The following is a 139,358-nucleotide window of genomic DNA, read 5'->3' on the forward strand; positions in this document are numbered from 1 at the left end:
GAAAAGACTATATAAGGCTGATGCCTGATCTCCATCTGGTCTTCAATCCTGCTTCTTACCTCTGGAGGGACTTTGCTACAAGCTGAAGCTCTGAACAAAGGACTGAATGACCCATCCCAGCTGGGGATGTATTCCAGAGACTTGATTTGAACCTGCAGTTTATTCCATCGCTGCTGCAAGCCTGAACCAAGAACTTTGCCATTACTGTATGTAATTGATTCCATTTAACCAATTCTAACTCTCATCTCTATCTTTTTCCTTTTATGAATAAACCTTTAGATTTTAGATTCTAAAGGATTGGCAGTAGCGTGATTTGTGGGTAAGGTCTGACTTGTACATTGACCTGGGTCTGGGGCTTGGTCCTTTGGGATCAGGAGAACCTTTTTCTTTTACTGGGGTATTGGTTTTTATAACCATTTGTCCCCATAACGTGTGGCACTGGTGGTAATACTGGGAAACTGGAGTGTCTAAGGAGATTGCTTGTGAGACTTGCGGTTAGCCAGTGGGGTGAGACCGAAGTCTTAGTCTGGCCGGTTTGGTTTGCCTTAGAGGTGGAAAAACCCCAGCCTTGGGCTGTAACTGCCCTATTTGAGCAATTTGTCCTGAGTTGGCACTCTCAGTTGGGTTCCGCCAGAACCGCATTTGTCACACCATCCTACTGCGGAAGCCAGGCTCCAGTTACACTCCCAGTCTTGAGCACAGTAGCATGTCCACGCCAGGGCACTAGTCTTAGGAGTTACACTGCCAGCCTCCACGGACTGCAGTCTGCATCCGTTTGTTACATGTGCTTCCATGCCAGGCCTTGCACTTGTCTCTGCCATCTCTCTCCGGAGCAGAGGCATTTCCAGCATGGATGCAATAGGACTGGTTAGTTCTGACTTTCTGGTTGATCCCTGGTACGTTGCCTCAGGGCGTGAAACCAGTTCTTTAGCCTTAGAGCCAAGGAGCTCAGGTAGCAGAGACCCTCAATGGTGCCATTAGTGCCTGTGTTAGGTATTACTAATAATACAGGGGTAGACCCTGGGAAGGACAGATGTTTACCAGGCATGATATCATGTGGGGACTGCTCATTTCCCCCGTTCAACAAGTGCAGGTACCTCGCATTTAGGGTACATACCCTGCAACAAAGGGTAGCTATAGGTGAGAGGGGAGGGCTACCAGCTCTTCCATAGTGCCAGGCTCTGTGGCTGCCTGACCGACTGTCAGTACCTGTGATACAAGGGAGAGAAACTTCCAACTGACCAGCTTACACCGCAGCCACTGGCTCAGCCAGGGCCAGATGCCCCTGCCGTGCAGCTGATGGAGCTGCTGCCTTCTGAGCAAAAGGGCACAGCTTGATTCTCACCTGAGGTGGTGTGTGGGTCTTACACTGATGGACACAACCATCCCTAAATTATCGAGTTCCCCCCAAGCCTATGGAGATCAGCCCTCTCCTTTGGCAGCCCGCTGAGCAAAGCTGGAGTGAAACCCTGCCTTTTGTCACAGACCTTGTGTGATGCAGCCACATGGGATCCCAAACACACAGGGATTACTGGGCATGATGGCAGGTGTTGTGTATGCAGTGGCAGGGAGCCTCCCAGGTGAAGGTGAAGTCTGCAAGGCACAAGGGAAATGCCCGTGTGCACATGCCTGCATTAGAAGAGGTTAGTGGTCATGAAAGCAAGATGCTCACAGCACCGGATAATGCCAGAGATCTTGTAAACAACCACAGTGCAATGTCCCACATGGCTCTACCAATGCACTGCCGTCTAGATCGGACACACTCCCCTCTGTGGTGCCTGTGAGTCTCCTCCCAGCTCTACCAGACCACTGATGTAATAGGTACATGCTCGCCACTGCCGGGTGAATACTCATACAGGACACATGGCATGAATAAGGGCTTGGAGCACTTCTCCTTTGTGCTCCCTGAGTCACATCCACTCTTAGTCACATTGCACTTGGGGGGGGCTCCTCTCTGGAGGAGCTATCTGGAGCTCCCTCGCTTGGAAAGATGTGTGCGTGTGAGAGAGAGAGAGAGGAGAGAGAGAGAGAGAGAGATCTCCTGCCCTTGCCTAAAAAACTCCCGCCTTCCTTGGCCATGGGCTGGACATTGCTGCATGGGAGAAAGAATGCCTCTGGCCCCTCTGAAGGTATAACTGGTGAAGTTAGCCAAGCAGTGGGGCAAAGTTTTGCTCACTGCTTCTGAGCCGGCTATGTTGTCAAAATCCCCTACCACTCTAGGTCTGTCCTCTAACTGCCCAGAGAATGGAACAAGTATCCTACCTAGGTCCAGTCATTGCAAAGTACAAGGGTGGGGGATCCCACTGTTGCTCCAGAACGATTAACTGGTGGTAGCCATTCCAGGTAATCTGCCTGAGGACTGCATCAGGATTAATGCTCTCCTGGTTTGACAAGGTTTGATTTGTACAAGACATCAAGATTTAGCTGTGCCTGCAGTTACCACTTGGTAATGGGTGGTGGCTCCAGATGTTACTAAGTGTGTTAAAGTCAATTAGCGCTTTAGTTTCCTGGAGCCTGATTGATACAGTGCCCACTCATGCCCTCACCCCCATAGTAAGGCTGCTGAGAATGGAGGGATTTTGTTTCAGTTTAATAAAGTTCTTCAGACCTTGTCACTGATCTACACATCCCAGGGGTTTGAAATGAAGTGAGGACAGGTATTCAGCTAGGGAAGGGATAAGTTCCAGGCTGCCTCAGTATTGTGTCAGTCCTGGCTGGATCTATGTGGGCGTCTAAGCTATAACTATCATACTTAGCAATTACTGAATTACTTTGCAAACACCAACTAATTTGTGCTCAGAATGACCAGGGCAGGCTGATACAATATCAGGCAGTGCTAGATCAAGAGGAAGGTGGGAGTGTTAGATAACAATTCCTCCCCCTCTCATTTGGATGGGGCATAGTTGGGTTGCATTACAAAAATGTAAACAGATACCACTGAACCTCCTGTATTCCTGTGGCCATTGGGAGTGTAGTGTGTTCTGCCTCAGTCATGACCAGGGACACCCCCACCCCTCCATGGGTCCAGTCCGAAGCAGAGACTGGCCAGCTTTTCACATTCTGTGGGTGGGCGTTGATGGCGTATGGGCATGCCCAGATCATGCATTTTAAGGCCAGAAGGGACCTTTATGGTCTAGTTTGACCTCTTGCATAGCACAGGCCATAGACCCTCACTCAGTAATTGCTGCATCGAAGCAAAGATGTCAGGTGATAAAGAATAAACCACATTCCTTGGTAAGTTGTTCCAATGGCGAATCACCCTCACTATTAAAAACGTGCCCCGATCACTAGTTTGAATTTCTCTAGTTTGAGATTCCAGCCAGTGGACTGTAGGTGGACAGATCTCCAGCAGGGCTTACCGGTGCTGATGGATCCCACCCAACCCATTTCCATGCGCAACAGCCATGAGTTGAGCCCGCTCTCCCAAGAGTGACTGTTCAGGATAGGATCCCATGGCACCCCCCGCACGATGGTCTCACCATCAAAAGAACAAAGCCAACACCGGCTGTTAAAACATCTATGTGGGCATTTATTACAACACGTTGTTCCAAAGTACAAAAGAAAGGAAAAGAAAGAGGGTAAAAAAGCACTGCTGTTTACAGCCTCCGGTAATAAATAAAGAAAGACAGGACAGGGCAGAGCTTGTTTCTCGGTCCTGCCAGGCGCCATCCGACTTCAGCATTGGTGTAACAGGCAGGAGATGCGTTTGGTTTCAGTGACTAACTGAGAAGGGAATGGAACACAGCGGGCTGGTTGCAAGATACTGTCTCCCCACCTAGCGCTTAGAATGCATTCCAAGTGCCCCTGTCCGTTCTGGACCCAATCTCTCTGCTGAGGGACGCTGTGCGTTTGCTAATGAAAGGTCTGGGGCTCTCCTGTCTGGTATTGCACACCTCCTGAGCAACATTCATGGGGGCTAGGAGTGCTCAGCCCCTCAGGCCCCAAATCCACAGCATTGTCTGCAAAACAGGTGATCCTCCATCTGCCCTGCCCCATTTAACCCCCTAGCCATCTCTGCCTGGAAATGTACTTGAGAGAGGAAGAATGGAGCCCAAACTGGATTTCTAGAAGAGCTGGAATGGATTCTACATATGGCTCCTGAGAAGAGGATAAAGCCTGAACTGGATTTCTCTGCTTCTCTAGAATAGATTTTGAATGACAAAATAAATTCAACACAGCACAAGGAAGAGACGACTCCTATCTATAATAAACCACACATGTTAGAGATGATAGGCCATTGCATGGCTGCTCTTAGAAGGGCAACATTAATCCCCTTGATTTAAAAATGACTTCTAACTGGGCTGGCTAGTCAAAGAGATAATATTTGATACTGTGGCACAGAGAGGATTCCCTTCCTATTGCACTGATACTTTCTCCCAGCCCTCCTCCCCACCCAGTTGACTGGGTACTTGTAGGCTTCAGGACGAGTCCAGTCTATGGGTACAAGAAGCAAGTGCCAGGTTCTGGCCACCACAATTACTCAGAAATCTTAACTCTGCTGCCTATGAATTCTTAATGCTGGAAAACCATAGTTATTTCTGCCAGCAATGAATGCACTTATGGGGCTGTTCCCCCTCTCTTCTTGCATCCCTATCATTATTAGAGGCCAGTCTGATCAGATCTCTCTTTCCCCATGGGCTGGTCTTCCACTAAGCCCCTTCTGGGCAGCTTGGAGCTCTGCTGCTCTAAAAATGAACATCCTCATTCCCCAGAAGGTGTGGCTCCTTGGACAAAGAACGATCATCAGGTGGCTGGGAAACTGAACCCAAAAAAGCCCAGGATTGCTCCCCAAAGTAAGGTGCGGTGGCTTTGGGCAGCGAGGAGAATGCTGCCAAAATAGCTGGTGATGCCAGGCCATTAAACCATTCCTGGTAAAGATGAACTTCCTGGATTCAGCCACCAGATTGGGGAACCCTGAGAGCATGTGTGCATTGACTGTTTCCTGGAAACCTGGTCAATTTTCCTTTAGTTTTAAGCTTGTGCCTTTGAATTCTCCATTCCTGCTCCCTACAAACTTGAGTAGACTCCAAGGCATGTGGGTGTGAGTGTGGGGGAGAGAAAGGCATTGCCCTGGGCTTTGCTGGTTTCAGAACCTCTGGAGGTTTCACCCTTTCAAATCCACTCACACGGGCCTACCCATGTGTGTGCCTTCTCCAGGACAGCTAATGAGCTAGGCCTGGCACAGTATAGTGCAGCCAGCCCCAGACTAGTGGGGCAGGTACAGGGTTGAGGCAGGTGGGGAATGGAGAGGTGGCTGGGGGTCTGTACTTATTCACAACAGAGAACCAAAGAGCAACATACAAAGATTAAGAAGAAAAAATTACATAATAGTAATAATAATAATAATTAATAAATACTTAAATCTATAATTCATAGATTGCAATTACAACACTGATAGCTTATTATTGGTAGTTTAAGAGGGAAGGCAGAAGGGGTTTCTTTTGGGTGTAGGCTTTCTATAACAGAGACATGACAGGGATGCATGGCCAGAAAAAGAAACAAACACAGAGACAAGAGATTGGGAACACAGCACAAGCTAGGAAAATACCTTTGGGCTTCAGTGTTGCCGACTCCTTTCCTCCCAGGATCCCTCCCCTTGCCAGTCCTCTGAAGCTACAAAAGAAATGGGGATGCTGCAGGGTGTCAGGGAGTTAGCCAGTTATGCCTGACTGAGTGTGACTCAGCCTTGCACTCCTTTAGAAGCTAGAAGATAAGGGGCATTCTAGAGGAGGGCCATCTGGGTAGCTTTACTGGCTGCCCTTAAGAAGGCTGAAAATCTACCAATTCGCACCTGCACTCCAAGCAATGCAGCTATTGCAGGAAATGATTGGATGTTCTAATCAGCAGGGCACCAATCAGATGCTTTATAAATTCATCCGATTGTCCAATAGGGGGGCTCATTTACTCTCCTTAGGGACAATCCTGCTTCAATTTAAATCAATGGGACAGAGTCTGATCTCACTTACTCTGCTGTAAATCAGAAGTAACTCCACTAAAGGCAAGAGTGATACATCACTGTGAACCAGGCCCAAGTGAGATCAAAATCAGGCCCAATGACTCTGTGGATCAGAGATTCTAGCTGAGAGTTCATTAAAGAAACACAGTAAGGGATGGGGACCAATTGCAACATAAAATCCTCCAAGGTAACTAACCTTGATACAAGAGACAGAAAAGATCTATTAAGCCATGTAGGGCTTAATCCAAAGCCCAATGAAAACAATGGCAAGACTTCTATTGAGTCCAATGGCTTTGGATCAGTCCTACCGCTTGAGGCTAGTGCAGGAATCTTCCCTAGAGGACATTTTTCTAGAGTTTTAGCTTTAAAATGCTCCAAGTGAGAGCAACTCTTCCCACAAGGACCATCAGAAAGGGCAGGGCAAATGCAAGCATATTCACAACACTGATGAGATGGGTTATAAACGCCCCATGGCTCTTAAAACCTTTGGCTTGGTTGCCGAATGGACAGCAGAGTAGGTGTCACCTCAGTGTGTGCAGACACAGAGCTGCTGAAGGGCTTTGCTGACAGGCTACGGTTCTTTGAGGGAGACTGGACAAAAAAACAAGAGACCCCCATTTTTGCCTGCACCACAAAAGCTGTTTCTCTAAAATGCCACAAGATGGCAGATGTTCAGAGCCCTGCTGCTATTTCTGAGCAGGCAGCTGCTCATGTCGTTCTTCTTCACTGACCCTGTCTGCTTGTTGTTCGTATTTATAAAGGTTGAGATTGCAATGTCAGGCTGAGGATGGCCCGGATGTGTCCTAGAGCACACTCTGCAGTGACTTCATGCAGGACTAAGGGGTTGAGCCCCATCACATCTCATGTCATGTCTGTCATTAGGTTGCATCTACACTATATTTTTAACCCCCAAATTTCCTACCATTGCAGCTCTAATAATGGTATTAGTGCTGGGGGGTAATAATGTAGGTTAGGATCCTGTGTACCACTGTGTCATCCAAGTCCACCCAAGTCTTGAGATCATAGTGGTAAAAATGCCAGTGCCTTATCTACTCTAGAACTCCACTATAGCTACCATGGGTGGGACTGGACCAATGCTAGCAGTGGTGGCAAGACCCACTGCAACAGGCAAAGGAAACTCTTAATTCTCTCTAACGCTGTAGGGTTAAAACATGGGAGACAGCAACTCCGGGCTGAGCTGGTGCTGGCAGTCATGGAATGCCAGCTGTGGTGGAAGGGAAATACCCCTTACAATACAGAGGCTAGCAGAGATCCAGGCAGGGGACCGTGTCTTTGGGGTGCTGTTGCAACTGCTGTAGCTCATACTTCTCCCAAGCTTCAACCAATAATATGTGAATGGGAGTGAGGGGTTACCTGAAGGCACCCTCATTAGCTCCTCCCTCTGCACTGCAGTGTAGCTGGGTCACATGTCATGGAGGGGAAACTATCATGAACTTCACAGCTGAAGAGGTCTCTGTACTAATTCCAGTTCTAGTGCACCAACCCTCAGAAGATCAAGGGCAGACCCTACATGAACAGATGTCCGTGTGACTTGCAGAACAAGAGCGAGTCATTTACTGCCGCAAAGCAGCTGGATGGCTCTTCCCTGTGTCATAAGGCAAGTATCCTTTAGGAATGCTGATCGATACTGTTGAAATGGTCTAAGAAGCTGTGTGTTCTCTATGGAGACACTTCTGTATATGCTTTCAGGTCAGGTGGAATGCAACAAGGATATAAATGGGGGTTCTCCATTTGGGGTGCATGATCCTAGGCTTATGGAACATAGGTAAGATGTGAACATGGAAACACTGTCCTGCTGGCATATTTCACAGTGTAACCTCTTGCTGTCTGGGGCTGACCAGCCAATTGACCTGGCTTGGCTGAGAATCTCTGAATTTATATGTTGAAATTTTAAAAGGGGGGGAAAAATGTAGACAAACATTTGTTCTCTTTTTTGTGACCAGCTCTAGGGCTGGCTGGAATTTTTCAAATTTCACTGAAAATGGAGCACAGACAGAGTGAGAAAGAAGAAGATTGGCAGCCCAAAAAGGGTTAAAACATGGGACAGGTCATATTGCAGACAGTGGTTAGTGGGGTCTCAGTGGTTAAAAGCTCAAGAAGCCCTTTGAAAGCTTTTCTTTGTTATAAACCTCCCGATCTAGCCGGGATGCTATGTAATACACCAGTTCCCTTAGAATCACTGCCTCCCCACTGTCTCCACACACCATATCTCTACGCTGGCTGGGGATGCAAGAAAGAAACGGGAAGGGTTCCTTCTACCTCCTAAAACATAGTAGTCGGCAACACTGATGCTGATTTGAGGTGCTCACTGGAAATATGGATACTGTGTTTTTTAAGAGAGTTGAAATGAGTATCTACCCCCCTTTCAAAACAGCTGTAGGAAAAAGAGGGATGGATTAGGCAGAGGGATCCAACCATCATCAAAACTTGTATTTTATTAATACTTCAACATGGAAAATCAAATGCATTTAATCACCCAACTTTCCCCTCCCCCACTACCAACTCCAGCACATTTTGGGGTACCAGAAGGGATTATTTGAGGTTTCCATGCTTCTCACTTAACCCCTTTAAAAAAAAAAATCAAAAAGCCTAATGGCAGTCATAAGCCTCCTTGGAGATTCCCCTCTCCCATCCGCCGAGGACACGCGCACATCAGCAGAGACAGACAATGATCATAAGGAAAGTGACAATCTGATGCCACCAGAACATTATAATTATTATTGCAGCTCCTCACGGCTTCGGTCTGTGGTTAAGTTTTAAACCTGAGATCATTATTTTTGTCTTGTGTAGTTTGATTTGAAAATAAACAAACACAAAAGAAAAAGAAGGGAAGGTGGAAAAAAAACAAACCTGGGGGGGATCTAAAAATCACACACAACACACACGTGAACAAAAACCCCTGAGGTATTGGCTTGGAAACCAGCACGATATTAAAAAGAGGAAAGCTACAGAGAGCAAAATGTGCTTTGCAGCAGAGATAGATCTGTGCCCATAACACCAAGCAGCGGCTCAGCAGCAAGGTCTAAGCATCCCGCTGCGTGGGAGAAACACAGTTTTTGGGGTGAGGGCTTTGCTCCCCTTTAAAACAGGGACTTTCCTAAAGGGGAGAAGCAGCCAAACGTGTCTGAGAATCAGAACAGAAGCTACTCGCGCCCCTCTGTCATTTTTCTCTTGACCGCGCTTGCTAACTTATGGAAGCTTTCTGCACTGTGTGCTCATTGGCCTCCTTGAGGGCTCCCTCTTGCACCCTTGGCTTCAGTAACAGCAGGACCTGGCCCTTCCTCAACACCTGTGTTATTGTAAAGGTCCCACCTGGGCCCGACGCCACCTCTAAAAAAATAAATCAAGGGAAGAATCCCACGCAGGAGGCCTTCCCTAGGAAATCCTCACCCTCTACCCACCCAAACTCCCAGAGGGAGACGGGTTTTTGGCAGGGATTCCCTTGGTGGCTGGCACCCTGCCTTCTGCTGGGTAAGAACGAACCATCATTCGCTTCAGTTACTCTGAAAAGGTCAATTAACAGAAACTCTCCAAAGCAAAATCCCAGGAAAAGAAAAACAGTGAAACCAATTTTCTTAGCAACACACCTGAGCGTGGGAAGATGCTGCTGCAGGTGGGTGGGTGGGTTTGGAGATAGGGGTGGGGTAAGGAGGGAAGGGCTTGTCCTCACACTAACATCCCAAATATTGGGTTTGGTTCTTAGCCTTTCAATGCATTTCCTGGCGTTTCCTCTCTCTCTTTTCCTTCCTGAAGTGCCCAGTCAGTTTGGTCTTTCATTGGCTTCGCCTGTGTCTTTGGACTGTTTTCCCTCTGCCCCATGCCCACTGGAGCCCCAGTGCTGGATATGCCCCATGATCATGCTCTCTTACACACACACACACGGATAGAGAACTGGTGCTGGAGTACTGAGCAATATTTTATGCTAAGCACTCAGAGGTAACTAACTGTCTTGCAGTGGGAAACCTGTTGCTGTTCTCAGGACTCCCTGGGCTTCATTCTGGTACTACAATAAATAACTCCATTTTTTCCCAAGGATGAGGCCTGTATTTTCCTCCAGGGTTCAGCCCCTCTGGCTAGCCATGTGGAGTAACACTGGGAGGGGGAAAGCAGGGCCTCAAGGGCTTTTCATTACAATCTCACCCATGCACAAGGGTGAGAAGTGTTCCCTTTTTCTCCTGGACACTATTGCCCCCACCTCCTCCCCAGAAGCACCCTGAGCAAGTGGGCAAGGCAGTTGCTCATGGGAGTTCAGCCCCCACAGAACCCCTCGAGCATTATCTAGGGAGTAAGTTTTTCTCCAAAAGGACCCAGTAACCCCCAAATTCTCCAATACAACCCAGTATGGGTTGCTGCCCCTTTAATGAAAAGCCTCCTCTGCTCCCTCATTCCCCACATCCCAGGCATCCCTGATCCAATCCTCTGTTTTTTCCATAGACCAATGCCAGCCCTTCTGTCCCACAACTGGGAGAGGGAAAGATTCTATGGCTTTGATGGAGACAAGAGAGAATCAAATAGGAACCAAAAGGTAAAGCAGCAGCTTTCAGGAGAGCATTTCCTGCTCAGTTTGTGTTGAAAGAAGATATTTTTGTTTTGTTTTTTTCCATTTTTAAAAAAGTGCATGAAAGATTTTTCCTGCCCCGTTTTTGCTTTGCGCGCAGGGAATGGGGAGTCCGTGTCGCTGACGTGCGCTACAGAAGGAGTCACAGGCCGCGGATATTGCTTAGAAACTCGTGTTTCAGATTTAAATACCATAGACAGTAAAAATAGAGCTGAAAGTACCGCCCCACAATGTCTGCAAATCATTGCCAGAATGAACAGCTTCAATAAATTAAAAACAAAACCATTGAAATATTATTTACGGCTCAATAAAAATTGCAGTAAAACCATTTACCTTTTTCTTTGTGTGGTTTTTTTTTATATTATATATAATATATATTTATATATGTATAGGGCTGCGGTAGTGCAGCATTATTAAGATACTTAGCCAGAAAAAACACAGACAGAGCATACTTAGTGCACCAGGAGGAGAAAAAGGCTTCGGGGGAGGAGCCAATGCAAATATCCCCACCCCACCCTTGGGAGGGAGCCACCTACATTCCATCCCCCGCCCTGATACAAGGGACGGAGAACTGGGGTGAGCAAAGCCTCTGCCATTTCCCATTGGTCAGGATAACGCTTTCTTCTAAATGAAGACACCCCTACTTTTTGACTGCACATTTGCAGAGAAAATATTAAACGCCCCTCAGAATTTTAATCTGAGAATGACCCAGCTGGGGTGCTCAGATGTGATGGGTGTCTCCCCCACTTCAGTCAAAGATCAGCTCTTCCATCACCCCAGTGAGTCACTTTCTGCCCGGGGGGCAGAGAATCCAGGGGTGAAAGGGTTAATAGGCTCCTCCCTCCCCAAAGGGAATGCAGCCAGGGTGGGGAGGCGGGGAGGGGAAAAAAGAGACCAAGGGGGAGGGGCACTAAGCATGCACAGTCATGTTTCCTGACTTTGAATTCATTCACCTTTGTTTCATTTTGGCATGTGTGCACCTGCAAATACACACACGGGTATAAATACTGTCCCGTCCCCACCCCCACCTTGCCTCTTCCCAGTTAAATAGCCACCCCTCACTCTCCAATGCCCCAGGATGAATGTCAGGACACCTCAATGATCTCCATGCTGCCCGAAAAGCTAGACTGTTTGCCTATTTTGCCCAGGTCTTCCCGGGACCTGCCCTCTGACATGGTTTCCTCGAACTCCATCTGGCAGCTCCTCCTCTTGAACTGCTTCTCCGCGGCAGCATCCTCGTGCCAGCTGTGCCGCCCGTCCCTCTGCTCCACCCTCTGCTTGTCCCTCAACCTGATCTCGCAGCTGCCCTGCAGGGTGCTGCAGCTGAACGAGGAGTATGAGGCAGCGCTGGCAAACAAGGCCCCGCTCCCTCCGCCGCTGCCCACCGCCGAGTCTGTGCTAAAGTACCAGGGGTTCTCCGACGACGGGGTGCTGGGTGATTCCAAATGCACACCCCAGGCACCTACCCCCCCTCCACCGGCAGAGTTTGGTGTCACAGCTGGCTGTGTGGGCTGCTGTCCCATGCCAGGGAGACTCAGCCGCAGTGTCTGCTTGAGATTGTCCTCCACACTGGTGCTTTTGTGCATGGCACACACCCCACTGAAATTGAGGCTCATCCCGTGGGCAGGGGAGCCCGCCTGATGCCTATGTTTCCGCCTCTGCCTCACCTTGGCTTCTAGCAGGAAGTCCGGCCCACTGGGCCAGTCGGGACTATCCAGCACGGGCGAGTACTGGCACAAGCCGTTAGGTCCAGAAGGGCTGTCCAGCTTGCAAAGCTTGGGGGCTTCCCCGGTGTCAGCGGGGCCTGGGGTGTCCTGCCTCAGGCCGGGGGAGTAGGCTGATTTGATGTCCAGGGAGAAGGAGCGCTTTAGCCGGTTGGTGTCTTGGATGCGCTCCGAGGACAGGTGTAGGCCATTGAGTCCTTGCTGTAGTGCTGTGGGTGAGACAATTTTGGGAGCTCCTGCTGGCTCACTGCGGGAGGGCGCCAAGCTTGTGCTTTTTGATATGTCCTCGGCCTTTTCTGAGGTAGAAAGCTTCAGGTGCCTGTTGCTCTCAGGCACTTCAGCTGGGTCTGGCTGGGCATCCCCCTCGCTCCTATCACCTTGGGCCTTCAAGGCCTTGAGGAGCTTCAGGCTCCTCTCGTACTCCAGGAGCTGGCCCAGGAAGTTGAAGTTGGGCGATATGGATGGGCGTCGGTCTTTGACAAACCTGCAAGGGTAGACAAACAGATGGGGTCGTCACTTGGTCTTTGGCCCACCAGCTAGGCTACCTTAGCTCTGCCGGCCTCCTCAGCGGGAGAAGCTAGTGCATTCTACCAAAAGCTCAGAAAGAAACAGGTGATGGGCGATCCACAATGCCTCAGGGCAGTCTGCAGAGAAAGCCAGGAGTGTTTAGGCTCTAGGAAATTTACCACCTCACTCTACTTTCCCATGGGCAGCTCCCCACTCCCATGGCATGCAGTCCATTGTGATATTTCAAAACTGCTCCTGAAGGACAGCCCTCCGCCTCCCATGAATGTAGGGCAGCACCAACCTGCTGCTAGGCCAGCCTACACCAGATTTCACCCTAGTCAAGGGTTTTGCTTCTTGAAGCTGAGCCCTTCATTTCCTTTGACTGGGGCAACAACGAGGGGTGTGCACGGGCACTGCTCTGTGGTAGGGCACAAAGTATATACCCTATCCAGGGCCCAGTGTCAGCCTAGCAGCATGTAACCCACTAGCACTCAGAAAATTCATTCAAAGCAATGCTTTGAAACCCTTTCTGACAGCTTCTCTCCACCTGTGCCAGCCTGCTTCCCTTTACTAGAGCAGGGGTACATTCACATACTTCATCATTCCCCTCATCCACTCGCACCTACCTGTAGGCGTCGTCTGAAGACATGCCCATGGTCTTCATGATGTAGGCGATGGCAATGGTGGCTGATCGGGAGATCCCTGCCAAGCAGTGAACGATCACTTGGCAGCTGGATACCTTGGCCTTGTCTGCAGCATGGTACAGAAAGAACAGCTTTCAGAGGGGTGCCCCTAGAGGTTGGACAGCATCATTTCATCCTCTGTCCCCATGGAACATCTTTGTGAGGCTGTATGTCTAGTGGCCAGCGCAGAGGAGTGGGAGGCAGGACTCCTGGGTTTTCCCCCTGGCTTTGCCAGTGACTCGTTATGTGACCCTGGGCTAGTCTCTGGGCCTCTTGGTGTTCCCATTTCCCCATGTATAACATGGACATAAGGACACTGGCCTTTGTTTCTCACTGAGACCCTCAGTTAAAAGGCTTTCTTACAAGAGTGCAAAAGTATTATCATTTGCACAACTAGCTAGCTGTGGCAAAGGTCACACTTTCAAATGACTTTGATGCTGGTTGAGGTGCCAGGTTTTCTAGGGGAGGAAAGGCTTCTCCTAGTGGCTGAGTGTGCATGTTTCACTGTGGGTGAAGGGACAAGGGCTCTCTGGACGAAAAGAGGAGTTGGGGGAAGAAGAGCCTGAGTTTTGTTGGCTGGGATAGTGGCAAGGAGTGAAGAGTCCAGCTCCCAGTGTCTGGGGCCACCACAGCAAAATCAAGACTGGAGCTGTGTAGCGGGGTGGTCCCCCGCTCCTGCCCTGAAGGGCTTAAAACAGCCAGGGACCAGGGCTGGGGCAAAGGAAAAGCTACAAGGCTGATTGGGCCATGGCCCAGCTGCGGCCGCTTCCCCAATCAGGCCACAGCTGGCCTGTATAAAAAGGCTGGGAGTCAGAGACCAAACAGTCTCTCTCTGCCTTCAGAGGAAGAAGGACCTGGCTGCAGTGAGCTAGTGTACCTGAGTGGAGCAGGGCTGGGGAGCTCCAGCCTGGAAAGCCCCAGGCTGCAGCCTAGTAGGAGGCCAAGGGGTACTGGGGGTTGCAGAGGGCAGCCCAGGGGCAGGCCAAGGCAGCAGGTCCAAACCCAACCTTGCCAGTGAGGAGTAGGCTGATACTGCAGTCTGCCCCAGGATGTGGGGCTAGACGATGACTGGCAGTGGCCTTATTCTGAGGTGAGGTAGGGATAGTGGGTGGCGGTTCCCCACAGAGGGGAGACCCTAGTACTGAGGGGTGTACTGCCAGGGGGCAGCATCCCAGATAAAAGGGCACCAGGGCCCAGAGAGGGACATGGGGGCCAGAGGACATGCAGATCACTGGCCTGCAGGAGGTGCTCTAGGGCGCTGGAAGAGCTAATTCCCTGAAGAGCCCAGCAGGAGGTGCCGCAGGGGTGAGTCCACTCCTCTACAAGCTGGAAGAAGTAAATAAAGGACCAGGGAGCTGCCTCACCGATGAACTCAATGGACTTGTCCAGCCATGGAAGCAGCTTCTCACAGTAGTTGTCATTGACAGGAATGCGCATGAAGTGACTGTCACAGATGAAGTCTGGCTTGGGGCAGGAGTTGCTGGCGTTGAGGACGTAGCTTATTCCATTCTGAGTCATCAGGTCCTGGTGATAGAGAAGATACAAGTGACGTGGGCTCAGTCAGTACAAAGCTGGACCTTCCCATCTACACTCTCATAGGCCTCATGCACTCCAGCGTTCTCGCTCACAGTTACTCTAGTGCAGTTCAAAGTAGCAACTTTGGGGAGCACCAGCACAGATGAGCCAATGAGGAGTAAACCACTGTCATATGGACCTGCTCTGAGCATGGTTAAGCTGTCTGCCAGGTTCTCACATTTGGGGTCCTGATCAGGTGTTGGGGGTGCTGACCACCTTGCCCTTCCATACTGGTAAAGAGAAGCGGGTCCTGGCTAGATAGCAGGGAGTGTGCTTGGGGGGGCCTGGTGGGGGAAAGACTGAGAACCCCAGAGCTAGAACAATGGTGGGAAATTTTAAGGAAGAAAAACAAAATAATCAAGGGTTACATCTACTGTAGAAGAAAGCTTAGAGGGGCCAGGTTCAGGTGAAGAGAACATCTTACTAGCAGAGCTAGTATTCACTGAATGTAGTCCTCTTTTCTGTTCCCAAATCACTTGGGAACAAGTCATGATTTCCCACAGATTTGTTCACTGTTTGAAACTCTCCACTCCGTGGTTTACCGGAGCCAGTTTCAGTCTATAAGAGACCTGTAAACTGTTTGCTGCTGGTATCAGTCCCAGCATAGGAGACTGGCAATTCAGAACATGAGCTGTTTTGTTTGGGACACATTTAGGTCATGTGATTTCCTTTTGGGATGAATATAATCATGGCTCTGGAGCGAACTCTTTGGACTAACCAATTGAGAAGTAGCTTTCCATGAGTGTTCTGCCATAGTCATTACTAGTCACTGCTTCTTCCCAACGTTCCTGCCAGTAACCTGACTCGCCTGCATGCTTACGGAAAGTGAATGAAAAAGTCCGAGGGCTAGTTCAAAATGTCAAGTGAGTGTTCATGGATCATTTCTTGCCACGTTCTGCTCATTGGGTACACGTACGTGACCTCTCATCCTTCCCAGAGAGACAAGGCTAGATTCACCAGCGTGCATGGCCAGAGCAGCATAAAACGGCCAGAGCGTAGTGGTGAATATGACCTGTTGTGCCCCCTGAGAGCTGAAATCCAAGCCAGATTATGTCCAAAACAAGGGAGATCATCCATACCAAAGATCCGATAGTTCTAGTCCTATGAACGCCTGTTCTGTGCTATTTCGGGGCGAGGAAGAGGAACAGAGAATTGAATGGAAGAAAGGAGTTGAGAAAGAAATAAAGGTGCCATAAAATAGACAGTGATTAGGAAACTGGAGAGAGAAAAGAAACCTCCCCCCTGCCCCAGGCTGAGCCCTGTGGCATGGCAGCAGTGAGATGCAGAGCTGCCATATGGGGTTTGCGTAGGGTGACCATACATCTTATTTTGGCCGGAACAGTCCCTTTTTTAAGCCCTGTCCCGGCCATCCTGACTTTTTTTTCCCCAAAAGGAGGCATTTGTCCCGTTTGCTCTTGCTGACTTGATCAACTGGCAAGAGCAAACAGGATAAATGTCCACTTTTGTCAAAAAAGTGGGGTGTGGTGCAGAGGGGGCGAGCAGAGAGAGAGGAGGCAGGGCTGGGGGGGGGGAGCAGCATTCCAGCATGTGGGGCCCCCCGCTGGGTTCCAGCAACCGGGCAACAGCCTGGTGTGGGGCTGGGGGGTTTCGAGCGACTGGCAACAGCATGGGGGGCACGGGGGGCAGGGACTTGGGCAAGCGGTTGGGGATGTCCAGTTCTCTCTTTGGGAAATATGGACACCCTAGGTTTGCGTGCTCACAAGGGACCCTGCTATCCCATCATAGAGGGTTGTTCTCTGCCAGCCCTGCTCTCTAATGCCCTGCCAGCCCTGCTTTCTAGGTTATGAGAAGCGAGTGACTCTTGTCTTCAATAATGACCCACTGCGCAGAGAGGGAAGCAAACACCTCTCAGAACAAAGGGGTGAGCAAAAGGTTGTGCTGAGATTGGAGCGGGGGCATGGTTGAAGCCTCGTCAGTCCGACGCCTGATGTAGGGCTCTCAGGGGACACGGCCGAGATTTCCTCCCTGAATTCCATTTAATTCACCCCGTGGTTCCTGTCCTAAGCTTACATAAGAGTCTCTTCCTCAGCAGGCTCCCTAGAAGCCTAACCTCAGCTCCTAGGAGCCAGCCCAGCTCCTGAGCTCACATTCTTGGCATTTTTCTCTTTCATTTCCTTCTACTCCCTATATATAAAAATTTCTCTCTCCTCTTTCTGGTCCACCCCCATACTCCTGTCAGATGCTTCTCCCCTGGCCCTCTCCCCAGGCGAGAATGTCTGACTGGCTCCCTCCTGCCCACAGTAGGCGCCCAGCGGAATTTTAACTACAATTTCTGTTTCTTTCTTCTCTCATTTATTTTCTTCTCTTAAAACAAAATTCCTTCCCCAAGGTGACATCACTGCCCAAGCATTCCAGCACCTTTAAAAGGACAGTACCCCTCTTTTCCCTCTGCCCTTCTCTTCCCGAAGAGAATCTTTGTCTATTTCCAGGCCTCTTTAAAGAGCTCTTTGCCTTGGACTGTGGCTGCTGGCCCCTTTCCCACTCCCCTCCATGATTAAACATCCCAGCTTAACCCCTCCTCTCCCTCTGGCTGCCAAGCTGGGCCTGGAGCAGCTGAAGTCAACCTTGGCAGCCCAGATGGCAGGGGGGGATTAGTGGGGAGAAGCTGGCTCCCTCGATGTGAATCTTCCAGGGGCTCCCTTGGGGCGAGGCACCCTGGCAGCTCTTCTTCTTCCCCCCTTCCCAGCTCCATTGTGCCCCTTCTGTCTCTTCCCCATTGCTCCTCTCTGCCCTTCCAGCTCTCCTGCCCCTTCCTGGATTGGATGCCACTCACCAAGCCCAAAGAGCTTAAGTCTTTTCTACATGCATATTCTTGGCCATGCTCCCTCACCCTTTGCCACCATGGAACATGGCAGTCAGGGGAATCAGGCAGCTACCCTCAGGTTGCAGAGGGAAGGCCGGTCCTTCCTCACACATCCCTTCTGGACTGAATCAAACCACAGCAGGACAACACCCCTGCCAGCCAAGAACTCTGCAAGGCTCCTCCTGCGGATGCTCTCCACAGCCTCCCCCAGGCCTTTGTATGTATGGGCCGTGTCCTTAGCTCCTTATTCACTCCAAACTGGGCAGGACAAGCCATTGAAAGTTACACGTGCATTGTCCTCAAATGCGAAACGTACAACGAGCTTCTCCCACGTGCCACCCCGACCGGATAGGCCTGTTCCAATTGGTAAGGGGCAACGGCAGCATGGGGCAGGCATGTCTCCCCACCAGCAAGGCCGTACCTTGTTTAGGACATCTTTCTGGGAGCCCAGGTAGAGATGAGGCAGGATGCGGGTGGGGCCAACATTGGCCACTGGCAAGCATGGCTGGGAGATGCTCATTGGCAAGATGGCAGCTGGTTTCCCTTCGCAGAGTCCTGGGAAGCAAGACGAGAAGGTGGCAAAGCCCCCTGCAGACAGAAGGAGAAGATTTAGACTATGTAAACTCTCCAGGACAGAGGTGGTCTCTCATTGTGTGTCTGTAAAGTGCCTGGCACAATGGGGTTCTGATCATGGTTAAGGATTCTTGGTGCTAGAATAAAACTGGAAGAAGATACCGATAGTCAATTATAATCAAGCCAGCCCCATAAGAGACTGGTGTTTAACTGATTGTAGGCAACCAAGTAGCTTAATGATGGACATCAGTGCCAACTTATAGGTAAATGAAATATACCGAAAGTGCAGGGGAGGCTGGGGGGAGGCAGAACTAAATAACCTATGTTAGAATTTGGCCAGGACCCCAGGGCTAATTCTCTTTCTCATATAAATACTTCCATGGGATTTTTAGTGACTACAAGTGGTCAGCGCCAGGATTTTAGATCTGATCCAAATGACAGCAACCCCAGCAGCGCAGTGGTTTGCTATCACTGTACTGGGCAGTGGCTCAAGGGAAGAGAGTCAGCTAAGGAACATGGCAACGGCTCGCTGCAGTACTTAGGTGTTCTTTGGAGGTCTTCAACCTAACCAGTCTGACCCTGCTTAGCTTGCGGTTTTTGACAGGATCAGAGCACAAATAGCTGCAGGCCTTTGTACTTGAGCAGGATCAGCGTCAGAGTCACGCAGTGTTTTAAGTGGCATTTACCCCCCCTCCTCCAAACACACAGCGCCTCCTGTCTCTTTCCTAATGAATGCCTGCCTGATTATGCAGCCCTGTGTACAGTGCTAATTAGAAAAATGAGTCCGCATGCAGAGGAGGAGTGAGGTGGGCGGCTGGGATGCAGAAAGTATTTGGACAGAGAGGGTGGAATCTGACTTTTTTAAAACAGATTCCTGAGCAATTTTTCATGGTCAGATGTTGCTAAACGTGATAGCAAGAAGGGTCCGATTCACTGCGCCAGCGCAGGCTGCAAACCTGTTTGTGTCTGGTTTGCTCAGACAGCCCCAAACACCAGATTCAGAGGAATAGCTATGGGGTGGCAGAAGCAGGTAGGGGATGACAAGTGAAGCTAGAATTCTGAGAACTCTAGTCCAAATACAGAGCAGCTCTTCTGAGTCCGAAAATCATAGCCATGCTCACACAGAAGGAATGGTGAAACAGGGCACAGAATCTTGTTGCGCTTTCCAGCCAGGGATCTCCAAGCGCTGTATGAACCTGTACAAATCCTCACCTCCCCATGCAATTAGGTAACAGCATTAGTTCATTTTGCAGATGGGGATGCTGAGGCTCAGAGAGGTGAAGCGACTTGCCCTAGACCAGTGGCAAAGCCAGGAATGGGAACTCAGGTTTCCTGCCTCCACACCTCTGCTAGGCCACAGCATAGCCAAATGCAGGATTTACCGAAAAGAGCACACAACATGGTACCTCCTTGCACTGCTTTAACTTGTTATACATGCAAGAGACCTGCATTCTTGAGGGAGTTTCTTAACACCCACCGACTCCTTTCTCCACACACAGAGTTAGGCCTAGCAACCCTTAGCGAGAACTACATCTGGTCTAGGTTACCAAGCCGAGCGCTCGTGTCAATACGAAGGGTCCCGAGTGGTGTACGTCCCCACTCTGTGCTTTTGATACTAGGGACTATAGATAGTGTAATACAGACTGGGAGTTTCACAGAGGCTGAACAAAGTTCCTGACTCCCATTGACTTTCAGAGAAATCTGGATGTCTAAAATAGGGTGACCAGATGTCCCAATTTGATAGGGACAGTCCCGAATTTGGGGGCTTTTTCTTATATAGGCATCTATTACCCCCCACCCCGTGTCCTGTTTTTTCACACTTGCTATCTAGTCACCCTAGTCTAAATCCATTAGGTCTCACTGAAGCTCCCAGCCATTGTTTCTATAGGGACTGGTTCTGTTTCTATAGAGACGAGTTCAGGTAAAATAAGAATCCCTCCCCTTGAATCCAGCCCATCTCCATAACTGAACTAAAACATCTATTGAAGTTCACTTAACGACCTTCCACCCAACCCCTCCCCCTCTAGGGGGATGGAAGAGGCTGAAACATGGCCCTCCTCCCCCAGGTCATACTCAGCAGGGTCCTGCCAACTTCACAGCAAACCCCCCTGAGAATCCCCATCCTTACCTTACTGGATCCCAATGTGGGGCTCTGATAAGTCCTGACTAGTGCTGAAACCAAATCTCCAGTGCTCTGGGGTAAAGTGGGGGAGGGGTTGACACAATGGTCTCTGCAGATAGCAGCAGCAGCCAGGTCTCATAGACTGAATGTCCAAGTCCTGGGCCCTATCTCTGCTCAGATGGGGAAGAGGTCCTCAGTCCTCCAAACAAGGGAGATGCCTCATCTTCCATGCCATGGGAACCCCAAGCTGCTTTGGACAGACACCAACCCCCTTGCCATTGGCCCTCACTTTGAGTCCTTTGAAGAACAATGCCTTTTCCCAACACAGCCACATAGCAGGCAGCCCAGTTGTACTTGCCCAAGGAAGCCACTATATTGGAAGAGAAATTGATCTCCAACCTGCAATATCTCCCCTCTGGCCACTTAAGCTTCCCTGTGTTGCTGGCACTTATCACCAAGAACAGCTACCAAGACTGTGGAGACTTGGGATATGAAGAGTTAAAGAAAGCACCTTCCAACACTTCCTCCTCCCCGGTTCTTTCAAACATGACATCACCCCCCTCAATTGGGATATTAAATCAGAGTGAAAGAAAGACGCTCGGCACAGGTGCACACAAGCTTTGGTTACTCCCACTCCCTCCCTGGCCACATCAATCTCACCAGGAAGCATAAATCATGAGGCAGAGTGGGATTTGAGTGCAAAGAGTCCACATCTGGAGACTGCAGAAGAGGTTCAGTGGACAATGCAGCACAATGGGCAGCCAGGCAGAAGGGCTACCTGTTGCTCCCTCCCAGAGAGACCTTTCCTTCTATCAGTCATCAGTGCCAAGGGAAGGAAAACAACCGATCTCCTGTACTTTCATTTGGAGGGTGTATGTGTGGGGAGGTCTAGTCTTGCAATGAATGCGTAGCCGTACCAGGGCCAGGCTTGGGCCCATAATCCTTTGTTCACTCAAAAGGCTTAGGAAGTCTTAATAGCACAGAAACGGGTGTTTTTCATCCTGGAGCAAGGTGTGCGCCCTTCCCCCTGGAGTATAGGTTGGGAATCAATGCCTGCCTCCCCGCCCCCGGCCCCTCTACTTTGCTCATGTTCATTATTGGCCTATACAACTCGAAACTCTCTTTAGGAGCCAGGAGCGTTCGAGGTGACATCATAGCTAAAGCAGGCTGGCACTTGCTGGCTGGCACTCTCCTAGCAATGCTCCCCCTCCTCTTGCCCCCGCCAGCACTTGCCTGCCTGCAGATCCTTTGCTGGCTCTGCTGGGGAAAGCACAGGCAAGTGACACAGGGGGCTGGGAAGTGTGCACGGGGAGATTCACTGAAAGGGACAGAGTCACCCTTGCCTCAAGTTTGTATGCCCCAACTACCTCTAGGGAGGAGACATGCTCCCTATATGGCCCACAACAAAGCACCTAAGCACATGCTTAACTTTAAGAACGCGAGTCATCCCGTTGAAGTCATTTAAACTACTCTTGTGCTTCACTTTAACATCACGCTTACGTGCTTTGCTTGACAGAGTCCTAGCTGAGCAAAACTTTTAACATTTTCCGCTCTGTCCCTTCATAAACCTCTTTCCACATAAACCTTATTTCCTCCCAAACATCATTGCTCACAGCTATTGAGCAATCCCAGGGTTTGAAAGGGAACTGGGGAGACAGCCTTGAGCTGAGGACATCAGGCCCCAACACCTCCGAACTTTCAGGGATACAAAACCCAGCCTTAGAACGTGCAGCTACAGCAAGTCTTAAGTTTTTGGAAAGCAAAGCAGCTTCTTAAAATCACCCCAAAGGCAGTAACTGTCCCTGGCAGCATTCCAAGCAATACTTGGGCTTTCCCTTACCTACACAATACACCATGTTTTAGCGTTAATTCAGAACAAGAGGGGGCCGTTCTAGTCTTTTATTTGTAATGCTAACACCTCCCTGGGGCTGGCAGTGGGATTCTCCTGGCACGCATGGAACTAAGAGTGGGGGTGAGAATCTGTATTTGGGGTGGAGTGGGTGGAAAGAGATCTCGGGTTTTTTCTGGATGCTCCCTCAAGCAGGAGCACTGGCTGAGGCTCTTGGATAAGGAGCTGGTCCCTTGCAATGCACAGAACCTTATCCTTGGCCTGGACTCCAGCATTCCTGAGGGCTTTAGAAAACATTCCCTACTAAATCCAATGTTTTCCTGGCTTCTAGAGTTACCTACATCATGCGACGGTGGAGTCCAAGCGAACAGAGAGATGTGTGTGGATGTGGGGCCCGAGGCTAGGAGAAGTGCTGACACCTGCTACTCCCACTGAAGCGGAGGAGAGAAAATTACAAGAGGTGAGCGCATCACAGGATCAAGACTCTGGTGGGACTCTCCACCTATCCCCAAGCTTCATGGATCAGTCAGTCTCTCTGAAGTAAGAAAAACCCTTAGTGCCTTCTACCTCAGGCTCTCAAAGAACTTTACAGACAGCAAGGACTGTAGCACCACTGGCATATATAGAATTGTTATTGTTCCCATTTAGCAGATGAGGAAACAGAGGCACAGAGTGCCTAAGCGACTTGCTCAAGGTCACACAGCAAGTCTGGGAACAGAACCCTGGTCTCCTGCCTCCCAGTCCTGTGCTTTCACTACTAGGCCCTGCTGCCTCCCTCCCTTTGTAAAACTACCCAAGCGTCCCTGTAAGAGGCTTTTCTCAATGTTCTAGACACTTTGCTGCTGGTGACATGAGTCATGTTCACCCAGGGACGCAGCATGGACCACTTACCTATTGTACACTGAAAGGAAAGAAGCTATTTCTTACTTCCATCCCCTCTCCTCTTCCCCTACCCTACATCCCAGACTCTCAACCCCCTCCCCCTGCCGCTTCCTCCAGCCCCAGATTGTCACAGAGGATATCAGTGACAACCACCCATTAAAAACTACTTTCACTGGGAAAACTGGGAAAGTTCAAGGGTGAGGGCAGTGGGCCTTGGAGTTCTTTAAAAGCCCAGACATTTGTCAGAGAAAGCAGCTGCCGTTCCCTTTGAGCTGTAACATCTTCTCATACCACCTGGCCCGCTGATAGATTGCGGAGAATCATGAGAGCTTCCCTCCTGGGATGACAGGCCAGTGATAAATACAACAGTCAGAGGGTTACAGAGAGAACAAGGAGCCCTGTACAATCATCTCACTACACGCCTGGATAATTAAGAGCCAATGTACAAAGCACATCTCAAACACCAAGACAAAAATAGATGCACACTTGTAATGGTGCTTAGCTGCTTTGTGCCACCATCACAGGGGAAGAAAATGCACCCACAGACATGGCCTAGGAAAGACATAAATATAGGTGAGGGTCTCCATAATCACTGCTGAATAACTATCAAACCTGGGATCTCTGGATTTGAAAGAAGAAGCTGCCTCCATTGCCTGCGCTAGGAGACAGTAGCAGACTTAAGCTTCACAAGTGGTCTAGTGACTGTCCTCAGCTGGCACAAACTGTCACTCTCCTGAAGTCAATGGAGTTGATTTACACCAGCTGAAGATTTGGCCCATGATTTGAACAGTCATAGAAATAACAGTCAGAGGACTTTTCTCTAGACACCCCCACACATCAACAATGCCCACGGTGTTCTAGATCATGTCCAAGAATTTTGGGACAGTACAAACCTATTGGGCCATCCAATCCATCTCTCTGCCAGGGCAGGACTGCCCCCGATGGTGTGTTCTATATGACCCTGTGCAAACTGTAGCAAGTTCTAGGTGAAGGTAAGAGCAGAGTCCTATTGTTTCTCCTCCTGGGTGGTAAACCCCAGCTTTGTGGATATATACATCCATAAAGGGAAGAATATTGTAGAGTATTAAGACCAGTAATAGACTCCAGTGCAGCAGAACAAGAGACATCCCCTGCTGTCCTCATTCACACTCAGCCAGGCAGCACAGACCCACTCCATTGCCGCTCTCACTATGATCACAGGAAAAGCCAGCAGTTGGGAAAGCAGCTGCGAGGGCAGGGGGAAGGGGACTTTGATAAAAGGTATGCATTCAGAATCAAAAGTTACCAGCCTTTGCCTTCACAAGGGAGGACGGGGAGAGAGGGAAATGTGATCCTCATTCTCCTCTAGGGATTAAAGGGCTTAGAAAACCCTTTGAAATATGAAGGCAAGGCAGGGAAATGTGGGGAAGTACTGAAGTGAGATCAAAAGGGACGTGTGGCACGTTAAACAGGGCCATCCGCATCCTCCACTGTTAAAACCAGGTGGACATTCCACTTGGGCTTATGGGACTGTGTTGGGCTGAGCCAGCTGTGATGCTTTGCTGCTCCAGTCAGGTTTCCTTGCAGGCTGGAAACAACACACGATGCCATGGAGCGCACAGAGAGAGTAACGGGGTCATCTTGGCTTGAAAACCTGTTAACCTGTTGTTTTGAGGGCCCCAGGCTCCCCCTTTATTTCCAGCCACATGGGTTCACCCCTCCAAGTCTCCACTGAAACATCATGCCTATCTGTGCCACTGGGGCCTTGGTCCTGCTCCCATCAGAATAAAAGGGAAAACTCCCATTGACTTCAACGGGGAAGGATTAGGCTTTATATAAACAACCCCCCTCCCGCAATAACAAGTGCCAAAGCGATGCTCTAATGCAGAGACAGCGCTTTGCTCCTGGAGGTGCTCTCTGGCAGTCTCCAGCTCCCACGGGTGCCTCTGATGCACTGGTGCACGTGCTTTCCACAAACAACCCTCTCCCCCGGAGAGCATAAGGGCAGTCTGTGGTAAGCCATATTAGACAGCAGAAAAGTGTCCCATGTACTCACCCCTCCCTTTTTTTTGTGCACGCAACACGGGCCCTCTGGAACGGGCCCGGGAAGGAGGGTTGCACTTTCACATCAGCAAGAGCAGAGCTGTCCTTAGCAGAGAAGAGGAGGGGGACGGAGGCACAGCCACAGAGCGACAGCCTCCATTTGAGCTAGCTGGCTCACGGGCCATTCTGCCCCATCTTCCTCTGTCTCCAGGGGCAGCCTGGGAGCAGCCAGTAGACACTGGAGTTTCGGTCTAGCGACAAGTTATGGCTGGTCCCCATCTTTCCAATAACTGCTGTTTAACGGCAGTGGCTGCTGTAATAGCCTTCCTGGTATGACTGATGTCGGGTACCTGAGCCTGCACTGCAGCCTGAAACCCCACCTTTTGGTATGACCTAGAGCGGCACAGGACCTACGCCTGGGAGACAAAAGGTGCCTCCGCCTGGAGGTGCTAAAGCGCATCCGCTCTAGGGCGAGACAGTCCCTCCCCCCCCCCCAACATCTCTGTGCCTTTGAGGGGGAGAGTCACAGTAGACTCCTCCCTCCCTGCACGTTGGTGTCAGTAAACGCAGGCAGCGGGCTCAGGATTCAGAGATGCTCCCTGATGAGCATGTAGAAAAGGTGCAGCAGTTTCACACAAGTCAGGTACGGCCTTATGAACACTAGTCTCATGTTGCTCCTGCACAGCCCAGCCAGGGCTGGCTCTCACTCCTGGATTACATAAAGCCATCTGCTTCCAGATCGCCTGCCCCTCGATAGAGGGACCAGCATGAAGAGCTGTTTCCTGTGATATCGCCATTTAAAACCTCTGTGCTCATAACTGTGCCTGGGGTTCCCAAGCTGCTTGGCGGTGCCAGCAGTGAATCCACAGCCTCCGACGTGCCTGGGGATATTCATTACAGGCTTTTAAACAGCTGGAAGCATTCTTGTCTTTGAATAACAGAGATGTCACTTTCCTCCTTAAGGGTCAAGGCCTCAATTCAGCAAGATATTTAAACACATGCCTAAGCGAAAGGACGAGTCCCACTGAAGTCAATGAGAGATGCTTAAAGTTAGGCATGTGCTTAAGTACCTTGCTGAATTGGGGCACAAACCCTGTAGTCCTTACTTGGGCAGTGAATCAATGAGAGAGTAAAGAACTGAGAACTGCAGGATCTGGCCCCTAAAAAAATACCAGCCCTTTGTTTCTTATTCAGTCTCAGCTAAACCTACCTTGTTCTCCTAGTCAGTGACATGACTGAACACGCTGGCCAAGATTCCTTCGAATCAGGGCAGAAAAAGGGAGAAAAGCACATAGAGCAGAGGGGCTGGACAAGGACAGCTGCCTTCAGATACCAAAGTAGCATCATTTCCTCGGCCTCTGGGAAAATCCCTCACTGCAGCATCCCTCCCCTGGCTCCTACCTCATTGTTTTGCTTGGGGGTGGCCCATTCATGCCAGCTGCTGAGTGAGATGATGAAAGGGCCTTTACTAACACCCTTACTCATCACCCTTTGGAAATTTTCTTGGTGTGGGTCAGGGCCTCCTGCTCTCTGGGAAGTTTTAGATTTCCCCTTCGCTCCGCCATCCTCATTAGTTTTCCATTGGACGAGGTTCCACGTTTAGCCCTTTTGTTTTTGCACAATGACCGTCTCAATGCATAAGAACAACCCCCACCCCACCAAGCTTCCCGCTGAAATAAGTGTTACAGGACAGGGGGTGGGGGGTAATAGGAGCCTGTATAAGAAAAAAGACCCTAAAATTGGGACTGTCCCTATAAAATCAGGATGTCTGGTCACCCTAGCTGGAGGAGCAAGTATCAATGCTGGTCAGGACCCAGCACTGCAATAGCAGGGGAGGCTGCAGGTCAGGACTGAGGTGTATGGGCACCTGTGTGGGAAATTTGTGGCTTTGTGTCATCTTCTCTGTAATTAAGAAATGAGTTCTGGTTTCCCTTCTTCCCAACTAACTAAAGATTCTGCCCTCCTCAGAGTCAGGTCAACTCGCCCTCTGCTGGACAATGCCTACATACGTCTCCAATATTCCTTTTTGTACAAGACATCGCCAGAATTCCCAGAGCATTCCAGATGTGGCCTCAGTTTCCTTATAAAAGGGCTAAATTAGAAGATCCCCACAGCTGTGTTTGCTGGCTCCCCAGACCCTCCTTCTGCTCTGTGTTTTATGGTCTACGAGGATATATTCTCTATTCAGGTTCTTCCACTCCCTCCAACCTTATCACACTGGAGAGAAACTTACATCTACCCTCGCTGCTCCTACTCACGCTGAATCTCGCAGTGTTGTATGGACTGACCTCTCTCTTTATACCCTCCCTCTCCCTTAATTTGACACCATCAGGAGATTTCAACCTCCCATTGCAGGTTCTTTCCTCCAGGCTGTTGGTATGAGAAGCAGATGAACTAGCGCCCCATTACTGATCCATATACATTCCCCACTAGTCACTTCCTTCCCTCCCAAACTGCTTCCACCCACCAACCTCGAGCCTCCTTTGGCTGTCCTGGCCAATACTTATTCTTGATTTTATGCCAGCAGTTGTTGACCTCGTAGATTCATCCTACAAGCCTAAAGACCGGGTAAGCCTTGTTGCCTGCTCCTCCCCTCGTCTTGCCAACTGGGTTTTTGGTACTTCCTTAAAAAAAGAAAGAAACCCACAGTTCCAGCCCCCAAAGTTGCTTGTCCTGATTTTCCTCTGGTGACTGCGCCTGCTCCGGACCAGCTTGACTTGTTCTAAGTAAAGAAGAATGTGTCATTTCCACGACTGACCTATTACTAATTACACCATCACTGGGTTATGTGGCTCACGCCACAAAAACATGCCAAGCTCATTTAGCAGATTCCCATTTTAAGGGATGACGATGGTGGGGTGGGGTGTGTGTGGGGGGGGAAGAGTTGCTTGATTAAACCATTTGGTAAACTAGGTCATTTGAGGCTAGGCATATTTTAAGCCGCTCTATTTAATTTCACCCTTTCCTCCTCTCACCCTAGTGCTGTGGAGCTAAGACATTGCAAAAGCCCTTTTTTAAGAAGGCACTTGCAAGAGGGGAATTTAGTGATCGTCTCAGTGGGGAGAAGTGAAACAGCAGCAGGGGCTATTTGGTTGGTTGGAGGCGGGCTAAAGCAGTGTCACTTTCTTAATATTGTTTTTTTGAACACCCTGTCCGCAATCATCACTTTCTTCTGGGGGAAATGCCTCCCTTTGGCCCCCACCCCACGTCCTTTGCACATGGGGACAGATGACAATTGCCTCACTGGCCCCTAGCAGCCCAGCAACCAATGCATGATACTGCTTAATGCCTGGAGTTGCAGAATATACCATCTCCTCTGTGTCCTCCTGCCCTGGAGGAGTGCAAGTATGGCTACATAAGGACGGAGCCCCCCACCTTCCTCCTGGGAGTGTTCTCTTCCACTCCTGCTTAGCCACTCCAAACTTGCAGGATTTAGTCCCAGCTTAGCTAGTCCCACTAAACAAGCAGCACTCCTGGTTTCTAGATGGGAGCCCAAGCAAGTCACAGGGGGAAACCCAGCTGACACCACCTCCTAATGCCAGTCTCATCTTTCCCTTTCCCCTTGCAGTCAACAGCAGAACCTCACCTGCCATGCTCTGCAGCGAAAGATCTCATTTCTTCCTTTGCTACCCCCCGCGCCCCTGGAGGGACAGGCCAGATGCCCCCCAAAAAGCTTCCTGAAATTGCAAAGGTTGAAAATTGCTAGTATTCCCCCCCATCCAAAAATGCTCCCTGTATCCTCATGCCTGCAAGATGCCAGCTGCCCGACACCTTTACATTGCCTGCACATCAGCAGTTCTGCAAAGACAGCCTCTTACAGCATGGGTCAGGCTCAACAAACAGCACCCCCGGCACCTAAAGGAAAGGAGCTGGCCAACAAACCTCGCATGTCCCTGCTCTCCTTCATCCTCCGCACCCTGATTTTCAGCTTCATCTGCCCCTCATGCATGTCCATCCAGAACTGGTCCTCGGAGGGTGTAATCATAACATCCAGAGGCATCCAGGCAGCTGGGCTGCGTCTCACAGAGGCACTGCTTGCCCTAGCAAAACAACAGCTGGCAGGCAAAAAAAAAAAAAAAGCCCAAACTCGCCCCCCAAATCCAGGGTCCAGCAGGAATTAAAATAAAGGGGGGGGGAATGGGGACGAGAGAGACACTAACACCCTTTTCCAGCACTAGAGCTTCTTTTCTATCCTCTCTCTCCCTGCGTGTGTGCGCAACTCCAGCTCCCGCGAGCCTGAATGAGCTCAGCACATGAGCAACAACCCTGCTGATCATAGCTAAGGGGTCAGGCATGCAACCGCATTCCTTACTCAGCACACAGACACGCAGTTTAACTCATAGGCTACACCACTGACACATGCTTCACTCAGCTGCTTAAAGGGGCAACATCCCATTTTTTCCCCCATTGACCTTGCTTGCTCTCCGAAATAATTGCTCCCTGAACGCCTGCAGGGGACGGTCAGCTCCCTGAAGGCAAGAGGAGCTGCAGCAAACAGACCTTTGTTCCATCTGAAATGAGCGTGATTTACTTTGATGAGTTAATAGTTGTACAGTGAGTTGAAGGTAGAAAGCTCTGTACTGTCTATCTAATGCAATTATCCAGGGTCCATCGCCATGGTACCTAAGCACTAACACACATGCTAAGTACAGTGTTTTTATGATTCTGGATGGAGCACAGCAAACCTTTCCCCATCACCCGGTGTTCTCAGTGGTAGACACAACGAGGAGACTGGCTTGTTTCTTTTTAACTCGTTGATGTTCTTTTTCATTGAAACCTGAGAGCAGAAGGTTTTTCTTGAGAAAAGGAACTGGGGGGATGGGAGGAGTAATCTGGCAGACACGTAGGCTGCAGGTGAGGGTTGCTGGGACGCAATAATAAGGGAAGAATGGTCCAGCAGTTAGGGCACTCACCTAGAATTTGGGAGACCTGGGTTTGAGTCCAAGCTCTGCCATGGACTGCCTGTGTGACATTGGGGAAGTCACTTAGTCTCTCTGTGCCTCAGCTCCCCATCTGAAAAATGGGGATAACAGCACAACCCTACTTCGCAGGGGCGTTATGGGGATAAACCCAATAAAGATTGGGTGGTGCTCAAATACTGCAGTGAGGTGGGCCATATAAGTACTGTAGAAAGAGCATGGAAAAGGGGTTGATCTGGGATTGGTGGCTACACTGGATTTAAGTAGCGAGTCAGGACACCCTGACTGATTTTGAAGAGGAAGAACAGGAGGTGGGGCTGGAGTTTGAGGATCTGAGTCTTGTTCAGTCTTACCGCACCCCTAACCTCAGCACTTGGTGTAACTGCTTACCACTATACACAGAGTTCTACCTGCTTCCTCTGTCAGAAAACCCTAGGGGTCAGAGAAATCAGCAGGAAAGATTCTAAATGATTCTGTGGGCAGTGTTGTTGTAGCTGTACTGGTCCCAGGATACAAGAGACACCGCTGATGAGGGAATATCTTTTATTGGTGTTAATGAGCCAATTCACCTTGAATGGCCTCTTAAAACATGTGTTAACTGCTTATGCTCAATAATCTGTTCCACCTTGTATTGAGCTGGGACACTGAGTGTTTCCCAGACCTGAAGAAGAGCTTCTGTGGAGCTCAAAAGCCAGATATACACTATAAACGTTCATTGGTATAACCACATTGCTCCAGATTTTTCACACCCCTGCGCAACAGTTATACCAACCTAATCCCCAGTGTAGACAGTGCAATGTTGACGGGAGAAGCCAGCCTGTTGCCAGAGCTACTGCCTCTCACACAGGTGGATTAAGTACACCGATGGGAGCTCTCCCAGTGGCCTTAATAGCATCTTCACTGAAGTGCTCCAGCAGCACGGCTGCACTGGCGCAGCGTTTTATGTATAGACCTGCTCTGAATGACTTGCCCAGGGTCACACAGTTCTGTGATGGAGCAAAGACTTGAACCCACTCTCCCAAGCCCTACATTAGTGCTCTAACCATTAGGCCATCTTTACTCTCTCTCCCAAGTGCTTCTTGGTCTCTATACTGAGTGGTGACGCAGGCCATCCACATAAGGGCACCAATGTGGCCCAGTTACAGTGGTAGATTTTGTGACATGGTCACTCGTTCGTTAAGACCTGGATTGAAACCTCAGAACTCACATGGGCCAAACACTCATGAGAAGACAACTTCCAATAACACCCAATCTGCAGGGGAGTCAAACCTGCAGGCTAGATGCAAATGGCTCCAAATCCCATCTGCATTCTTCTAAGGCATTGCCTCTTCTCTGTTTGAGACACGCCTCTCTATGTACACCCTAGTATCTACTGGAGGAGACACATGCATTGCCTAGGCTTCTTTTCAGGTGTAAAATACAGTGAAAAGTTACATACATGAATGGTCTGTTCCCATTCATAATGTGGCTTGATTCATGAACTGTGACCTCATGAGCAGGCCCTCTTCCTCTTTTGGGAGAGAAGTATTCATTCTCCTTCCCTGGCTCCCACAAACCCTTGGACTCTTTAAAATATCTCATCAGTTCCTTAAAGGTTACTTGTTCTGAATTCTTCCCAAACCTCCAGAAAATTGCTCAGGATTAGGCTAGGCAGATGGGACACATTGTATCTTTAAACTCTGAAGATTTACAAGCTGAGAAATGCAAGGCTGAGTTATACATGGGAGACGTCAATGTTTTTCCTTAGAAGTGACATCACGTGAGATGCGGTCACCAGCACTAAATGAACCTCCCTTCCCCCCCACCAGCTTGTGGAGCCAGTGTTTTAATGAGGCTTGTTATTGTGAGTTTTATTATTGTCAGATGCGGGTCAGAGCCTGAGGTTGGATAACATTCAAAGCACATTCAAACCAGGTTGGAAAAAAGGATCAGTGTTCAACCAAAAGCAATGCTTGGGAACCTGGGAAGTTGTTCCCACAACCTGGGTCTCTTCCCAACAAGCACGACATTGACTGGCAAAGAGGATGGGGACAACAGATGCTGTTGCACTTCAGGTGGTACTATTTATGCTACACTTAACGCGGTGATGGGGGAAGTATAAAACATGCTTCCATCATGTATTGTAGATTCATAGTCCTGTCTACATTGCATGGTCCCATTTATGCTGCAACCATGTCGGAGGACAACTCTGCTGCAACCAGTTCCTCCAACACAGTTGCATTTGCAATATGGATGGGAATCCAATTACACCCAGATGGCAGCACTGGCAAATCCCATTTCCCATGAGATGATCTAATTATGGACTCTATGCAGGAATTACTGCTTGAAATCCTATGGTCTGTCCTATGCTACATGATCATAATTGTCCCTGTGGGTCTTGAAATCTATGAATATATTGTCTTCCTTTGCTACCCTCTAGTAACAGGAGGGACTAACTTCCTCATGGCTGAGAGATCCTAAAGCTAAGTTTTTTGGGGCTGCAGGTTCCTTCAGGAAGAGTTTGGACCTGCTTTTTGGCTCTGCCCAGCACAGCTGGGGCATCTCTGCCTGAGATCTATAATGCAGGATGTTTTAGCAGAGCCCTTCATATGAAAGGTTGGCCCATGCTCTGCATCCCCGCCCACCCTCCTAAAAGACAAATGCGCCCACAGACAACAGAACCCGTTTTCATGGGAAGCAGTAATTAACCCAATTCCAACTGCAAATTCCTCCCTAGAAATAACTCTAGCTCACCCTCCTCAGAGTAGCTCTACACTGCAGCTTGGAGGTGCAAGTAGATAGATATGCGCTACCTCAAGCAGAGCTAGTCTGCTAAAAATAGCAGTGTAAATGGGATAAGATGGGCGGTGGTTGGGGCATCTGTCTACCCCAGCCGGGAAGCATGTTTCCAGCGGCAGTGTTGACATTCCTTTAGTTGCCTCTCCCCTGCTCTGCTCCTGAACCTCCACCCCTTTCCTTCACCAGGTGCGGCCCCATTTGGGGGCTAATATGGGGAAGGAAGAGAAATGTTCTCATATTTACCATTCCTTTTAGATCATTCTGCATAGACATGAGAGATGAAAAGAATCCCTCACCCTGAGGAGGCTCTCTCTCGAGGTGGCCACTACAGGACTGACCTCTCTGGTGTATGGCACAGCAGGTGGTTCCATCTAGTTTTTAGTGGCTCCAGGGATAGGACTTCTTACATACAAGCCTCTTCTGTTTGTTAAATACATAATGGCAAGGGCAGTAATGCAACGTTGGGACAAGGGGGCTCTTCAAGAAGAGAAGGGGGAAAAGATAAAATCAACCATTGACAAAGGAGGTAACATACATTAAAATGATGATCAGAGAGAAAGCATGGTCTTGTAGGTAAGCTGCTGGGACACAGAAGATCCGGGTTCAGGTCCTACCTCTGCTCCAAACTTCCTGTGTGACCTTGGGTAAATCTCTCTGTGCCTCAGTTCCCCCATCTGTAAAATGGGAACAGTGCTTCCTTCTTGCCTCGCTTGTCTATTTAGACTGTAGGTTGCTTGTGGCAGGAACTCTCTCTTCCCAGGTGTGTGCCCACTGCCTACCCCCATTGGGTCACCTCGGTACTCCTACAGCATACATCATCATAAATGCTAGTAAGGGTTCGAGTCATCCCGGGTGTAACTCCACTGAAGTCAGCAGCAGGATACTTGGGAGGAAACTGGCATGAAGTGTCTGCAATACCAAGGAGCAAAGAGTCTGTCTTCAGCACTTACATACACATGCAAGGATTGGCGATAACCCAACTGGTTAGTGTCCAGCGTTGCCCTCCCACCTTCCATCACAGGGAGCTTATAATCATTGCAATTTCAACCCTTTCACATGGGCCTCAGGAAAAGGGGATGATGAGGGAAGGGAGGGGTACTAGGTTGCTCAAAAGGAAGGAAATCATAACTGGGCACAGGTTCCTGTCCACCAGGATCATTTACTGGGAAAAGTTTCCTTCCCCCCCTTTAGCTTTCCAGAAATGAGATATGAAATGACATAGTTTTGCAACTCTTGGCAACTTGTTCTCCCAGTCCCGTCCTGCCCCCCCCCCATCCTTGTCTCCCCTTTTTGGTCCAATTGTTAAACATGCAGCCGGGCGGGGGGGGGGGGGTAAGCTCCAAGGAATAATTATAGAATCAGGAAAACAAGTCCTCTGACGACAGTGTTACTAAACAGGGATGTTTAGAACATAGGCCAGGAATACAATCAGCTCATACATACGTGACCTGGCTTAACCCATCCTAGCAATGCAGCCACTGCTCCCCCTGGGAAGAAAACAGGCAAAGATATCCCTGAGTTCAAATGCAAGGGTGGGGTGTGATGGGAAGGAGTGAGAGCTTACCAGGATGCTACACCTCAGCCTGGAGAAACCACTGCTTCCTAGCACACAAAAGGGGATTTGGATATTACGCGCCAATCCCCACTCACTTTGCTTTGATAACAAGCAACCACAGCTGGATTTAAGTACCTACCAGAGCAGTGGTTGTGAGGTAGCACAAGGTAGAATCCTCCATGAACACTACCCTCGAAAGATTCCATTTCCAAACAGCCTGGGCTCACCCAGCAGGCACAGCATTCAGTGCCATTGCATCTCTGCCCTGGCCCAACCTAGGCCGTTTTACAGGATTTTGCTGCCGTAAAGAAAGCAGCTCCTCTGTTATTTTGAAACTGAGAACGGCCATGTGACAGAGTTAGTCAGTCAATGGGGCCACGACTGTAAAACAACAACAACAACAAAAAAAACCCTAGTGCCCACAGTTAGGATTCTAAGACCATATTTAGACACAAGCTAGTGATTTGATTCTTTTTCTTTTTTTTTACGTGCCAGCTCCCAGCATCTCCTACTGTGTTCAGCTGTTATTCTGGATTCTCTGTCCCTCTGAAAATCAGGTGCTTGGGGAGAAGCAAGAGGAAAAACACACTTCAGCCAGTTATCGCTCCACCAAACATAGGCATTGTCATAGGACATTTTCCTGCAATATCCTGAATGAAGTTTATTGAATTAGGTTAATACTTTTGGGATCCAGTGCATTAAAAAGACAATTATATATTTGTTATTGGGATACTATGTATTTCCATAGGAAGGGTAAACTACTGAGGTGGAGAGGTACACATATACTGGTTCAAACTAGACTCTCCAGGGACCAGCAGACAAAAAGGGTTTTTAGAGCAATAGACTAGTTTTAAACAAGCTCAGGGCCTTCTTCCTGATTCAGCAAGTGGACAGGACCCCCAAGCCACAGAGGACTCCAGCTTTAGGGTAGGACTGGGCCTCTTGAGGCCACATAAGAATGGGTACTTGCTTTGAGCTTGAAGATGTGATGAACTTGTAACCACAAGGAATCATCCTTTGGTGGGGATCTGAAGAACTGTTCCTGCCAGAATCCATGTTAAGATTGGGGTGAATTCTGCTGAGCTTATTAGCATGCATGTAGGTTCTTTAATTGTTTTTAATGAGTTTTATCTGTAATGTTTTTTTACCTTAAGAATAAAGTAGGCTTGCCTAGGAAATGCTGTGTGGAACCTCGAGTGTTGCAATTACACCTTTAACTGACTCAGAACAGACACCAACCAGTGTCCTGGGCAGCCTGGGAAATACACAGTGAAGGGTGGGAACTGGCAGCCTAGAAATAACCCCGTCAGAAGGGAGAGAGCTGCAGGTCTTCACCCAGAAACAGTGGTGAAGCCTGAGCGTACATGCCCTTGCTGGACCACTGAGGGAAAATACTGGTGCAGTTGCCCTGGCCAGTGACACTCCACATCTAGACACCCATGCAGGTATAAGGGGGTCTAAAACTGGCACCCATGTGGGCATCCTAAGGTGGGAGCTAGATGTTCTGTTAAGGTGCCTGATTGAAAGCTAAACTTCTTGTGTATTGAGTGGTATATTCTTGCTCCCTTTTTTATAGGCAGCTGGAGAGCAGGGTCCTACGGCTGGTGCAAACAAATTAGTTGGGCTAGGGGTCCCCCAGTAATTATCCATGAAAAGACCTGCACAGACGTACACAAATGAGGGGGAGGCACATTTCTGAACAGGTTCAGAGGCACTAGTTGGACTTGAAACGGGGCTGCATGGGTGAAAGAGAGGGCAGAATTTGGCCCAGTAACTGTAAATGACTTGGACAGCAAACATACTCTATAGTAATTGCACCGTGGGGTATTAAATCATCAGGACTAGGCTTAATGTGTTAGCATGTGGCCATGTATTTTCAGGTCCATATACTAAGTGCTGACCCTATTCGTATCAGAGCAGAAAGGGCCACTGCCCTGACTGAGCAGCATTTATAATAGTAGCATTCTCCCACTGCTGGAAAAAGGAAATACAGTCCCTGTGGAGGAGGTGCAGGGATATCTGTTGTGATTCCTGAAGAAGCACAACAGTAGCTAGTTACACAAGGACATTTCAGCAGAGGAAATAAAGATATTTACAGAAGCTACCCTGGAACAAGGTGACCTCTCTATCCACTTAGCACAGTGCTGGCAGATTTCCATTCAGCCAAACTGCTCACACTTCCCCCTTCAAGGCAGATGAGACAATAATAAATATTGGGCAAAGTTATTCCGTGTCCAGAGCATTTCATTAAATAAACCAGCAGAGCCCTGTGGGCTCCTGACAACTCCTAATGTTGTCTTTTCTCTGGCAGCTCCCTAGTGCTGCATCTACAGATTTTTGGATAGGGTACATCCCACTTCTCCCAGACAACGCCATGCTCCATGACCTCCTGCAACAGCAATGGGAACAACTAAAAGAGCTCAGAGAAAACTCTTGTGAGCTCAGGACAGAAAGTATTCCCTGCAGTAGACTCTCAGCTGTGGAACTCCCTGCCACTAGATATCAGGCAGTGAGTCGCAGCACCAACAGAGCTAAGAGCCAGACATGCCTTCCAGAGCAGTCTTTCACTCACTCACCAGACAATCTGCAAATCTAACTGGGTAACATTTAAAAATTTGATGAAAATCTGATATTTTGAGAAAGAGTTTGGGGGAAAAAATATCCCCGCCCCTTTTCTTTGACCAACAACCTTGGTTAGAACTTTTCTAGTTTCTCTGCAATTTCTTACTTGGAAAAAATACAAATTGGAAAATCTTTTTCTTACAAATCCCATCCCCACTTATTTTTGACCAGTCCCTTCTGCAATGAAAAACGCAGGATGACCTCGCTCCAAGTGGGGAGAGCAACGATAAGAGCAGGGTGCACAGCCATCAGGGAGAACTGTACTTGTCTAAATACACCTCACTACTTGGAATGGGTGCCTGCCAAGGGCCAGGTTCACCACTGCCTTGCACCTTCGGTGTGATTTCCATCAGTGCAGAAGGGGCATAGAATACTACTAAGTCAGAACGTAATGTGTTGCATTCCACTTCGCACTGGTGTACACAGCACCACAAGGGGCAGGTCAATGCTGAACTGATTTCAGTGGAGGTACGCTCTGTGACAAAGTTCCTCCTCTATCTTGGTTGGTCCTGCGCTTATTGGCGGATTTTCTTGCCTCAGAGATTCACCATGTGGGTTGGGGAACAGCCCAGAGACCTTCCCCTCTGGGAGAACCCACAGTCCAGGTCACTGGGGAGGTTTGGGGGGAACCCAGGCCCGCCCTCTACTCCGGGTTCCAGCCCAGGGCCCTGTAGACTGCAGCCGTCTATAGTGCCTCCTGTAACAGCTGCATGACAGCTACAACTCCCTGGGCTACTTCCCCATGGCCTCCTCCAAACACCTTCCTTATTCTCACCACAGGACCTTCCTCCTAGTATCCGATAACACTTGTGCTCCTCAGTCCTCCAGCAGCACACCCACACCCTCTCAGCTCCTTGTGCCTCTTACTCCCAGCTCCTCACACTCACACCACAAACTGAAGTGAGCTCCTTTTTAAAACCCAGGTGCCCTGATTAGCCTGCCTTAATTGATTCTAGCAGCTTCTCCTTAATTGGCTCCAGGTGTCCTAATTAGCCTGCCTGCCTTAACTGGTTCTAGCAGGTTCCTGATTACTCTAGTGCAGCCCCTGCTCTGGTCACTCAGGGAACAGAAAACTACTCATCCAGTGACCAGTATATTTGCCCTCTTCCAGACTCCTATACCCCACTGGTCTGGGTCTGTCACAGCTCATTTACACCAGCTACGGATCTGGCCCAGTGTGCTTAAACGGACAGTTTGGTAAAAGGGGGGTGCCTACTGAGTGGTCTGAACAATCTCTTTGTTTTCCTCGAGCACAGACTGTACAGTCTCTTCCCCACGGAAAATAACACTATGGCTCTGCCCTGGAGCATCATTGCTAAGCTACGGCGTGAGGCAGAGTGAACAAGGCTGAGAAAAGATACCGTGGAACTCGTATGGAGTTTGTAGACTTCGGGTCACTGGCCTTAGCTCCACCTTCAGAGAGCAGACGAGGAGTCCCGGTCAGCCCATCCCTATTATTATTATTTAACATCTGTATGTGATGTAATAGATTAGCTCTTTGGGGCCAGGATTATCTTTTGGTTCTGTGTCTGAACAGCGCCTAGCACAATGGGGTCCTGGTCCATTCCTGGGTCTCCTAGGCACTACAAAAATAATAATAGGAATCCATGGTCCCCAACAGAGACAATACTGAAGGGTTCCCAAACACTTTGCAGACCAAATCTATAGAAATGTCACGCACCACCGGGATGCAGCTGCCATGGAATGCTTCAGCCAAGCAATTTCAGCAGCCAAGCAGCACTACAATAATTTAGAACAAGAAACTTGGGGGGGGGGGGGGGGGGAGAAGGCTGGCAGAATGGAGTTACCGGAGTTGGAATTTGTCCATGAAATCAGATTTTAAAATCTCACTTTTTGTGACAAATTGCCATGGGACCTTTAGTGACCACAAATGGCTCCCAGTCATACAATGTCCTCCAGCACTATCCTGGAGCACTCTTTGGATAATGACACAGAGCAGAGAGTGCCACCTACAAAATCAGTCTGGATTTACCTTGGAGATCTTCCATCCATATGCCAACAAGCCTGATCCTTGCTCAGCTTGGAGATCTGATATCATCACATGATCCTAGGTGTCACGGCTGGAGGTTACCCCTGCTACAGAGGACACTTTATGGCAAGACACTTCAGTCCCCTGGACAGTGACCTGACAAAGGGAACTGCCTGGGGAAACTGAGAAAGCACTCAGGGGGTATGGCACAGACTAGACATTGTGCACACTTGGGCTCTAAGAATAAAAAAAGCCTCAGGATGCTATGCCTAGACACTGCCAAACCAGATCGGACCAATAAGGCCCCAACTAGTCTGGAATCCTGGCTCTCTTGGTGGCAAATACCAAACACTTCAGAGGAAAGTGCTAGAATGTCCACAATGGACAATGATGGAATAACCTGCCCAGACGGCAGTTTCCTTCTCAGCCCCCACCCCCCATTAGTTAATTTCTGGTTTATGACTTGAAGCAGGAGGTTTATATTTTTTATCCTATCTAATGTCAGTGTGGATGCTCTCAGCCACAGAAGTGCCCTGACCCTGGTTTTCAATCCTGCTAGGCACTTAACTTCAACCATACCTATCACAGTTGCCTAAGTTCTGTGTGAAAAAGTGTATTTTTACATAAGAACATAATGATTTTTCTGTTTTAAACTTGCTGCCTTTCAAATTCATTGGCTGCACCCTTCTTCTTGTTCTATGAGAAAGGGTAAATAGACGCGCCTGATTTCCCATCTCTACCCCACTGGTTATTCTGACACCTCCAGTATGTCCCTTATCCATCTCCCCTCTAAACTACACAGTTCCAGTCTCTTCTCACTCGGCAGCCTGTCCCCATCTCTGGCACCTGCTTCTGAACTCCTATCCTGGTCTTGGTTTTTTTGAAACAGGGTGACCAGCCCTGAACACTATATGCCAACCAAGGGCATCCCATTGATTTATATAAACAGCACCAGGGCCTGTGCTACCATTAAGGCAAACTAGGCAGTTGCCTAGGGTGCCAAGATTTGGGGAGGGGGCATCAAAAAGCGGTGCCCCCAATTTTTTTTACAGCATTCCTAGACTGTTTGGCGCCGCAAGCCTGGGAGGGGAGGAGAATTAGAGCAGGGGCAGCGTGCTCGGGGAGGAGGCAGAACAGCGGTGAGCTGGGGTGGGGAGCTGCCACATGGCTCCCTGGGACGGGGGGGGGAGCTGCCGAGGGGGTGCCGCAGGGCTCCCCACCCCAGCTCACCTCTGCTACGCCCCCTCCCCGAGCACGCCGTCGCTGCTCCACTTCTCCCGCCTCCCAGGCTTGCAGCGCCAAGCAGCTGTTTGGCACCGCAAGCCTGGGAGGGGAGGAGAATTAAAGTGGGGGCAGTGTGCTCAGGGAGGAGACAGAGCAGAGGTGAGCAGGGGTGGGGAGCTACCATGGGGGAGGGGGGCGCCTCAGGGTAGGGGGGCAGCAGCCGCGAGGGGGAAGGGGGGGCAAGGTGGAAGTTTTGCCTAGGGCCAGAAACTTCCTTGCACCGGCCCTGAACAGCACGATAATAATTTCAGTATATTAGTCCCGAGCACATCTTCAGCTAGTCTAACGGCTCATTTGCCTTTTTGCCCATCCACACCCACTAAGCTGAGGTTTTCGTGGAGCTGTTCACACTGACACACAGCTCATTCCCCCTGAGTGTGTACGGTTAACGCAGAATGCAGCAAATGTATGGGCAGTTCAAACTCCCTTTTATCCAACACTAGTGAATTTCATCTGCCAGCACATTGTCCATTCACCTAGCTTAGCTGGATCCCTCTCAGTGTGGATAAAAATCAATGACTTAAAAAAAAAAAAAATTGGATTTTTTTTATTTAAATGGGATGTTTTTGATAAAATGTTTTTTGAGGAAACAAACCTATCTAAAGATGGTTTTAATTAAGCTACAATATAGTCAAAGATCTCTCATCATGGAATAGGGATTATAAATTCTAATTCTATAGTATGAGACAATATATTCATGTAATGTTTAAGAAAAGTTTTGTAAAGGAGTTCCAGTAGTTCATAGATTAGGGACCGAATCTTATAAGATTCCAGGGGCTTCTGTATAGATTATTTAGGTTAATCTTTCTATCTACCCACTGGGACTCAGTGCTCAGTCTAGAAGATACCATCAGAGATGCTTAGTTTTGCAGTTCTCAAATTGTGGATTTGTGTCTCCACGGATAATGCTTGTTAACAGCAAAAATGTTTTTAAATACATAAATAAATAATATCTAGAGGTGAGAAATAATAGACCTCAACCCTATTGTCCCTCTGCAAATTTGTGTACACAGAGTCAATCCCTTACCTCTCTCTAAAAGTGCAAAGTTTCAAAAAGTTCAGTGAATAGAAGATTGTTGGGGGTGGAATAGATCTGGACAAGGAGAAGAAGTCTGGAGATAAATGTGAGAAGGGAGGGATAGGCAGTAGAAACAAAAGTGAAACGGTTTGAGCAGCATATTCCAGAAGTCTTGAGGTCTTTCTGAGTGTAGCCTTCATTGATTTAAGATTTACCATATTATTCTCTCACTAGAAGGGAAAACCTGTAGTGGCAGCAGGCCGTAAAAGAGACCCAGTTTGGGAATCAGAACCATTCAAGAAATATATGTTTGTTGATGTTATTTTAAAGAAATTCACATTGGTGAAAGTCACTTAAGCACTTGGATTCAGAGGCTTTTGAAGTGATAATCTCACTTTTAACAGCAGTAGCTTCTTCTGCCGGTGTAGAAAGAATATTTTCTTCCTTTGCACTAATTCATTCCAAATTAAGAAATCGTTTGGAACCTGAAAAAGCAGGAAAGCTTGTTCTTCTTTTCCAGATTATGAACAAACAGGAAAATGAAGGTGAAGACGACTGAGTAGCTGCAGAAGCCAATCTTTTAAGTTTCTCATGTTGACCTGGCTGACAGTCGATTTAATTTTTGTTTGTTTTTTAAAAATATTTCATTTAACTATTTTAGTTAAAAACAATTTTAACAAAAACAAACCTGATTTTAAAAACTTGAATGTTTAACTAAATTCAAAAATTCATATGCTTGTTTTGTTAAAATATGATGTGTTTGCTGTTGAAGAAAAAAATCCAGAATACTTAACGTTGTTTTAGTTAAATAAAACAATTTAAATGTCTGTCTGGTGATGTGCTCCTCCTAATACAGCCTGGCAAGAAAATCCTCCAAATATTAATGATTAACTGGTTGAATTGGAGATAGTTCACCTCCCAATGACTTCATAAATCTCTGCTTCAATTACCTTTGGTAAATGAAATAACCAATCATTCATTTTCTGATATCAGAAATCTGAAAAGTTTTCAAAATGCATCACTTAAAAATGTATAGTGTGTACCTTCTAAAAATGAAACCTACATCTATCTCTGAGTTGTGAACAATATGTATTAAAGTTGTAACAACCAACAAGAATGCACTTCTATGTAGAAAACCATGATTAAATCGAGTCTTCCTGACTAGTGATTTAAATCAAATTGATTTAAATCCAATCCACCCTGGTCCTTCTGGAGTTCTTCAGTCCTCTAGTCTTGACTATCCTACACAATTGTGTGCTTTCTGCAAATGTGGCCAAACCTGCTCTGTTCATCCCATTTTTCAGATCACCAATGAGCATATGAAGCACCATCACAACCTTGAGACCACTCCACCATGGCAGAAGGTTAACAGTGTGATGATTGGCCCTTCATTCCTATATTGCTTCCTGCCTCTCAGCCAGCTGCTAGTCCAGGACAGAACTTCAGCTCTCACCCCATGGCTACTTAGCTTCCTTAATAGCCTCTTGGGAGGGGCTTCATCAGAAAGGCCTTTGGAAAGTCCCAATGAATCATCCTGACTATTTCTCCCACATCCACTATGGCATTGACACCTACTCAACAAAAAGAGAGCCCGGATCGCTTGTTTTACACCAAGCTGGCGGGCAGACTCCTGATGAGCACTCTGGCTAAAAAGGGAACAATTAAATAGACCAACCCCAATATTGGCCGCTAGCTTGTCAAACCAGCATGAGATGCTCTTAACATGCCACGTGGATGCCTGCAGCCTTCCCCTAATATTTATATTCTGGCAGGAAGCAAATGAGAGGGCGAGTCGACATTTAAGCTGCTCCTGTGGAAGATGCAGGCTTGCTCCTGTACCATTGGGCTGCACATGGTCTGGGCCCCTCGCCAGCTCTGTCAGGGCCAATCTGCTTGCCAAAGGGGGAGGGAGAGGGGAGATTTCTCACCGCTGATATTGTTACATTCTTTCCGAATCCTGGGAGTAAACAGACGCTCCAAATTTAGAAAGAACAGGACTGGAAAATTTTAAAACATTCCTTGAAGACCTGGGACAAACTGAGGGAGTTGGGGACTGGGGATGATCTCACATGTACATCCGAGCCAGATGAAAAGCTCATGACTGGAGTTCAGAAAGCAAGTGAGGGGCCTGTTTCAGGTTAGTGCACAAGATGGGAAAGAACAGTTTCCGCGCCCCCCCCCCCAATCTAACCCCTCTAATCCTAGAGGGTCCCAGTTCTACCTAGTCTACCATGGCAGAGGGCCCTGGGGACAGCCATCACTCCATACCCCTAGTGCAGGCAGGCAAAGACACCATTTGAATGGGCACAGAGTCAGTCCCCTTTGCTTAACGCTGGCACCAATTATGGCTTATTGTGGTTATAAGGGTTTGTACCAGCACATACATCAGCAGCTGGAAGTAGGACAACCCCTCAGCATAGACAAAGCCTAGATTCTTCTTCATAGGCTCCAACCACCTGCCCAAAATTAAAAATCATGGCTCTGCCCCAGTGCCGTAACAAGGGCGAGTCAAGTGAGGCACTTGCCTTGGGTGCGCAAAGCTGAGGGGCGCAGAAAGAGACAAATTAAGTTTTTTAATTCTTATTATTTTATGAAAAATTATAATCACATAATATGCACATTAGGTCATGACAAATGTACAATGTAAATGGAAAATAAATAGAATACACCCTACAGTAATTATAAGCATTGGTTCTCAAACTGGGGGTCGCAACCCGGTTATGTGGGGGGTAGCGAGCCCCAACCCCGGTGTGTGGCTGCAAGTTGCGAGCCCCGACCCTTGCGCCGGGCTGTGAGCTCCGGCCCCGACCCTAGTGCGCGGCTGCAAGCCCCAACTCCAACCCCTGCGCTGGACTGTGAGCCCCGACCCCAGTGCGCGGCTATGAGCCCTGACCCCGACTCCTGCCCAGGCGCACTGCTTTGAGCTGCGAGCCCCAACCCTGACCCCTGTGTGGAGCTGCGGGGCTATGAGCCCCGACCGCTGCGCCGGGCTGTGAGCTTCGACAGGGATGCGCGGCTGCGAGCCCCGACCCCTGCGCCAGACTGCGAGCCCCGACCCCGGCACGCGGCTGCAAGCCCCAACCCCAACCCCTGCGCCGGACTGTGAGCCCCGACCCTGGTGCGCGGCTGTGTGCCCTGACCCCGACCCTAGTGCGCGGCTGCGAGCCCCAACCCCTGTGCCAGGCTGTGAGCCCCAACCCTGGGCTGTGAGCCCCAACCCTGACCCCAGTGTGCGGCAGCGAGGTGAGCCCCGACCCCTGCGCCGGGCTGCGAGCCCTGACCCCGACAGTTTATGATGCACATCTTATATATATTAGTTGATTTTGTACACGGATCTTATGATTAAAATAAATAAACGTTCTATTATCATTATTATTCTTATTTATGTTTGTTTGGTTTTTTTTGTTTTACAAAGTAACTACTATGAAATTATGGGGGGGAGGGGGGGGAAAGGCGCAATTTTATATTCTTGCCTCGGGCGCAAAAATAGCTAGTTATGGCTCTGCTCCGCCCCAGCTGGTTTCCCTCTTCTACCCTACAGGGGCAAGGCTCTAGTCATCTCATGTACATTTAGAGTAACTTCACTGACTCCACGATCTGTAAAGCACCAGTGGCTGTTCTCTCTTTTGCACCTAGTGTAAACCACAGAGGTACAGCTCGCTTTGTACGCAGCATGTCCATGGCTAGGGGTTTACGCTGGTGCAGCAGCTTCGGTGTAAATCCATAAGGTCCCCTTTACGTGGTAACTGGAAGGGGTCACCATGTTGCCCATCTGGCTGTGCACCTGCCTTATTAGTCAGGCAAGTGGCTCCAGATTTGATTTTCAGGGGGGGATGTCCGAGACCAGCTAGGAACAAAGCTCTTAGCTCCGGGGTTTGGGGAAGGGGAGGGGCTATAACAAACCGGAACAGGCTGTATGGCAGCATGGGCCCAGGCATGCAAAGTGCCATGCAGATGAAACCAGCCGGGGAAGCTTCCCAAGCACTGGGCTGCGGATGCAAATTGTAAAATGGGAGAACACTGACATGGGAGCCTGCCAGGGACTCCCTTAGTCCCACCCATCCTTCTCAGGTGAACACAAAGGGAGGAGAAGAGCATGTGACACACCATGTTGGCTCAGCCCCAAATAATACGATGGCTGGTGTCAAGTCCTCCAATATAAGAGCCTACAGGCAGAGGCCATCAAGAGCTGCTGTTGAACAAACAAACAAACAAACAACCAGCCGTCAATAAAAAAACAAAGAGGGAGTTTGCAAAAAAGCAAGAGTGTGTGCTGAACTAAATAGAGGTTAAAGAACAGTCAGGCTCCTGCTGGAATAGCACAGTTCGGAGGGGAGGAAAAGGGGGCATTACGTAATGCAGGAAAAATGCTGGCTCCATTCAGTTTTCCACCACTTCATGTGATGTCAGGAAAACCATATAAATCAACAGGCTTTCTGCTCCCACGGATGGAGGGCAGCAAGCAGCACTATTTATACTTAAAAAAAGAAAAAGAAAGAAAGCAACAGGGAGATGATTTCCAAGACTGGGAATAATGGACTCTAAGATTCCACCCCCCCAGCCTCTTTGGAATCATCATGCCTTCTGGTTTGTTAACTCTTTAGGAGCTCCCGCCCTCTATCCCATCACCCCCTCTTCCTTTCAGGCCCATCTGCGGCTGCTGCTTTCACCCACAGCATGGCACTCCTATGCAAAAGACTGGTGCTGAGGAGTCATGTGGGATAATAAGAAGAGGGCAGGGCTCTGAATTTACATAGCATGGGTAAACTGTATGTCTACACTGCAATAAAACGCCTGCCACCCCAGCCCAGGTCAGTTGACTCGGAATCACAGGGCTCGGGTGGAGGAACTACAGAATGTTCAGGGTTGGGGTGGAGGAACTACAGAATGTTCAGGGTTGGGGTGGAGCCTGGGGTCTAAGACTCGTGAGGAAGGAGGCTCTCAGAGCTCGGGCTCCATCCCATCCCAGACATCTACACTGCAATTTTTAGCCCCTGAGCCCAAGCCGTGCAAGCCCAAGTCACCTAACCTGGGTTCCGAAACTTGGTGCCGTGGGTTTTTGATGGCACTGTAAACATACTCCCAGGCACAGAGAGGGGAAATGACTCGCCCAAAGCATCACAATGAGGAACAGAAGCCAGGCATCTCCAACCTTGCTCAAGCTACTAGACCATGCTGGGAAAACAAAAGGCCTTTGTCTATAATGGGGGAATTCCTCTCTGTCCGGGACACTACTGCAAGTTTCATTAGCCACGTTTCACTAGCATCAGCCACAGGGAAATTCCAGCCTGATACTGCTGCCAGTGGGAGTAAATCATTGGTGGGAGAACAGGACACAAAGATTTTAGTCCTTATCAAGAATTGCTCTCGATACACCTTCCCCATGGAGGTCACAAGTGCAATGAGTTTAGCGGTCTCATCTGTGCCTCTTAAGCCAGAAAATACACCAGATGCAATTTGACTTAGGTTTTCTGTTTCACCTCAGCAGTCCTGAGCCTGTAAGATTGCGCGGGGTGGAGGCCTTGTCTACACTGAGGATTTACCCTGCCTTCAGTCTCCAGCGTAGCCACACCGGTACAAACTCCTAAAGCAGACGGACAAAGCTGCCATTTGTACTGGTGGAGCCAACCCCTGCTTGAAACCAGGGCAAGCAGCACTAGGGGCTTATACCCATGCAGCTATGCTGGGTCCAGCCACCAATCACCAACACCCACAGTGCAGACAAGGCCTCAGCACAGACTGAAGCGTCATTCTTTGGGAACGGAGGCCCAAAGCTCCCATCATTTCCAAAAAGCAGTGGGAGAAAACACACCATTACGCTCCAAGGGGATGCAGGAGAACACCCCGGCACGATGCAGGCGTTAATACATCACATACAGAAAGGGACCAAAGCTGAGACTGGTGTGTGGGAGGGGGGGGAAAGGTTTTTAAATATCAGAATTTGTAGTTTTGATCTAAATGCAAAGGATAAGTCAGACCATCTGGGTGAGTCTTCCCCACTGGGGTCCTGCGGTTGGGAGTTAGGTTGGGTTCCCCTGCATTTGACCAAATGCCTGGTATATTAGCTTTCTTGCTTCCATTTTAAACAACGATTTCACCTGCCTTAGAAGAGCAGCGGTGGCAGCTTTGATAAACAGATGGAAAGGTCTGGCTAAGGTCACGGAGCTTCTGTCCGTGCCAACGCGTGCTCAGTTTAGCCAGCATTATATAACGGCTCAGAGCCACACTCTGAAACACAGCAGATACCCCCTCTGCACCCAAGCACAACGTGCTACTGAGCGGCCCTGGGAAAGGGGGACTATTTCTTCTTTCACCCAGCAGCGGAAAAATACTGCAGCCCCTAAGCTACAATCACAGCACTGGCAATCTCTGGGCCCTTTTTGACTTTGACTGGGAGTGCTGCTGAGCAGGTCCACAAGCCACCATTTTACAAGAGTGACTAGTGATTTTGGGTCCCTTTGTTCAGACACCTTAGAGGGGCCCAATTTCCAGGAAGTGCAGAGCGACCACCCTCTGAAAACCAGGCCCCTTTAAAAAGGTGTTTCGCCTGCCCCAGAATCACGAGTCACTTTGGAAAATCTTGGCCTATGTCTTTTATCCCTCTGCAAAGACCCATGCACGCAATGGCATTAGACAACAAGAAGCCAGGACCAAGAACACCGGTTACAAGAAGAGATCAGAGGATGCTTTCATTATTCTCTCTCCCCCTCCCCCTTCAGCCTATTCAGTCTCTCTGGAGTTCTTCTTTTGCAGTTTCTTGAAGGCGGGTGTTTTGGCCAGTGAGATTGGCTGGTCACAGATAGGTCATTATTATTATTAATAATAATATTATAGTACTGCCATGTGGCCTCAACTAGGATGAGGACCCCACTGTGCTAAGCACTGTAGAGAGACCCAGTAAGACACAATCCTTGTCCTAACAAGCTTCCAATCCAAACAGTCAAGACAGGATGACTAGCCCCATTTTACAGACGGAGGATGGAGGCAGAGGATGAAGTGACTTGTCCACGGTCAAACACAGGACGTGTGTGGTGGAACTGAAACACAGAATTCCTGAGTCCAAGTCCAGTACCTTAGCAACGAGGCCAGCCTTTGCAGGAAGAGGTTCAGCCTAAAACCTCTAGGAGCAGACACCCCAAAACTTTCACTGAGAACGAGCAAAAGAATGTGGACAAAGGGTTAGTCATGGGCAGCAAAGCATGCCCTTAAGACACTTCCACTGGAGAGACTAACAGCTTGTATCCAATTTCACTCGTTCGAGTGTAAATTCAGAGTACAACCACTGAAGTCAGCGGGATTATTTTGGCTTGATGCTGGCATAAGCAAGATGAGAAACTGGCTCCAAATCTCCATTGGAGACTGCATTCCTGAGCAAATCCCCAAACCTTATATACAAGCAGGGCAGAGGGCTTCATTCTAGTCTCCTTTACACCAGATTTGCAAGTGGGTGATGCCACTACTTTTGGTCGAGTGCCTTGCCATTGGGGTGAGATCAGCATCAGTCCCAGCATGCACGTCCCCCTCAGACCTCCCAAGCGCTGCTAACGTGCGTCTAAAATAACTGGCTGCTGCCCATATTACAGGATGGAGAAAACTGCATGGGTGTGCGCGCGCGCTCAGGCCCCCCACCTCCCGAATGTTTTCAGCAGTATTTTTGAGTCACGATTTCCATATAAAACTCAGCAGCCATGACCCAGTGTTCTACATTTTGGTTCCTTTTTTCCACACATTAGTGGTCTGCGCTTCCCATTAGCGAACCGGCAGGCTCCAGGGTGTGCAGCTCACAATGCCACAGCAAACGGAGCGTGAGAGGCTTTGCCAAAACCTCAGCAAGGCAATTACCAGCCACTTCTGGGAACACATTCTCCCCCCCCCCCCCCCACCGGCTGTAATTTTTCTTCCAGGGTTTCTTGTACACAGCTATTGTGTTGGAGCTGGAAATGCAGAGGGCTAGACTTGGCCCATGCTACTGAACAGACCTATCGCAGCACAGAACCTAATGCTCGCTGTCAATGGGTGGGGGGAGTTTTAATTTATAGACAGCGTGGGCAAAAGGAGCAGCTGTAGTAAGGGGGAAAAAAGAGAGAGAGACACAAGTAATTGGCACTGGAGGGAGGGTGAGGGAACAGGCCAGCTTTAGGATTCACAAACAAGACCCAGGATAACGAAAGCGGCCCATCAGCACAAGGCTTAATTTTATTCCCATTATTTCTTTGCTCCATCCTCCCAGCCAACCAAGCAGTCACTCACAGAGGTTACGTCTGCGCTGGAGCGAAAGGTGTACATTTCCAGCTTGGGCAGAGATACCCGTGCTCCTGCTAGACAGAACTACTGTGCTAAAAATAACAGTGTAGCCACGGCTGCACAGGCTAACGGTCCTGGCGCTAATCCTGTCTGACACCCTAGGAATGTACGCAGGGCAACTAGCCCTTCCCGCCGCTCATGCGGCCACAGTTACGCTGCTCTTTTTAGTGCGCTAGCTGGATCAGAGTGAGTGCTGGCATATCTCCTCAAGCTGGAAATGATACCTGCCAGTGCCGATGGACCCATAGCGTGTGGCACCAGAGAGGGGAAAAAAAGGGAGGTAACAAGTAGTTCTGTGTACAGGAAAAAAGGGGAGACCCATAAAAGTCCAAAATACTGAGAAGACGCAACGTGAGCTCTGCCAACGGGACAGCAAAGGGTACTGTGAGAAGTACTCTGCCCCCCAGTCCAAAGGCACCTGTACAGCACAGGAGAGTTCATATTTTGTATTTCACCTTATGGAACCTGTGAGCTAAAGAGAGGAGAAGCGCCCATTAGCACAGCTCCTCAGAGGGGCTTAGACACCCAACTCCTATTATTTGCAATGGGAGTTAGGCTCCTAGACACCTTTGAGGCTCTATGCCACTGTGACCAACCTGGGCATGAAATCCAGCATGATGGGGGTGACTCACACCTTTCTGCTCTCATGTGGGTTGCTCATTGCCTAGCCAGTGGCATGCAAATCACTACACATCTGGGAATGGGGCAGCATTAGCAATAATTACTGCTCCACACCTGGAGCTGGGTCTCTGCTCTGGAGGGAGGGCTTGGGCGAGTTTGCCAGCTAAATGCACTGGAACTTCCTCTTCTTCGACCTTGGGAAAGCAAAAGTGTTGCTGGTGCATTAGGGATCATGGCAAGGAGGATGCTCCTGACACATCCCCACTGACTGAGCTGGCTCCTGCAGAGGCTGGTAAAGAGGATTCTTTTCCCCTCGCTGTGCAATTTATGCAGGGCTCTGCACTTACTGACACCACAGTGACCTTGGAGCTGCAGAACAGGCCCTGCCGACCACGAGCCTGGATTACTGCTATCTCCTCTCAACCAGGCTTCACTGCACTGGTGGATTGTTCAAGAGGCAGCAGTATGCTTGCTCGTTGGCCTGAGGTCCTCTTTCATATCACTCCCACCCTATGCCCTACTACACTGGCTACCTCTGAAGTGATGAGGGGGATTTTAAAGGTGGCTTTGCTGGTTTTTAAAGCCCTGGGTACAGTCAAAGCCTTCTCCTTGAGCCTTTCTTCTGCATACGACAGTAGTACCTTGAGGGCCCAATTAAAATCAAGGCCCCCCTTGTGCTAGGCACTATACAAACACCGCCCCATGGATCTCAGAGCAGTTCAGATTACTAAGGTCATATATTCGCCAGAGACGTGACAAAAGCCTGTGGCTGCTATGTTGTTTCCACAACTAGATGCAGCCTTTGACCTGTCCAGCATGGAACTGAGCCAGGCTCTTCCATAGGTGCTAACAAATTTCATCCCCATTGCACAGAGGGCAAAACTGAACCACAGTTGTTGCCAAAAACAAACAAACAAACAAACAAACACACACAGCACGCCACTGGCAGAGTAGGGAAGAGAAGCCAGGGGTCCCCTGCTTTAACTCCCAGAGCGTGACCTTGAAGGAGCCAGTGCTATGGTGGCACCTACCAGCATTAACACAGCTTGAGTTGCTGCACGTGTCTACGTGTGCCTTGCATCCAAGGGCAGGAGCAGGCTGCCTGAGTCCTATGCAGCAAAGAATGCACAGGATGGCTACGTGATGGGAAACAAGCCAGGCAGCCCTGCCTTCCTAGCTGCCAGAATGAACAGGCGCTTTCACCCTCTTGACACCCGCTCACCAGCTCTTTGTCCTGCCAGAGAGAGAGTTTCATTCATTCATTCCCTACCCTGCTTTTCGTGAGCTTTGTCCCAGCACCGGGAAAGCAACGCTTGCTCTGCAGCAAGGCTATAATTAGAACATCATGCTCACTTGCTCTCATGTGCTCCGTCTTCTTGGATAACACCCAGGGGACCCCGATTCATTCCAGCGATAATTCCTCCACCCCCCACTCCTCCTTTTCTGAATGAAGAATCCTCCCCCTCCCCGGGTTTTTTTTTAAACAGGCGCGAGAATGAGTGGAGCTCTGGTCATTCATTCACTTTTTAAATATTAAGCAGCATGGGGTGGATGATTTAAACTGGGAGAGGGTAACTGGATACTTTCAACAACCTTTCTGCCCTCTCCACCCACATCCTCCCATCCATGCTCCCCCCTCAGCAAAGCTATTCCGTTACACAACAGCTCTGCTGGCTGCTCCTACTGTGGGACTGGCTCCAAGTAACAGACAGAAAAACGTCCCCTAAAAACACCAGCAGCTAGAAGGTACAAGAGGAAAGAGAGCCAGAAGAGCAAGCAAACCCCAACCCCTGCAGCTGCCCTCATGTCCAGAAGCCTCGCGCTTCTTCTTGGGGGAGCTTGGATGGAGCTGTTTTGTGTTGATGGACAACACTGCCCTCTACTGGGGGGAACACATGGAACAGACACCAATGTTTAATCAATGAGTTTCCTTTACTGACTGAGCTTGGGGAGCTGTTCCTTGAGCTCAATAGACAACAGCCAGGCAGACTATCCCTCACATAGTCTAGAGAAAGACTGTATCATCCCTGTCTGCGTGTGCCCAGGAAACATGACAGGCTGCCATGCTGCCCTTCCACAGGGAACAATAGCACCAGCCTATGGGCTGGATGTGCTGTGCACCCCCCGCCCCAAAGTCAGCCTTAAACCCAGCTCTCCCTTGCGGTCGCACAACATGCCACCAGCCAAGCCAAGCGAGCGCAGCCTTTGGCCCACATCTGTTCCCAAGTGACAGCATCCTGGGGAAACACAAGCTCAGGGGGCAGCCCAGCTTAACGCAGAGGGAACAAGTGAAGAAGGGCACAACTGAGCGGAGCTGGCAGATCCCTCAAGAGGGTGCACTGCCCTGAAGCCCATTTACAAGAGATACTGGAGACTTCTGGCACACTCACAAATGGCCCAAGAAAAAACAGCTGCAAATACGGTGAGGTTCTCTGTGGGAGCAGAACGGTGCTGGCTACGCCCAGGCCTAGACATGCTCACTCCCGGCAGGATTCTAGCATTTTTTTCCCCCTGAGCAATGTGGACAAGGGCTCTGCTGTGCTAGAACCAGGACATAAACCTGTGGCCTGGACAGAACACTGACCAGGGAAGTGTGTAGTATGGTTTACTTAGGATGGAGTTTGGGAAGAAAGAAAAAAAACTCTCTAAAATTATGATGTATTGTATTCTATTTTGAGTGCAAAGGTCTCTCTGGAGAAATCATACTAAAAGCATAGCAGTAACAGTCATTGATGAACAATGCTGGGCCTAGTATTGTTCAGATCCCACTCTGGATGGGGCCTCTTGTCTGCGTGGAACAAAATACAGGCACTAAACATACCAAGGAGTTTTGTTCCAAGTTAATTTGGTCCTTTGGAGCCACCCACAGCTCCTTCCTCTCGCTCACACCCACCCTCCCTGGCCAACTGTATCTCAACAACATACATAAGAACATAAGAAAGGCCGTACCGGGTCAGACCAAAGGTCCATCTAGCCCAGTAGCCTGTCTACTGACAGTGGCCAATGCCAGGTGCCCCAGAGGGAGTGAACCTAACAGGCAATGATCAAGTGATCTCTCTCCTGCCATCCACCTCCATCCTCTGTCAGACAGATGCTAGGGACACCATTCCTTACCCGTCCTGGCTAATAGTCATTAATGGACTTAACCACCATGAATTTATCCAGTTCTCTTTTAAACTCTGTTATAGTCCTAGCCTTCACAACCTCCTCAGGTAAGGAGTTCCACAAGTTGACTGTGCGCTGCATGAAGAACTACTTCCTTTTATTTGTTATCTAACAAGACCTTTAGAGAGTCCCCTCTTTAGGGCCACATTACCAACGCCTGGGCACCATGCACAGGTCATGATCCCCGTAGTAGGTTTGACATGGGCCAGCACTGTAAAGTACCAGGGAACATATACATCATTAACACTCAGCACTTCAGGACATGGAAGACAGTGTCGTTATTCACCCTCCATTCCCGAGCCAAGAAACATCTGACAGCCCTGTGTTGCTAATTGTGGGCGGTGTCAGCCAGACCCGGGGCAGCAGATCCACACTATGGCACACGGGTCCCTCTTCACGATACGCGCAGCACTGGATGTGGTTGGGTTCCATGGGGAATTTCTTCCCTCTCTCAGGCTGCTGAGCTCCCAGCATTGAACCCAAGCGCTCTCTTTAAGAGCGGATCTAAAGCGGGAGTGCTGAGCTCGTTGCAGATCCCCTGGCCCAAGAGAAAGGGTGTTAATCCCAGTGCCCAAGCCACAATCCAGCTCAGGTAATTACATCCTGCCTAACACAAACTTCCTCTACATTTTCAACTGGGGTGATGTTAGTCTTCATTCCCGGGGCTAGAATTCTTCACTTCCTGTCTTAGAAGCACTGTGGTATTTTTCAGTGTGGTATTAAACAGCTGCTGGGATCCACCCCAGAAGTGGCTGACTTCCAGTGGAAGGTGAAAAGGTGGCCTCTCATAGGTAGACTGGGATGAGAGAGACTACAAATGTCTCAATCCCTCATTATAGCACCTGCTTACAGGTTGAGGCACCCAAGGCCGGCTTAGACAGGGGTACGGATGAGCAGGACTGACGATGCGCCAGATAGGTGTTGCAGCCAGTCTGCATTCTTGGTGCCACGACACCCTCTAAGGACGTCCCATCTCTGGGAGATGGCACAGTTCATCCAGGAGTGTCACCTGAAGGCATGGAGGCACTCCCATGGGCACCCTAAAGTGTTGGTGACCCAGTGTCTGGCCTGGAGATAGAAACACTAGTCACAACCACGCATACTCAAGAGAGACATCCTCTCCACCCCCTTTCAGGGGCAGAGCTCCCACTTCTCCATGGCATCCCAGCCAGATCCTACCTGTGAGGATGGAGACGTTGTGGAAGCAGCTGTCCAGCTTGCCCAGGAGGATGGAGAGGAAACTGTCGGCAGCCAAGCCACTCACGTCCCGTGTGCTCTGGTCATAGACCACCACGTCCTGGTGCTCTTCCGTCTCCACCTGGGGGGAGGGGGAGAACCACCACAAGAGAGCATTACAGCATGTAGGGGGCAGATAGCAGGGGGGCCAGGGATTGGATATGGGGAGTTCTGCTGCTCTCCACTTAGACTCTGTGTCGCCAAGGCTTTCCGACTTCAGTGCTGGAGAAGAGCCCCCAGACTGAGGTAGGATGGAGCGAATCCTCCTGCTGCCCACACCCCAGGAGACAACGGTCCCTCCAGATCAGGGATGGAGCAAGAAACAAGCAAGGGAGCTAGAAAGGGAGGGAGAAGGGGAGCTGGTGGCCACAGTAAGGTTATGGAGCAGATTAATTTTGCTCCTCTAAACTGAAGGAGCATGGAGACGTGGCTCCCCCACTCACGTCTGAGGAGGATGGCTCTGCCAGAACAGGTCTGGGGTCTACTGGCAGAAACCAAGAGCTGAATGGACATGGAAACTGAACTCCCCAGGAGAAGATGGTTCCTGTATGTCAGGTCTCAGGACCTACTGAGGCAGTTAGATGGAGAAGGCCTGTGCTGAATGGACGTGGAGAGGGAAGCCCCCTGGCCCCCATTATAACCCAGATGAGAGATGGGAACCACCATCTAGGTGAAGCCGAGGAATCAGACGACAATGACATTTACCTCAGCCCTGCCCCTGCCACCTCAGCCCGTGCAGGACTCTGTCCTATCCAAGTGTGGAGGCTTTGTTCACCACTCCCCAGGCTAGCAGCTCTTACAGACAGGAAGGGCGGGATGTTCTGGGTGCGAAGTAAGGCCTATGCTGAGCACCTTAGCTCTGTCACTGAGTATTTTGCCATGGACTCCAGTGGGAGCAGTCAGGCTAATTGTGAGTACTTCTGAAAATCCCACCCTCAAGCCCCCCTTCTCCCATACGCTGCCTAAATTTTCCATTGCTTAACTTCATCCCCATCCTCCCAGTTACACTCACACACAAACCATTCCTCCCCTGCAGATCCACACGACAAACACTCACTTCCCCGTTTAGCCAGCTTTGAACTGTTCAACTCTTTCAATAATTCCTCACAAGCAAACCCTCCGGTCCCCATTTCCCTTGTACTGCTCTTCTCCAATCTGCCTCTTTCTTTCTGGTATCAAGGTAGCTGGGACTGAATCCTGCATGGCAGGGATGGTCTCAGGGCCAGCCAGAGAGAGGGAGGCATGGGCTGTAATTGCCACCTTATAATCTCTCTGGACAGCCAACCTCAAGTGTCACATCCATTTGTTTTGATAGCACATCAACTCATACGTGAAACAACGTGGTCCAGTGGATTGGGCACTGGACTGGGACTCAGGAGCCCTACTGACCAACTGTGTGACCGCAGGTAAATCACTTAATCTCTGCCACCTTGGGCAAGTTATTCCCCCCCGCACCCATCCTTTGTGTCTTGCCCAGGTAGACATTAAGCTCACTGGGGTAGGGTCTCTCTCACTTTGTGCATGTACAGCACCTAGCACAATGGGATTCCCACCCAGGTGTTACCACAACACAAATCAATTACAATTTGCCATCTGCTCTTTCTGAGTCTCCTCTGTTGGGAGAGCGTTACCAAGTCAATGCCTCCTGCAGACCAAGCTTAGCCCTAGTACTAGAAGTTGTGGGAACATCCCCACACCAGCTGTTTGCCATGTGGGCTCTCATTGACCCCTTTCCCTAGGCATTCCTGACAACAGGGACTGCACACAGCAGAGAGCAGGTGGGGGGGGGGGGGTAAGAGAAGGAGGAGATCGGTCTGACCCGCCCATGCACCTTTCTGTGCAGTGAGCAGTGTACAGACCCAGCTGCTGTTCCCAGATCCACAGGAACTCACCCCAAGACTTGGTAAATTCAGGTGCACCAGTGAGGTGTGCCAGCTTTCAGGGCTTGTGCCCAGGGTATCAGCCGTTCTTAGGAGGGAGGGCTGAGCAAGGAAGAAAATCGCTCTCTGATGAGAGATTACGTGGTGCCCAGTTAATGGCAGGATTACAGAGAGAGCAGGAGGCACGGCCAGGGGCTGCAGTGTCTAATGAAAAGTTAACACGCTAAAGGCTGATAAAATCCTTGCAGTGCCACGGCTCAGTGCACCTGCTGAATAGGCTGATGGGTGGCATACGCCTGCCTTGCGAGCTAGCAGCCTCCCGCTCTTTGGGGCGAGGCACATTTATCATTCTGCGGTAGGTGGAGGCAGCAGCTGTGAAGCAGAGCCAGCATGAACCCTGCCAGCAGGACTTGGGGGGCGGAGGGAGGGAGGGAGGCAGGGAATGAACAGCCCTTTCCATTATATCCCAAAGAGCAGTTTAGCGCAGATACTGTGCAGCTAGGCAAGGAGTTTACACTCTAGGGCTGTCTATGTAGCGAGTTTGCTGTTCTCTGCGATGTGGGCTTGTATTTGCGCTGGCTCTCTCAGTTCCCCAGGTATCGAGAGCTGGGGCTGTCACTCACCTGCTCCAATCCGGTTTTGGGGCAATTGGGGGGGAGGTGCCTGCCATTGTGCCACACTCACTAACCCTTCAGAGCTTTGATTCAGCAGCAACCGCCAAACAACAACATGCTTGCCAGAAGTCCCTGGCCAGCAGCATCGCCTGACAACCTACTGACTGCCCTGCGTACAAAGATCTGAGATGCCTTTCCCTGGCCTGCCAAGCACGTCCTGCCCCATCTCTATCCTCAGCCAGCGGTGACATCAGTGTCCAATGGCCACCTGGGCTGAGAGCAGAGCCCAATGGGTGGTAGCTCTTGCCATTGTGCTCGCAGTGACTTCTGCAGTCCTGCCCCCACTCCACGTGCCTTTGGTGCCACACGCAGGGCTTAGTGCCAAATTACCATTGCCTTCAGTGTCGCCAGGAATACTCTACCTCAGCACCTCCCCTGCCACCCTGTCTGGTGCCCTCCAACCCATCTCACCCTGAGCTGTTGAGTGAAGCCCCCCCCCCCCCCCCACATAGCACAGCACTCAGCCCTCCACCCCACACCCAGCTTCTTCAGCTCTGCTCTGCAGCACAGGGGGCTGAGCACTGTTGCTCTCCAGTGTCCTGAACAGCAAAGAGATCCACAGCTGCCTACACTGCCAGGCTCCAGGTCTCTGGAGGCCAGCTTGTGAATTTAGGATGAGGGGTTCCCCCGCTCACCCAGAGGAACTGTGAAGACTGACTGGGCCATCCTGGAACATCACAAAGGCTGGTTTAATGGCCCTCTCACACACCTGAAGGTGCTAGTGTGAGAAAGCACATCCCGTCAGCTTGAAATCTGGAAGAGGGAAATAAAGATAGCGGGCATGAAAATTAGTCATCTCTTTCCTGTTTGGTTTGGACTTCCAAGGGCTGGAGCTAAGAAACCAAAAACAGAGATCCCCAGGGTCAGCCCCCAAAAAAGACAAGCAGTGCTGACAGATTACTACATCTCTGTCACCTTTTGGAACCACGGACTGAACTCATTTGTGTACACATGTTGCCTGCTTTAACCTGTAAATAACTCTCTCATTTCCTTTTCCTAGTTAATAAAGCCTTTCTGAGTTTACTATAGGATTGTCTTTGGTATGAGATCTAAGGCACAAATGTATCTAGGGTAAGTGACTGGTCTCTTGGAACGGGGAGCAATCTGAATATTTTTTGATTTTTGGTGTAAGTGACCATTTATCACTAAGTCCAGCTTGCCTGGGTGGCCGGGTAGACTGGAGAGCCCAAAGGGACTGCCTGTGATTCTATGGTAAGACTGTTGCAACGATCCAGAAGTTCACATTTGTTCCTGGATTGGTGAAATCTAATTATAGAATTTATCACCAGTTTAGGGTGTCTACCAACCTCAGGGCAGACTGTCAAAAACAAGGCACTCTTTGGTATGAGCCACTCCAGACAACGTGACAACCTGAACCCAGACACTATGAAGGGGAAAGAGAAACGGACTTAGCTTGAACCAGGAAAGTCAGTGCAGAGAAATGCAAAAGGTAAGAAAACAACGGGAGAAAAAGGAACTGGGCTTTCTAGCTGAGATGGGCACCTTTGGAGGTCTAAGCTTTAATGTCCCTTGCACTTTTAATAATCTACGGTGCTATTAATATAGGTTCAGAGTTTCATATTACAGGGTCAGATCCTCAGCAGACATAGATCGGAATAGCTCCAGTGATTTCAAGGGAGCAACACTGATTTCCACCAGCAAAGGATCTGGCCCAGGATTTTATTTGATTTTTTTAAAAAAGTTAACTACATCCAAACAGAGCCCAAGTGCTGCTGAGCTTTCTGCAATATCCGCAGCTCAGCCCCTCACAGGGCTGAGACAATAGTATCCTCCAAGCTCCTTCAAGAATGGTTTGAAGGGAGAACTTCCAGCCTCAGTAATACTCAGTGCTCCCTATAGTGTCTCATCTGTGGCACTCAAAGCACTGAAGGGAGGCTAATTAAGCCTCATAACATCCAGCTCAGGTAGGCAAGTACTGTCCCATTTCACAGATGGGAAAACAGAGGCAAAGAGAGGATACGTGACTTTCTAAGGGTCACACAGTAAGTATGGGGCAGAGCCAGGGATTAGAACCTCAGGCACCTGACTCTTGGGTCCCACCTCAGACTTGTAGGCTGCCCACCTTCCCTGGCTGTTGGACAATCAACAGTCTGGCATAGCTAGCAGCGAAAGAAAGGAATGATGGTCTCGTAGTCGCACTGGACTGGGACTCCAGAGATGTGGGTTCAATTAATCCCCAGCTCAGTCAGAGACTCAGTGTGACCCTGGGCAAACATCTTAGTCCCTCTGTGCCTTAGTTTCCCCCATCTATAAAATGGGGATAATAATAATTCCTTTGTCTGTCTTGTCTATTTAGACTGTAAGTAGGGGCAGGGACTGTTTCTTGCTCAATGTCTGTACAGCACCTAGCACGACAGGGCCCCGATCTCAGCTGAGGGTCTCATGCCACTACCATAACACTAACAACATTACAACCCACGCAGGTGGAACCTCCTGTTCAGATCCTGGTCAACTCCCAGTGCTCCGTGACACAGGGAGGAGGAATAAATGTGGACCAAAACATTTGGAGGGTGGGAAGGGGCAAACAAAAACACTGCAAGGGACAACACGGCTGCTTGGCTTGGTCTCCATTTCCTAATGCCTCCCCGCTGCATCCTGGAAAGACACTAAGGGTATGTCTACACTACCCGCTGGATCAGTGGGCAGCGATCGATCCAGTGGGGATCAATTTATCGCATCTAGTCTAGACACGATAAATCGACCCCCAAGCCCTCTCCCGTCGACTCCTGTACTCCAGCTCCACGAGAGGCGCAGGTGGAGTCGACAGGGGAGTGGCAGCAGTCGACTCACTGCGGTGAAGACACCACGGTAAGTCTATCTAAGTATGTCGACTTCAGCTACGTCTTTCACGTAACTGAAGTTGCATAACTTAGATCAATTCCCCCCCACCACCACCACCACCACCAGTGTAGACCAGGGCTTAGTGTCCTCTACTCCCAAGGACATCAATAACCCTGATCTTGTCAGGAGCCCATCAGCACTGCACACCATGGCATCGGAATGCTCCAAATGATCCTCTCCCAATAGGGTGGGGGGGACACGCCCCACCAGAGAACATATACCTTAGCCACGCACACCAGGGTGCCCATTCAAGTGCAGGGGGCCCCCAGGGGAGATAACCACTTGCCAGCCAAATTATCCCACAATAGGATTTAGTGTTCCTCCACACCGGGAGGCTTTGTTTTGCCCATTACTGAAGGGTTGCCGGGCAACGGCAGATAGATGTGACATGGTTTACATCTTATTAAAGTTATAAGCTTTCAGGCAATATAAATGCCAAACAAGCCCTGGCCTCGCATGGCCTAGCTGCAACAAACACACACTGCGTTTGCTGGGGAGAGCTCGGAAACAGGCTGACAGAAGGGCCGGCTTTCTTAAATGTATTAAAAATACTTCGTCCCCTCCTCCCCCATTTTCCTTTGGAACAAACAACAAGGGACAAATTCAACCCTGAGGTGGTGCTTTGAAGGAACAGAGGACAGACAGTTTGGGCCTGGCCTGACCAGCAGCTGCGGGCTCCAGTACTCCCCCAAGCAGGCCTCACTTCTGCCTTAATTACCCGACCCAAAAGGGCTTTGCAGGGTTATAGAACTGCTGGGACACAGGTCCACCTCAGCCCTTGTTCTGTCCTCTGCTGCAGTGGGGAAGGGAACAGGGCTAGATTGGTATGCAAAGCTGCCCCGCGTCAATGCTGCTCGAATTGTAAAGCCTCTCACGGCACTGCTGTGGGGAAGCTCACAATGCTGGCAGAACCTCTCCTAGTACAGCTATGAGGAAGAACACAAGGCCGGAGCCTTAGCTGGCATTGTGCAAGCGTTCAGCGGAGAAGCACTGGACTCCTGGCTGAAGAGACTGGGAGAGGTGAGATGGAAGAGTCCTAGTGGATTATCTTGGCTATCCTTAGCCAGGCCAGGGCATGACTGCCATCTACAGTAGAACACACTTTTGACACTCGATGGCAGGCTAGGCCACCTTTGGGGAAAGTTGATAGGGGAGCCAGGTGTTGAAGCCAGGATCTGTGTCTACATGGATACTATTTGAGCAAGAATAAACCTGGAGGAAACTCTACAAGAGAGTTAAAGAGGAGGTGACTCCTCCTAGCACACTCTCCAGGGAAAGCTGCAGCTGCCTGGGAGATGACCCAGTGCTGCCGAGGGATCAGGAAGCACTGGGGCTCATTAACCATTTCACGCCAAGTGACACACCTTGCTCTCCCCAAGGGCCAATCCTCATGCAGCTGGGTCCTGCCTGCCTGCCTGAAGTTACAATTTGAACGGAAGGACGCTCTACCTCTAGGATTTGGAAATGCCCATCACCATGGTAATCTGCTGCCAGAAAATGCCCCATTTGACACTGTCAAAGGGGTTAAATGATCACACCCCAAATGCATCCTGAATTACTGTGGGAAGACAAGGACTAGCACCAGCTTGCAAACAAGAGCAGCTATTTCAAACCTTCCCACCCCACACCAACTGCTGATTCCAACAGGCTTAGGGGTCATTGACGGATACCAGACATGATGTCTTGTCCAAGGTGCCAGCTGTGGCAATGGATGTGTGATCCCCACTGGACACCTGTCCTCTACTAACTGAGCTGACTCAGTAGCTCAGACAGTAGCCTACAGTCGTCCCCAGCACGCCTTGGCTCAAGACAAAGGTAAGCCTCCTTTCAACTGGAGGAAGAACCTATTTCTCTCTCCCAAGACCACGTCTTAGCTGCCTGAGGAATCCCAGGTAATGGAGACTTCCCAGAGTTTGTGAGACATTTGGCACAGCCAGCCAGTTAACGCAGTTCCACACATCACAGGCAGCCACGCTGACATTTCCAGACACAAAAGGATAGAGTCATCGGCCCACCAGTCAGATGGGACATGGAGACGGGGAGTTTCCTCTCGCTACACCATTGGTATGAGCTATGCTTATGTGTGCCATGACTGCCTCAGCAACTCACGTCTTCGTGAGCAGGATGCTGTGGTGCTGCGGGTCCAGCAGGTCACTCGCTGGACTGGGCATTCAGGATCACATGACTGCTATATTGGATCTACAGAGCCACCTGCAAGGGGGCAGAGAAGGACTTTTAAATGATCCAGGCTGGAACCTTCTCAGTGAACCAGGACTGATGGACATTTGCAGCCAGACACCTTCCACCCACAGTCCCATAATCCCATTCAGGTTCCTGTGCTGAAGCCTTTGAGGAGGGAGAAAACAAAACAAAGCCAACACCCTCTCAACCAGCTGCATTTCTGAGCGTGACTCAAAAGGTCTCCAGCTCAGTGGCTTTGGTTCAAAGAAGAGTTCACATCCCTTTTCATTCCAGCTTTGAACAAACCCACCCGTTCAGAGTCCAGGTGTAGCTCAGCAGAGGAGAAAGCCATGGCAGGGAAGACAATGCTTCTCAAGCTTCTTGTGCTCACGCCCCCTTTTCCTCAGACTCAGACGCTGCCCCGCGTCAAACAATTCACTGTAATAAAACTGAATCCCCTTCCCTCTTGCTGGTGCTGAGGATGAAGACTCTTGCAGGGCTTTTCCCTATGGGCTGTTCTGCCTGCTGTAGCTTGGCTTAGGAGAGTTCTCTCAACCAGTTTACAGGATGCTGATCAGTGCTTTGGGGTTGGGGGGGGTGGATATAAGAAATAAAGCCTTTGGAGGGCACCTGGGGACATCCTTCTCTAGGGATTATTATTTAAACCAGCAATATAATAATCTCGGCCTTCTAAAGGGGGAGGGAGCACAGAAGGGTGCAGAAGTGCCCCATCAGAAATCCTCACATCCCTCCTCACCTGGCTGTGAGAACTCTCTAGCAGAGTCAGTACTCAGGTAAGAGGAGGCATTGTCCAGAAGTTGGGGTGACAGCTTAAGTCTTGGGAGACCTGGTGTTCCATTTTCTGCTCTGCTATAGACTCCCTGTGTGACCTTGGGCAAGTCAATTAGCTGTTCTGTGTCTCACTTCCCAGGTGTAATGGGGATAACAACGTCGGCCTATCTCTGGGGTGTTGTGAGCATAAATCCATTAAAGTTAAAAGATTGTGTAGCATTCAGATCCTATACGGATGGGGGCCAGATAAGTACCTTAGCTAGGCAATAGTCTTTTTGTCTATCCCTACCCCATAAAAAAAGTCTGAAAACTATACTTTTATAAGTGTTTTTGATTTTCATAGCTCTCCACACCTGAGTAGGAGGTTGACGCTTTTTCAAATGCTGCCAAGGTGTGTAGATTTTTGCAGCCACTTTTGGTACGATCCTGTCAGCTCTCACAAGCTACCCAGAGGGAGGTCAGACCACTTGCTTAGATAGTAGACTTTCACACAACACGCAGGTGCTATTGGTGCTTCCCTGCAAGTCAGTACTGAGCCAGTGCCACAGCATTATGGCAATGGAGATTTCAGGTAAGATGGAGTATGTAAAGAATCGTAAGTGTCAGGATGCGAGTCCAAGAGCTTTAGCCAAATTCCTGCCAATCTAAACTCCCCCTGCAGTTTCAGTTGGGTATAACTCCTAGCTCAAGCAGTTGAGTAATTTTATGCATTCATTGACTTAGATTACAGAATGACACTGGACTGGAGCTTCAGACCTGGGTGCTGTTCCCAACTCAGCCACTGGCCTGTTGGGAGACCGTGGACAAGCCACTTCATTTCTCTCTGCCTTGGTTTTCCATCTGTAAAATGGGGATAATGGTACTTCTCCCTCTTGTGAAGTGCTCTGAGATCTACAAATGAAAAGGGCTGTCACATGAAAGCTAGGTATTATCCAAACACGTCAGACACCTCACAAATATTTCAAAACACAGTGACTCATTGAACCAAAGTAAACAGCAGCTCCGTATCACTTCATGACGTGCAGGCAGCGCAAACAATAGAACGATACCTTGGTTTCCCTATACACATCACCCCTAAGACAATAGTTACTTCCTCAGCAGCCCTTCAGAAAAAAGATGACGGCAACATTACACAAGAGCGGCCATTGTTTAACTGATACTTCAGCTCCACCCCAGAGGCAGCCGCGTTTCAGAACTGGGTAGCAGGTGGAGCTGGCTGCAAAATACTAAGCATTTCCTGTGAAAAGTTCCAAAAGCAACTGAATTCTCATTCCTCCTTTCCCCCCACCCAAGAAAAAAAAATTAGCAGAAATTTTCCTTAAAGAAAAAAAAGGCAATAAAATGGTGTTTGTTGTTGAAAAAGCTGTAAAAGTTCAAAAATTTGGTAACCTTTTAATTTTGTATAAAGGCCATTTGTTAACTGGAAAACAGGTTCCATCCCCAATTTCGCAAACAGCTCTAGGAGCAGAGCTTGATGTTGGCTAAGAGGCCACGGGGGTCGTAGATCTTTGATATTTCTCCTATTCTCTGGGCAAGAGGCTCCTGCCGTTGGTGGGTCTGCTGAGCACATGGGGTTAGGAACCTATGGCTTAGATATGGTCTGTCTTTCTTGCACTCACTCAGGAGAAGCATATGCACATTTCAATACAAGCCCCGGAAAAAGCAATTTTAACTTTCAAGTTCCTACTGTCCAGCCAACGTGCCTCTTTGCCTCACATTTTAACAAGGGAACCCAGGTGTCAATATTACTCATCCATGGCAACAAGCCAAAGCAGGGCATTTGTAAGGGTTTGTACGGGATGGGGGGGAGGAAACGTTCCTGGTGCCAGGATAACATGGCAGAGATTATTATCCTTCTTGCTGCAGGGAGGGAGGGATGGAAAGAGGGTGTGGTGAGAGCAGAGTGGGAACATCAGGGCAGCCATGCTAGAGGGGGGGACCAGGTGTTTGAATGCAGGAGAACTGCTGGCACAGAGACAGAAGGGGATACATGCCTCTCTCCACCAGCTTCCCTCTCTCACCAGCAGCCATGCCTACCTAAAAGAGTAGCAGCAGGTGGCTTCCAAGGTGAACTTGCCCTACCCCTTGGGTTCTGCAGTAGATCGGAGAGCATGGCATGACAGGGGCTGCTGCTCCTGGAGTCCGTGCCTCCCCCTACTGCCCAATGAGGTAGGGCAAAGGCCATACCAACGCTGGGGCCAGCACCAATCAGGGAATCACACGATAGCACAGCAACCCCCCTCCTCCCGCAATGAGCTGGACAGCAAGAGAGGACAAGGCAGAATGGTGTGTGTGTCTGTGTGTGCGTCACCCCCACCCCCAGAAAAGTAGAGGGGAGAATTGGTGTGGATCCCTGGCTGCCTTTGTCTCTCCAGCTCCAAACTCTGTCAGCAGGAAATCAGCGAGGAAGGCGGGAGGCTTGTCAGGAAAAATAATGGGGTAGGACAATCAAGCCTATGATGTCACCCTTCCTGCCATCTGCTATTCAGCAGCAGCTTCGCCGGCCCCAGCCCCCTCCCCCACCAAACACACACACAGGATCATGTGAGGGGGAGCCACTCAGCTGGCGCCCCCCCTCCAGGGACCAAGACATAGTGGTGGTGGTGGGGGTGGGAGCATGTATTTAACACACACTGGACTGATATTGTTCAAAGTGCCAGGGATGGTGCTGCATCGGTTGGCGGGGGAGGAGGGGAAGAAGAGAGAGAAACCCACCAGCAGCCTGTACCTTGAAATAGACAAGGAGGAGGACCTGGGTTGAACAGAGATCCAGAGGGAGCACATACTGTGCATTACCTGAACTAGCCACCAAAGGGAGCTGCTGTTCCACCAAGGCCCAGTGGCTGGTGTAATTCTGTGGCTGCAGACAACAGGGGAGAACAAGCCAACCCGACCCTGTCCAAACCCAGCTGTGGGTCATAGCTCAAGCCTCTCTGGACAACTTACCCGCTGGGAATTCAAACTGGGGTTTATAAACCTCCCTCAGCACTGGAGGGTTCAGATCTAGGGGCTGAGTTTGATCCATTAGAGAAGACCCGGAATTCAGAGCTGAACTTTGGGTTCAGAGCTACCACCGCTGTCATTCAACAACCCCGTCCCACTCATCGGCCCAGACCAGCCACTTCGTTCTGGCGTTACATTCCAACGCCAGCTTCCTCAGACAGATTCCCGGCCGCTCCACCGCACAGTCAGCTTTCATGGACCATTAACCCAGCAGGCTGGACCACTGGCTCATACATAGGACTGGGTCATGGAGTCCAATCCCCGGCTATCAAAGGCAACCCTGTCTTATAATCCTGATCATAAACGTATCAGACTCAGTCTCAACACTAGCTGGGCTGTCATAAACCACTACAGGAATGGTGAGCAGGGTTACTACATACGCAGACGGGCAACAGTTTCTTTGCTGGAAGTGAAGATGGGTTGTTTGTCCTCCTTGGGGCTTGCTCTGTTCACGCTGAGTGAGATGGGGAAGGGAGTAATGGCTAGATTTTCACAAGTGCTCAGCAGCTCCTATTGTTCTCAATGAGAGCTGCTGGGTGCCTTAGGAGAACTGGCCTTAAGTGCATAATGCTCCTTTGTAGGGAATTAGAGCTGGTAAGAGGTTTTTTTATGTATTATTATTTTTTTTAAAGAGTATGTATGTTTCCTGTTCTAGTTTTATGCTTCTAATTTGCAGCCACATTCAATTTCTGCTGCCCGTTCTGCCCATCCATGCCCGCAGCCAGTCCGCATGCCTTCCTTGCAACCCCAAGATCCTGATCCAAGTCCCATTCCCTCCCTCAAAAACCTCCTCTTAAAAGGTCCCCTGCTATCCCATCCCTTCCCCTTTCCCAAGTGCTCTAGCCCCAACTGGCAACAGCCCCCAGCCCCTCCCATCATCCCAACAGCTTTGATGGGGAGGAACAAAGAGGGGCACTGGCAGCTCCTCCCCTCAGCCCTGCTCTGAGGGACTCAGGAATCTTCATCTTAGCCCTGAAGGAGCAATCATCTCCTCTTCTGCCCCTCTGGAAGCAGACACAGAAGCTCCTTCTTTCCCCAAGGAGCCAGTTATTAATAACCACAAATCCCATAAGGCCCCACTCCTCTTGTGGTGCAATACACCACCAGGTGAAATATTCAACACTCCCCAGCTCCCAAACTGAGCAACAAAACTGAGATGCCCAATAAAAACGACAGTGAGCGGCTCACAAATGTAAGGTTTTTTGAAGGGCGGGGGGGGGGGGGGGGGGGAAGAATTTTAGATTGGGGTCTAAAACATGCTCTTAAAGGGACATCAGCGGGCTATAAAGCCCAGTCCTGCTCCTATTGAAATCGATGGCAAACATCACTTTGACTGAAACTACTGGGAGCAAAGTGCATTCTTGACTTATCAGTTACTGCAGTCGGGCTGCTTTCATCAGCCCAAAGTACACTTCCTTAGGAGTGGTGCAGTTCAGAGGCCTGATCACAGGACTTGGAATCTGGAAACCCATAGCCACATCTGCCGCTGGTGCACAAATAGCGCCAACAGAGCTTTACACTGGATTTATACCAGCGGAGGATCTGACAGGAATCCTTGGCTTCCTGGGGCAAGTGGCTTAACTCCCCAAGGGTGCCTTGAGGATTAACTCCAGTGCTCTGGAGGTATAGCATGCTAGAGGATTTTAACGAATGGCTTGCTTGGAAGTACAGCGGAAGAATGTTTGTGTCTGGCCTGGGAAGCACCATGAAACATTTCCGCCTTAAAGGAGGTAAGAAGAGAAGCTAAACCAACAAGTGCTTCCTCTCCCAGCACCGGAGTGTCACTCCCAGGAGATTAGAATTCTGTCTCTCGTCAATGCCCGCATTGCTATGTAAATTACCCACTGGGGGTCTCCTGCACCTTCCTTTGAAGGAACCACTGTTAGAGCTGGGATACTAGACGGATTATTGGTGCGAGCTGGACAGCAATAAAGGGCCATGCATGCCTGCACCAGTCTGAAGTTTGGGTGCCATCGGTGACTTTAAAGTGTCCATTGGAGGGGTGGGAAGAGAGGAGCAATGGGGAGTGCTGGCCCAGCTCCCTTTGGCTACTGCTGTGGGGATTTCCTTGGCCTGGCTGCAGAGATGCTGTGCTCCTGAAGCGCTGCAGGTTTGCAGACAGAAGATTAGGCTCTTCCCTGCTTAACAGTGGTCATCACCCCCATGCACACATGCAGGGCATCAGTGCTGCGTTGCTGCTGCTGCACGTGACCATGCCCACTGCAGAGATAACTTCAGCCAAGGGGAGGGTGGATACACCTCTCTCTCTCTTTTTCTTTGCCAGTTTTTAAAAACTGCTTATTCGGCCTTATTTGCCAGCGGATTTAAGAACAGCTAAATCCGTGCAGGATGAATTCTCTGCAATCCCCTCCAATCCCCGGCCTGAAGCATCAGTAAAGCAGATTGGAGGCAAGGCTCCCCCACCCCACCCCGCAGTGCAAACCTCCTTGATCCAGGCAGGGTGATGTCACCGGCAGCCAATCAGGAAGCCCGTGTGCGCGCGTGCATGGGGAGGGGGTGTGAGGACGCCACAGATGGCTCCAGCTGGGCCTAGCATTTGATTAATCGCCTGAATTACCCTCACTTTGCCATAAAATGAGGCGGGGGGGAGAGAAAAGAAGAGAGAGAAAGGAGAAGAATGAACAGTAAAAGCAGGAGCAACTGCAGAGAGCAAGCCACAAATGGAGAGGCCTCAGGAGAGAGCTTATTGTTAAACGGCCCAGCATACACCTGGGTTAATGCAAAGCATGGGGAGGGAGCAGCCCCACAGACAGAGGGCAAGAGAACAGGGGATGCACTGGGTGGCTGAACAGTTGCTGCTGTTTAGAAATGGGCATATTAGTACCAGGGGTAAATAGGCAACAAATGGGGCCCCAATCGGTTTGGATTTTCCCCAAGTCCCAGAATGCCTCTGTGGGTGGAAGGGGGAAGGTCAGCACCAAACCCCACCAACAGGGCCAACATGGTAGGGACAACCTTTCTGTGGGCAGAGGTGAGGCTCACCCCTGTCCCTTAGCCCGATGGCAAGGCACACAAAAGGAGCAGAAGACTGGTATGGTGCCCCATCAGCAGCCCAGCCCCGCCGCTTACCCTGCATGCAATTAGCTCTCATTGACACGAATCCCACTTGAAAGGATTATTCCCCCCCTTAGCCCCTGGACTCCCAGAGGGACGCCGCTAGCAGGTGGGTTTTGCACAGCTGCTTTTGCAGGAGCTAAGAGAAACGAATGATGCTTGCACCATTCAGTGCGCGAGAAACTAGAGTTGTGTAACAAAGAGAGCTTACAAAAGGGTAAGTGCAGCAGGCAGCTGACCGGCTGCAGGGGAGCGAGGAGATGAACAGCGATCCCGTACAGCAGTGCTTCCGAGCCTATTGGCAAAGTCCACCCTGGTGGGGGTAGGACTTGCTTCTGCCAGCACTGAAGCAGCCATCAGGGCACCAGTGCCATATTAAATCGAGTCGGACCTGAACCCACACAGCTGGGGGCGATCAGAGCCTGATCCAAACTCCGGGGCTCAGCCCAACAAGGGGAATAAGCGAAGGAAAAAGCAATGCCACTGGATAGGAGCGCTGGCGTCCCAAGGGAGGAGGATTACGGGTCCCTGAAGAGGGCTAGCAGTGGAAGAGGGGAGGGAAGAGTTTTTAGTGGGGATTAAGTGCTAGCTACGAAAGGGCTGTGGGGGCTGGTTCGCCAATGCAATGCCCCTTGCCCAAGGCTGACACACCTGTTAGTCTCTCTGGTGGCAGCCTCAGGCGAGGGACAGTAGAGCAACACGAAAGGGCAGCCTCCTTTAACGGCTCAACCCCCCTCCTTGCCACATTAATAGGCAACACCTCTGTGGGCCGTGGACACAGCCAGTGGGGAGGGAGAGGGGGGGAAAGGACTGCTCTGCCTCTGTGAGATGGCAGGGACACAGGCTGGGTTCCCCTCAAAGGTACTGGAATGAGCAGCAGAAGAGTGAGCCAGAAGCCGGCACTTCCATTCTGTTGCTCCATACAACGGTCATGTGCCCTCTCAGGCCAGGTCCCTATCTACTAGGTGGGGGGCCCTAGTGGAAAGGCAGGCAAGGGCCGGATTAAGTACCTTCATCTTGGAGGCTGGCTGGATGAGCTCCGTGATGCAGACTTTGTCCTGCTGAAGCCGCCTCTTGACCAGCTTGGAGCAGCAGATGTTGACAGAGCTGAGGACGTGCCAGGAGTTATACTCCACGAAGGAGCGGCTGTCAATGACCAAGGTGCCCTCTGCCCCGTTCCTCAGGAGGCTGGCCAGCTTCTTAGCATCCATCACTTTGCGTGGCAGTCTGTCCCCGGCCATAACGGGCCCGTCCCCTCCGCGGTGACTGGGAGGAAGGGAGGGAAGGCCAGGGGCAGGGAAGCCAGCACAGATCTCCCAGAGGAGAGAGGGAATGGGATACAGCGCGAGCAGGGCAGCACCTGTCCTGATCTTGCCACGCCGCTAAAGCCCAGGATGCCAAGTCATCGTGCCGAACCTGTTGAGGAGAGGGGAAACCCAGAGTCAGGTGTTATGACAGCATGGGCAGCCCTGGGAATTCACCTGGAAACAAGTTTCCAAGAGCCAAATCCTATCTCAGCCACATGGGCCAACGGCTGAGTCCAATGGGGTTACTCTTGATTTACACCAGGGTAGCCACGGAGAGAACCTGGCGTGGATGGTGGCACTTTCTACATGGAATGTCAAGGTACATTCACCTGTCAGATCAGCCAGCTGGGCAGAAAGGTGAAAATGGAGACTGCAGAATGGAGCCAGGAGTGCTGGTCTTCTAGGTCTCTGCAATACCTGCTGCACTCCCTCGCTACCTGAGTGTATCCCTCCACAGAGCCAGTTCCCTCTCACAGCCTGCCCTACTACCACCCAACAGCTTCTCCCCTCACAAACACACAGAACTTCCGCCTCAATCCCTCTCTTCCTCCCCCCTGGGCCCCAGAAACCCAGTTGAGGGTACGGAAGGAGGCAGCTCAAAGGAGAAGGATTCAGCATACTGGGGGGGGGGGGGGCAGTTTCGTTAAACACTGTAACCAGAATCTTTTCACTCTCCTGATCACCGCTAGCCCGGCGGTGGTCCCACCTGACTCTGCCTGGGGCCAGCTCACTGAAGCACACTGTCAGAGGCAGGGCCCGTGTGAAGGGCAGCAGCCGTGGGGCCCCGACCACCATGAGATTAACAAAGAAGTTAGAGGGATGTGGACCGGTAAAGCCCAGCTCATGACCCCCTCGTCCCCACCCTGTAGCTGGCTGCAAGGGGGTGCTGGGTTCATAGCAAGTGCTCTCCCTTCCTCCAAGGAAGTGAAGTTATTCAGCCCAGCAGCCTAGCTCTCATCAGGAGCACCCCTGCGGTGACCAGCCAGCATAAGCCGAAGGCCAGCACACAGCATGAGCAGCTTTTGCATTACCTAAGTCCTGGGGCCCCAGGGTTGGAAGAAGCAGCAGCCCAAAAAACTTTAACACAAAGTTAACTGGGGAGATCAAGGGGGTTTGAACCCAGCACTTGTGCCAGAGTGATTAGCTATTCTGGGTGCCTTAAAAGCTAATCTTTTCTGAGGGTGGGCGCGCAACACCTGCTGAAAAATGGGGCCCTTTCAGGTGTCTAAACTCTGTGCACCCACAAATCACTAGCAGCTTCTGAAAATATTGGACTCTGAACATTATTCCTGGCTCTGATGCGCTGTATAACCTTAGGCAGGTCACTTAGCTGCTCTGTGCTTCAGTTTCCCCATTTGCGAAATGGGAATACTACTTCACTCTCCCCCAGGAGTGTCTTGGAGAGGGGCTCATTAGTGTTAGTGACGTGCTCAGAGATCCTCCATGGAAGCTTCCGTAGAACTGCTAAGTGCTCTACAAAGCCCAGAACTCAGCATCTGGAAGCATTCTGCTCACATCTGCAGGATGTCTGCCTGGCAGGCATAGGGGAAAGGTTCAGGCCTCTTCAGTTTTAATGCCCCGCATCACTATAGGACACAAGGAGAGCCATTCAGAAATAGTAACCAGGTTATTATAGTGCAGACCACATTGTATAGAAAACCCACAGGCCGTATCAGGGCAGCCCAATGTGTCTGAGCTGGGAAAAGTGAACACCACTTCTAGAGGGGCCAGTTCAGGGCAATGTCAGGCCCACTGACTTTCTTGGAGCCAGGATTTGTCGCAGAGACAGTAGCAGGCAGCGCAATCACACAAAGGATGCCGGTTGTTCTCAGCTGTTTCCATGTTCTGATCCCTCTCTTCCCTCCCCACTGGAAATCCATAGAACATCAGACTATTCACATTTTTCCACACATAGCATTACTCCTATAGAAGAGCCTTTCAAATGACAACTGGTACGTGAGTCCAGACACACAAAGAGAAGCATGTAGACTTCCAATCCAAGTCCCAGCAGTGAAATGGTTAACTCTGCCATCATTTTAATGGTAATAACCAGCTTTGATGTCAACTCCCACTCAAAGCCAAAAGGAGGGGGAAAAAAAATCACTCTTCCGCTGCCGCTGCTACTGCTATTTCAGTCTTTATTGTTTATTTGTACCATGTTAGCTGCAGCATCCAGTGGTCCCAAGCGAGAACAGGGCCCCATCATGCGAGGCACTGTACTAAAAACATATGGTGAGAGAACATCTCTGCCCCAAGGAGCTTTCCATCTCAGTAGACAGGACAAAGACTCAATACCACATCTATTTATATGGTGAAGGCCCTTCCTCAGCCAGGGGGAGCGAGAGAGAAATCCCGCTCTTTAAAAGGTAAGTGATTCTAGAGAACACAGTGAACATCCAGAAGGACATAAATCCTTGGAATATGGTTTTTTTTTCCAGCATCTGAAGGCTTCTGTTAACCCTGCTGATGAGCAACCCTACAATAATAAACCCCCTCTTCTGGGCACAGAAAGATCCACACCCCAAAGCACTAGGATCTATACCCCCAAACCTCCAGTGCCAAGATTCATGCTCCCAGTCTCAGGACACAATAGAAACAACACACCAAAAAAACCACACACACACACACACACCCTACCACCCATCGCCATATTAAATTTAGCTTAAAACCCACCAGGAAATGATGATTATGGACCCCTTACAGCACAGAAAGCTTCTCACAGCTTTGTGCTATCGTCCCCTGTACCACTGTGCGCTGGTATCGCTTTATATCTCAGCACAAGGATTCCAATCAGAGCTCAGCTACCCCTTCCCGTGGTCAGCTCACAATCCCTCCCCACCATGGCTATTCAAACACTCGTATTTTTTTCTTCTAGGGCGGGTTTCAAAAATTGAAACAGTTCTAATTAAGAGGCCTGGGGGAGGGGGAGGAGGGAAGGCTGGCTCCTGCTGTGATATGACACACCTCATTATGCAGTAACAGCCTCGCTGGAGACCCCCCCGCTGCACTTGGGTTATAGAGCATGGGCAATCAGAAAGGATGCAAATTAGCCAGCTTTTGCTAGGTTTCTCTCCCCCTCTCTGTTCCTGTCCCCACTCCCTTCTCCATCAGGGAATGCAAGCTGCCAATTCCCCTCCTGATTCCTCAAACGCCAGCCAGAAAAAATAGGAATTGGAAGAGAGAGGCAGACAAAGAGGTGGAGATAAGGTTCAGAGAGAGGGCTAAGTATGAAACACTGGAGTGGGATGGAAGGGTGATCCAACAGAGATGGGAAAGGGGGAGAAGGCTAACTTATTATCCAGGGAGATAATAGGATCCATTCCCCTCACTCTCCAGACTGCGAACAAGGGGTGGCTTTGGGGTTTTCAAACACAATCAGAGAGGCCTGGGGAAGATAACAGCCCCTTTATCTCCTAATTGCGCCAAGAAAAGCCTGTTTGGAAGAGGTTGTGCGTGGTCAGTTCTGACAGGCGAGCAAGCGTTTAGATGGACAAAGCCAGAGACGGTGGGGAACATGACGCAGGGAAAGGCAGCCAGGCCCGACCTATAACCCCCACTGCCCCTGAGAGGACTCTGGTGTACACAGCGGCGTATTATCGCCTAGGCCAACAAGGCCAGGCCTAGGGCGGCAAATTTGCTCTTGCCTCCTCCCCAACTCCACCCCTTCCCCAAATCCCCGGCCCGCCTCCTCCCCCAGGCGCGCCGCGCTTCCCTCCTTCCACCTCCCTCCAGGCTTGCCACGCTCGGAGGGAGGGAGAAGCGAGTTGCAGTGCGCTCGGAGGAGGCAGAGCAGAGGTGAGCTAGGGCCCGCGGGCACGGGGAGTAACAGGGGGCCGGGAACCATTCCTCGGCCTGCCCCAGCTCACCTCTGCTCCACCGCTGCCGCCATTCCCTGAGCGCGCCGCAACTCCCCTTCTCCCCCGTCCCTCCCAGGCTTGCCGCGCGAAAGCGCTGGGAGGGAGGGAGGAGAAGCGAGTAGCGGCACGTTCGGGGGATAGTGGAGGTGAGCTGGGGCCGGCGGGCACGGGGAGTAACTCTTGGGGGGGCGGGGGGGCAGGGAACCACTCCCTGCCCCAGCTCACCCCTGCTCCACTGCTGCCATCCCCCGAGCGCGCCACAACTCCCCTTCTCCCCCCTCCCTCCCCGGCTTGCCACGGGGGAGCGGAGGTAAGCTGGCGGGGGAGGGGGGGCGGGGTGCAATTTTTTGACGGCCTAGGGGCGGCAAATTTCTTAATCTGCCCCTGGGTGTACACAGGTGTGTGCTCTCCCCACACTCCAGCTCTTCCAAAACGAAGGCTGCAAGGACAGCCCAGCAGCTCAGTCCTGACACCATCCCTTGACACCTAGAGAGTTGTTTATTCTAGTGCACTCCCATCCCAGCCAGCATCATGGGTGGTAGAGCGGTCTATTGGATAAGGTAGCACTACACTGGGCCATGGGACTCAGGAGAGCTGGGTTCTTCTCAGGGCTCCACCTGTGACCTGCTGTGCGACCCGGGGCAAGTCATCTCACCTCTCTGTGCCGCCGCCTCCTCCCCCGCCCCCACTCTGTCTTTGACTGTAAGCTCTTTGGGGCAGGGACTCTCTCTCTACATGTTTGTAGGGTGCCTAGCACAATGAGGTCACAATCTCAGCTGTAGTCTCTGGGTGCTAAGAAATACAAAAAATTAAATTATGCCATGTTGTGACGACAAGGTGCCAAACAGAGACACTGGCACGATCCCTGATCATGTATTCCCTATCTCCCCACAGAAATGGACACCAGGAAGCTATCCACTCGGGCAGGCATCAGGGCAGCCTCCTCTTTCAAGTGAGGTTCTGCTCTGGAGAGAGACTATGCAGAAGTACTGTAGATCTGCTTCCTGTATGAATTCAGAATCACATCGGCTGACTTCATTGGACTACAGCACATTTTGACAGCTTTATTTATTTTATTGCAGATAGCCCTGCAGTGTCGGTATTGCTATGGGAGAGTGAGCTAAAGTCTGCTCCTGCTGAAACATCAGACTAAGTTCCATTTGCAGAATCTTTATTGCTAGTGATGCAGGAACCAGAAAATGCTGCATCTCTTCACTAATCTCCCCCCTTCCCCGCAAGCTTCCCACCATTGCTACCACCTGGTTCAGCTGTACAGATGGTAACAACAGCAGTAGTGCTAGCACAGACATAAACTCCTGGCACTAGTTATTAATATTGCAGAAACACCTAGGAACCCTGATCAGCAATCAAGGCCCCATCGTGCTAGGCACTGTACACACAAAACAGAGTTCCTGTCCTGCCAACCAGGAAGTAGCAGAAGGGGCGGTCAGTGTTTTACCACTATGCTGTGCAGCCACAATGAGAGCGTGTCTCAGTGACACGCTGGTAAAAACACCAATGGCTGCTATCTGCTCTATGTTATTGCTCACAACCTTGCCAAAGCCAGTGGGGCTACACTGTCCAGTGGGGACAGCAATCGCAAGAAAGTGTGAGGGAGGCATGCAGGGAAAACTAGTAGAGCCAAGGCCAACAGAGCCCAGCTTGACTCTCACATCACAGGCTGGGCTTGGCTTGGCTTGCAGGGCTGGCAGCAAGAAGAGAAACATTTTTACTTGTAAACGAAGGATATTTGGTCTACAGTCACTGAAAGACACTGAGCCGGATACCCTGCAGTGCTGTGGTTTAGAGTCTCTCTTAAGAGTACAAACAAACTTTAACATGAAGTTAACTGGGGAGATACCAGGAGAGGCGAAATAAGGGAAGTGTCTTCTTCCTTCTTGCCAACTGGGTCAAAGTGAAGGAGCAGGAATGGCTGGTGGATGCTGCTGAGCAAGGTCCAGAGAGGTCTCCCATTACCTCACCCCCATGACAAAAGACCACAAGCTCTAAAGGAGGGGAAAAGGTTAACCTGAAACCTAAATTGGGGTTTCAGAAACAAAGCTGTGTCCCTCTCTTATCAGTCTATTAAAGCTGCCTTAATCTTCTTGAGCATTCCTGAAGAACATTACCATAATCCTTTAATCCCACGTCTCCCTGAAGTGCCTGTAATGAGGAGATGGGCCACAGGCTTAGCTGAATGGGGACAGCAAAGCAGGAGGCGCCATACTGCTGCTCAGGGACAGAGACAGCTTCATGTGTGCCTTACGCTCCCCATGCACCCCCCATCTCAAGACAATAGGGCAGACTCATCACTGGCATGCAACTCCATTGAATACACATCAGAAATCGCACAGGGGTCAGCACCAGGGGTTTAACCACACACAGCAGAGCGTGTCCTGCAATGCAAGCCCAAAGTGGGGGCCAAACATTTCTATGCAATAACTTAGAAACACTAGGCTCCCTGGGCCTGAATTGTGCTGCCCTGAGCCCTGGGTGCTCATTTGCTCAGGTGCACAAGTGGCTATATCCAGTGGGGGAAAATGGAGAATCAGGCCCAGGGTCTTCGGCTGCCCATTCAGGTCTCCAACTCCCCTATCAGCCCTCATATCCCCTCATTACACCTTAGGGTTCAGACTGCTTCTTTTTCCTGCCGCTGGTGCAGGACCCTCCAGAGAACACCTTTCACAAATTACAGGTGGTTTCTTCAGGGAGACACCTAGCCAGGAAGCCTCAAGATGAGAGCTGTGGGAAATCTTGAAGAATGCCAGAGAAGGTGGTACCTGGCCTTCAGAACGTGGAGTTGGGTGAGGATCTCCAGCCAATAGGCAGCCATCTGTCCTCATCCTTCTCCCTCCCCATAAAGGGCCCTCAGGCATGTCCCCGAGGAGGGGCAACGTATGGGCAGCTGCATTCAGACAGTATTGGCCCCCATACCAACATCCAAATCAGATTATTCCCCCACAATTGGAGTAATCAACATCTCACACACCCCTGCATATAATATAGCACAGCACCCGTTCTGCACCCACAGTCATACACACTTAGAGAAGCCATGCAAAGGTTCATGCGCCCTAGAGACGCACCTATTTTGGCAGGCTCGGCAAGCACATAGGAAGCTCTGGAGAAGAACAGAGCCAGAATTCATCCCTGTGCTGTTGCAGAGGCAGAACTCAGCCTCTCAGGTCTGCTCTATCTTGCACTCTGACTGCAATTAGACACCAATGGGCCGCAGCAGCGCGCACACACCCCCACCCACCCACTCGGTATAGCAATGTCTTGGCCACTCCTGCCCTCAATACTTGACTCCCGCTGGCTGCCTCAGAATGCTCCCTGCACTAGGCCTCCTACTGGGGACATGTGCCTAGGAAGGGTGCTGAGCTGGCTCCTGAAGAGGGTCTCACACTGGGGGATGTTAATGAGGGGACCTCTGCAGATGTGCTGGTGTAGCAACCATTAACCAGGCCCCAGGTAGCCAGTTTCAGGTCACCGAATTGCTTTGCGCTAGCACTTGTGCCTCCGTGATGGCTCTTCCCTTTAGTACACTGGTCTAACTCAGGAACTGCCCCTCTTGCTACCTTTGGCAAGTCAACTGCGGCTTCTGAGAACAACACCCAAATGCCCAAGTAGTAGTGGGTTCAACATTGTTTGTGCCCCAGCATGTTTCTGGCCCTTTTGTTTCTGCTCTCCCCATCCACTCCTGCTCCCTTCCCTGGTGTTTTCTGCTCCCCTTTGTTGTTCCTGTAAGTCCTAAATATAGATGGGAGCAGCCAAGGCTCAGGGAAAGGGAAACAATCTGAAAGAAGGTTAACTATACCTCGCAAGGCCAACGACTAGCTCGTGTTTCTCCCTCTATTTTCTCTTCCCCCTTCCCAGCCAGTAGCAAGCAGAAGGGCCATCTACGGAAAGGGCTCATTCACACGCTGCTTTCTACCTTCTACCAGAGATCTCCCATGCCGGAGAACCATATTGAAATGCCAGAGACTGTTGACTACCATGGGTCCAACTTTACTCCCATCAAAAGCAAAACTCATATTGACTTTGATAGGGGCAGGATCAAGCCTAAACATTGGACATTACGTTAAAGCGCTTAGCTCGGGCAGAAGCAGCAACAGCAGATAACTCCAGCCTGGATGTAGTGCTGGAGAGAATACTGGAGAATATACTATAGGGGACAGTCCTGCACTGGGTGGACTAGACAGAAAACAAGTGATGGAGCAAATTGTTTTCCCCATCAAACACGGTCAGTGCACATCTGGACACAAGGAAGCAAAGGGGCAAGGAGAATACCACCTAGCTCTTTTCATCCATGACCTCAAAGTGCTGGCTCCAAAAAGTGGTGAGTGGGCTGTGCTAAGGTGCATGTGATGAAGTAGCAGATGTGTAATGAACTAAAGATCCTGAATGAAACTTGGAAAAAGGCAGTTGTATTCTGGCTCTCGGTGGGAAAACTGAAGCACCGAGAGCTGAAGCGATTTGCCTATCACACAGTGACAGAACTCAGGTCTTTTCACCCTCTGACCAGCGCCGTGCCTACCCACTGGGCTAAGCAGCCTCTCAAGGTGCGCACAGGGCAGGTGTTGACAGAACTTGTCAGTAATTCTTGGCTCAGCCATCAGGGACGGCAGGAGATTATCTGCCGGAAGGATTGCTGAGAAAGTAACTGTCAGCTTATGGCCTGAAACACTGGCAGGAGCATTTAAGCTTCAGAGCTCTCCAGGTGCTTATTAAGATGTAAATTCTGGCACCGTTGCCAAGAATCTCCTCTCCCCCCATCCCTCCTAGTACTTAGGCACTTAGCAAACCCCTCTGCCAGCTCACACTACCTGAGGGATCCCTAAATCATGGGACTATTACTAATTATTAGTATTTTGCAGCAGCAATCAGAGACATGGGGCTCATTAACAAGTTAGCACCTCTGGTTTCCACAGCAACCATGTAGCTGCCAGGCAACAGCTGCGTCTCAAGCCCCATGGAGACATTAACTGGGTTTCTCTGCAGTAAAGGCACCTAGCAAGCAGCAGGAGCCTTGGCCCTGTCTTAACTGCACTGGCACTGCCAATGTGACTCCAACCAGCCTCAAAATCTGCTTGGGTCGGGAGGAGGGAGGGAGAGAGGAATGCCCCGACTCAGATTTGAACTCACAGAGAGGACTACAGGCTGCTTCCACCCCCTTTGTCACACATCAGCCTACAGCCTTTGCCCATCTGCAATTCTCCTTTTTGCTACTGAGGCTAAACATGTACAACCTAGGTTAAAGGGCAGTTGCGGCTTCTGAGAACGACACCCAAACGCCCAGCCAGGACGGGGCACGTTAGGACTATGGGGTGGTGATGGGAGGAGGCAGCATCAAGTACCACTGCTAGGATGGCCCTTGGAGATTTATCAGCAGCCAACTTGGGATGCCCTTTAAAAAGAGATTCAACATCACTTAAATGACTCTCCCTTTCTAAGGGGAGATTCCCTGTAATTAACATATCCCGGGTGAGGATCCTCGTTTGCGGAACCTTGAAACACTGTCACCAAGATCTGTCAGCTCAGGGACAAAAATCAACTTAGCCTCTTCAAAGGAAAGGTGGGTAATGAAAACAAATGGCCATTAAAAACCCACGGATGATATTTTACTTTCCCAACAAGATAAAATGACTTGCCTCTAGGTTGCGTAAGGGATGGATCCCTCAAAAAAAAAAAAAAAGAAGCCTGATGGCAGGGAATTGCCTTTCCACCTCAAGCATTAGGATAACTACAAGAGAGCAAATCCCCATACAGGGATAGGTAGGTACTACAGTGGGACCTAGAGACCTCAGCCCAGCTCAGGGCCTCATAGTGCTAAACACTGTACAATATATATAGCAAGAGCTTACAATCAAAACAGATCAGATCAGACAAAGGGTGAGGGTAAGGCAACCTGCCCAAGGTCACACAGCAGATCAGAGAGATCTGGGAAAAGAAGCCATGTCTCACAGTCCAATGCCCTATCTAACCTTGGAGAGGATTCTCCCAGGAGAGACCGACGGGCAGAGGAACCAATACAGAAAGGAGAAACCACCACGCTATCTCTCACTTGAGACTATCTTTCATTTGGTCCTTTGTACTGCCTGACCTCCTCCACCTTAAGACCAAGGCCAAGCACAAGTTGTAGTGCTCTCACTGCAGCACACCAGGTGTGCAAACAAATCTCAGAACACCTTAAGAAGTTTGGAAGGGGAGCTTCCATTTTTGGCTCAGCATGGCAGCCAGCACACCTCTTGAACGTACACAGGCCCAGGTGCTTGCTGGATCTCTTCCCCTCCCCTGTTTCCCCATGTTGCTGCATTTCTTCTTGCTTTATAATTTAATTCCCACCCCCAAGTCTTATAATGGTTTCTTTCTGGTGTTTTAATGCTGGCAGGGACGCATGGTGGGAAACTGAAGCCTCCTGGGCTTTACATATGCCACTCTCTGCTGCAAATGGATCATGGACCATCTAGATCTGTACTTCTAAGGTTTGAATTGTGCACCAAGAACCACCAAATGGGCAACACACATTAGCATTCTTGGACGTTGGGTTTTCTGTAAGAGTCTCATTGAACCCCTAAGTCCAAAAGCACAAGAGTATTTCTGGTCATCGGATGTTACATGCACTAAGGAGTTCGAATCTGCTCAGTGTGATGAATAGTGCATCAAGCACCACAAAGAAGTGGTGGCAGAGAGGCCTGTCAAAAACTCTGGCACATACTTGCATAGGCGCAGGTTTTGGTCTGAGACTGGGGTTTTTATGGACTACCTCAAGACTTGCCTCAAGCACCTCAAGATGAGCTGAGCTGTAGACTGTCAAAATCTTGAGATACCACTGAGCAGACAAGGAGTGCAATGGGAGAAGGAGGATGAGCCCTCTCCAGACAGGCTATAAGAACATGTTCCATGTGTGCCCCTTAGTGGCCAATGTAGAGTACACATTGAAATCAGAAGGGTACGGGATCAGGCGCTGCAGGGAGAACAGGGTATTTAGTGGGGGCCTAGATAACATGCCCCCTGCAACGTGTGGCCATAAAAGAAGCCATGATCTTGCACTGTCTAGAATGGGAAAAGCCCTTCCTGTGAACAGGACACTCATGTTTAAAACACATGACAGCAGAGACCCTAGGGTTTGCCATGACCATGTTTTAACCACAATTGTCCTTGCCCACGCTCAGGGCAAAGCTTCCTAGAAAACATGGTAACTAGCACAATGTTCTAACACAAGGCTCTCCCCACACTCAGAACAATGAAGTCCCATGTCTCAGAGCTGAAAGCACTTCCTACTCCAACCCACTACTCACACACCTTAGCTGGGGTGAGGGAATGGGCTACACTGCAGTATTTGTCCTGTGCCTGTACATATCATCGTGAGGGACAAAGGTAATTCAGACTTACACTTCGGCACTTCTACTATACTAGCTCCCTAATGCTTGATATTTGACAAGCCCCCTGCATCTCCTTTGGGTACCCACATGTTATCAGAGGTGGCAATATCAGGGTTTATCTTGGAAGGTTTCAGTGGCTTGATCACCATTCTGCAATAGGAATGGTTTGATATATTGTGGTGAGACTGGCCTATTTCTCTTTGTCGGGGGCCCTGGACACCCTAAACGTACACCGGATAAATGTTCAGCCTCCTGGGAAAAGGATAGCGCAATGTTCTGTTCATAGCTGTTCCTAAGAATATTCCCCACAATGTTTATGTACAAGAGGTAATGATGCACAGGTCTGAGCTGCAGGAGTCGAAGATGGAAGCTCTTCAGGGTTGGATGATATAGGTGAGTAAGTGCCTCAGCATTTCACCACTAAAGAACAATCACAGGTGAAATGAGTTTATGGGTCCCAACCAAGTCCCAAATGTATGTTGTCTAAATTAGAGCTATTCAGAATGAGTGACAGACAGTCACTGGTGAACCTGGGGACTGGAAAAAACAGAGGGGAGTGCAGCAGGTTAAGACCGAGGTGCAATGCTACATGTAGCCCATTTGCACTGTATAGCGTTTTTAGTTCCTCACATTTATGAGGAAAAAGATAAAAATTGAATCCACTGTTTAGCAGAAACAACAGTTTAGAAACTGTGTAAAACCTTTCAGGGAGCAAGGTTGTTAATGACACCCATTGCAAACCGTGGTATATGAATGGACTCCAGCTTAGGTTCTCTGCTAGTATAAGTCAGCACAGAAGTCAAGGGAGTTTCACCATTTTACATCATCTGAGGATCTGGTCCTCCATTTCTAGGCATCCTAAAAATCCAGAAATTAAGCTCAACTCCAAAAAAGATGCTACGCTAATCTTCCAAGGGATCGCAGATCCACAAGTCTAGTCACATGTAAGATGTTTGGCTCTGTTTACATCCTGCCCAAATCCTTGTAGACCAAAAGGAAGTTTATCCCAATGCAGGGGAACAATCTAGTACTTGTCAATTGACGCTCTACCCTCCTGTCAGAACCACAAAAGGAAGCCCACTCGAAATCTAGGAGTCGTGTTCACCTAGATCTAGAAGAATACACCCGGTAGGACGAGGAACATCTGGTATACAGCGATATCCTGCTCTCACCTTTTTGCTTAGGGCTTGGGATGTATTATAGGGTGGTTTTGTTTAGTCACTCTGAAATCATGGAGGTCAAACCAAGTGACTTCTCATCTCTTCCATCCCTCCTGTACATCCCAAACCCAATTTATGGGCAGTGGCCACACAGAGTCAGGACTTGCTGTCATCACGCTGGCTCTCTTTCCTGAATAAGAAATCTCATTGTTTGCCGCACTGAAAGGGGGCTGGATATTGCACACTTTCCAGCACAGACCATCTCCCGAGGAGCCAGTAGTGTAATAGATGGCGAAATGCGTTTCATTCATTAACCAGTTCACCTGCAAAAGAGGGAGGGGGCTACACACCTCTATTCTCCCCTCCCAATTCCAGGGGGTGTTTACTTTTCAAGGCACACATGATTTTGCCATATTGTTTCAGACAACATAGTGTGCAATAGAAGAGTGACCTGATTCTACAGCATGATCCGGCCAGTTCCAACATCTGTGCTTCAGCGGGTGTAATGAAAAGCATTTTAGAAGTTTTGTCCTTTAGGACTCGTTGCTGCCGCCCCAATAAGATCAGTTCTCTCTCCTCTCCACTTCTCTACTAGAGTCCTTCCGGATTTAGCCATAGCTCAAGCCCACCTTTGTGTCAATTACTGCCTGGGAAAGGATTGCCCTGGCACCAGGCACATGGAAATTGAGAAAGAAAACAAAGGCAGACAAAATAAAAAGATACGTATTGCAAAGACACATGAAATGACACGTGTCATTGTTTAATGAGCAAACAGAATACGCACCTCCACCCGTATTTAGTGGTACAGCACAACTGCTTTGTGAGAATGTACATTCAGTGAGGTTCTGCAAAATCTGCAACCAGATGCAGCCATGTAAATGGATGGATTCGTTTTGTGGGATATTCAGTGTAACTTAGGATTCGGTGGTTATTCTGCCCTTTTCCTGCCTTCAACCCAACAATTTATAACAATTTGTCGGAGACTTTTTGGGCCTAAACAGGTAGACACCGGAGTCCTAAGCTCCTTTTGACCATTTGCCTGTGCTGCTGCATTCCACCAGGATCGGCACAGCATATGCTGAACAGCAGGCAACAAGTAAATAAGAACTCAGTCCATTTTGGCAGTACTGAGAGATTGTGCTTGAGTTCTGGGTCTCAGACAAGGTGGACTGGCAGAGCTGTGGGAGGCTACTGTATAGGACTCAATAGTGGTCCCGCTGAAGTCAATGGAAACAAGACTAAGTCCACAGCACGTGCCTGAACTTTGCTAGGCATTAGCCAGGCTAGTGCAACCCTCTTCTCACAATCTCGGTGGGGAAAGTTGAACAAAGAAAAACTAGCAAAGTGTTTTTGGTTTTCGTGTACGTATAATTTTCATACGTTAGTTTAGTGGCCTAAAGTCAGCAGTGCTGGCACCATCTCTGAACCATCTCTTGACCCAAAAGCTTCAGGGTTCAGCATGCGGACAACTGTATTCCAAGGAGGGCTGCTGGCCAAGACAGATGATGTTGGAATAGATGCACACTCCAGCTACAACTCAAAGAAAATAAGTCATATTAATAAGGAGTTCAGAAACAAGGGCTGCTTAAATCTAGCCCATCCACTGATGTTTCCTCCATTGGTTTTTATTTATTAGACTGCTCTGGAGACTGATAGACCCTCTTCACTTCAGCTGTAAAGTGTCAGAGCTATCTAACAGGGTTTGGAAGTCAATGGGAGTTGAGCAGCTTATGAAATCACAGGCTTACATGCATTTTTGTTTCACTCTTCTTGACACAGGGGCCGCAAGCGCTTGGATAAGCAGATTGAAAGCTTGGTATAGTTTCACCATAATTTCTGCTAGAGCCTCTGTAACCTCAGTTGAAATATAATTTGCTAACTTTTTGCAGCAGCAATATTCCTGAAAGAATTAATTTTTTTTTAAGATTTATTATAAACGGTGGATGTAGGCATGCCACAACCCTACTAGCCAGATGACTCACACTGCTAGCCAGAGGCTAACAGGAAAGATGGGTTCAGGGGCAAGTGCTGGGAAGGAGGGCGGATGTCAAGAGTTCCAGTAGGGCGCTCTTATTGGATCAGACCAGTGGTTTATCTAATCCAATACCCTATCACTGGCACTGGCCAAGACCAGATGCTTCTGGGGAGGGTAGAAGAAATGCTGCAGCAGGCAATTGTGGAATAATCTGTTCCTACAGTAAAGTTGCCTTCAAAGCTCCAGCTGGAGATTGCCTTAGGCCCTAATATGAGAGTTTATAGTCTTTCCACAACTTTAGCAACTTCCTTTTTACTTTTAGAACTCAGGATGTAAATCCCTTGAGCTTGTTACATGGAAATGGAGAGAATTCCTCCTGCCAATTACTGTTACAGGACCCCAAAGTGCTCTACAGGCGTTCCAAAAGAACAAAAGGTCTCAGCCCCAAGGAATGGATAGGTTTATTTTAGATGAGACAATGCGTGAAGACAGACAGACACACACACACACTAAGGTGGGGAAAGAGGAGTTACAATCAGAGACCAGCGTCCCTAGGTTAGGCATGTGCACATTATACGGCCACGTAAGTATGAGTTGGGTATGACAAACTTTTCCCGGTAGGTAACCTGGAGGACGCGAATACATAGCAAGGATCTGAGTGAGGAGAGGGTGGTGGCTTGGCAAACAGGAACTATCCAGGCATTTTGTGCCTGGGGAGCACTTGAAAGAAGACATGCAATGGGAGTGGGAACAGGAAACAAAGAGGGTGTCAAGGAAATGCTTCCAGCACCAGCCCGGTGACTAATACAGTACAGCTACACTACAGACCTTACAGTGGCACAGCTGTACTGTTGCCGCTGCGTCGTTGTAAGGTCTCCTGTATAGCAGCTCTGTGCCGGCGGGAGACGCTCTCCCACTGACATAGCGCTATGCACACCGGCGCTTTTGTTGGTGTAACTTATGTCGGTCAGGGGAGTGTTTTTTTCCACACCCCTGACCGACAGAAGTGCTAGGGTAGATAAAGCCTATGTTACTTATTTCAGACCCAATTTCACTTCCATGCAACACAACCCTAGTATTAACCCTAACATCATCTCTTGCTGTTTATTTTTGTAAGACTGTCGACATAATGGGGCAAGATTTTCAGAAGTGACTAGTGGTTCTGGACCCCCTGCCCCAATTTGAGGTACTTTCGTAGGACCCGAGTTTGAAAGGATGGGTACTCACACTTTTTGAAATATCAGGCCCCTTCAAGGCATCTCAAGTTGGGCACCCAAAGCCTCTGGCCACTTTTGACAATTGTGACTCACAAATGCAGTCTTGAAAGCGAGACTGTAGAAAACTTCACATGCGGTAAAGAAGGGAGCCTCACATTAGTTCAGACTTCTTCTCTTAGGGCTTGTCTAGGCAGGAAAGTTGTTCTTATTCTGCTATAGCCATGCTCATCAATTTCTCCAGGTAGACAAGTCCTTATGTTTGGTTTATGTTCCTCTCATCCACAGGGGGCTTTGAGGTTTGAATGCCTGAGAACCCACATTGGCAACACTTTCCACAGGAGGTGAACTCCTATACGCAGCTCCTGGAGCAGAAAGGGATAAGCTGTTGGCCCTTGTAAAATTGTATGTTAAATAAAAGAATTGGTGGCAAAACTGTGTGCTTCAGCTATGGCTCAATAATGCCCCCTATGCTCTATAATGGCTTTGCCAGCCAGGTTTAAACAAAAAAGCCAATGTTTCAATATAGGTTACACTGGACTCCAGCCAAACTAGTGTCTAATGTGGTTCGAGCATGTGGACAGGCCAAAGCCATGTTAGAAGAGCACTCAGAAAAGCATTCTGGTTTCCGTGACCATTATTACGATAATGTTTACTATGCTGGGGTGCTATGTTATTACAGTACAATTGTGCCTGAGCATCGGGTCTCGCCTGCATGCATGGGACTGCATCATATTACAACTATGTTACGCAACCCAACCGCAACTCTAGCTCTCTCCACCCATGGAGGAACAAGCTGTGTTAGGACAGAGTCGTGATGTTATCATATTATCACACAGTGCCTTGGTACACTGTCTTTTGCAATGTAGATGCTCTGTAAGCCTGTGGTGTTCAGCCTTTTTTCATTTGAGGCCCCCTAAAAAACTGCAAATGGAGGGACCCCTTTAGAAATCTTAGACATAGCCTGCAGACCCCCAAGGGGTCTGAGATCTACAGGTTGAAAACCACTGTTCTAAGACAAGTTACTACCACATTCCTAAATACATGGCACTTCCCAGGCGTGCCTGAGAAAATCTCTAAGGAAGAGCTAATTTAGCTTCTTATCAAATGAATTATCTTGGCCTGTTCACCTCCCTTCCTCACACCCCCCCCCACCCCGTTGATTAGGTCAGGCATCTCTTCCCACTTTGCACCGGGCGTGACAGGTGCATCTTAGAAGAAATTCCGAGCTTGAAAAACAGGTTTTAAAACCCAGCAGCCATTAGGATGCAAAAAGCATTTTCAAGCAGTGCATACTCTTCCCTGCCAGGACCCCAATATTAAAGGCAATCACTACAAAGGTTTTGCACTCAGCAGTTTCAAAGCCAATACTATACCTGGGCATTTTGTGTGTAGCATTTTGCTAAACAGAAAGGAAGCGAGAGAACCTCTCATTGCTGTTGATTCCTGCTATCACCTTTTACAGTTGCCACTGAACTCACAGCTCAGGATAAAAGATCTACGAAGGCTTTAGACTATTTTCATCCACCACCGCCCCACCCCTCACCAGCATAAGCCATTATTTACTAGCTCCCTTCCTCAATCACCTCCTCCTTCTCAATAGGTTTCAGTTTCCAATAGCTGTTCAAATACAATAGTGATAGGTGCCCTAGGAGTGGAAGTGATCAAAGGCACCGAGAGCCAGAATACAACTGCCTTTTTCCAAGTTTCATTCAGGATCTTTAGTTCATTACACATCTGCTACTTCATCACATGCACCTTAGCACAGCCCACTCACCACTTTTTGGAGCCAGACTTCAATGGTGCTACCCAACTTTACAGCAGCTGAGGATCTGACTCAAACAGCCTTCTAAAAAACCCAGCGGGTGCCCCCTATAACCATTCCGTATGTGTATATTAGTCTGTTGATTGGGGGGGAGGGGGAAATGAGGTGGAACATCGCTCCTTCCCACTCATACTAAGAGAAGCTTCTTCAGTTTGCTGGGAAGAATACGTTCAGTCTCCCAGGGGTTGGTCGGTTGGTTTTTTAAATCTAGGACTCTCCAATTTACCGAGAGGTAGTATGGCAATAAGGGAGATGGATGACTAAGAAGTCTCACCCTAACGCCTATTATATTTTATCATCAGTAGCTGTGTGGGGTGTCCAAAGGGAGATTATAAACTCTCTCAAGGCAGGCACCAAGCATTATTTGCCTGCAGTGTACCTAGCACCCGTTGTTGGGTGCCGTGTAAATAAACATTAAGGGCCATATTTTCTAGCGTGCTCAGCACCTAGCGGCTCCCTTTGCTGAGTGCTTTTGAAAAAGCTGGCTACTTCTGTACATACCTACAGCCTTGTGCAGGCTAGGATTTAAAGGCATGCTGTTAGAAATGACTAGAGGTAGTTAGCAGGCTAGCGAAGACAAAGCAATCTAAGGGCACATCTTCACAAGCAATGTTAGTGGCTTGTGTAGTCACAGCATAGCAAAAAAACCCACACCTCCATGAAGGGTGTAACTCCCAGCGCTGGTGCACGGTCTACACTGGCACTTTACAGCGCTGAAACTTGCAGCGCTCGGGGGATGGGGAGTGTTTTTTCACACCCCTGAGCGAGAAAGTTGCAGCGCTATAAAGTGTCAGTGTAGACAAGCCCATCAGATGTGATAAGTGCAGCAAGTTAAAGCCTAGCAGCATTCAGTGTTGGCATCTTGGAACAAATCTGGTGGAGAGTTCAGACTACACTTTACAAACATTAACCACCTTGAGTTAACTCCAGGTCAAAATTCATGTGTAGACTGAAGCCAGGTGTACACTAGACAGTTTTACCAATATAGGTTACATCTGTAGGGGTGTGAAAAAATAATCACACCCCCAACCAGCATAACCATGCCAGCAAAAGCCTTAGTGTGGATGCAGTTACACTGGGGGGAAAAAAAAATCCGATCAATTACTTGTATTGACCTAGTACCTGTACTAACACAGCACACACAAAAACAGTCCCTGCTCCGAAGGCTTTCAGGCTAGGTTTGCCAGTACAGCCCATTTTATTCAGGGAACTGGTATAACCCATACCAGCAAAAGAACTCCTTTGCTGGTATAAGCTACATGTGCACTAGAAGGGCTACAGCTGTAACAGCAAACCCTTTCTGGTGTTGACAAGGCCAAGCTTTTAAGTGGGAGCTACTGGGTACTGAGTTTATGGGCAGGGTTTGGTTTAATGTGTAGACAGCCATGCCCCCAAGGCTTTTGCCCTATATGAAAGTAATTAAGGCTAAAATAAGTCAATTGACACAATCTCATTGCCGCAGTGACCTCACCTGTTATTCAGCTGCAAAAGTGTATCAGACGGCCAATCCAAATCTTTAGCATTCTGAACTTAAGACCTCACTGGTTTTATACGCTTAACAAAGCCTCATTTAGTCATCATTCCGTCTACGTGCCCAAAACCTCTTCGCTGGTGACAACTCTGCAGTGCATTTCTGATTGTAAGCTCTTTCCGACAGGGAACATCTTTTTTTTGTCCTGTATGTTCACGCCCCCTAGGACAACGGGGCCGAGATCCCACTTAGGGCCTTTAGGCCCTACTGCAATACAAATAATAAACATGCATCATCATCTGCACCCAGCAAATCCAAACGTCCTTAAAGAGAAGACAGGTCTGCAGCATCTCCTTCCTTACAACAAAAACCACAGATTACAGCCCTGCATCTCCCATAATGTAGGCTGAAGCACTGACGTCAGCTTTTAAGTACTGACCAAGCATTTATTTTTTGAAGGGATTTATTAACCAATAAGCAAAAAAAGCCCCAAGAATCTTTCATCTCAACTCTTCGGAACATTTCAGCTCTCAGTGCTGAATCACTGCACAAACACCACCATGGTTGCAGGCTGATGCTCCATCCGTGCTCACGCGGGGGAATCATTTTAAGTAGCAAGCTTAACTCCTTGCTCGCTAGCAGCTCCCTTCGAGCAATGGCAGGGATTGGGAAGCACTGCGAAACCCTCCTGCTGCACACACGCCCGTTTTCTTGGGTTCCTTGAAACACCAAGGACATAAGGCGACACACCATTGGGAAACCACAGGGCTGTTAACACCAGCAGCCGCCCAAACGTTGAGCCTGAGCCCAGGACGGAGAATACTGGTAAGACACTGCCTGCAAAGCCCAGCCACATTGGAGCCCGGCTATTTCCCCGATCTTCTGTAAAACCCCACGGCATTAGAATAGCAAACCGCAAACATATGTTCCCCCACGCTGCAGCCGCAACCACCCCCGCCTCCCGTACACATACATACATACACATGCTTTTAGCTCACGCGGGAGGATCGTGTCATTTTATTTGCACCCAGCATGATCAGGATTTGGTTTGAACTCCTATCTAAATAAGCATGCAGTTCCCTGTCAGCAGCTCCCTGTATGATATCACCCAGCACAGGATTTGGTTTTTATTTTTATTTTTTTGTTTGTTTTGGGTACGCACGCAAGGTGAGTTTCCAGTCCGTTTTGCAAAATAACAAATGTTTTTTAAAACGTCTATCGGCTCTGGGTAATAAACACAACACACTCACAATTACATCTCCCCAACCATTCCCTCCAACGCATGCCTTGCAATCACCGATTCATGCACCACTTACCGCATCTTCCTAATCTTACCCCCGCATGTAAATACAAACGCACAGCATATCTGTGTGTGTGTGTTGCATTATATATAATTGGTGTCAAGATCAGGAAGATGCAGTACGCATCTATATAAAAAAATACACCTCTACATCAGAATTTTCTCCCCAGCTCCAACCCCCTAGGATCTATTGCAGAAATCTGCAGGGTCACTCAAATACAAAGCATGATTAGAAACCCTAGGCCACCCCCTCTTCTTCCCTTACAACATTATAAACACTTACCCTCACGTATTTCCTCTGCAGCCAGGGGAATCAGAGCTCCTGAGGTTCTCCAGCTGATTGCAAATTTCTGCACATTCGTCAGGATAATTAAACGCAATTACAGAATGATCAAATGAGAAGTCCTGCAAGGCTGGTGCCAGTGCTGATGATGCAAGTTCTAGCCCCTTGCAAACACATACAGGCACCCACACTGAAATGTAGTCATAATACTAGCCCAGTAAGTGAGGGGCAGGCATGTCCCTGCACAGAGCGGGTGGTGGGGGTGGATGGCACAGATAAGCATTAACAGGGCTGAAGGGATCCAGGAAGACAGAAGGTTGCACTTTAGAACTAAAAATGAACTGAGGATGAGGTCATGCCTTGAAAAAAAAGCACCTGACGTCACCCCCAGCCAATCAGAGAGCGAGGCTCAGGGGCAGGGTGACGTCAGCCTCTGATCCTGGAGCTTTGGGTGCAGATTAAAGGGAGACAGGCAGGCAGAGCTGCAGTTTAAAAGGGGTAATGGTCTAGTTTCCTCCCCCCTTTTTATTTATTCCCTCCCAGCCTGTAAGCTCTTAAAAGGGAAATGCACTGTCTTACCATCTGCTGAAGGAGATGGGAGAGCGGTGCAGGGAGTTCTAGGCAGCGGTGTAAAGCAAGCCACTCATGCTAAATCAAGTTGGCATTTATTGTTAGAAGGGAAGGGTGTGCAGGCTTGTGTCATCAGCACACAGATATGCCCTGCTGTTCACAAAGAGGAACTGGGAAACATTTTCCAATGCCAAAGGGAGGGGAGAATATTATTGACTAAACCTTCCATGCATCAGCCTTACGTTTTCAAATCAGATTTCATTTTGGAACGATGCACCTAGTGTCCTCCTATAGGATTTTACCCTAAAAAAAAAAAATCCCACCACCCTGGAGCCTTCCTCTTTGCATGCAGGGAGTGACCCAAAGCTGCCTGCTCAGTTTATGGTGCTCTGGGAGGAAAGAAAAAGTATAGCTAAATGATAAGCCCTTAAAATAGCAAAGGAAAGGGGAGCAAGGAGCCCCCCAAGTCCCTGCTTTGTGGGTGGAATGTAATTTAGAAGCTGAGATTATCCATCTCGTTCTGTACAGGAATTCCAGGCTTCCGCCTCCTGGAGTTCCCCTAAAACAAAGGCCTGATCGATTGTTTTTTTTTTTTTTTTTTCTTTTTTTAAGGTTCCTTTACAATCTTCTTTATTTCCCGTAGGGCAGGGTTGTTTTTCTCCTTGGCATTTATTTTATTGCCCACTAAACAGATCAGCCACACGCAGTAGGGAGCTATAAGGTTTCATTCTTTCGGTGGTGCTGCTATAACACTAGCGTGTCTGTTGGATCGCTCACTATGGGATGGGGACTCCCTTCAGCTCAGGTACCCTACTCTCCAACCCACCACGGTTCAGCCTTGGGAACACTGGGCAGTGTTAAAAAGACAAGAGGACAATTTGGTGTTTGCTTCCCCACCCCCCCAACTCCCCTTCTTTACAGCACTTCTGTCCCCCTCAGCTCAGAGGCTTTCCCTACATCAAGCATCATGCTGGCTGAGCAGAGGGTGGTATTTCCATCTCACCCTAAACACAGGATCGTAAGGTGACCAGACAGCAAGTGTGAGAAATCGGGATAGGGTGGGGGGTAATAGGAGTCTATGTAGGAAAAAAAAAACAAAATCGGGACTGTCCCTATAAAATCAGGACTTCTGGTCACCCTACAGGATAGCTCCGATCACTCCCCCATCTGCAGCTGTGGGAAATTTCCTTCATCTTCCTCCCATGCTGCTCCAAATGCACAGGAGAGACTCTCTGCAAAGCCACTATGTTGCCTCCTTTAAATCTCTCCTGTACTGCATGCCTAAAACACACACTGCAGTGGCTGGGCAGCTGAGGTGCTGTGACCACATTATGATTAGTGTAATGTCTCATTTACCTTCTACTCCCCCTATTTATTTTATCCACTTGCTATTTGGGGGCAGGGATTGTTTTTTTCCTCATATGTGTGCAATAGTGCCTAGACAATGAGGCTTTGTTCCCTAATTGGGACCTCTAGGTACTACCATATAGAATGAAAATTCATCAGAGAGATTGGTCCAAGCTGCAAAGTTCAGGTTTGGCTCTGAACTCCCCCAAAATCTGGAGATATGCCCATACAAACCTCTAATTACAAGCACTGAAGACTCTAGACCAACTTCCCAGGCCTGGCCAAGCTGTGCTTGTTGTCGGAATTAGCGTTGAGAAGGGAAGGTGGCTCTCAATTACAGCTATTTGAGAATTTTCCAACAGAACAGTCTCTCCAAAAAGACCAATTTGATAAAATTGAAACATTTTGTTTCAACTTGATTGCTTTGACTTTTCCATTTTATAATTTATAACATAAGAAGAGTTAAATAAATAAAGTTGAAAGAAATGTTTTGATAAGGTTGACATGTTTTGCAGTGTTTTGTTTTGTAAATATTTCTGAGATTGACAAATTTGGGACAAAACCAAAATTCAAAATCTCAGATTTTCCCACAGGACAGAAATTCAAATTTTTGATCAATTCTACTCTTGTTATCTTTCTGCTTTGCTGATCTTGGATCTGAACCACCACCTACATTAATTTAGAGCAGCCCCCTGGCTGCTCTAAATTATATCACTTAGAAAAAGTCCCATATGAATTACTAAAGTGCAGCATGCGCTGGTCATGACCTCTGCGACCATCAGCCATGCTTCTGACCAACTCAGGAATAGGCAGGAGAGGTGCAGGGGCAGAGATACAATCCCCAGCTGCCTTGTTTGTGTGAATAAGAGGGAGCTCAGGGCAGGATCTGACCCTGTGGCCCAAATTCTGCCTTCAGTTACACTGGTGCAACTTCCATGGAAGTCCATCAGCCCCATTCAAGCGAGGGCAGGATTGGGCCCTGTGTGATTCAGGGGCAAATTACATACAGAAAGTAAGTCATGGCATGTAAATAGTGAATGCACCACACAGGAGCCATGAAACCAGCATCTGAGGGGAACAGACTCTGGGGCCTGTTGTCATTTGACTGCATCGATTTAGAAGGGAGGGGGAAAGAGAAAATGAAGGCAAGGCTGGGAGAGAGATGAGATTCAAGATATCCGTTCCCAAGGCCCTCTGTGAGGGCCCACCAAACCCAAAAGCCAGCCCTCAGAGTCAGCACACATTTGGGCCCCTTGGAGAGCTAACATCATCATATGATGTTGCGGGGGGGGGGAGTCATGCTGTGATGGAAGGCCCCACCCCCATGCCACCCTAGTGGGCACAGAACCACCAGCCAGCCAAGAGATCTGCAAAAAGAGCAGTCATTTCCTTTGTGCCGTTGGATGTGGCCTGACAGGGCCTGACAGCCTCCAGCTTAAAGAGGGATTACATTTTAAAAGCGGAGGTTTTGCTAATACTTATGAAAGCAAGGAAAGACTCCCTCCCCTTCCCTGCCTCCTTACGAGGACAGAGAAGGATTTTTTTTTTTTTTTAAACTTTCTCCTCTCCAAACATGTACAGATCAGCTGGCCAAATCAGGATTTCAAGCTATGACAGTTACTTAGATTGCAGGGGATCGTCTTTTGTTTATACATTTGTACAGTACCTAGCAGGCTTGGCCTTTAGGTGCTTCCATGATGCAAACAACCACCACCAGCAGCTGGGAAGGACTTAGGTCCCCCTAAGTTCCCCTTTACAGCCACAGGAAATTGATCATGGGAGATACATCCAGGGCACTTGGGCAGAGAAACCATCACTGGGAGTAGCAGGGGCAAAGTTATTGAGGAAAGTGCATATTATATGCACCTAAAATGCAGAACTGTGCTAGTTACAGCTTTGGTTACACCAGGGATTGGCCTGGATTACAACCATCACAGGCCAGACCATTGTAGTCACACTTCTGGTATAAACCTCTAGCACCAATAGGTAGAGCTGCTATTAAGGTGCAAATCATAGCTTACAACAGTCCTGACTGTCTGCTCGAGGGGGTTGGGCTGGCGTAGTTGTACTGGTAGCTAAAATCCCCAGTATAGCCAGCGCCCTCATTTCAAATGGAATTTATATAATATTCTCTCTCCCCTTCGGCCTAGTCTCAGTCTTGTAGCACATTCCAGCAGCAAAGCGATGGGGTTTAATTCTGTACTGCCTTGCAATTATGAAGGCAGCCCTTTATACCTGGTCAAAGTGCACAGAGCACACTGCAGCTCGAACGTTTCAAACCAACAATGGCTTTCTCTCGTCAATGAAAATTCATGAAGGTTTTTTAGGTTGTTCTCGGAAAATTTAAACCAAATGAGTTTGTCATAAAATGGTTCAGGTTTCATCCCCTCCACCACCTTTTTTCCTTCTTCCACACCTTTTTCCAGTGGTAGATTCAAAACAAAACAAAACAAAAAAAGGAAGGGGGGGGGGGGCAGAGGAAGGAAGAACAATCTGAAAATGTTTGAAATCAAAGATTTTAGATTTAAAAAGTGTGAAAAATTCAAATAGCTGAAAAGTCATTGACTTTTGAAATTGGATGAAGATGATTTCAAAAATGTTATAGAAAAAAAATTCAACTTGATTTCCAATCAGTTCTAGCAAGACGCTATCCAGATCAGAATTCTCCATACAGCTGGCTGAGATGAGGACATCATGGCAGGCACTGTGTTCTGAACCAGAGTTGCGTGAGCTGGGGATGAGGATGCTGAACATCCTATTTGCAGTGGCAGGTGACTTCTGGTCAGAAAACAAGGACTAGGGAGATGGTAATAAAAGTCCAATGGGGCAAGGGGTCCTAGGGGATTGTGGGAAGGCATTGCAGGCCTAGTGGCCCTCTGTTGTGGTACTGAGTTGCTGCATCTGCACTGGACATAGTGAGAGGGAGTAACTCATTGTCTTCCCTCTGCCTCCAGATGTGTTAGCTCGCTCAAGTGATGCAACCCCTGCACATAAATGACTGGTGAGCATGTTTGGAGGGGGGTCAGAGTAACAGGGACACTCATGCTTCAGCTCATGCTAAATCGCTAGCGAGGACAAACCCTTGGGAGACGAGATAAGCCTAGTGCTGGGGCTCAGTTGGTGCTAGCCGGGGGTGGAGTAGAATAGACCAATCACAGATACTTTTACCAAATCTTCATGCCAATGCTCTGCACTAGCATGCCTGGCCACAGCTCTACCAGTGCCAGAGCAATGGCGGGGATTAGCTCATTAGTGGCAATACAGCTGTCACACAAGGCAGTGGAGAATGAGGTCCACGATCCCATCCACTTCACCGCAGCAAAAAAAACCCAAACCAAAACAACTAAAGAGGCCCACAGGGGCTGCAGGGACATGCCAGCTGCTTCCGGGAGTGGCGCAGGGAGGCAGGGAGCCTGCCTTAGCCCCACTGTGCTGCTGACTGGGAGCCGCCTGAGGTAAGTGCCTCCTGGCCAGAGCCCTCACCCCCTCCCACACCCCAACCCCCTACCCCAGCCCTGAGCCCCCTCCTGCACACAACTCCCTCCCAGAGCTTGCACCCTGCAGCCACTCCTGCACCCCACCCCCCTGCCCAGGCTCAGCCCAGAGCCCTCACCCACTCCCACACCTCAACCCCCTGCCCCAGCCTGGTAAAAGTGACTGAGAGTGAGGGATGGAGGGAGGGGGGCAGGGCCTTGGAGAAGGGGCGGGGCAAGGGTGTTTGGATTTGTGTGATTAGACAGTTGGCAACCCTACCTGGGCTGTGTAAGGGGAGGACAGGAGAGCAGCAGCCGATGTGGGGGAAATGACTTGGATGTTCCGAGCACTTGTTGTTGATCCTTGCTCCCCACCCCTTACAGCTCCTAAGGGGGCACAGAGGAATGTTGGGAGGGTGAGTAGTATCTGTATGTCACCACTCACACCTCCCCCCGCATGTTCCTACTCCTGGAGGAAGCAGAGAGAAATCTGGATGCATAGGCGTTAACTTTCCCCAGCGCCAGTGGGTGCTCGTGCCCCCCCATCCCTGGCCCCGCCCCCATTCTAACCCCTTCCCCAAATCCCTGCCCTGCCCCCGCCTCTTCCCCCCGCACGCCATGTTCCCCCCCTTTCCCCCAGCTGTGCGAAACAGCTGTTTTGCAGCACAAGTGCTGGGAGCTAGGGGGAAAAGCAGGCACGCGGCGCGCTCAGGGGAGGAGGAGGAGGTGGAGATGGAGGTGAGCTGGGCAGGGAGCTGCCGGTGGGTGCAGGGCACCCACCAACTTTTCCCCGTGGGTGCTCCAGCCCCAGAGCATCCACGGAGTCGGCGCCTATGTCTGGGTGCCTCTCTACATGGCACTACCCCGCCACCTGGGAGCAGTTTTTGACTCTACACCAGCAGCGTGCACCTCTGCACTGCTGCACGGTGCCCCCTCGACAATGGCACCCTGGGCAGTCGCCCAGGTGGCCCATCCCTAAGGCTGGCCCTGGACCTATGGCTCTGACTTGGGCATGTTACAGGAGAGTGACTCTGTAATAGTTACTATTTGTATTACATTCGTACCTAAGGTCCTAACTGCAGCAGGGCCCTGTTGCACTCGACACTGTGCATACACACTTTAGACCCCTCTTGTCTCTTGCTATCCAAATAGCCAAGCTTTAGTATGGGGAATGGAAGTAGAGAGAGAATAAGTGACACTGCCTAGTACCCACAAGAATGAGGGAGCAGTGTCATGAGTTGATCCCAGAACTCTCAAATCCATGTCTATTATCTTAATCACAATGCCAACCTCACTCCATTTCCCCCAGCATACTCATATGGAGATTGTTCAAAACAGTTTACTAGCTGGATTGTTTGTTATTTGAGAGCAGGGGCAGGGTTTTGTTTCAGACAGACACAAACACACAACTCCCCCCCAAAAAACAAACAGCACCCCACCTTACTTTTCCATTTTTCCCCCATTTTTCCTCTTGCCCGAATTTCAGGCATGTCTGAATATTGACTACATGTGAACTGTATGTCTGGAATACAGGTTACGCACTTCTATGTGTGATCCTTTTCTTCCAATGATTCCATACATTTTATCAACTTAATCTCAGTTCAAATGTACAACCTGAAATCTGGGTCACCTATTATTTGTACATTTAGTAAAAACCTCAACCTGATCATTTGGAAAGCTAGGGAGAGAAAGCTGGTTTGCCAGGAATTCCTCATCCATTTAAAGAAATTACTTCTCAACCTGAACCGTGGTTACCCTGAACTACGGAGGAGTGGCCCCAGTTGCAGCCAGCGGTGTAGCTGCACCAGTGCAAGGGCTTAGAATTGTCAGGCAGAGCTGTTGTCTACTTCAGCTTGAAACCAGCACTATTTGGGGCTTATTGCACTGTACTTTAGCTACACTAGTTTGTGCCACTGCAGCTATACTAGGGCTGAAAGCAGGGTAAACAAAAGTTAAAGAAAGTTCCATCGGTTCCCATGAAGTTGTTCTTTAGTCTTCACTGTGCTCTGAAGTCTCCGGCCTTGCACCACTTCCATGAATAGGGAGTGTTGCCATTGACTTGAATGGATGTAATGTAGAGTCCTAGAAGAGCAGGCCAGTCCAGCATGGGGAGGGGTCAGCATGGGTTCCCTATTACGTAGCTCAGTGAATGCTAGCTCACATGGCAGATCAGCCAGGAATGGCCCCACTGGAGTGCAGTTCCCTTTAGGGCTGCCTGGCAACCTTTAAGGGCCCACATCAAAGTTCATTGAAGTCAGGGGAAAGACCTTCCTTGACTACAATGGACTTTGACTCAGGCCCTAAAAGAGCCAACTCTCCCAGCTAACTGACCCCCTGTTTACCTGGAGATTTTCAGTGTACTTCAGGCTACAGATACATGGGGCTCACTCTTTTCCAGCCTAGCAGCAGGCCTTGGAATGGAATCACAAGGCTATATAAGAGCTTCACCATGCTGGAATCAAGTGGCAAGCCACCCACCCCATTGCAAAGCAACCATCACGCTGAAAGAGAATGTGCCACACAGCTGATCTGCAGAATGCCGGTCCAAAACCTTTGTATTCAACACAGAGGCGCCACTCTAACCCAATGGCAGTAATTAGCTTGCTAGAGTATCCATGCTAGCTCATCTTTCAAGGGTACCTAGCCCTAGCTTAATGGCTAGTTGTCAGTTTGGTAGCTTTGCCTGAGAAAGTTGGGGATCAGAGGAGTGATTTGTTTCCCCTGTAAATAAAGGCCACCTGAGAACATTTTTACCTGTTAAATAAGTTGGGGAAGGGGAAAAGACCCTGAAACCTTAGGATCCCCATGCCCAAGTCATAATATAGGATTCTCCCTCCTCACTGTTGCAGAGCAAAGCAAATCCTTCCTCCCTCCACTCACCAGGGTCTCTGCCCATGTACAAGTTGGGGGTGGGGAAGCTTCTCTCTGACCGCCCCCAAAGAGCAATCAGTTTAACCATATGCATGTCTGAGAATGGCTTTAAATCTTCCCGCCCATTTTCACCCCTGGGTGAACCTCAATAGCCAAGTTATTGGCCTTTTTTCCCCTCGAATCCCAGGTTTGTCATTTTCAATGCTGAAAGCGTCTGCTGCCCTCCAGCCTGTCCCGTCTCTGCTCTGCGTTCTCCAAGACAGCCACGGTGCCTTGGCCCTCAGCACATACTGCTGGATTTGCAAAATGCCACTAAAATGGATATGAAATCTCACCCCACATTGCCCAGGCATAGGCAGAAGCAGCTTCTGTCAATACTTTTAATGTTGCTGGCTGCAACGCTTGCACTGATTTCCAAGGATTAGTTTTATAGTTGCACTGAGAGGCCCCAACTAAGATAAGGGCCCAGTGCTAGAAGTTGTACAGACCTCTGAAGAAAGAGCCCCTGCCCCAGGAAACCTATGGTCTCATCTGACAAGACAAAGTGGGGGGGAGAAACTGAGGTGAGTGACTTACCCAAGGTCACACGCCAGGTCAGTGGCAGAGCCAGGAATAGAATCCAGGGCTCCTGTATCCCAGGCCCCAGCCCTGCCTATCCAACCACACGGCCTCTAAGTACTGCCGCCTAAGGGTCTCACAGAACATCCTTCACTGAGCAATGGCGGAGCTGAGGAATGTTGTGTTTTAGTGAGAGGCAGTAGGGTTACGATGCCGGGGGATGGTCACGTTGTTTATTTACTACCCAGAAAACAGGAATTGGATGCACAAGTTATGTTACCGTGGCAGGCCAGCCTCAACTTGTGCAGAGTTCAGGACGTTGAGGGTTAAGTCAGCTGCTGCCCCCCCACCCCTTGACTCACCAAGCTTTGCCCTGGCACTACAGCACACATGCCACCTCTGACCAGCTCCAGAGTAGGCACTGCCCTCCTCCTACGGGACCTAGATGTGACAGGCCGATGGGCCAGATTCACAGACTGTGTCAGTTGACTCCAACCACGCTCAACCAGTTTATATTAGCTGAGAGAATTTGGCCCAGGGTCTGAAGCTGGCTTGACACCATTTGCAGCAACAGTGGCATCATCAAGCACTGAGCATTTGAGGGAGGAGGAAGGCAGAGAGCCAGCAGGAAAATGGCCAAGCCAAGCGTTGCATAACAGCGGTATGTGTATTTGAGCACATGCCTGACATACCCCGTGCTCTAGTTGGCCTTGGAGACCCCAGCACGGAAAGGGTTAATCTGTAATTCCACAAACTGTCCTAGTGAGTGCATGACGACATCAATACATACATGTATGTGTTCAGTACAAACATGTGAAGTCAGTGTCTTTGGAAGGGGCTGCAGTTGTCACATATTAGCCAACTCCTGGATGTTTGCACAACACGAGAACCGCCCCATTCCAATAGCTGCCAGTTACACAAGCCTTTCACTCAGCCAACAAGCTTTCCCTGTTCTCTGGCTCATGGCATGTGCTTTCCCTGCACACAGAGGTGCCGGAACAAGAGAACACGTGAACAGCACAAGGGGGTGTGGGCTTCTCAGAGTAACGTAAACAACCATGCAAAGGATGTTAAATGCTGGAGGCTGGGGCTATACTCTGAGTCTGTGCCAGGTAAGCAAAAATCAATGTCACGTTCTTCCCTGAGCTCCTCAAGACTGGTGGCCTTTCAAGGTGTGCACAGAAACACACGCACACAGCAGGTTCTGTTCCTCGTGTGCACATTGAACAGGCTGAGGGGGCCCTCTGTCTGTTTGACAGAGAACAGCTGTCTGGTTGGTGTGTTTCCACCGGTGACAAGCCCACACTGGAGTTCTAACCTCATCCTCCCCCCAAGACAGTCTCTGCAGAGAAATGTGCAGGTCATTCTATGGCACCATACAGCCAGTGAGAGTGGGGTAGGAACTCAGTGGAAATCAACTGACAGTAGAAAACACTCCACTGAAAACAGGAACAGAACATCATTTTTAACTGGTGGAACTGGCCAAAGTTTCTCAGCCAAAGTTTCTCAAAGGTGCCTCCGTCTGCTCCCCCTTCCAGGTAATTTCAAAACAATGTGTAGAAAAAACCCCAAAGCCTTTCAAAGGTTTGAAATTCTGGGTCTCTCCCTATTATCTGTGCCACTGAATGCAATAGAGGCCATGTCTTCACTGCCAAATAAGGCAAGTTTTTACAGAGAGATCACTAACTTGAGTCAGCTCTTACCTCGATGCAGGTAGTTGAGATAAACCCCAGGTGGAGGGAGCATACTTGACTAGCTACATCAAGGTAAGAACTACCTGTGTCTTGTCTCCTCTAGGATTTTACAGCAAAATAGTCAACTTGCATTATCTATCTTGCTGTAAAACACACGCCTTTTTTGGCAGTGAAGACGTAGCCAGAGTGGGCTTGTCTTCACTAGGAAAAAAAGTATGTTTAACTCATGTTAAAATCCTAGCAAGGACAAGGCGAAAATTCTGTAGCTCTCACAAGAGTTAGCAGGTTAAGATAAACTAAAAATGCTTTGTTTTTTAGCAGTGTTGTAGCTGTGTCGGTCCTAGGATATTAGAGACAAGGTGGGTGAGGTAATATCTTTTATTGGACCAACTTCTGTTGGTGAGGGTATGTCTACACTACAAAATTAGGTCAAATTTATAGAAGCCGGTTTTATAGAAATCGGTTTTATACAGTCGATTGTGTGTGTCCCCACATAAAATGCTCTAAGTGCATTAAGTCGGCGGACCGCGTCCACAGTACCGAGGCTAGCGTCGACTTCCGGAGTGTTGCACTGTGGGTAGCTATCCCACAGTTCCCGCAGTCTCCGCCGCCCATTGGAATTCTGGGTTGAGATCCCAATGCCTGATGATGCAAAAACACTGTCGCAGGGGGTTCTGGGTACATGTCGTCAGGCCCCTCACCCTCCATCAGAGCAATGGCAGACAATCGATTCGCGCCTTTTTACCTAGGTTACCTGTGCAGACAACATACCACGGCAAGCATGGAGCCCGCTGAGCTCAGCTCACCGTCACCATATGTCATCTGGGTGCCAGCAGACTTGGTACTGCATTGCTACACAGCAGCAGCTCCTTGCCTTTTGGCAGTAGATGGTGTATTACGACTCGTATCCATCGTCGGCGTATTCCTCAGTGAGTTTGGTCAGAGACACCTGGACAGGCATGGTTTGTCTCCTGGAGACTCAGTCCTGTGCGCAGTCCTATTGAACCATCTTGACGATGATGGCTAGCAGTCGTAATACAGCATCTTCTGCCAAGCACCCAGAAGATGCTGATGGCTATCAGTCATGCTGCACCGTCTACTGCCAGCCTAAGATGTAAAAGATAGATGGACCAGATTTGTTCTGTATTCATTTGCTTCCCCCTCCCTCCGTGAAATCAATGGCCTGCTAAACCCAGGGTTTTGAGTTCAATCTTTTTGGGGGAGGGGGGCATTCTGTGTGACCGTTGTTTGTGTTTCTCCCTGATGCACAGCCACTTTTGTTGATTTTAATTCCCTGTAAGCCATGTCATCACTCACCCCCCCCCCAGACAATAGTTTCGTGCCTTTTTTCAGCCCAGATGCCATAGCACTGGGATCATGGAGCCCACTCAGATCACCGCAGCAATTATGAGCACTATGAACACCACACGCATTGTCCTGGAGTATATGCAGAGCCAGAACATGCCAAACCAAAACCAGGCGAGGAGGCGATTGCAGCACGGCGACGAGAGTGATGAGGAAATTGACATGGACATAGACCTCTCACAAAGTACAGGCCCCAGCAATGTGCAAATCATGGTGTTACTGGGGGAGGTTCATGGTGTGGAACGTCAATTCTGGGCTGGGGAAACAAGCACAGACTGGTGGGACCGCATCATGTTGCAGGTGTGGGACGATTCCCAGTGGCTGCGAAACTTTCACATACATAAGGGCACTTTCATGGAACTTTGTGACTTGCTTTCCCCCGCCCTGAAGTGCCAGAATACCAGGATGAGAGCAGCCCTCACAGTTGAGAAGCGAGTGGCAATAGCCCTGTGGAAGCTTGCAACGCCAGACAGCTACCGGTCAGTCGGGAATCAATTTGGAGTGGGCAAATCTACTGTGCGGGCTGCTGTGATCCAAGTAGCCAACGCAATCAAAGACCTGCTGATATCAAGGGTAGTAACTCTGGGAAACATGCAGGTCATAGTGGATGGCTTTGCTGCAATGGGATTCCCAAACTGTGGTGGGGCGATGGACGGAACCCATCTCCCTATCATGTCACCGGAGCACCAAGCCACCGAGTACATAAACTGCAAGGGGTACTTTTCAATGCTGCTGCAAGCCCTGATGGATCACAAAGGATGTTTCACTAACATCAACGTGGGATGGCCAGGAAAGGTACATGATGCTCGCATCTTCAGGAACTCTGGTCTGTTTCAAAAGCTGGAGGAAGAGACTTTCTTCCTGGACCAGAAAATAACTGTTGGGGATGTTGAAGTACCTATCATTATCCTTGGGGACCCAGCCTACCCCTTAATGCCATGGCTCATGAAGCCGTACAAAGGCAGCCTGGACACTAGTCAGAACCTGTTCAGCTATAGGTTGAGCAAGTGCCGAAGGGGGGTAGAATGTGCATTTGGATGTTTAAAAGCGCGCTGGCGCAGTTTACTGACTTGGACAGACCTCAGCGAAGCCAATATTCCAATTGCTGCTTGCTGTGCGCTCCACAATATCTGTGAGAGTAAGGGGGAGATATTTATGGCGGAGTGGGAGGTTGAGGCAAATCGCCTGGCCGCTGATTAGGCACAGCCAGACACCAGGGCAGTTAGAAGAGCAGGGTGAGGTACGCATCAGAGAAGCTTTGAAAACCAGTTTTGTGATTGGCCAGGCTATGGTGTGAAACTTCCATTTGTTTCTCCTTGATGAACCCTTCCCCCCCCCCCGTTTACTCTACTTCCCTGTAAACTAACCACCCTCCCCTCCCCCCTTCGAGCACCATTTGCAGAGGCAATAAAGTCATTGTTACTTCACATTCATGCATTCTTTATTAATTCAATCACACAACTAGGGGGATAACTGCCAAGGTAGCCAGGGAGGGGTGGGGGAGGAGGGAAAAGGACACACTGCAGTTTAAAACTTTAAAATTTATTGAAGGCCAGCCTTCTGATGCTTGGGCAATCATCTGGGGTGGAGTGGCTGGGTGGCCGGAAGCCCCCCCAGCACGTTCTTGGGCGTCTGGGTGAGGAGGCTATGAAACCTGGGGAGGAGGGCTGTTAGTTACACAGGGGCTGTAGCGGCGGTCTCTGCTCCTGCTGCCTTTCCTGCAGCTCAACCATACGCTGGAGCATTTCAGTTTGATGCTCCAGCAGCCGGAGCATTGACTCTTGCCTTCTGTCAGCAAGCTGACGCCACCTATGCTCTTCAGCCCGCCACTTGCTCTCTTCAGCCCGCGTTCATATTGTGCTTTTTTGCACTCTAACATTGACTGCCTCCACGCATTCTGCTGTGCTCTGTCAGCGTGGAAGGACATCTGGAGCTCCGAGAACATATCATCCCGAGTCCGCTGTTTTCTCCTTCTAATCTTCACTAGCCTCTGCAAAGGAGAAACATTTGCAGCTGGTGGTGGAGAAGGGAGAGGTGGTTTTAAAAAAAAAAAAAAAAAAAAAAAAAAAACTACTTTTAGAGAACAATGGGTACACTGTCACCTTAAATTTGCTGTTCACATTACACAGCACACGTGCTTTCATTACAAGGTCGCATTTTTCCTCTTATATTGAGGGCCTGCCGGTTTGGTGTGAGAGATCACTCACGCAGTGCCAGGCAACAGAATTCGGCTTGCAGGCAGCCATGGTAAGCCACAGTCTTTTGGCATTTTTAACCTTCGTAACGTGTGGGAATGGTTTCAAACAGTAGTGCCCTCATTTCCCATACCAAGCACCTGTTGGGTTGGCCATTTAAAATGGGTTTGCAACGTAAAAGGAGGGGCTGTGGTTTCCAGGTTAACATGCAGCACAAACCCAACTACCCCCCCCCCCCCACACACACACCCAATTCTCTGGGATGATCACTTCACCCCTCCCCCGCACCGCATGGCTAACAGCGGGTAACGTTTCTGTTCAGCCGAGCAGGAACGGGCACCTCTGAATGTCCCCTTAATAAAATCACCCCATTTCAACCAGGTGACCGTGAATGATATCACTCTCCTGAGGATAAAGAGCGATAAGGAATGGATGTTGTCTGCATGCCAGCAAACACCGGGACCATACGCTGCCATGCTTTGTTATGCAATGATTCCAGACTACGTGCTACTGGCCTGGCGCGGTAAAGTGTCCTACCATGGCGGACGGGATAAGGCAGCCCTCCCCAGAAACCTTTTGCAAAGGCTTTGGGAGTACATGAAGGAGAGCTTTCTGGAGATGTCCCTGGAGGATTTCCGCTCCATCCCCATACACATTAACAAACTTCTCCAGTAGCTGTACTAGCCGTGATTGCCAGGGCAAATTAATCATTAATCATTAAACACGCTTGCTTTTAAACCATGTGTAATATTTACAAAGGTACACTCACCAGAGGTCCCTTGTGTGCCCTCAGTGTCTGGGAGCACGCCTTGGGTGAGTTCAGGGGTTACTGGTTCCAGGTCCAGGGTGATAAACATATCCTGGCTGTTGGGGAAACTGGTTTCTCTGCTTCCTTGCTGTGAGCAATCATGCTGTTGCGTGATTCTCCATTGATCAAGTCAAAGCACACGGTTGGGGTAATGGTGGCTGCACCCCCTAGCATGGCATGCAGCTCCGCGTAGAAGCGGCATGTTTGCGGCTCTGCCCCAGATCTTCCATTTGCCTCTCTGGCTTTGTGGTAGGCGTGCCTTAGCTCCTTAATTTTCACGCGCACTGCTGTGCGTCCCTGTTATGGCCTCTGTCCTTCATGGCCTTTGAGGCTTTTTCTAATATTTTGCCATTTTGTTTACTGCTACGGAGTTCAGCTAGCACTGATTTGTCTCCCCATATGGCAAGCAGATCCCGTACCTCCCGTTCTGTCCATGCTGGAACTCTTTTGCGATCCTGGGACTCCATCATGGTTACCTGTGCTGATGAGCTCTGCGTGGTCACCTATGCTTTCCACGCTGGGGAAACAGGAAATGAAATTCAAAAGTTCACGGGGCTTTTCCTGTCTACCTGGTCAGTGCATCTGAGTTGAGAGTGCTGTCCAGAGTGGTCACAATGAAGCACTGTGGGATAGCTCCCGGAGGCCAATAACGTCGAATTCCGTCCCCACTACCCCAAATCCGACCCGCAAAGGCCGATTTCAGCGCTAATCCCCTCGTTGGAGGTGGAGTAAAGAAACCGGTTTAAAGGGCCTTTTAAGTCGAAAAAAAGGCCTTCGTCGTGTGAACGTGTCCAGGCTTAATTTGATTTAATGCTGCTAAATTCGATCTAAACTCCTAGTGTAGACCAGGCCTGAGAGAGACAAGCTTTCAGGACACACAGAGCTCTTCTTCGGGTCTGTGGAGCTCAAAAGCTTTTCTCTTTCACCAACAGAAGTTGGTGCAATAAAACTTATTACCTCACCCACCTTGTTTTTGCTAGGTGTTTAACTCCAGTTAGCTAACTTGAATTAAGACCACACCTTGATTTCCTAGTGAAGACGCAGCCAATGAATGATTCCAAGGGTTGGCTGTCTGTTTTGTTTCCTGCCCCACTTTTGGAGAGTTTTTAGAGAAAGCGTTGAAAAGTTCCGAGTGGCAAAAGGGAAAAGGGAAAGATAAAAACCCCAGAGACTCAACCCTTGGAATCATTCATTCTGTTGCATTCAGTGGCAAAAAAAACAGGGAAACAATTCTGAAATTTAAAAACATTTTGTGCAAACAAACAGAAGTTGAAAAAAGATGTTTGGTTGACTTTTTTTTGTTGTGAAAAAAGGAATTACCAACCAGTTCTAATAACTGGGTAGCAATTTTCATCTGTACAAAACAAATGATAAGGTTTATTCATGTTATTTATAAGGGTAGCACCTAGAGGCCTCAGCAGACATCAGACCCCACTATGCTAGGCATTGTGTAAACACATTGTAAAAGAGAATCCCTGCCCCAAAGTTACTATCTAAGCTGACAAAGGGGGAAAGAAGCACAGAGGGATGAAGTAACTTGCCCATTCACATAGCAGGTTAATGACAGAACCTGGAAGAGAACCCAGGACCCTTGGTCTAAGGCCCTGTCTACTACCACACTGCCTTTTAAGCACAAGGACTTGAATTATTATTTCTTTCAATGCATCGACTTTCCCTCCCCCTCTGCCTTAGTTCTGGGCATGTTGATACAGTTTAAGATATAATAGCCACACAGTTCCACTCCAGTCATAATGGGAATCTCCTGGAGCAGGCCTGGTAAGAGAGAGCGAGCAAGCAAATCTGGGAAGGTTAGCCAATCTAGGCTCTGGCAGACCAAGGGTTAGAAGCAAGTTCCAAAGGGAAGATGGCTTCATTGAGAAGGCCCTGTTAGCAGACCTCTCATTTAAATTGAAGGGAACCAGTTTGAGCACCTCCACTGAGAGGTGGGGGCTTAGCCACCTCTACCTCACACTTAGACCATTGATGAAGCCCCATAAACAGCTCTGGAGAGCAACCTCCCTTCTTTACTTCTCTTAACAGCACACTCAGGCAGTGTAGTGCTGCCAGTTTAAGGGGCATGACCTTCATTTAGGGCCCCCCCAGACAGGGACATAGGGCTAATGCAAAACACACAAATTCTAAGCTGAGGGGTCCTTTGCATTAACACCACATCACTTTTCTCACTAAAGATATGGCCCTGTGAGCAGAAATGCTGGAATCCACAACGGACACATGTATGCCTATGTCATGTAGCTGTTCCAGGGCAGATAATCTGCGCTCCAGATCTCCCTAGTGGCACACTTTCTACCAGAGATCTAGGTGTAGCAAGTCCTTTCCAACCCTCACATCTGTGTATAGGGCAGCCAGGACCCTAGAGGCCTATGCACTACTTCCCTCCCACTTAAACCCCATTATGAAGGCTGAAGGGAACATAGGTCTTGTTCTGGCCCTCTGTGCCAATGTCACCCCTTGAACATAAGTTGGTCACACAGCAAAGGTACCCGGTTAGGCTGTGGTATGGCCAGAGCCTCATGCCTCTCAACACACCAGCTGGAGATCCAAAGCTGAGGATGGAGCAGGGCATGCTGCACATCCAAAATGAAGGTGACAGAATTGCTCCTACAGAGGCATTTTGCCTGACCCAGTACTCTACAACCAGAAGAAGCGATGGTTCAGCTCTTACTGTCGTGGCCTGAGAAACCTGGGCTCAGTTCTGTGCACTTGGGAAAGTCACTTAGGCCCAGATCTTCAATGGGATTTAGGTGCCTAAATACTTTTGAGGATTTGGGCATATGCTCTCTGTGCCTCAGTTCCCCATCTGTAAAATGGGGATCAAAAGCACTTGCCTACAGCACAGGCATGTTGTGAGGATAACTACAGTAAGAATTATGAAGTGCTCAGATACTATGCTAATGGGGAGCACATAAGTACCCTGGATAGAATGACTCAAGTTACTATTACGAATGAGATGTCCTCAAACCACTCCGGCTTTAAGAGCCACAGTCTGTTCCATCAGCCATAAATCACCTACAGAGTTATAATGGGTTCTACTTTTCTGTCATCAGGTGTGTCTTGGCCTCACTTTCCCCTCTGATCCGCATTCTTCCTCTCGAGGCAGGGGCAGTTTGGGTATTTTAGACTTTGGCTCTCTGGATAAAGCAAAACTTCCCTCCTTCTACAGAAGTCCAAAACAATTCAAAATGGTCCTTTGCCCTCACTGTGCTCAACAATTGCAAACCAGTGCATTTGCTGCAGCTATCAGTAATAAAAGTATGGGAGAAGCAGCTCCTGTCTACCTGGGCACTAGGGGGTTAGGTTTCTCATTCATTTTAGTTTTTTTTGGTAAACAGATTTGAGGCACTGTTGGAGGAGAGCATAACTAGTCTCAGGTGCCACATGAGGCACAAGGGCAAAGTCTGAAGCCTTTCAACCCATCAGGAAGTGGCCCTAGGACTATGTCTATACTGGGGATTTGTCCAGATTCCAGCAACTGATGGACAACATCACACCCATGCAGATGCATGGAGTAGACAAGGAAAACTGATTTTCACTGGTGAATCTTACTCACAGTCTATATTAGGCCTAGTAACCCACACCCTGGTGTGGCTTATTGTGCCTTTAGAACAGAATAAAATGAAAAAAAAATATGGCTGCAACATTGCTATAGTCAGTAGTTCACTATGAATCCCACATGCACCCCAGTAAACCTCATCCCCTTCCCCCAAATAGCACTCCCATGAGCAATTACACCAGACAAGGATTGTTCCTGAAACAATCAAACAAACTAGAATTTGCGGGAAGAAGTCATGTGCAACAGAATAGGTAGCATCAAATGGTGAAAGAAAACATTGAATAACTTGGTGGATAGCAGGTGGTCCCTTAGTTCTTCTTTGTAGTGTGAAGTGAGTTAAGCGACCCTACCAAAGGTAGCTGCAGGAAGAGGCAGTAGGGGCAGCTGTCCTGCTGGTTGTTAGGATGTGTCAGTGAATTCTGCCCAGTCTATTAGTAGTGGATCTCAGCTGTGTGTTCTTGGGAGTTTGGTGCAGGGCTGGAACATCACAAAAGGCCCAACTGGGAAATTAGAACACCACTTTGGGCAATCAGTGTGGCAAGAGCACATTGTGACTGAAGTAACAGGGCCTTGCCTGCCCCTGGCAAGCCTGTATAGAAGATAGGCCAGGCAGGTGAGGTAATGTCTTTGATTGGACCAATTTCTGTGGATGAGAGACAAGCTTTCAAGCCACACAGAGTTCTTCCTAAGGTCTGGGAGAGGTGCTCACTTCTCAGGCACTTCCCTCGGGGCACAGATAGCAAGTGTGAAAAATCAGAATGGGGGGAGGGGGCAGGAGGGGCTATATAAGAAAAGGAGCCTATATAAGAAAAAAAAAACCCAAAATCAGGACTGTCCCTATAAAATCAGGACATCTGGTCACCCTAGGCACAAGTCATTTACTCAAACACAGACCAGTCCCTCTGCTTACCATGTGCTATAGCTCCCAGATGATTTTCCCCCTGACTTCTCTCAGTGCTGTAAGGAAGGCACCACCTTCAGCCCAGCCCAGCCACTTTCTGAAACTTCTCTTCAACTGAGCTACTTGCTAAGGTGCTGGCTTTTGTAATCATTCCATCCCTTCTCAGCTGGGTCGATAATTGACCAGGGTTGGCTGGCCCCTGGCTTCCCCACCCCCTTGCCTGGCCATTAAAGGGCCGACCACCCTGTTACACCAGAGTTATAATTAATGCTAACAAAAATGTTGGAAGGGATAGTAATTAAACCTAATTTTTCTGGGCTAAAGGTAATCCAGAACTATTAGAGATCAGGAGTCACAGGTTTCAAGGCCAGAAGGGACCATTGTGATTATCTCACCTGATCGCTAGGGTAAGACCTAAACTGGACAGAAGGTTATTCTAGATCTGCCTACTTTGTGATTCTTACACTTTCCTCTGTAGCATCTGTTGGAGTGAGGATACTGGCGTGGCTGGAGCCTGGACCTCAGGTCTGAACCAGGCTGGCAAATCCTTTGTATGGAAAACACCAAATGCAGTGTGGATGTTACTGGAAACAAATAACAAATCTAATGACTATTATTACCACTACTCCTAATCCACCCTCTCAGTCCCCAACAGTTTATGCATAGAGAAAAGACCTGAAGCCAGTTCAATATTCCCTGTTGTTCCGTAAACACCATCCATTGTCTTTCAGATGAGACAATCCATCACAGAAAGAGATGATCATAACTCATTTGCTGCACTTGTTAAATGGAAGGAAAAGCTTGGTTGGGTTAGTTCCAATGTTGTGTCAGCTCTTATTTTATCTGAACTGTTTCATTCATTCCCTATACAAAGTATGCCTGCCACCCGGTGTTGAAAGCCCAGACCTAAAGATGAAGACAGCTGTGGAGGTAGCACTATGCCTGCAAGAGTTCATAGACTGTAATGCAATGTGATTTCTGAATGGAAAACATCCTGCAGTACAATCTGTGGCACTACAAATCCCAAATCATAACAGCACATAACTACTAGCAGTGTTCCTCCTTCCATTCAATCCCACAGTTACCTACATTCCGGACCAACTTGGTATCTCCTCACTTTTGTTGTGGCAAATGGATTACATCAGAATGCAAAGCTCTGAGGTTATAGTCATTTATATTAAAGGAAGGGATTCATGCAGGACACAGCCGTCAGTGTCCTGCATGAATGATTTATTTATGCCCCTCATTTTGGATCTTTGTCACACACTGCATCCTATGTTTGGGCCTTGGCAGGCAGAGGGGTATGACTTGTGGGGGTATAGTTCTGCCCTGACTGGATAAAGAATGTTGGGTTAGAACCTTGGGTCCAGCTGAGCTGAGCTGCAGGACTCCAGGAGGAGAGTAAAGGTGATGTTCCTCCACCTCTCTGCTCCCCTGACCCTAGGCACAGATGAGGGGACCCAGTTCATACCCTGGCTTAAGCTGGAACAGCTTCAGGGCTGCTTTCATTTACACTGGCTGGTAACAGCCCACTAGATTGCAGCCCAGGATAGCTAGAGTGCAAGTCACTCTCGCCACACTCCCAGCTGATTCCTGTCATGCCCTCAGAATGCTCCCTACTTCAAGGATGCCAGAAACAGGTGACTACATTAGACAGGATAAAAAGGATGAAGGCTATAAACCCTCAGGCTTTGCTTCAGGGAATGAGCCAACTAGGAAATGGCAGAGGTCAGGAAGCAACATCAGCTCTGGGCAGTTTGTTCCATAACTCTTCACTACAGGGATTCTTACACCTTCCTCTGAGGGACCTTGTGCTGCCTTGTGCTGGCAGAGACCAGAGCTGTGTGAATAAGGACTTGTCTACACGTGAAATGTGACCGCGGCAACGCTGTACTGGTGTCGTATTTCAGTGTAGATGCTACCTATGCCGACAGGAGGAATACTCCCATTGGTGTAGGTAATCCCCCTCCCTGAGAGGAGGTAGCTAGCACTCTCTACACCCAGGTTTAGGTGGGCTTAACTACACTGCTCAGGAGAGTGCATTTTTCACACCCCTGAGAGAATAGTTAAGCCAACTTCATTTTCTAGTGCAGCGGTTCTCAAACGGTGGGTCAGGACCCCTGGGGTCGCCAGGGCTGGCTCAGACTTGTTGGGGCCAGGGCCAAAGCTAAAGCCTGAGCCCCACCACCCGGGACCGAAACCAAAGCCCAAGGGTTTCAGGGGCTCAGGTTACAGGCCCCCTGCCTGGGGCTGAAGCCCTTGGGCTTCAGCTTTGCCCCCACCCCCTGCCTGCGATGGTGGGGCAGCTGAGCTCAGGCTTCAATCCCCCCTCCTGGGGCCATGTAGTAACTGTTGTTGTCAGAAGAGGATAGCAGTACAATGAAGTTGGAGAACCCCTGTTCTAGTGTAAACCGAGCCTAACACATTTTTCAGTTTTGCGGTCTGTTTTGAATATTGTTTTAAAAAAGCATTTTGGGTTGGCTGGAGACAAGACAATTTTTTGGCAAACCAAAAAGTTAAAAAAAGAAAAAAAAATCATATTGGGCCCAATGCAACATTTTGTTCGACCCAAAGTGAAATGTCTTGTTTTGTTTTTGAGCTTTTTTTAAAGGGTTTAAAATAAAATAAAAAAAACACCTGAAGTAAATTTGGACACAAAAAGCCATTTCAAATAGAAAAAAATCAAACGGTTTGTTTAGAAAATGTTGAAATGAAACGCGCTGTCGTTTTCAGATTTCTTTTTGGTGTGTGAAACAATTTGGCAGATTTGACAGGAATCAGTGAAATGTTTTGGTTCACCTCAATCTGCATTTTTTTGGTCCAAAAAGGTTTTGGGTTGAAAAAGTTCACCAAGTTCTATCAGAGACAGGATAACAGTGTCGCTGGACCTGTGGTCTAATCCAGTATTATCAATTTCTTCTTGTCAAGCAGGAAGGTAGATGGCTCAGGTTACTAATGGACTTCCATCTCTAGGTCACCCATTCAAATGCTGCCCAGGCTAGAGATGGGGCATATTGGCAGAGCATTAGCGAGAAGTTGGAAAAGCTGAGCTGTAACTAGACTTTATTTTCCAGTTTGGTCAATCTGGTGCCTTTAAGAGTGATACAGTCACTTTAGACAAGAACCCTGAATTGTCTGAGAAGAAGCTGCGTGGAAGGCGCTCTGGTGTGATCGTTCATGCAAAGGCTATGGGTAATCTTACTGGATTCTACCAGAATGCATTTTATAGCAATTGCACATGGCATTGTTATGAGCATAACAGAGCACTCTTGCTGAGGAAGGCTAATGAAAGTGAAGTCTAATTAAGTTTTCAGAGAGGTACCCTTTCATGGTCTATTGGTTTGGCCATTTAGGTCTTAATAGCACAGTGCCGGCATTGTGGTGACGTGATTGAACAATTAGTGAAGAAAGACCCATCCCATTAGTGGCTTGGGCACCTATCATGCAGGCGTGAATTCGTGTTGTACCTTGATTTCCTGCTCCTGGGGATGATGAGTCTGACCCAGATGCTCGTGGGTCCTTTAGTTCCCAGCTTGAATCAGCATCTTGTCTCCATTAGGGATTTTCGCACTGGTAGAATGTACAGTAGTTAGAATGTTAAAGCTGGCTCTGCTTGTTAAAATGATCAGCTCTCTCCAAGGCTGGGGCTGTGCCATGGGCATATACACAATTGCCGTGGCAGCTCCTGGTAAAGGAACACCCCTCCTGCATCCTACCATCAGTCCATGGGGGTGTATCACATGGGTCCCCTCCACCGGCCACTGCATGAGGCAGAGGAGACAGGACTGAGCCATGGCTGCATTGAGTGGGATCCTTGCAAGCTGCCTCTCCCCAGCAGCACATGTCCCAGTCTGAAGTTTGAAGAGCTGGTACTGGGGGGCAGCCTGGAACTGGGAACCCCATCCTGAGCCCCCCTGGGGAAACTCACTCCAATTCCACACTGGCTAGGGGAGACTGGAAACAAACAAGGGAGACATTGGAACACAGGAATTTCTATATTGGATCAGACCCAAAGTCCATCTAGTCCAGTAGCCTGTCTCAGACAGTGGTCAGTACCAGATACTTTGGAGGAAGGTGTAAGAGCCCTGCAATAGGCAGATCTGAGAAAATCCCCACCACCACCACGACACACACACGCTTTCTCAATTCAGGGATCTAATAGTTCTCAACATAGAGGATCCATTCCCATCCAGGGAACCCACTGTCCATTCAGCCAATCACTGCATGCCCACAGGATAATTCACCTGCCAGCTCCACTATAGGCAGGGGCAGCAAGACACCTGCCTACCTCTGCTGCTGCTGCTGTGTGGAACAGCTGCTAGACAGAGATGCCACTCAGTGGGGTTCGTGTTCCTATGACACGCTGGGAGGGCAGGGGTCAAAAGGGATGGGCGGTGGAAGGATTGAAGGGTTCGGAGAGGTGGATGATTTTCAGTGGAAAGCACATTTTACCCAGGGAATGTAACATTTCCAGCTGAGCGAAGTGGAATGATCTTAAGGGAGTTCCTTTGTTAAACTCTCAACAGCATATCACCATCACTGGTATGACAACATGTTCCAGTCCATGTACTCCAGAGCAGCGTGTCCTCACTGGGATGGTGATGAACTTCACATGTGCCTGGTCAGGGGCTTTAGAAGCCCCCAGATTTCCCCTAGTTCCTGTTACCTCTTTCCTCCTCTCCCCCAACTCCAGTCCCTACATTTTGTTAATACACAAGGTGGAAATTCTTACATCAGCTGGGTTCTAACTGGCACCATCCCCTTCCATGCCTGCCACTGTGGTTGCTGCTTGTGTATCAGTCCCCTATTGCACTGCTTGTGGAGCTGCTCCCTGCCTGTTATTTAACTTCCTTTCACGTCATTAAGGGAGGTGGCCCATTACTCCAGGCCTATCCCTGTAGACCGCAAAGGTAGGGGATTATGGCTGTAGAGGCAGGTTATAGTGTCCAATAGGAGTTTTAATTCTCTTCTCTGCCCCTCATTGGCTTAATATGGGACCAAAGGGGGAAAAAGCCCTAATCTGTGGCAATCTGTGAAATTAACCAGAATGGCATCGGATGGGCAGAGGTATTATTATCTTTATTGAAAGTTTACAGAAATACAGTAGGAGTCGGTGTACAGGATATATGCAAGTTCTCCAAAGGTTGCCTACGTTCTCGGCATTTGCAGGAGATTCCATGGAGGAGTTTTGTTTTGTTTTAATTCTTTGGGGTTTATCGGGCGGCTTCAGGATTCTCCACTATGAACTCTCAAGGATAAAGCTCTCTGGGGATGGGGAATGGTAAACTAGTCTGGCCTTCAAATGAAATTCAATGAATAAATGTATAAAAAGAGGAAAAGAACAAAATATACAAGGGAGTGAGGGGAAGAGAGAGAGAGAGAGGACGTGGTAGCAGCCTGAACACATCTGATATGTCCTGAATCTGCCCTGCTTTACTTCTCAGTTTTATCTTGCAGTAGCAGGCATTTTTCCTCCCTCTCTTGAGCTCTAAATCAGTGCACATACTTCCCGGTAGATCTGGAGTTCAGCTCTCCCAATAGGGCTATTTGCTGTTTTCCATCTAAAACACAGCTCAGCGCTTGGGCTGCTTATGTAACTTTAATCAGTGGATCTTCGATGACACAATGTTCTCTCTGACTCCTCGGCCGCCACTATGGTTGCAGCATCTAGCTACACAGCTATTGGCTCATGTTGTGGTTAGTTCTAAGCTTTGCATATTGTCATCACCCACTTTTGTTTATCATGAAAATAAATATTTTTCTGTAAAAAATGTAAAAGTAATTTCTTTTTCTACAGAAGTGCAAATACCAGTCAGGGTTGGGAGTTGGGGGAGGGGGGGCGTGGCTTGGTGGGTTTTACTTTGTATTTATTTTTTGCAATCAAGATGGATTGTTGTTTCATGTCCTTGCTGGAGGAAATTCGATGGACACTTCTGGCACTGAGGCATTTCGGCAGCGGCTGCTGGCCTTGCTCTAATAGTCAGTGAGCGGGTAGCGCAGGAAGATGAAGACGAGGATGATGCAGAAAGTGGCGAGTGCCGAGCTGGTGATGTTAAAAAGCCGGGCTGTCTTGGCATCTTCGACAGCTCCGTTCAGGTCATTGAGGAGTTTCTTATCCCGGACCTGAGACAAAAAGAATTTGGAGAGACATAAAAAAAAAAAAAAAAAAAAAGGATAAGCAAACTAACCGGCTTAAAGTGATATAAGCAGGGGTTAGTGCGTTTGGACACTTTGTACCTGTTTCTACTGCATTCCAAAGTTGGGTGTAATTCCTGGCACTATCGTGCATTCAGGTATGGATGCTGGGTGCACTATAGGGTGAATTCTAGCACTAGTGCATGCTTCCTATTGTATTCCGAAGGCGGGAGTGTGAATCCCAACACTAGTGAATGCTTCCTATTGTATTCCGAAGGCGGGAATGTGAATCCCAACACTAGTGAATGCTTCCTATTGTATTCCGAAGGTGGGAGTGTGAATCCCAACACTAATGTGCTGGGGTTTGGGTCCCACTGCCTTTAGAGTGGGAACGCTGGCACTTGTTCCATTGTGAATGTGCTTTCTACTGCATTCAGAGACTGGGATTGTGAAATCTGGCATTAGCTCCTACAGCAGTTAGAGGCTATGCACAATCCTACAGCATATTAATATGGCTAGGTTAACACACTCTTTTGGCAGGTCCTATGCAGTTTATGCCTACCAATGCTGCAACTGACAATTTTCAGCAGTAATGTCATGGTCTTATATGCATGCTATTTCAGAGGCCGTGACTTTAAACGTGTCCATGTTGGGGGAGGACAGGATGGCTCTGAAGATTGGTAATGACCTTGTACACTCATGAGTTTGACAACAGTCCATGCTGATAGTGACCAAATGGTGTTATCACTCAGCAGCTGGTCAGTAGTTTACAATATATCAAATATGCCGGTGTTCTCAGTCCAGTTCGTAGCAGATGCACGTCCACACCACAAAATCACCATCAGAACTGACACTGATTAGACCCTGGCCCACAGTCTCAGCAAACAGGATAGGGACAGAATGGGCCTGGAGATTTACCTCTTCACTCCCAGAGGTGGTCAGAGTGGGGCAGCAGGGGAATGCTGTCCTTGTTGTACCTATTCCGGGGATGGAGGATTTCAGCCTCCAGTGGCTGCTGCTTCCCTCAGACCCTAAATTTGCTCTCAGAAATGTGAACACGTTTATGGTGCTCCTGTCTGAACACTAGATGTCGCTGGCAAGCCGCGTAAACCACTGAGCCTGCACCACAGTCCTACCTAGAAAGAATCGAATGCTTTTATCGACCAAGAGTTTTCCAAAAATACACCAGGATTGATTTCAGTCACTTTTCAGTGATTTGCTCTGTAACTCTGGCAGCACTTACAAGCCGATGCTGGCCTGGGAGCTTGACATGACTCATTGGACACAGGGCGGTAACGGCCGCCTCAGTCTCAGAAAATTGCTGTGTGATTCCAGCTCACGGAGGCCCGAAGCTCATTCCAGACCTTGGAGTAACGTCCCACGCATTCTAATATGTGGCTTCTTCCACTCTGTTGCCCTGGAGGGGAGGGTCCTTTGCAAACACACTCCCTGTTTTTATAATGCTTCACACCGGCCTCTGGGAAGGAGTCTTTCGCTGACATAAGGCTGCATGCGAGACCCTACTGCGGCGGTCAGTCAAACACGTAGCACATGTATGTTAAGTATCTGTACCTCGCTCCCCCACCTGCCATGGTGCATCTAGACCTGGAGAGCGTCTAGTGACACGACCAGACTGTCACACGCACCCAGCAGCAGCTACTGAGAACAGCAGCAGTCAGATGGAGAAGTGAGCCACTCTCTCATGGGGCCTGTTGCTCTCCCTGCAGAGCAGAGTAAGCACAAGAAAGCTCTTCCTTTTCTGTGCAGGCCCCTATGCAAACTCAGCAGGGGGAGGGGGGCTTCAGGCAGACAAGCCCAAGCCGCTGCACAGCTGAGGTCTGGGGATGGAGGAGTTCGGAGGTTAAGTGTACAGGTTTCATTATCTTGGGCGGAAGGGAGTAGGTGTGGGAATCAAGCCCTAAAACACCATGTAGTGAGCACCAGAGCTCACCATGGATACAATCCTAATCTGTTGGCAAAGCTGCCAGCGGGGATCTCCCATTACGAAAGGGAGCTGGGCAGACGCATGCTCTGTATCCCACGGGGTCAGCCGCGCTCACCAGAATGGAAATCATTCAAGGAAGGTCCTAGGCAGAGCTACACTCCTGAGAGGCCGAGGGAGAGAGGGGACAAGTATTCATTGCGTGAGACAAACTCCTCCAGGGACACTTCTACTCCTCCACCTCCCTCCTACTGGCCTCCTCTCACCATTCTTCTCTATTTCTCTCCAGGCCTCTCTCTCCTTCCCCTTCCACCTCACCCCCCTTTCCCCATTCAGATGCTTCCCACTGGTCTCCTCTCCCTCCCCTCCCTTTTCCCATTTTTTCATTCCTCCTTTTCTTCCTGCCCTCTGTCCCCCCGCGCCCCCAGCTTCTAACTTCTCTCCTTCACTCAGCTCCCATCTCCCCCCTCGTCTGGAGCCGCCCTTTCCTCTCTTCCCCACCCTTGGTTCTTCCCTGCCTTCACTCCTTCCGCTCCAGTTCTTGCACCACTGAGCATTTTCACAGAGTGTCCCATGACTGCACAGATTGCTGCTCTCCTTCCTCCTCTGCCCTCCTCCCAGCTCACAAGATCTGCTTCTTCTTCCTTGTCAATTTCTGTGCTGCCAGCCCCTCTGTACCAGGAACGCCCTCCTGGACCCCTCTTCCCAGCACCTACCCTCCTCCACTTCATCCTCAGCCCCGGATCTTACCAGCTTGCACGTGTGTTCCAAGTGAGAATATCCTTCAAGGACTCTCTTCTGCCACTTTCCCCAACCCTTCCACCACCCACCCCACACTCTCCTCCTTCACCCTTGCTTCTGACTCTGATGTCTAACCCTCAGCATGCCTCTGCTCACTCAGCCTGTCCTCCTGTCCCCATCTAGTCCTCTCCACCATGATTCCGTCTCCGATTCCCTCCCTTATCACTCTCCCCTCTGCCTCCTTCCTCGGCATACTATTGATTCTACAGTCCCAGCTGCTTCTCTAATGTCCACCTTATCCTGAAAACTCCTCCAGCGTGCCCCATGCTCTTCCCCTCTCCTTGATTCCCTCCACTCTGGCTTGTGCCCTCTCTGCTCCACCAAAAATGTCCTGACAGGTGGCATAATATGACCTATCTCCTCCTAGCAAATTCACAGGGAGTCTTCTCTAGCCATACTTTACTTGAGCTCACTACCGCCTTCAAAATATCTGAGCTTTCTTTTGCCCTCCGCTTTCTCCCCAAGTTTTCTTCTGACTTCTTTGATGGCTGCTTTGGCCTCCCCTTTGTTGGCACTTCATCCTCCCCTCTCCCTCTGTCTGTTGGACTCCTTCAGGGTTCTGTCCTTGGTCCCCTCCTCTTTTCCCATATGCTCCTGTGGCATCAGCTAGCACCTCTATTCAAATGATTCATTGTTATTCATTATCATTTATATTGTGGTAAAGCCTAGAGGCTTCAATCAACTGTCAGGGCCCCACTGGGATGGGCATTGTATTCACATATAACAAAAAGACAATCTCTGCCCCAAATTGTTTACAGTCTGAGTAAGCTTCCTACAGCTTTCTGTCCTGGCTTCTCCTCTTCTGTCTGGGCTCCCATCTCCAATGCCCACTTGGCCATCATCCCTGGTAGCACAAACTCAATCTCTCTAAGAGTAGATGAACATTTCCTCTCCTTCCCTTCTCTGTCACCAGTACGGAGTTGCCCATCCTCCCTGTATCCCGGCCTCACCACCGTCTATCTCGATACTCACATGACCATTACTATGATACTTCAGTACCCCACAAACATTAAAGCATGTGTCCTCACAAGCCCTCTGGAAGGCAGAAGAACAGCATCTCCCTTTCAGACAGGAGGCACAGAGATGCTAAGTGACTTGCCCAAGGCCACACAGGAAGGCTAGGTGGTAGAGACAGGAATTAAACTCAGAGCTCGTTTGTCCCAGTCCAGTTCCTAGGGTTCAAAAAAGAACTAGATAAATTCATGGAGGATAGGTCCATCAATGGGTATTAGCCAGGACGGACAGGGATGGTGTCCCTAGCCTCTGTTTGCCAGAAGCTGGGAATGAGCGACAGGGGATGGATCACTTGATGATTACCTGTTCTGTTCATTCTCTCTGGGGCACCTGGCATTGGCCACTTTCGGAAGACAGGATACTGGGCTAGATGGACCCTTGGTCTGATCAAGTAGGGCCATTCTTATGTTCTTAATCACAAGTCCATCCCTTATCCATGTCACTTTGTGAGTGATAACAGCAATTCTAGAAGGGATTATACCACAGGCCTTAAACCAACCTCTAATCATTGGAGATTCAGAGGAAATTATCCCACATCTGCCTGCTGCGAGGTCCCTATTCCTTCCTTTGAAGCATCTGGTGGCTAGCACGGTTAGAGACGGGATACTGCACTAGATGGGTCTTAGATCTGATCCAGTATGGCAATTCCTACGTTTCTCTCGCCTTCCTCCCCACACCTCCACAGACAGCCTTTAAATCCAGTCTTGCACTTTAACTTCACCAGATCCAGGTTCTCCTCTCCAACCCCACTAATGGAACTTGTACCTGCCTTGGCCAACTTTCCCCCGGCCAACTGTCACTGCCTTTCCAGGCAGTTGCTCACCTCTCTCCCTTCAGCATATCCAGAATGCCAGCACTAGAGTCATCTTCCTCTCCTGCTGTTCTGTCCACACCACCGTCAGTCCCTTTCCACTCCTGTTAGGCTTCCTGTCTCATAGTTCATCAGCTCCAAGCTCCAGTATCTCTGATCTCATTTTCTCCTACTGCCCAACTTTCTCCTATGTGCCTACCAATCCTCCCTCCTCATCTCTCCCCTTTGTCTCTTTCTTGCACCTTCATGTGTTCTGGACTTGGAAGTCTCTTGTCTACTTGTTTGCTCAGTGTCCACTATCTTCTCCTTTCAACCCTCCCTTTCTTCCAGGGATCTTTCCTGCCTTGGTTTCCTCAGCAACGCTCTCTCCACAAACTCTTTTCCCTGCTTTTAGGCCAGGCCTTGTCCCCCTCAGATCCTCCGGAGCAGGGGACAGGTCACATTGTACGGCTGTCACATATTGTGTTAGTGTACCATGCAGACACATGCATTTTAATAATAATAATTCTGATGTGACTGTATCTAATGCTGCTTGGGCTTTGCTATCCAACCTGCTGTTGGTTGCATGTAGGCTGTGTGCACTGGCTGGGGGGCCTGTAAACCCATCTGCTCCAAATAGTACACCAATTTCTGCTTCACTGCACACAAATAACTTCCCATGTTGGAAGAGGGTGGAGAGTCTCGGATTGCTCTACAAATTGGTTGTAAGCCCTCCAGCTTGTGAGCACCTCTGGTACAGTCTCTCCTCACGGACTAGCACTAGGATCTTGTCTCATTGGCTCGCTCTGTCACTGGACTGCTTGGGAAGCAGCTGGATTTATTTTAATTCCTGAAAGTTGTTGGTCTTCTAAGACAGTGTTTCTCAACTACCAATCCCTGAGATCTTCGGGGCTGGCGCTGGTCCCTGAGATCTCCCCAACACAGTTTAAGAAGGCAGCAAGCCGGTCCCTGGTGTCAAAAAGGTTGAGAAACACTAAGAGAACAGCCTGAGAGGCTGATGTCTTTTCTCATGGAGTCATTGGTACCATACGCCTGCCTGAGAACTCAGGAGATGCAACCTCCCTCATTCCACAGAATCACGGGAGCTAGACCTCTTCGGCCATTCTAATCCCTTTCCCTCAAATGCAAAGATGCAACATTGACACCCTCATCTGCTTACACTCTAAATAGACAAGACTGACAAAAGGTGGGAGGGGACACAGAGAAAGGAAGTGCCCAAAATCACCCACCTAGGGCACAGCCAGGAATAAGACCTAGGTTTTCTGATTCTCAGCCTTGTACCTATCCACTACACCTCACTGCCTCTCTATGGTTAGATGTGCACTAAAACCTGATCTCCACTGGAAAGGAAAGGATCCACAAAGTAAGCTCTTTATCTGACACAGGTGTAGCTGCACCACTGTTATTCTATTCATTTTCCTTTCCACTTTAAACTGCCATTGGTAGAGTTGGAGCAGTAAAAGGTACAATCAATATGGCTCCAGCACATACATTACTCATATGCAGAACTTATGTTCATTTAAAATGGAAAACAGGCTATATAAATGCAAGGATCTCAGATGCCCTGTAGTTCCCACACGCTTGGTGTGATGCATCTTTTGGCGGTAGCATAGGATCACCTGATGGCACACACGGGAAGATTTTTTTAAAATCAGTAAAACCCTGGAACTATGGGTGGACACAAAAAGGAGTCTAGGTTCCTCATTTTCCTGATGTCCATATATGCATCCTGACATTAGACTTCCAGAATAAAAACTGACTGTGATCCCAGCCTCTCTGATCTACTGCCTTTTTGTGTAATTGGTACATTGAAGGATTTGGCTTTCCCCAAAGGTCTCTTGTGATAAAACTGCTGGTGATTGATCTCTTAACAGTAAGTGCTGATGCATCATTTATTAGTGCTTAGAGCTGGGAAATAGGAGAGAGGGGGGAAGCAAGCTGAATAGCCTGTGCAAAAGTCAAGGCCACAAAATTTGCTTCTGGCAAAACAAAAACAAAACAAAACAAAAAATCATCTTCCTAGCCAAGTTTATCAGGTGGTGTTGGCATCTGTGCTGTACTAATGCTAGTGCTGACATGAGCTTTCAAATCTCTCCGCACCCACGTCTAATCATTCCCTCCACCCTCCTCCAAATACACACATCCATTCACAACTAGGCACAGTTTTTCCTTTCCATCTCGCTGATCCTACAGACCAAGGAGTGCTGGAGCCAAACCCTCAGCTGGTGTAAACTGATGCAGCTTCGTTGCAGTCAACAAAGCTATTCCAATGTACACCAGCTGAGGATCTGGCCCACTATGGGTTAGAAAGAGGGAGTATAAGTAAAGACCAGATGTGCAGATACAAAGCTTATATCAAATACTTGGCTTGTATGTTGTAGCCTGTGCCCAGTCTCCACTTGGTATGTTTCTCTGACTGAGACTGTAAGCTCTTTGGTGCAGGGGCCAATGTGTGCCTAGAGCATCTAGCACATTTTGGTGCTATTGCAGTCTAACAATCTACACACAGCGAGAGATCTATAGAGCTCTCTAGCCACACGCACTCTGGGAGGCATGAAGACAAAGAAAGAACAGAAGTAAGTGTATTATTTCTGAAACATTTTTAAAGGCAATATTAAAGCACACTAAAGGCCCTGATTCAGCAAGGTACTTAAACACGTGCTTAGCTTTCAGCACAAGTGGTCCTAATGAAGCCGATGGGACTCTGTGTTTTTGTTATTTAAAACAACGTTTTTTAGGGTTTTTAAAATGTTTACATTCATGTGAAGTAAGTTTAAAGAACAAAATCCGGGGACCCTAAAGCTGCACCCTAGGCAGGAAATCACAAGCTGTGGTTCCCAATGAAGAAACACCTTGGTTTTATTCATAATAGCAGCCCCGGTCCTGCAGCCTCATGGACTCCACTGGGTCTCTACTCAGCATGGTGCTTCTTGAAGGAGTGGGGCCTAAATCTGCACGTCTAAACTTTGCTTCAGGGGACAAGAAGAAGGTCTAACTAACAGGACATTTTTCCCAGTTATTTTCCTCATTCCAGTCTTTTCTTACCTTATGGGAAAGCCCTACGAAATGTAACAGAGATAGAGATGAAACGAGTAGGGCTCTGTAGAAATGACTCTAACGTCCTATAGCAACTAATAAAGAGTAGAGGTCTTTTATGCACTTGTGTGTACACAGACACACGCATACACTCACCACGAAAGCTTATGCTCCAATATGTCTGTTAGTCTATAAGGTACCACAGGACTCTTTGTTGCTATTTACACACACACACACACACACACACACACACACACACACACACTCTCTCTCTCTCTCTCTCTCTCTCTAGCAGGCATATCATTCTCTATAAAACTCTATAGGATGGTTAAGACTATAGAAATGACCACATTTTCTCTTCCATTCTATAGGCCTTTCCCAGGGGAGTTCTTTTGCTACATCCAGATATTCCCCCATTTTCTCTTTTATGCGGCTCTACACATCATGGCCTGAAATATCGTGGTCATTATCTCCTTGCCATTCCCTGACTCTGTCATGGATCTCTGAGGAATGTTATGTTTGCCGTTTTTATTCTGCCAAAGAACTGAAGCTAGTCAAGATGGGAAAGACCTGTTGGGCCATCTAGTCCAGTGTTTCTCAGTGACTGGTCCTTGGACTGGTGCCAGTCCCCAATATCTCCCTGACACAGTTTAGGAAGGCAGCAAGCTGATCCTTGGTATCAAAAAGATTGAGAAATCATGGTCTAGTCCATCCCCTGCCAGAGCAGGACTGTACCCTACAGCTAATTCACCCTGTCTGGTTCAGTTTAGTTGTATATTTCTCAAGTGATGGGAACTACCCCACTTCCAACAGGAGACTGTTCCACAGACTGATAGACAGTGCTGTCTCCTGATCGTCAGCTTATATTTTCCTTTTCCTGAGTTCAGCCTAACTCTCCTAGTCATTCCTCCCCCCTCCCCGCATCAATGGTTCCCTTGTGGGGGAGAAGCGTCCATGTTATTAAAGCAAATTTAAGCTAATAAACACATGGGGGGGGGCAGAGGAAAGGGGAAAAGCCTATTTCTTGTCCTATACTGGTGCGCCCATCCCACGGAGTGTTACGTGGTAAGCGAGACTTCCATACCATCCTTGTTTGATGTTGGCAGTGGCCCTAAATGTCCTTGGGACAGCCCTGGCAATGGTAATGCTCAGCACTTGTATAGTCCTTTATATTCAGTGCACTTTACAAACAGCAGTGAGTTAAACCTCCTGACACCCCTGCAAGGAAGGTGAGTGAGCATTCTCACCCCCATTTCGTGGATGGGGAAACTGAGGCACAGAGAAGGTTAGGGGACTTCCCAAGGTCACCCAGCGAGTGGCAATCAGAATCCCTGTGCTCAGTGGTCTAGGCCACACTGCCTTTGCTATAACAGGACCCCAGGGCCTGGCTGGTTCAGAAACAGCCTCCTGGTATTCTTGTGGAAGTCACAGTCACTGGAGTTAGATGGGGTTAATTGATCTGTTTCTGTGATGAATCCCTCTGTACACTGGCCTTCCTGTAAATGCTGCCTGCCAAAACACATCCACTAGATTCCTGTCCCCGAGGCCACCCAAACCATGACACATTCAGGGCCACCCAGGAGCCTGGTCTCATTTACATATATAATTATCTAATTGCTTTTATGAAAAAACAAAACAAAACCCAACAACAAAACCCCTCCAAACCCTCAGACCCTCTCTTCCTTAACAGATGATTAGCAACTGCTTGCTGGCTGAGTTCACCAGCAATGAAATCCTGCAGCCCAGCTGGTCTGTACTCATCTGGCACTTACAGGGAATAATTCTGGAAGATTTCATGGACTCAAAGGATAGCGTTACCTCAGGATAGTGTTGTCTTACAAACACGCAGAGGTCTGGAGCCCTCAGAGAAGAGTAGCAGACTGGGGCAACTGGCCTCTTAGAATCAGACTCTGATTCCATTTCGAGGGTGATCCAGCAAACAGAGAGCAGGACACAGGCTGCAGGATACAGGCTGGCCACCCCGAACTACTCAGGTCCCATTCTCCCTGGGCTGCACTCTGCACGCTGGCTCCCAGTTCATTCATGCATCTATTTTCATTCCTCCCTTATGAAGCCCTCCATGGTCTTCCATCACCTTAGTTAGCAGACCTCGTTTTCACATTCCTGGCAGGTCTCCAAGGCTGGCCTTATGGTTTAGGGGACCCTGGGGAGAATCAGGCCATGAGCTGCTTTTCTCACTGCTGCTTTAGCCAGAGCCAGGGAAGGAAACAAGTTGCTTCATGCCTTTCTGGTCCCACTGCTAGAAGAGGAGGGGCTGGGCTCGGAGTGGCAGAACTTGTAGAGGATGGGATGGGGGGACAAAAGAGCTGGGGCACAAGTGGCCATTTGGTGCGTTTGTGCTTAAAGCCAATCCCACCGATCTCCCGGGTCCTCCAGTTTGCACAGTTGCTCTTTTCCTTCCTTCTCTTTGGAGCCCTCACTAGCCCCATACTCCAGGAAACACTCACTAAGGACCTGATCCAAAGCCTGCTGAAATCAATGGAAGGACTCTCAGCTGAGTCCAGATTTAATCAGCCCCCTAAGGAGTTCTTAAAAGACTGACTTCCTTTTCCAGTACTGGGCCAGATCTTTGACTTTGCATAAATCACCAGAGCTCCCCTGCAGTCAGTGGAGTCACTGATTTACATGATTTGAGGATCTGGCCCAGTGCCTCTAGCTAAACTACCTTATGTAGAGCCTCAGCATGCCGGTACCAGACTGATGTGAGAGGCTTTGGTGCGTGGAACACAGGACTGCCAGGCAGGATTTCCAAGATTCTATTCCCAGCTCTCAGATGGACTTCTACTGGGACCATCACCAAGTCACCTCAGTGCTCTGTGCCTCAGTGTTCCTGTCTGCAAGATGGGGATAATACTTATCCCCCCCACAGCCTCCTCCCTCCCCCCCCACCCCGCAGAAACGTTGCCAGGCTGAATTAAGTTTGATTTGCAAAGTACTGGGAAGATGTAAAGAGCTTCTTATCATCATCATACACCTGGGAGCCCCCAATAGCCTATTGGCATTCAGGATTCCCCACCACCAGTTGAAGCCCTCTCCTATGGAGATGGGGGTTGCCCCACACAGGTCTCCAGATGCTGAGGGATTCTGGCTACCTGGGGAGGAAATTGTTTGTCCTCCTGGTAGTAAATTCAACTGTTCTAATTCTCAGAATTACGCTATAACCAAGCCTGCAGACGAGTGAGAATTATAAATCTCCAGTCACAACAAAAGCCAATTCAGAGCCATCGTCACTGATTCCTCTTATCTCTCTATCTAGATTCTTCTGTGATGCCCCTTACCTTGGTATCTGAATGCCATGGATACCCACACCACTCACAAAACAACATTTCCATTCCCAGGATCTCCCCTGACAATGTGTATTAACATGACAGGGCCCGATCCTCCACAGGGGTAAACTGGCATTGCTCTGTTGACTTCAACAGCCACGGCACCGATTTACCCCAGCTATGGCTCTGGCTCAGTGTGTTCCCCACAGGGTGGCTTGCAATCAGTACTTACTTTCAAAGAATAGGCCAAGGCGATGAAGCCGAGACAGCAGAAGTTGAGGTATACGAAGTTGAAGATGGACCAGAGATAGTAATCGTTCACCTCGGTGGTGTCTGGGTAGATTTCAATCACCGTTGTGGGGTTGGTCATTGTCTTCTTCTCGACAGAGTGTTTGCACTGGACAGCTGGCCGCAGGCTGTCCCCTTTGCAGCTCTTGTTCTCCATGTAGCAAACAGCCGAAGAGGGAGATAGGGCAGGCGAAGCTTGTGGGATGGCAGGAGGCTTGGGAATGCCAGCAAAGCACCCCTGCTGGGGGGGTCTCTGAATCCAGAATGCTCCGTCAAAGGGACACGGCGGGCCCAAGGGGGGTTCCTGTGTTCTCTCCGTGGTGGCTGCTGCAAATTTACCAGACTGTATCCTGGCAAAGTGAAATCCCCTGTGAAAGATTGGGGGTGGGGAGGGGAAACGGAGAATGACGGGGATGAAATAAAGCAGGGGGGATCAAGGGAACGAAACGGAGGAGAGGAAGAAGAGAGAAAGGAGAGGCAGAGGGATAAAGGAGAGATTGGGGAGAAGAGAGAGGGAGTAGGTAGAGGGGAGGGAGGAGAGCAGGGTAGAGGAGGGGGAGGAGACAGAGAATAGTATTTACACTCATGTACCACAAAGGAGCATTCTCCTGCACACTGAGCAGTCTGTAATGTATGCAGCAGTGGAACAGTTCCTGCTCTCCATGCAGCTGGCTGTCCCAGCTCCCGCAGCATGCTCTGTCTCCCCCCGCCCCACTTCGCAGAATAGCCGGAGAGTTCCAGGAGCTTCTGACATCTGTCACCCTCTTCCTCTACTCCCACCGTCCCACATTATCGCTGCCAAAAGCCTTTGCAGTGGGAGCGCCCCAGCAATAAAGCATGTTTCCTCACTTGGCCCCCCACCCTCCCCCACATAAGCTGGAATGGGAGACAGCGGCTGCTTTTGTTTCTTTAAAAGAAAGAAAGAAAGAAAGAAAGAAAGAAAGAACAACACGTCCGAAGAAGGGGGAGGGGAGGTTCCAAAGAGAGTTTCCAAACAGGCGCCGTTCCAGCGTTACCCTCCCCCCGCCCTGTCCATCCATCAGGGCCCTGCTGCTCTCTGTCCCATTCCAGGATCGAAGCTGGTTGCTGGGGGGAGGTTAAATGATTGTCAATCCAGCTGGCTGTGCAGCTGCGGCAGCGCAGCCCTGGCTTCTCTCTCTTGCCCTCTGTTTTTTTCTTTTTTTTTTTTTTTTGCTGAGTCCTCATCTCCCTGGAATTCCTGATGTAACTGAATTTCCCATTTCCTTTCACCTGTCAGCAGTTTTTCCTGCATGGCCAACCCCGAGGCGAGAGGCGGAAGAAGGGGCGAGGACAGAGGAGGGTGAGGGGGAGCTGGGAAGAGGCGGTCTCCTGCTCCCCACCCCATTAGCTGTGTAATTAGCAGGAACCATCTGCCTCTAGCCACCCGGCTGTCCATCCATCCATCTCCTCGGGAAAGGCGCAAGAGGAGAGAGCGAGGGATACTCACAAGGAGGAATGCAGGGAGTTGCTGCATCTCCGGCTCAGCACTGCCTCCGGCTCTGCTTTCTTAATAACTGGAGTTGGTGAAGGAGAGGAAGCGGGGGGTGGACAGTGGGGGAGGAAGAGGTCAACTAGCATCCCCCTGAAACAAACAGTTCAAGGCGCACATGCTCATTACAGCCTTTGGGCAGGAGAGCTCCACTTAATCTCAGTCACCGATGCTCTTTTCTCATGCCCTCCCAGCCCACGAGCATGACCTTCTGGTTCATGTTTCCTTGCACCTACCTGCCAGGAAGGCACATCTCCCAGGCGCATGGCTCGAGGGCGTGGGCATCGGTGCACGTGCTCGCTGGGAAGATCACCTCAGACAGATACCATCCACCACCTCCATCGAGATATTTAAGGAGAGATTTCGATGCAGCCTTAACTATGGAGTCGCTGCCGAGGCCTTGGTAACCTAGACCAAACATACACACGCTGTACAGGGCTGTCTGGTCAACCAAACGCTGGGAGCACAAGTCTAAGGCGGGGGGGGGTGTTCAGCGGCGTTTTCGCTCCGGTCATGGAGAATGGATAGAAATTGGATAGATTCTGCATGCAGGGAGAGAGACACATGCACACGCAATCAAAACAAGAGAGAAGCATCCCCAGGCCAACAGCGGCTGGAAGCACACAGGAAGCAGTGCGCTCAGCTACAGAGCTGAGCTGAGAGAGGAGGAGATGGATGGATGTCATTAAGGATGGGAAAAGCCAGGAAGGGTTGGGATCTGGGTCCAGTTTTCTGCACGTCCCTATTGTTGGCAGGGGTTGAATTAAATGGTTCCCGTCTCTGCTTTTTACCTATCCCAAAAGCTACATTGAAACAACCCAGCTCACCCAACTTTACAACCTAATGACCTCACTTTGTGGGGTGGCCAATGCAGCAAGGTCACAACTTTCAGATTGTCCCACAGGGCACAAGCATAAAGGTGGTGCCTGAAGGCCACTAAAGGTGCGCTGCAGTAGTGGACTAATCATGGTGAAGACAGGCATGGAATTGCATCCAGTCCTCTTTGGCTGGAAGGCTGGTGGCTGTGATTTGTGGCACTGGGCGGCGCAGGGAAAGCAGTAAAAACGAGGGGATGCTCGTGTTGAAATGATAATTAAAAACAGAACAATGTTCCATGTAAGGATTCATGCCTTTAATATCATCATTTACGATCTGGAAACGGGAATGAACCATAAGGTGGCAAAATATTGCAGTGACACGCAATTATTTAGGTAAGTCAAGACGAGAGACGGTGTGTAGGACCTAGAAAGCGAAGTGAATGGGCAGATGATTATCACTATTGATCAATGTAATGTAATTTGCAGTGTTGTAACTATGTTGGTCCCATGATTCTTCAGGTCTGAAGAAGAGCTCCGTGTAAGCTCAAAAGCTTGTCTTTCACTGACAGAAGTTGGTCCAATATTCCCTCACCCACTTTGTCTCTCAATGCAATGTAATGTATATAGAAAGGGATTCTCTGTACATAGAAAGGGATACTCTGAAGTACTCATACACATTGCTGGATTCTAAATTAACTTTACATCTGGAAAAATACCTGCGGGTAACTGGACAGTTGAATCAAAACCTCTGCTCAACGTAGAGCGGAAACAAAACGTTGTGATGTATAAGGAAAGGAGTGGAAAATAATATTGAAAATATTGTTACGTTGAAAGGTGCTAATGGCTGCCGCCATGCGAGTCTCAGGCTTTGTCTACTCTAGCACTTTTGTCAGCAAAACTTTTGTTGGTCAGGGGGCTGAAAAAAAACCACACACCCCTTCCCAACATAAGCTTCACCGACAAAAGCACCGGTGTGGACAGTGCTATGTCAGCAGGAGATGTTCTCCCACCAACATAGCTACTGCTGCTTATTGGGGATGGTTTAAATTATGCCGGCAGGAGAGCTCTCTCCCATCGGCATAGAGTGGCTACACAGGAGACCTTACAGCGGCAGCACTGCAGAGGTACAGCTGCATCTCAGTAATCTCTCTAGTATAGCCATAGCCTTAGATCCAAAGGCAATAACAGACCTCATTAAAGCCAATGGGTGTGCCAAGTACTCTCAACAGAATCATAGAATCATAGAATCATAGAATATCAGAGTTGGAAGGGACCTCAAGAGGTCATCTAGTCCAACCCCCTGCTCAAAGCAGGACCAATTCCCAGCTAAATCATCCCAGCCAGGGCTTTGTCAAGCCGGGCCTTAAAAACCTCCAAGGAAGGAGACTCCACCACTTCCCTAGGTAACTCATTCCAGTGTTTCACCACCCTCCTAGTGAAATAGTTTTTCCTGATATCCAACCTGGACCTCCCCCACTGCAACTTGAGACCATTGCTCCTTGTTCTGTCATCTGCCACCACTTAGAACAGCCGAGTTCCATCCTCTTTGGAACCCCCCCCCTTCAGGTAGTTGAAGGCTGCTATCAAATCCCCCCTCATTCTTCTCTTCTGGAGACTAAACAATCCCAGTTCCCTCAGCCTCTCCTCATAACTTATGTGCTCCAGACCCCTAATCATTTTTGTTGCCCTCCGCTGGACTCTTTCCAATTTTTCCACATCCTTCTTATAGTGTGGGGCCCAAAACTGGACACAGTATTCCAGATGAGGCCTCACCAATGTCGAATAAAGGGGAACGATCACGTTCCTCGATCTGCTGGCAATGTCCCTACTTATACAGCCCAAAATGCCGTTAGCCCTCTTGGCAACAAGAGCACACTGTTGACTCATATCCAGCTTCTCGTCCACTGTGACCCCTAGGTCCTTTTCTGCAGAACTGCTACCTAGCCATTCGGTCCCTAGTCTGTAGCAGTGCATGGGATTCTTCCATCCTAAGTGCAGGACTCTGCACTTGTCCTTGTTGAACCTCATCAGGTTTTTTTCGGCCCAATCCTCTAATTTGTCTAGGTCCCTCTGTATCCGATCCCTACCCTCTAGTGTATCTACCACGCCTCCTAGTTTAGTGTCATCTGCAAACTTGCTGAGAGTGCAGTCCACACCATCCTCCAGATCATTAATAAAGATATTAAACAAAACCGGCCCCAGGACCGACCCTTGGGGCACTCTGCTTGAAACTGGCTGCCAACTAGACATGGAGCCATTGATCACTACCCGTTGAGCCCGACGATCTAGCCAGCTTTCTATCCACCTTACAGTCCATTCATCCAGCCCATACTTCTTTAACTTGGCGGCAAGAATACTGTGGGAGACCGTATCAAAAGCTTTGCTAAAGTCAAGGAATAACACATCCACTGCTTTCCCCTCATCCACAGAGCCAGTTATCTCATCATAGAAGGCAATTAGGTTAGTCAGGCACGACTTTCCCTTCGTGAATCCATGCTGACTGTTCCTGATCACTTTCCTCTCCTCTAAATGTTTCATAATTGATTCCTGAGGACCTGCTCCATGATTTTTCCAGGGATTGAGGTGAGGCTGACTGGCCTGTAGTTCCCTGGATCCTCCTTCTTCCCTTTTTTAAAGATGGGCACTACATTAGCCTTTTCCCAGTCATCTGGGACCTCCCCCGATCGCCATGAGTTTTCAAAAATAATGGCTAATGGCTCTGCAATCTCACCCGCCAACTCCTTTAGCACCCTCGGATGCAGCGCATCCAGCCCCATGGACTTGTGCACGTCCAGTTTTTCTAAATAGTCCCGAACCACTTCTTTCTCCACAGAGGGTTGGTCACCTTCTCCCCATGCTGTACTGCCCAGTGCAGCAATCTGGGAGCTGACCTTGTGCGTGAAGACAGAGGCAAAAAAATCATTGAGTACATTAGCTTTTTCCACATCCTCGGTCATTAGGTTGCCTCCCTCATTCAGTAAGGGGCCCACACTTTCCTTGATTTTCTTCTTGTTGCTAACATACCTGAAGAAACCCTTCTTGTTACTCTTAACATCTCTTGCTAATGAGAATGATCAATCAAGCCACTTTATGTACTAAAAACAACTGCAGACTATTGGGGTGGAATCACCCAAGGCAAGTCAGAACTAAGCCATGTGGACAGAGGTTTGCTCCTATTGTATTCAGGGGAACAGGACTTTTGTGCACACTCTTTGTAAATAAACAGGATTGCTCCATCGATACCTGAGTCCTATCATCAAATTCTCCCCCTAACAGACAAAACCCTGCCAAGTCCCAAATACTGGCTAACTGCTTGGGCCAAAGGGCAACAATATTATAGTGCCATTATATACATAAATGGGATGTCCTCATTTTGAATACCATGCTCAGTTCTGGTCAATTCATCTCAAAAAGGATAAATAGAAGGGAACGAAATACAGGCAAGGAAAATGATTTGACATATGGGAAGACTTCAGTAGGAGAAAATATTGGAAAGACTGGGATAGTTTAGAAGTATACAGAATAAATTGATCAAAGGAAATACTTTTTCATACTATGTACAATTAAACTGTGGAACTCACTGTCACAAGATTTTATTGAGGCAGGATTCCTAAAAGGATTAGACATTTATATGGCTAATGAGAACATCTACAGACACATTAGAGAAAAATTATAAGGGATATAAATTGGTGAGGGTGACAAAGAAACTTCCCGTTTCATAATTGTCCTTTTCAGCATTATTTGCACCTTACTATGAAGCAGCTGATACTTGCAACTGTTGGAGGCAGGATACTAGACTAGATGAACCACTGCTCTGATCTGGTGATGTAGTTCTTATGTTTCTATATGGACAGGGCCATCAGCTCACCTGCATTTGGAGTGCAACACACCAAAAATTACTCCATCACCCACTCACCCTGTGAAACCTGGAACTTGTTCTGAGGAACAAGTAAGGAAGTGAGGCAAGAAAACTGGAGAGAAATGATAGTGGTGTGGAGGGGGGGACTGGTGGAGAGACAGGACCAACAAGACTGCTTTAGAAGTCGAGGGGAGAGAATCGAAGGCATGGGGGCTGAAGGAGAGGGGAGAGGCTGGCACTGAGAAGGGAGAGTAGGAGAAAAAATAGTGGAGAAAAACCCCCACAGAAGGTGAAAAATGGACTGGGGAAGAGAGGCCAGATCCAAAAATGTTAGAAAGCGAGGGAGAGAAAGATGGGCCTTTAATCAAAAATAATCAACTAAGGGAAATATGGGCACTGAGAAATACTGAATTAAAACCAGAGATGGAGAAGAAAACCTAACGAATAGGAAGAATAAAAGGAAAGAAGAGGAAAGAGCACAGCTAGGGAGACACGACAGCTTCTCCTTTCTAAATATCATGGTCTGTTTGCTTTATCCAATATTCTGGCCCAGTAGCTGGATACTGTTAGAAGCCGAGGTTGGTTCCCCCCAACGAAGCGAGTCTGACGTGATGCTGAAGGTAATTCAGGGGAACTGGTTTATTTCTGGGAGAAGCCTAGACAGAGAAAGGGCTGAGCTCTGCAAGATAGTGGTGGGAAACTTTGAGCCGCCCAGGCTCCACAGCCACCCACAGCTGCCACCAAGCCTTCCTCAGACAGCCTGAACCCTCAGGCTGCCTGGCGGGCAATGAGTTAGTGCAACACCTGAGAAGCTCTGCCTGGAGGGGCACTATCAGGTGTTATCACAGCAAAGGAGCTCAGGCCCCGCCTTCCTGTGCACTGGAGACAATGTTTCTACAGAGCAGCTGTTGATGAGGAAGGAGAATTCTGAAGTGCATGCAGCTATACCAGCCCAGAGATACCCTGGCTCGCTCCAGAGGGATGCTGGAGCTTGTTCCTGGTTGCAGACATTATCCAGACTGGACAGTGACTTGTCAATCTCCCTAGGGCTCAAATGGGTATAGGCTTTGGCAGGGGAGGGGGAGGAAGAGGCTCAAGGAAAGCCTCCATTCCCCCTTGAGCTCCTCACCACAGTGCTGCCTGCTGGCAAGGCTTGGAGACTACTGCTTTCTCCTGCACCTGCTGGCTGGGTGGGCACCTGTAGGAGAAGCACTGAGGGCAGATGAGGAGAGAGTCTCCCTGCTCTCAGTGCCAGCCTCCATCAGCAGGGAGGAGTGACTGCCGGGGAATCCCTAATCCCTGCTCAGTCCCTGCAGCCCTAACTGGGTGCATGAGAAACCAGCTGCAGCCGGAACACACACACAGGGGTAGCTGACAAAAAAATCCCCAGGTAGCCATTTGCATTTTCTTATTTTCCAGATTCTAACAAAAGAGTAAGGCAAGAAATTCAGGCCCCACCCGTGGGACTCAGCCCCATGGCCTGGGAAAGCCTGCCTTAGGGGATCATTATGACAGGCTACATGGCGCGGCTGTTTACGACACCAGCAAGAGAGAATGTTTACCTGGGTGTGGCTGGGAAGGTGTGCGGAGGAGTGGGGTGACACCGCCTGTTCAGATCTGACTCCATTCCTTTGCTATCCACCTCCCTGATTGTCTTTTGTGTAAAGGTGACAGCTGATCTGTGCTCTGAGATTTATGTGGAAAGCCACACAAGGAGAAAGCAGCAAGCAGCAGCCATGGACTATCAGGCCATATTTCCATTCAAAAGCAGGTGCGGATGCCATCACAAACTATGGGAGTAGAGCCTGAGTCATGGGAGACCCTGAGCTGCAATCTCCTCTTCTGTCACTGCTGCAGCTCTCATTTCCTCCTTTCACTAATATAAAGCCCAGCGTGTTTCCCTCAGAGTTAGGTTTCCTTTAACAATCTATTGCTATCGCTATGGAACTAAAGGTTTACATTTTACAAGAGTCCCTAATGTGCCCTCATGTCAGAAGATGCTTAAAACTCCATAGGCTTTCTGGAACCACAGGTTCAATTGCCAGCAGCGTCGACTCATGCCTTCATCCCTCTTATAGCCTCCATGGGCCTGATTCTCAGTTACCCTGTCCCTGTGCTTAGGGCAGGGCCGGAAGAGAAGGGGCATGGGTGTCTTTACACCTTATTCACGCTCTCTGTCTTCTAGTGTTATTCTGGGGCCTATCTGGCCACCAGTGTAAGTCAGAGCAGCCTCAGGGCTGCTTGACTTACACTTCTACTTCCCAGGGCCTTCTATGGTCTTTGAGAAGCAGGGAATAACCAGAAAGGGTGGTGCACCTTGGCCATTCCCCTTCCCTGCCCTCCACACTAAGAGCTGGGCATGGGGCAGCAGCAAAACTCTGATGCCAGGCGTGTCTCAGATAGAGAAGCCCCCTGCACAGTGGGTATTCTCAGAGGACTCTTCCCATCCCCTGTAAGGTCCCTTTATGCTGCCAGTATGCACCTGAGAATGGGGTCCAATGGAGTTTACTACATACATGTGGCTCTTTTAGATGAGACTTTAAAAACCAAGGTCCTGTCTGCTCTGCCTAGGTACCACAGCACCACATACGCGTGCTCTTTGGCCCTAGATTCCATGGCCAAAAAATCACCCGCACCAGCTGGCTGCCACCATCCCACTTCAGAGGCGGGAGCATTTCAATGATGCTGTATGTCCTGTAAACAAGGCCTGAGCCAAAGCCCACTGAAGCCAATGAGACTCTTTCCATTGATTTCAGTGGGTACCAGACAGCCCCATAGCTTGCAAACCACTTTGGGATCTCTTCTTAATTATAATTAATTCATAATCTTTCAAGATGGCAAGTGCTGTATAATCTATCACACAGTATATTATCATGGTCACCGTACTGTTGAACAGAATGTTACATACTCAGTATTTCTAAGCATTAAAAAATCATGAGTCAAGCCTGAAAAAATTATGAAATTGGCTTAAAAAATCATGAGGGTTTACTTTCATTTACATTTTTCATTCTTTTACTTGCCTCCTGGTTTCTGAGCCTTTAGGGGTCATATTTTCAAGCTTTTCTCTACAACCATAAAGGCTCAACATCTTCTTTTTTACAAATGAAAGCTGAGATTATTATTTGTATTCGTAGTGCCTAGGAGCCCTCGCCTAGGACCAGGACCCCAGTGCGCTAGGTGCTGTACAAACACAAAACAAAAAGACAATCCCTGCCCAAAGAGATTCTCTTGTTATCACTTGATATGGGGAAAGGCTTTAAAAAACTTCAAATACTGTGAGACTCATGACAGAATCAGGAGAGTTGGCAACAGTAACTGAACTCTCCCTGCTAGAACCAGAATAGCAACACTGGGAGAACATAAGAATGGCCATACTGGGTCAGACCAAAGGTCCATCTAGCCCAGTATTCTGTCTTCCGACAGCAGCCAATGCCAGGTGCCCCAGAGAGAATGAACAGAACAGGTAATCATCCAGTGATCCATCCCCTGTCACCCATTCCCAGCTTCTGGCAAACAGAGGGCTAGGGACACCATCCTTGCCCTGCCCAATAGAGTTATGTAGGACTGGACTGCTCAACTTTTCAGGGGAGGAAACACAGCAGCAACCCTATGGCGCCCCTTTCCTAGCCCCACTCTTTGAAATTCTCGCTACTGAATTCTAAGCAAGCTGAACAACAATATTGTTTGACGTTTGGAAGGGCAAGGCCTCCTCCCCCATGCTTTCTCTCTCCTGTCCTCTAGCTTTTAAGCTGCATTCCACTTCTCTTCCCCTCCCAAAGGAACCAAAAAATAAAATAAAAAAATCAGAGGAAAAAGAAAACAACCAACCCCAAGACAAAAATGCTTCATCATTTGTTTTTAGTAAAAAGAGTTTTCAAAAGCAAGAGATTATCTTCTAGATACTGCCCTGAGTGTCTGAGAGTGTTGCCTCCAAGAACATGGGGTCAGATCTTCCATTCATTTATATGAGCTCTACACTGGTGTAATTGCATTGACTTCAGCTGATTCGTTGCTTAGTATTTAGTAATTCACTGCTTTGCAGCAGGGTCAGCAAGAGGAGAATTGGACTCTTGGAGTGAGGGTATCGTATTTACTGTTCTGTACATGTGGTGAGTACTGTTTATCTTCTCTGTGTTGGCGGAAAATTTTAATACAGATGAAGTTATCAACTAAGTCAAATGAATTTAGTTGTGGAGAGAATGCAGTAAGTGGAGGGAGATGGCAGAGGAAGGGCAAATGAATCAGATTGTTAATGTTAAAAATTGCATTGCAAAAATTAATGAAATAATATTGCAGTGCAGGACACAAGATGAGTGGTGTTGGACACTGAGCCACCTGGCCAGCAGGGGTAGAGAACCTTGTCCCAAATGTAAATGAGGTGCAGAGTACTGGAAAATCAGTGTGTGCGCATTCTGGTGAGTTTCAGGGTGTTTCGATATGAGTATGGGAATGATCAAGGCCTCCCAGTAATGGTCTGCTGCTGTTGTTAAAGGTTGGCTCCTCTACAAGACCAAAACTGCACTAATCCCACCCTCCTCCGCTGCCTTGCCACTGTGGCCCAATGCAATATGCCTTGGTGTTTAGTCACAAGGCAAGTTGCACACATGTTTTAAAGCATGAGCTCAGCATGCCACTGGCACAACACTACACCTGGGAGCACCCCAATGGGGTGAGGAAACATCCAAAACCTCTGCTGGAGGCACCAGGTTGCACAACTTTCCCTTCCCTTCCCGCAATGGACCCCATCTCCCTCTTACCTCTTGTCTCCGGAAGGCAGGCTGGAGTGCAAGCATGGGACAGACAGCGGCCTTCTGGCCCCTTCCAAGGTGATCCAAGGCCAGGCCTGTTCTTCTCCCCTACAGCTTTGTGAACCCTCCCCTCTGCTCTCCCCTTCCTGTCACTTTAATGGCCTGATTTTCAGATAGGGTGACCAGACAGCAAGTGTGAAAAATCGGGACAGGGAGTAAGGGATAATAGGAACCAATAAAAGAAAAAGACCCAAAAATCGGGACTGTCCTTATAAAATCGGGACATCTGGTCACTCTATTTTCAGATTTCAGAGTAGCAGCCATGTTAGTCTGTATCCGCAAAAAGAACAGGAGTACTTGTGGCACCTTAGAGACTAACAAATTTATTAGAGCATAAGCTTTCGTGGGCTACAGCCCACTTCTTCGGATGCATATAGAGTGGAACATATATTGAGGAGATATATATATACACACATACAGAGAGCATGAACAGGTGGGAGTTGTCTTACCAACTCTGAGAGGCCAATTAATTAAGAGAAAAAAACTTTTGAAGTGATAATCAAGATAGCCCAGTACAGACAATTTGATAAGAAGTGTGAGAATACTTATAAGGGGTCCCCTTAATTAATTGGCCTCTCAGAGGCCAGGCCCTCGGGTTCTCTCAATATATGCTCCACTCTATATGCATCCGAAGAAGTGGGCTGTAGCCCACGAAAGCTTATGCTCT

General features: G+C 49.0%; 2 protein-coding genes across 3 annotated transcripts; both read right to left on the minus strand.

The window, feature by feature from the left end:
* Window positions 1-10,691: 10,691 nt before the first annotated feature.
* On the minus strand, window positions 10,692-91,339 carry DUSP8 (dual specificity phosphatase 8). Of its 2 annotated transcripts, XM_054027949.1 has the most exons (7): window positions 91,030-91,339; window positions 70,266-70,671; window positions 54,732-54,870; window positions 18,270-18,436; window positions 14,814-14,973; window positions 13,393-13,516; window positions 10,692-12,743 (listed from the first exon to the last, which is right to left on the minus strand). In XM_054027949.1, the coding sequence occupies exons 2-7, from the start codon at window positions 70,494-70,496 to the stop codon at window positions 11,621-11,623; spliced, it is 1,944 nt and encodes a 647-aa protein (XP_053883924.1). In that variant the 5' UTR covers window positions 70,497-70,671; window positions 91,030-91,339; the 3' UTR covers window positions 10,692-11,620. The 2 variants fall into 2 exon arrangements, with proteins under 2 accessions (XP_053883924.1, XP_053883925.1); XM_054027950.1 differs by lacking the exons at window positions 54,732-54,870; window positions 70,266-70,671; window positions 91,030-91,339 and adding an exon at window positions 29,179-29,515.
* Window positions 91,340-115,442: 24,103 nt separating this feature from the next.
* On the minus strand, window positions 115,443-128,117 carry IFITM10 (interferon induced transmembrane protein 10; the record flags this gene model as incomplete). Its single annotated transcript, XM_054026673.1, has 2 exons — window positions 115,443-116,505; window positions 127,641-128,117. Coding segments are annotated over 2 exons (627 nt in total), but the record flags the coding sequence as incomplete, so codon positions are not given.
* Between the last annotated feature and the right edge of the window lie 11,241 nt (window positions 128,118-139,358).

Source organism: Malaclemys terrapin, chromosome 4 (assembly GCF_027887155.1).
Source record: "Malaclemys terrapin pileata isolate rMalTer1 chromosome 4, rMalTer1.hap1, whole genome shotgun sequence".
In the NCBI taxonomy this organism is placed as follows: domain Eukaryota; kingdom Metazoa; phylum Chordata; order Testudines; family Emydidae; genus Malaclemys; species Malaclemys terrapin.

Coding starts and splice junctions, on each gene's coding strand:
- DUSP8 (XM_054027949.1), bottom strand. CDS start 70,496: ATGGCCGGGGACAGACTGCCACGCAAAGTGATGGATGCTAAGAAGCTG. Junction 54,871..70,265: donor AGCCAGCCTCCAAGATGAAG/GTACTTAATCCG, acceptor CCCTCCCCCCAG/GTGGAGACGGAAGAGCACCA. Junction 14,974..18,269: donor AGAAAGATGTCCTAAACAAG/GTACGGCCTTGC, acceptor CTCTATCACCAG/GACCTGATGACTCAGAATGG.